This window comes from Bombyx mandarina, chromosome 26 (genome assembly GCF_030267445.1).
Source record: "Bombyx mandarina strain Sakado chromosome 26, ASM3026744v2".
Taxonomy (NCBI): Eukaryota; Metazoa; Arthropoda; class Insecta; order Lepidoptera; family Bombycidae; genus Bombyx; species Bombyx mandarina.
Genome location: NC_143232.1, coordinates 4572925 through 4684811, shown reverse-complemented (window position 1 = coordinate 4684811; position 111887 = coordinate 4572925). Strand labels below are relative to the sequence as shown.

Below are 111887 nucleotides of genomic sequence, written 5' to 3'. Positions count from 1 at the left end.
AACAAAATTTATTTTAACGAATCCAGCTGTAGTAGAATCTAGCTAGTAGCTGTAGGATTGAAATGATTTTAATAGACCTAGAAATATATATTTTTTGCACATCGAATATGGTTATTGCCTATCATTTCTGTACAAAGCTGTTCTGTTATTGTCGCTTAGTCACTTTTGCCTTTCAAGCGTCAATATAAACCTTCCTCTTCAATCACTATATCTATTAAAAAACCGTATCAAAATCCGTTGCGTAGTTTTAAAGATTTAAGCATACATAGGGACAGACATGATAATATATAGGGACAGAGAAAGCGACTTTTTTTATACTATGTAGTGAAGTAAATTTTAGGGTTTAATCTCGTATTTCGTTTTTTCATTTTAGTCTTCGCTGATACTTTGAACACTTTAATTTTCTTGGTCAAGGACGAGTGAGATATTGCTCGTTGACATTTGATTATTTTGCTAACTACCGTCTAGCTTTCTATAAAAATATTCTTTGATAATTATGTTTCCTTACACTAACAGCATCTTGAGATGTGGCGGTTTTGTTGACTTTGGTTTTTATCTTCAACATAAAATGATCACAGAGATTAGATGACAAACGTTTAAAAATATTAAGTCAGAGTTATAATCTTGCAATCGTCGCCGGATGTAACATTACTTATGTTAAAATCAGAATGTAGCTATTTGCAATTTCATATAAATTCAACAGTCAACAAGTTCGACCCGCTCAGATACTTGGTACATGAATTAATAATTACACATGTGATACAAAATAAGTATATAAATAAGTTAATAACAATTACATGCATACGATTCGCACGCGGTATACGTAAAACTTACAGTAGTGTTTTATCTCATTCTTTCGCATGTTAAGTCCTATAGAGATCATGTTATATTGTTTGCTTTTTTGTTTCCACCAGAGATACTTCTACCATTTATCCAACATTAGCTTTTCCTAATCCTTCTTGTCTTATTCAGCATCTACTTTCACCAGAATATCTATGTTGAGCACTGGTGGTTGTCTATTATATTCTGAGAATTTCATAATTGAGCGAAGTTGGGTTTTACTTATCAATAACAAGCGGCCCGCTCCGGCTCCGCTCGGGTCTTTAACAAAAATTTCAACGGTATTTGACGATGTTTTATTTTTTAAAATAAAAGAACACTTATTGTGGCATAACTATAATAGTTAGACATATTCTGTCGCAACATCTTTGTAGATAATAATGTGTTCTACAAAGTTCTAAAGGGTGATTTTTTAGCTATTTTCTTTTTGGCAACACTGATTTTGAAAGCTAACGCATGTTTCGTGTTTTGTGTTATTGTCAAACATCTTCAGTTTGGTATATAATTTAACCATGAATCGTCTTACAAACGAACAACGCTTACAATTCATTAAATTTTATTACCAAATGCGTGCTCTGTTAAGAAAGTTCATCTCGCGTGGTTCTTCCATTTTATGGTCAGTTTAATCGACCCACTGAAGCGGCTATTTGGGCTATTGTGACTAAATTTCGCATAAAATTTACATTGTTGGACATTAAACCACCATCACGCTTACGTACGAACTGAAGAAAATACCGCAGTTGTATCGGCCAGTGTTAGCGATGACCATCAATTATCGATTCGACGACTTTCGCAGCAATTGGGCCTCTGTTACTCAACAACGTGGAAAATTTTGTGAAAGGATTTAGGTGTGAAGCCTTTCAAAATACAGCTGGTGCAAGAATTGAAGCCGAAAGACCTACCACAACGCAGAATTTTTGGTGAATGGGCTCTTGAAAAGTTGACGGAAGATCCGGTGAAAGAATTTTTCAAATCTTCAAATCGGTTCAGTAGTTTCGCAGCCTATTCAATACAAACAAACAAACAAATCTTTCCTCTTTATAATATAAGTATAGATAAATCATATTTAACCAGAGTATCAATCAACACCTGGATTTATAGTTTCACTTCATCTACAAAATTTATATAAACCCACTAACTTTCAGGGTTGTTCGAGCTTTCGATTCCAGCGCACCTGTGCTCTATCTAAAAGTTTCCAAATAGAAAAATAGATTTTCATTCACTAGATTTTGTTTTTAAGCCTTCTAGATTCAGAACAGCGGCGAAGTAAAATTGAATTGCAAACGATTGTGTTTGAAATCTGATAAAAGTAGTGAAATGAAATATATATATGATAGAGATCTATCTACTTATGTGTACACTTAATTATTGGTCGCCAAAGCCTTCAATAGGAGTAAGCTTAAGGCAAAATCCTTCAAAAGGATCCTTATCCTTCAGATAACTGATTCATGAAAAAAAGAACGTAATATCGTATTTTCTCTCTCTCTCTCTCTAGTAGTAAAGTCTTAATTCGCGATAATATGATGATAGTGCTTGGTAATGACTATATTATTATTGTTGATTTTAATTCGTAAGTGATTTTGTAAAAAAACACTAACCAATTAATAGACTAGAATCTGGTGAAGTTCTACCCAGTCAGGGGATTTGCTATTATATTACATAAGACTTCCATGTATAAACAAACCGGCTTTTAGTGCTAATTATTCTTCATATCATCACTCTTCAGTTACTGCTGAGTCTTTTATTGTGTTTATTTTGAGAATAGAGAATATATTCTAAATTTCCCTGATTCTGAATAGGGTCGATGCGGGATCCAAAAGAAATTTTCTTTTTTCCTCGGGAGCTTGGATCTCACCAAAGCCTGTTTATAGATAGATACCTTTATAATTATAAGACGTATTTTTAAACTTTCTGATTCCATTATTAGTTTTAAGTTCTCAAATATTTCTTTTCTGTTCTTTACTGGTGGTAGGACCTCTTGTAAATCCGCGCGGGTAGGTACCGCCATCCTGCCTATTTTCTGCCGTGAAGCAGTAATACGTTTCGGTTTGAAGGGTGGGGCAGCCGTTGTAACTATACTTGAGACCTTAGAACTTATATCTTGAGGTGGGTGGCGCATTTACGTTGTAGATGTCTATGGGCTCCAATAACCACTTAACACCATTTAAGCAATAAAAAAAACAGACTTATATCATTTAGAATCCTTATATAGTTCCGAATCTCATTTTCTATAAATTGTTTACTTTTTGTGATGGCATACGTTTATTTATTTATTTTTATCAACATAATATGTATGACGGCGTTAACGATATTTATGTTATATAGCACGTGCAATAGGAGTGACTCACACAAGCCAGGCGCGCCGGCCGTGTCGTTCTACTCGTAAACAACAGCTGCAACAGAAGTGACTCATAAGCCAGCTGCGCCGGCTAGTATAAAAAGGCGGAACGTGCCTTGAAATGAACATTCGTTGGACTGCGCTTGCCTGGTGCACTTACTATATCCTCGTTACGTTGTGTGATTCAGTGACTGTTGTACGTACTGGTTAAAGTTGGACAAGTGTTAAAGTGAATTGTTAAGATAACATATTGTTGATTAAATCAGGAATCAAATAGTGACATCGTTTTACTTGGTGTTCAACAAGATAATGTCTACCCTCAAGCCGACATCAGAAGTGAGATCAGGACTCTACTCTCACTGGCGTGACGTGTTTGAACATGTTCGAAGTACAGCAAAAAAAACATGATGCAGATCAGAATACTAGTAGTGGTACGCCACAAGAGCGTGAATGCAGCATACGTAAGTCGTGTAATAACGTCTCTGTTACCTCGATGGAAGATCTGAGCCACGAAGAAATCGTCACATCTTACGTTCTGGCTCATGTTGCCCAGTTTGACTGTCGACGTCATCACATGGCGTTTACTAACGGAAATACAACACGTAACAAGCTATTGCAAGAAATTAAGGCAAGTGCAAATCTCAAGTGAAACTTCGATCGCAATAATGGATCTGTCATGACGAGTGGGTAGTTCCGACACGAATCGTTTTTAAGCCAATGACTACTGCTAGAGTTACATGGCACTAGTACAGTAAACCAGGACATGAGACTGTGAATTGTCGCTGAAATTTTAGAATCTACTCGATTCAATACCAATAACACTACACGTTCGATGACTTCGGGCTCCAGCAAGCAAGCAAACAAGAAAGCAAGCAAGTTTCCGTGGGGAAGAAAAATTGACACATCTGAAGTCGTCGTGACCTGTAAGATAAGACGTCCGGTGCGTTCGTGTCTGGCGATGCGGCGGTGTTCGGGTTCCGCTGGCGGATGCAGGTTTTTCCGGTGAAGTGCGTGCTTGTGCGTGCTTGACAAGTGTTCGCGGTTGGCTTCCTCAGTGTGGGAGTAACATCGTGTAGCCGGAGGTGAGACTTCCGCGGTCGCGGCCCACCCAGTCCGCGAGAACCGGGCAGATCGCCTCGACGGTACGGAGGCCGGCTGACGGGTCCGCCAAACGACGAGACCACGCCTCCAGCACGGACTGCCGATATTGGAGCCCCCGCGCTCCGGCTGCACTTGCGCTAGGGCGCGCCGCCTCGTAGGAGACTGTGAGGTATCATTGAATAACTGCGATCGCGCGCTGCCGGCGTCGCAGCGCGGCGACGTTCTCGTGGGTAAGGACGTGGCACCAGACGGGTGCTCCGTATAGTGCCATCGACCGCACGGGTACCATCACCCTGCCTATTTCTGCCGTGAAGCAGTGGTGTTTTTCGGTTTGAAGGGTGGGGCAGCGGTTGTAACTATACTGAGACCTTAGAACTTCTATCTCAAGGTGTGTGGTGCGTTTACGCTGTGGATGTCTATGGGTTCCAGTAACCACTTAACACAAGGTGGGCTGTGAGCTCGTCCACACATTAATACGAAGAGCATAATCAAACTAAATTAGATACGAAGTTTAAAGGGCCGTTTAAAGTAGTTGAAGTATTGGATGGTGTCGATTTAATTTTGACTCTCACACATTCGCTTAAGGCTCGAGCTACTACTTGCCTCACAAAAATACAGCCTGCAAAACCTGAACAACCTCCTCATCCGTGGGCGCCCGGCTCTCGCCTGCAAGTCGGCTGTTACGTGTGCGGTGATGCGAGCCATGTAGCTTCTGGGTGTTCCATGCGCTACAAGAAGAAAAACGACACTGCTCCAGGTGCTGTGGCAGGTCCAACCAGAGACGTCAACGTGTGTTCCAGAGCTTCAGTGTGTTACAGATAAGTGGTTTTGGCTCCCCCTTTATGTTCCATTCAGGGTCAGACTGTAGTCTTATAAAACAAAGCCATAGTAATTTATTCAATGGTAAGCGGTTTCATGAACAAGTCACCGTAGTCACCCTAGACACGTCCTTACGGATCCATCAGATCCAATAACTCTTGCATTAGATACCTTCAGCTCTGACACTAGGAGCAGGCTGAGGAACCCCAGTAATCGTACTCGTCGAACTCGACAAAGAGGTCGACGTGCAACCTAACCCATGCATCAGCCCACTGAGTTTCTCGCCGGATCTTCTCAGTGGGTCGCGATTCCGATCCGGTAGTAGATTCATTCGCGAAGCAATTGCTCTTGAGTTGTTAGGTCTCCTGCGGAGGCGCTCGGGCAGTTGTTAGCAAATCCCACCCCTCTTGGCTGAGCCTTTGCTCGCCCACCCGTCCTGGTGAAGCGGGAAAGGCCTCCGGGCCACCAGTAATCTTTCAATAATCTGCAGTTTTGGAAAACGATAGGTATAAGTTGAGATATGTAAATGGTTCTAGTGTACAAAGTTCCCCATGAAAACTTACGCGAAGTACCTCGAGACCCGTCAGGCCTACTAGAAATTTCTGAAAATTATAGTGACGATGACGTGACGGCGTACACAGATGGGTTAATTAATCTTGTTCGTGAAACTGATCTTAATGATGACGACTCTATCACTGACAATAGAAGCGACATTTTTGTCCGCAAATAGCGATACAGCAAACATAGTCTGTGGGTAGTGATACAATGTCTGTAAGCTCAGGCACCTCAGGTGCAGGTGTTGGAAATGTAGAAAACGATGGTCGGTCTCGCACTATTTCTGAAGAAATTCCGTATAAATGTTCTGGTTTAAGAAATGTTTTAACAAACGCTACCGTACACGCAGATTAAAAAAAAAAAGAGAATTGTATGTGGCTAGAGAGATGTTAATCCGGACTAGCAAAAAAAAAAGAGAAAAAAAAAAAAAAAAAAGTGTGAAGTCATTGAAGGGTCTGTCCGGTCCAATGGCTTGGCTATAGGGATTTTCATCCAGATTAGCCACAACAATTAGCTACAGGGATTGCGATTCGGTCTAGCATTATCCGGTCCAGTTCGAAAAACTGAAGGGATAACAATTCCGGTCTAAGTTAAAAGGGACATACTTACATACCTGAAGAGTTTTAAATGAACTGGCCCAGGTATGTAAGCAGTCTGAAGGTTATTTATAGCCAGTATAGGATTTTCTGAAGAATTATGCGAACCGAACCGTACTAGATTGTTAATATCATAGACCACGTTTTAAGTTGCATCCGTTAATGTCAGGATGAACGAACACGTTTGTTGTTCACAGACATACCATAAGAATGCGCGCACGAGGACGAGCGCACGTCAGTATGGCCGTGACGGCGTTAACGATATTTATGTTATATAGCACGTGCAATAGGAGTGACTCACACAAGCCAGGCGCGCCGGCCGTGTCGTTCTACTCGTAAACAACAGCTGCAACAGAAGTGACTCATAAGCCAGCTGCGCCGGCTAGTATAAAAAGGCGGAACGTGCCTTGAAATGAACATTCGTTGGACTGCGCTTGCCTGGTGCACTTACTATATCCTCGTTACGTTGTGTGATTCAGTGACTGTTGTACGTACTGGTTAAAGTTGGACAAGTGTTAAAGTGAATTGTTAAGATAACATATTGTTGATTAAATCAGGAATCAAATAGTGACATCGTTTTACTTGGTGTTCAACAAGATAATGTCTACCCTCAAGCCGACATGTACATCAAATCTTCCCTAACACAGGGAACTGAAATTTAGGAAGGTGATTGAAATTGAATAAAAAAAACACGAGATTAGACCTTACGGCCTTTTAATAAAAATGTATGCGCAAAAAATGAACCTCCGCAACGGTGGACACGTTTCTATAATTAAATTCAGTTTTAGGTTTTCGCGGACAGAATTAGTGACGTAGCGACCCGGCACGTATTACGGGGTTGCCATGATTTACGTGATTAATTTTCCCTTTTTTTTGTTACTTACCCGTTTTTATGGGTAATGAAGTTTCAAATTCCAATCTATTGGTTATTATTTCAGTTTTGAAGCTTCATATCCAATCCTGTAGACCGAATGGTAAACAGTCGACGTCGCCCAAAACACGGCATTACGGATCCTCCCGATCCATTAACGGTGCTTTTAGGTAACACAAGCACCACGAAGGGCTCGAGCCCCGTGAGCTACACGCGTTAGGGCGAAGCTGAAATAGCTTCTCAAGGATATCAGCATAGGTACGATAAAAAAATTAAGCTTTTTTTGTCTGAAGTTTTTATCGTTTTTTAATGGAAATTCCGCTTGTGGTTTTTTATACAGTACCGCCATGCTGTCACACTGCCGTCACATGGCTGTCTTGCGCCAGCGCGCTACATACTGCGACCCCTTTGAATGATAACATGATACCCCACTGACAGAATATCGACCTAACGTTTCAAGTTAGGTTGCAGCAATAGTGTCATATACTGTGGACTCCCAGATGAGACTACATTTGCCTGAAACTGGTCTGAGCCGTTATATCTTTTATACAAACGTATTTTTCATCCTAAAAGAGGATCCCGGAATAGCTGTAATCACACAACTCTTAAACGCACTGTTTCGTGTTGTTTTTTGTGCCCTATAGCATGATCTTCTCCAAACTATGTTTAAAAATTAAGATTGAAGATATTTTTTTAAAATTTAAGTATGCAGACATTTTGTGGCGGATAGCCACCAAATTACAATACAACACAAGATATTTGACAGATGCCTGAATCTCGCTTACGATATTTTCAAGATAAGCTCGCATATATACAAGTTCCAAACCACAACATACGAACCGTCGGTCTACCAAGCTATATCACCCGCTCGGTGGAAGATCTTCCCTTTGTCGTATACCTACACATTTAGCTAACGAACAACTAACAAATCACGCACACTAACAAATCAAGGCAATTAAATAAATTATCGAGAATCCTCATAATTATTTCTAATGTTATGGTCACCCTAAGAAAACCAGAAAATAGAAAAAGGTCGCATCCGTCGCCGTTACAAAGTTAGCGTCAATGAACACAATTACGCGGACCATTCTCGGAATCTTTCGACCTTCTGCCTTCATTCTGTTTTTATAAGGCGTTAAGTCCTGATAAATAAAGATTAACTTGATAACATTTTACAAATTTGATAACGTATAAATTATTCGGTGATGTTCAAACGTGTTACCAAATTAACCAAATATATCCGTTCCTAAAGAAAACAATTTTATTTATTTATTTAAGGATTACCGACAGGGTTTACAGTAAGACATAAAATAACATTGACATGTATAGAGCAATTGATAACTGCAACTCTAATTATAGGCAATCACAGCATGCATTACATTAACATATTAATAGAGATTTAACAATACTATAAATAATAATAAAAAATTAAAAACAGAAAGACAACAAGGACAGTAATACCCGAGTACTCAGACCAAGGCCGAGGCTGAGGTTCAACAACAACTTTTTATAATTTTGTTCTTAAATATTGGAAGGGAATCGCCAAATATGTCAATAATTTTGAAACATTAATCTAATTGCATGCACGTGATTAACGTAAATCACAAACAGTGAATAGTCATATTAATAAATTTTTAAAACCCGTTTCAGATTCATTGTCTCTATCATATTTTGCACGTGTTTTCGTGCGCGCAATATCATTAAACTGCATTTTTAATAGGTCAATGTTTTCACCCAACGATAATTGTTGAATACGAATATATTTTATGATTTTTTTAAATCTTGATTTTGTGGTTTAACGTTTTGTACTCGCATTGTTTTATACAATTAGATCGATAATAAGATACCCGAGTTTTGGGGTGCGTATTGTGTCCGCAGGGATTGGTCTCATCTGCCCACATGATAAAGTTTAAGATAGTGTTAATACAATAAAAACTACAGTAATTCATAAATCGTTATTCGTATTCGCGTTTAAATTTATTTACTAGACGGTGACCGAGCTTTGCTCGGTTGTCTTTTCATAAATTGTATTTTTTAGAAATTATATTTAAATACGAATTACATTTTGATAAAATGATGAAATATTCCAAGATCATTTAGGCATTTAATGGCTTCGGGTGGCTTAACAACCCCATCTGCTGAAATAGTTTTAGTGTCTTTAAAACAATTATGAAAAATAGTATTATTATTCGCCAATAGATGTCAGGAATTATCGATAAAGTTGATTATTGAAAAAATGAAAAAACAACATTTTCTGAAAATAAATCATAGCTAGATCGATTTATTGCCTCCGAAATCCCCTGTATACTAAATTTTATGAAAATCGTTGGAGCCGTTTCCGAGATTCAGATTATATAATTATATACTTATACAAGAATTGCTCGTTTAAAGGCATAAGATATTTACCACAAGCTAGTTCCAACAAAACAAAATGGTGCATGCAGATTGTCACTAATTTTATTAATTGGCTGATAAAAACCGCAACAAACTTGACCATTTTTCCTTGAGCTTCCGCTCCTCTCTTGGGTATCAAGTCAAAGGGTACTGCAGTCGCGGAAAACTGCGACGGCTCTCAATATAGTGGTGTTGTCCCGTCTCTGATCAGTATAAGGCATGCCGCGACGCTGCGAACACGTTCCTAGCCAATAGCCCAAAAAAATATAAGTAGAAGTAGCAATATCGAACTCTGTTATTAGTTCGTGATTGACTAAAACTGTGCTGGAGTGTTTTGCAGAAGGTTCGAGAGCACCGCCGTAAGTTACTAGAAGCGAAAACTTTTCATTAATAAAAGTTCTAATTGGTTTTTCTTAGTTTCGCAGACTTTTGTGATATTTTCGTTTCTTTTTTTTAATCTTTTAAATAAAGTATTAAGTAAGTAATCATGAGAATGTAAGGTGTAGATCAAAATTCTTTAGTACAGCTCATACATCTATACTAATATATAAATCTACAGTGGTTTTTACGGATGTTCCGTTATAACTACTGAGCCATGCATCCGATCGACTTGAAACTTGGTATCCATGTAGAAAATACATGTACTTAATTGATAGGCTAATATTTATATGAGTGTTGGACTCCCTAATAATAATGACAGTAAAATAGGCGAATACGGCTAGTAGAAAATAAAGTTATTCAATTCGTAAAAAATTAAATTATATTTTTAAATTCTACAATTACATCATATCCAACTTAATCTAAGAATATAACTTTTTGGGCTACAGACCTGACGAAATGAACATACATAATAAATAGTGCTTATTACAATCGCCCAAAATTTACCTTGTTCCTAAGAAGTCGGGTAAAATATGGATTACTTAAAAACAAAAGATTTCTAAAATCTTAAAAGAGTACGGTCAGGTAGTATTTACTGCGTACGTATATCGAATATACTCGATTTGTTATCGAAAGTATTACGGCTTAATTAAGGATTTTTTATCGTTATTATATTATATATTCGACCACGGATTTGATCTAAATATTGTAAATTATTCGGAAGGCCGGAATTATACCGTAGAAATGGCTCTGATTAGGTATGTCTTCGACACACAAATACGGAATAAAATACTACCATTGAAAGTTTTTTCTTCACTAATATTAATCACAATTAAACAACTTCAAGGATTTAATTATCTTTAATACATATTAAGGTTCAGTAATTTGTGATCAATACAAGTATTCGAACGGTTATATTTGCAGCTATCACGTGTTCCATTTTGAATGACAGAACTTTAATTGTTTGAATGCAATTGACAATTCACTTTTGGGTCTTAGATAACCATTTATTAACATTATTGGGCACTTGTCAAGGCATAGCTTGAGCTAAGTAGAGGGCACATACAAACATTTACTGGTGGTAGGACCTCTTGTGAGTCTGCGCGGGTAGGTACCACCGCCTTACCTATTTCTGCCGTGAAGCAGTAATGCGTTTCGGTCTGAAGGGTAGAGCAGCCGTTGTAACTATACTTGAGACCTTAGAACTTATATCGCAAGGTGGGTGGCGCATTTACGTTGTAGATGTCTATGGACTTCAGTAGCTACTTAACACCAGGTGGGCTGTGAGCTCGTCCACCCGTCTAAGCAATAAAAAAAAAATATTTGGCTGAGAGAAATCGCTTAGAGCTATAAAACTAAACAAAATATTTATTATTCATTTATAAATGAATTCCATGTTTTCTATCTGGTATTTTTATTCACATCATTTACAACAATACAATAAACCTGAACATTCTAATAAAAGTGAATGAGTCTCGAGAGATTCCCTGTATAAGTCGAGACCCGAATAAAAAACTTTATGTATAAGTATATATGAAATCATCTGTAGCGAAAGTGATATGTGGGAAGAAAGATAGCCGTCTTTTGAGCGGTCGCTAAAATATTCAGAATCTAAGCTCGAGGCGACCTGCTTTTGCGGTGCTTAAAGAAACCCGTCTCCATTATTACATAAATGTCATTTTTATGAGTTTACACTGTCAATGGCTGTCAATGACAAAGGCATACGTGCAAATATTAATAAAAGATGTGCGGTGTCGTGGGACACCGGATAGGAACGAAGTTCCTTATTATAAAAATATTAATTTTATGTTCTGTTCGAGGTATAAAGAAAATAAAACTGGAGGTTCCGCAACAACTCACAGTCATTCGGTAACGTGCGAACTTATTGTGGTACACTTCATTCACGGTTGTTTGCATAAGAGTTAGTGTATTGCGCAAACGAAAGCTCTGAGATCGTGGCCAATGAATGATAAAAAAATATGTAATTTTTTGTACGTTATTACAAAGTTAAGTCGTATACGGTGTACATTACTAATAAAAATCTTACGTTACGGACGTTTTTTCCCGGTTAGAGTACCCCTCCGCATCGTCTCCTAAGAAACTTCGTTCCAAAAAAAAAAATTCATTCGATTGTGCTTCGAAATTCGTTTTAATACTTCGTTTAAGACTTCGTGAAATTTAATCACTCATTTTCCGTATGTGCATCGGAACACGGAACATTTCCAAAAATATTTTCTTTAGTACAGATGTATAACCTTAACACCATTAAACTTAACACCAGGTGAGTCCGTCCACCCATCGAAGTAATAAAAAAATAATAATAATAATATGACTAGAAATCTCAGATGTTCCTTTTTCTTCCTTTTCAACCATTTGTTCTTTAATAAAAACAAATAATCTTAAATATTTAATGACTAATTAACAATGATTTAATGATGAATTAATAAAAGTAGTCCTTAATCTGCTAGGTACTCTTGAGCCTTAATTTACAGATTCTCAAAAGCGTAGCGAAACGTTGCTTATGGCCAAATTTTCATTTCCCGGTTAATCTTGTGCTTAGGCTGCTCCATATTGTTTACGAGTTGTAGTCTTGTAGACCTCTGGTTTGAAGTAGTCTCATACGATAATCAGATGGAGTGTGGAATCTGGACATTGAGAAGGGCAACAGCCCTGCCCAACCCAGGCCAGGAAAGGCGAAGGTTTTCTAGCTATTATCCTTTAGCACGTGGGCACGTTGGTCGAGCGGCTGCTCCTGAGAAGGATGTCGCCGCAAACCCTTTTCAGACCCGTACGATTCAGGTTTCGTAGCGGTCATTCGATAACGCTGCAATTAGTCCCTGTGCTGCAACAACCTGGGGAAGATCGCAGCGATCTCTTACGGTCTGGTTCGCACAAGATTCGTCCTGGGACAAATCAGTCTCATTGGCGTCTATATCGAGTCCAGCTCCACACCTGCGGGTCGACACCTGGGGGTCGAGATCGACTGTTATCTGAGAATGGCCACCCACATCACTAGGATGTTGGGGGCCGCTCAGCGTGCGATATTTCTCCTCTTCCTCCTCTCTCCCTTACTTTTATAAGGAGGAGGGTGGCGTTACGGGCCCGGGGTTAGGCTGCTTTAGATGCTGACTTTTAGCGTATTACTTAGTTTTATTGGTTAGTGTAGTACTGGTGGTAGGACGTCTTGTGAGTCCACACGGGCAGGTACCACCACCCTGCCTATTTCTGCCGTGAAGCTGTTAAGCGTTTTGATTTAAAGAGTAGAGCAGCCGTTGTACTTTGAACTGAAACCTTAGAACTCATATATCAAGGTGGGTGGCAGCATTTACGCTGTAGATGTCTATGGGCTCCGGTAACCACTTAACATCAGGGCCATGAGCTCATCCACCCACCTAAGCAATAAAAAAGGCTAGTTCTTGTGTCGCACCCTAACTGCGCCTGTGACGTAGCAACAGTGCGGCATACTGTAGTATTAGTATTAGTAGTAGTTACTAGTAGGTTAGCATGCTAGCATATAAATATTAATCATTAGCTGACCCGGCAGACTTCGTAGTGCCTCAATCGATAAATAAAAGACCTAAACTTTTTTTTTATTCCGAGAATTTTCATATTTATGTACCTTTTAAACCTTCTCTGGACTTCGAAAAATAATTCAAGACCAAAATTAGCCAAATCGGTCAAGCCGTTCTGGAGTTTTAGCGAAACTAATGAACAGCAATTCATTTTTATATATAACTAGTCAGGTCATAAGTATTGTCACACAGTAAAAACTTTTCTTTTAGAATGCTGGCCACAAAAAAAGTTTATTGAATTCGAATTTCGAATTGTTCATGAAAATAAAAATGTATACTTTTAGAATTTTACTCATTTTTAAATATGGAGTGGACGCTTAAAGAAGACCGTGTTGCAGTTATTGCGTTGCATCGTTGCGGTTACGCGCCAATTCAAATTTTTAACATACTGAAAAATTTTAATATAATCAAAAAAATTCGTTTATCGTACCATCAAACGATACAATGAAGACCCTAGTGTAGATGACAGGTCAAGAAGTGGTCGCCCTCGATCTGTTAGGACTCCAGCAGTGATAAAAGCTGTGAAGGCGCGAATTCAAAGAAATCCCAAACGTAAGCAGAAACTGTTGGCCCTCCAGATGGGGTTAAGCAGAACCACGGTGAAAAGGGTGTTAAATGAAGACTTAAGGCTTCGGGCATATCGAAGAAAAACAGGACATCGTTTGAATGCTCGTCTAATGGACCTGAGACTGAAGAGATGCCGCGCTTTGTTGAAGCGGTACGCGGGAAAAAAATATCGGGAAATTCTTTTTTCGGATGAAAACATTTTTACCGTAGAAGACAGCTACAACAAACAAAATGATAAGGTGTACGCACACAGTAGTGAAGAAGCCAGCAACCGTATTCCGCATGTCCAACGAGGTCATTTTCCATCCTCGCTCATGGTATGGTTGGGAGTTTCTTATTGGGGCTTAACAGAGGTACATTTTTGTGAGAAAGGTGTAGAAACGAATGCAGTTGTGTATCAAAATACAGTCCTGACGAACCTTGTGGAACCTGTTTCTCATACCATGTTCAATAACAGGCACTGGGTATTCCAACAAGATTCGGCGCCAGCTCATAGAGCGAAGAGCACACAAGACTGGCTGGCGGCGCGTGAAATCGACTTCATCCGGCACGAAGACTGGCCCTCCTCCAGTCCAGATTTGAATCCGTTAGATTACAAGATATGACAACACTTGGAGGAAAAGGCGTGCTCAAAGCCTCATCCCAATTTGGAGTCACTCAAGACATCCTTGATTAAGGCAGCCGCCGATATTGACATGGACCTCGTTCGTGCTGCGATAGACGACTGACCGCGCAGATTGAAGGCCTGTATTCAAAATCACGGAGGTCATTTTGAATAAACTTTAGTGTCATAAGAATCTATGTTTTGTTAAGTTCATTTTGGTATATGAATGGTTACATAATGAATAAACTTGTTTCAATTATTTTACATTAAACATGTGACAGAATTTATGACCTGACTAGGTATAGTTATAGATAATTCTGACTATTAATAATAATAAACAACTATGCCTCCGTAAGAGGCTCCTTTCTTTGTCTCTCATGAAGTATGAGTAAGGCTGTTTGACGCCGAGAGACGTGGGGCGATTAAGCATCACTAAATATTGAGTAAATTGAGTAAAAATATATTCGAAATCAGTTTTCGGTGAAAGATTTCTTATTGGAAATCTATGGATGCAACTGTAGTTCTATGTTGTTGGAAACACATTCCCGAGGCATTGACTTGAAATACTTGTAGGGAATTATAAATCTATTATATCATATCGAAATAATTTACAGTTTTAACTGCCACTGTATCCTCTACAGTTCTCGATAGGCCATATTAGTTGCTGATATTAAGGGCCTATAAGCTGAATGCTATGAAGTCGATATTCGTGCAATCCTTAAAAATTAGTCTATCACCAGAATCGGCAATTTTGTTCGTCGAGGGACCGTCAAAATGTAAATTCACCCCATAACTAGAATCAAAATACAATGGTCTATCTCATAGCTTTTATCTTTATAGCTTCAAATGTGAATAATAAATTATTCTCGTATCATTGATAAATATCAAATATCATTCAAAAAATCGATCTAAAATTTTGTGCGTTGTAAGCTTTTATGAGTTTCCCATAACTATACACATTAAAGTTTGAGATGAGCGATATAAATTTATTTAAAACCATAAAATACTACACAGCAGACAGCGTTTAACTGTATTATTGGATTTGTTTTGAATCATATTAATAATAGCATAGAACACTATTACAGGAAAGATATAGTATTGTTACGCCGGTAAGAGTAACGCCATCTATCGCCGAATAGTCGAACGAATATCGAAGGGTCTAGTAGCATCTAGGACGCTCTAGAAGTACAGCGCTATCTATTGTCAGATAGAGGAAGCACAATATTCTACTTGTGTGGAATATTCTCGATAATTCTAGGGATGTGGTATCTTTAAAAATGTTGCAGAGATTTCACGCAGTCAGTCAGTAATCAGAACTACTCGAAGCGAAACAACGAACGGATTACCTGAAGCGAAGCGGGAAAAGCGAATTGAGAATTTTAAAGTGTTTGTGCACTTCACAAGTGTTGAATACAGTTTTTAATTTGTACTTCGGTAGAATTTTATTTATCCCGAACCCCAGCGCGTAACAGTGTCGTACTATAAACTTAATTAAAATCGTAATAAAACTAATAAGGTTGACCTGTTATTTAAGTGACGGTATCACATTTGCGCGGGTCGTCTTTAATAACAATATTTCTGGCTATATTGTTTTTAATAACTAGCGCCGCATCTTAAGTTAAATTGTCAACGAAACGTTTTGACTTTACAAAGTAAATGAAACCAATTATCAGTTCCTGAGCACGCGGCACTTTCTATTAGTCATCTAATCTAGCCGAACCCTCAACGGATTACAGTATTAATTCGATCTTTAAAAAATTAAAGACGTTGTAATTATGATCAATGCCCACGCTATAGTTCTGTGATTGGATCGAGACCTAGGATTTAAGTATCAATTGAATTAAATTAAGCAGAATATTAGAGCTATAGTAATTAACATAACTTAAAATGACGTACATATGTATAGTGTTAGAGTGTTATTAAATGCCCCCAATCTAGCAATGGCGCAAAAAGGGCAGAATAAAACAAGACAAGAACGAGCACGCTTACACCTCGAAAACTAAAGAAGATATAATATAAAATTACTAGCTGACCCGGCAGACTACGTAGTGCCTCAATCGATAAATAAAACACCTAAACTTTTGTATAAAATAAATTGAAAACAAACAAAAGGAATCCGTACGACGGAGACACATCAAAGGAAAAACAAAATTGTTATTTTTATTTAATTCCGAAGATTTTCATATTTATCTACCTTTTAAACCTTCTCTGGACTTCCAAAAATAATTCAAGACCAAAATTAGCCAAATCGGTCCAGCCGTTCTCGAGTTTTAGCGAGACTAACGAACAGCAATTCATTTTTATATATACTTATAATTATAGATAGATTATTTAAATTCCTTCAGATTTGGTCTGGGTCGCGGAGACACATTCACATTTTATACTGTTTATTTTATATATCCAATACTCGGTTCTGAAATAGTTAGCCCCCTGACTGTCGTGCCCAACGGTGCCTTTAGGTACCCCAAGCATCGGTCATCGTTCTCATCGGACCCGTCGCTTGCAACGAAGGGCTCAGCGAGTAAATTAGCCCACAGACACAGCCCACTGAGTTTCTCGCCGGATCTGTTCAGTGAGTCGCGTTTCCGATCCGGTGGTAGATTCTGTGAAGCACTGCTCTTACTAGGGTTAGTGTTAGCAACGTCGTCAGGTTTGAGCCCCGTGAGCTCATCTACTTTTTAAGGCTACGCTTAAATGGCCTCTCAAAACCCTCAGTATAGCTATTTTTGCTGTGAAGCAGTAATGCGTTTCGGTTTGAAGGGTGGGGCAGCCGTTGTAACTATACTGAGACCTTAGAACTTATATCTCGAGGTGGGTGGCGCATTTACGTTGTATATGTCTATGGGCTCCAGTAACCACTTAGCACCAGGTGGGCAACGAGCTCGTCCACTCATCTAATCAATAAAAAAAAAAAACAATTCGAAAATTACATTATTAAATGAAATTATCAACACAAAAGTATTTAAGTCGTAACCCCGAAACGGAACAAAAAAAATATCAGCAAGACTCGAACAATGCTTAATTAGGATACGAAATAAATTTAATTTGAACATTGGAAAGCCGCCGGCTTTACTCTGTTACATATCTGTTACAGACAGAACTCCCATTCGCGGTTATTAACAAAAACTCTCAAATTAAAGGACCGATGTATTTGGAGTTTAATTTCGTTCAACAAAAAAGAGATGTTATAGAAAGAAAAAAAAATTGTATTCATTTATAACTTTATTTTTCTTGGTGAGAAATTTCTAGGCAAAAAATGATCTTCATTGAGTTGAATTAAAATGTCTTTCCTTATTAACGGAGCAATGCATTTTAATTTCGTTCAACAACAAAGAGATGTAGAAAAAAAAATATAGTATTGATTTTATCACTGGTGTTAGGACCTCTTGGGAGTCCGCCTATTTCCGCCGTGAAGCAGTAATGCGTTTCGGTTCGAAGGGTGGGGTAGCCGTTGTAACTATACTGAGATCTTAGAACTTATATCTCGAGGTGGATGACGCATTTACGTTGTAGATGTCTATGGGCTCCAGTAACCACTTAACAACAGGTGGGCTGTGAGATCGTCCATCCATCTAAGCAATAAAAAAAAACCTTTCTTTTTCTTGGTGAGAAATTTTTAGTCAATAAAATGATTTTTCATTGAGTTGAATTAAAAATGTTCTTCTTATTAACAGAGCAATCAAAAAGTTATATCAGATCTTATTTTTCTGAGCTTAACGCAGGGATCACTCAGAAATTGCATTTGTTAGTTCATATTCTTCAATTTTATTACTACTTTTTTCTTCTTTATAACTTCTTCAAGTTAACGCATTGGATATAACTATTTCATTAAATGCAAGATGATCTTAGTTTCCGAACTTCTCCGTGAGTCCTCTAATGTTAAAATTTTTTTTTTTTTTTATTGCCCTTATAGGCAGACGAGCATACGGCCCACCTGATGGTGAGTGGTTACCGTCGCCCATGGACTTCAGCAATGCCAGGGGCAGAGCCAAGCGTACCGAATTTATTTCAATTAAGCCATTCGAAGCTTTATAGAAAGCTTTGTAATTCAATTACTGTTTGATTCAGTGAGGTTTACTTATGTTATCTCCAATCCGATTCATTCATACGATACAGACTGAACTTCTTTTGCTATTGACTACTCGTAATTTACTGGTAATGCATTTTGGTTTAAGGGTCGGGTAGACGTTGAACCCTAAAAAAATGGATACCTTAGAAATCATGTCTCATTTACATTGTTGATGTCTTCGGGCTCCGGTAATGATGATTAGTAGGTACCCCCACCCGGCCTATTTCTGCCGTGAAGCAGAAATGCGTTTCGGTTTGAAGGACGGGGCAACCGTTGTAACTATACTTGAGACCTTAAAACTTATATCTCGAGGTTGGTGGCGCATTTACGTTGTGTATGTCTATGGGCTCCGGTGATCACTTAACACCGGGTGGACCGGACCGTGAGTTCTTTCACCCATCGAAGCAATAAAAAAATCTATTATCAATGTTCGAAATTTAAAACGAAATCAATCAAACGGCATTAGTTTCCAAATAAAAATTCCACTTCTGAAATGCGATTGAAATTTCGAATAAACTTTTCGTTGTTAAGTTGACAAAGGGGGAACCGTGAGAATCGCGTGAGAACCATCCAACTGTACGGGGTCCCAGCGACGTGATGAAATCATAAAAGGCGTAAAGGATGTTTGCTTTCAAAAGAGGAAAAAAAGAATCGATTGCCATTTCTCTTTTTTTTTTTTTTTTTTTTTTTTTTTTTCCTACCTATGCTGATAGCCTTGAGAGGCTATTTCAGCTTCACCCTAACGTTAGTAGGTGAGCTCGCGGGGCTCAACCGGAGAGTTGCTAACACTGACCCTAGCAAGAGCAGTGCTTCGCAGAATCTACCACCGGATCGGAAACGCGACCCACTGAGAAGATCCGGCGAGAAACTCAGTGGGCTGTGTCTATGGGTTAGTTCGCTCGTCGAGCCCTTCGTCGCAAGCGACGGTTTCGACGAGGACGGTGACCGGTGCTTGTGGTGCCTAAAAGCACCGTTAATGGATCAGGAGGATCCGTAATGACGTGCTTTGGGCGACGTCGACGGTTTACCATTCGGTCTACTGGGTCGGGTATGTAATTTCCAGCGGCTACGATGAGAGGGTTCTCATGTCGTGCCGCCTTCTCAAAATGGCGCAGCGATGCCGACTGTAGATACTTACTAAATGAGTCGAGCTCCAGGTCATCGTGGAGATCCACATTCCTAAGGAACCAAGGCGCTCCGACGGCTATCCTGCAGAATCGTGATTGAATGACCTGAACGGATTTCAAGTGGGTGCGGGCTGCGTGAGCGAACACTACGCTTGCATACGTCATGACGGGGCGTATACAAGTTTTGTAGAGAGTTACCTTATTACGGAGGGACAGTTTGCTTCGACTACAAAGCATTGGATAGAGTCGTCCTAGAATAAACGCGGCGCGGTCGCGTACCGTTTTTATATGGGGACGGAATGTCATCCCTCTGTCGAGGGTGACGCCTAGATATTTGACCTTCGAGACCCACGGTATGGGCTGGCCAAAGAGAGTAATGGGACTAACGGCGGAGGTGTTTGCGCGCCTACTACGGAGTGGGATGCTCGAAGTGATGTTCGGAGGGCGACCCCTTTTGAAGAGCACCGCTGCGCTTTTCGTGGGGTTGATGTCAATTCGCCACTTCCGGAACCACTGTCCCATGGTGGCTACTGCGATCTGGAGTCGCCGATGAAGCAGCGACATCTTCCTACACGAGTAGTAGATAGCCGTGTCATCGGCGAAGAGCGCTAGATGGGTCTCCGGAGACCGGGGTATATCATTGATATACAAACTAAATAATAACGGGGAGAGCGCGGAGCCTTGCGGGACTCCGGCGGTCAGTTGACGGGGACGAGAACGAGTTCCCTCTACTCGATATCGAAACGAACGGTTCGACAAGAAGTCTCGTATGATGAGCACGAGTCTGTCTGGCACTCCCATGTTGTACAGTTTGTAAATTAAACCGTTGTGCCAGACTTTGTCGAACGCCTTCGCGATGTCGAAGAAGAGGGCGCCGGTCGGGATTTGTTTACGCTGCCATTTCTCGAGACATCGAGCAGATGTCGTTGTTTGCGAGAGTTGAAAATCGGAATCTTTTTAAGAGCATAAGATTTTTGTCGAGCTTGTTGGAGTGTCATTTATTCGGGATTGGATCCGTCGATGAAGATTTTCTGTATGAATAACTTCTATACGATATTAAAGTTAATTACATAGGGGCTATTTGTGGGACTTTATTCACATAATCAGTCTGTAAATAAAGCTTTTTTTATTTTTATTGCTTAGATGGGTGGACGAGCCCACCTGGTGTTAAGTGGTTACTGGAGCCCATATACATCTATAACATAAATGCGCTACTCACCTTGAGATATAAGTTCTAAGGTCTCAAGTATAGTTACAACAGCTGCCGCACCCTTCAAACCGAAACGCATTACTGCTTCACGGCAGAAATAGGCAAGCTTGATTTTAAAATGTTAAACAGCCAACGGCACATAAACTTATAGAAGATTCATTACAAATTATGCTCTCAGAAATCAGTTAATAATTAACAAAAAAATGATTACCAAACTCCGACACCGACACCTGGCATTCCTAACGGACAACTGATATATCTACTATGGTTGTAATCTATATATTAATACGTGAAGCAAAAACTTTGTATCCCTTTTTACGAAAATTGCGCGGACGGAGGAGGATGAAATTTTCCACACTTATAGAGAATATAGAGAAGAAGTGCACAATGCTAATGTTTTTTTTAAATAATGCATAAAAGATACATTAAATCAATAAAGAAAACATTACACACACTACAGACCATGTATTTGACGCACACACGCATGCATACTATTTATTGTCAAACTTTTGTTCTTGACGTCTGTGGTCAAATTGAGAATAGATTAAATATTGTTTGTCTTTGTTAAATTTTTTATAGTGTATTCTTGGCGAAATTTGTGATTATAGAAGTATAAAATACAATCATAATAGTGTACAAACTTACAATTCCAATTAATTATAGTCGAATTTCGACTACTGCAGGACCTCTAGTAATCATTAAAAGTCAAGGATAAATTCATCTATATTTATTTCTACTAAACACTAAAACAACCTCAATTGTCAATGTTGTGTGTAACACACATATATAATAATTGACATTAAACTAAGTGTAATAAATTAGTAAGTCTCTTAGGTTCAATGCGCACAGTGTGTAGGTAAAATTATTGTAGTGTATTAATACGATATTATATTAATACGATAGATAGGGTATGGTATATGAACAATTAAAATCAATACGAGGTATTGAGTAAGGTCACAGACTTACTTAAAAGAAAAAAAATAGTTAAAAAAATATCTATATACATATATTATTTAAAATAATTAATCAATGGGTGGCGGGTAGCCATCATACAACGCAAGATAATTGAGAGATGCCTGAATCTCGCTTACGACATTTTCAAGATAAAGCGCATATATACAAGTTCCGAACGTTCGGACCGTCGGTCTACCGGGCGAACATCACCCGCTCGCCGCCCGGGACACCAGTGCGCCAGGATACCAAAACTGCTTGTGCTGTGCGGTCTTGTCGAAACCTTTCGCGAGTGTGTTTGATCCAGAAGTGTTGTGTCGGTGTGGTGACGCTCCGAGCAAACGAAATTCGGGACCCGGGAACAGGTAAGTTGTTCGACACCATATTTCTTAACGTTTGTTAATGCGGGTGGGTGTCGTTCATACCTGTGTAAGCTGCGTACTCACTTTATTCTAATGAATAAAACCGAGTTACGTTAGCGCCACCGAGTCTGGCCATCCGTGTCCGCTCCCAGTCCTCCCCTATCCTTAGGGGTTAGGCGGGGCTGCTACTAAACCCGGTTAACTGACTCCTTGTAGCCGTGGCCCAGTTTATCGTGACCCCCGTAAGTAAATAGTAGTTAAGTTTTTTTTTTTATTCATTCTCATTTTGTATATATATTGTTAGATTCATAGATTCATAGTTAATTGGTAAATTTCCCTAGTTTAAGATAAAATTAATTCAATAATTACAATAGTTCCGTAAGCCAATCAGAGGCGTTGTTCTTTTACACAGATTTTTCTTCACCCAACTACCCACATTTAGACTTGTTTTTTCATATTGATCCAAATTCTATTAAATTTAATTTATTACATAGCATCAAGGAAATTTACCAACTCCACCCAACGGTAAGTGGGCCGTTCGTTGAATGCCGTTGCTTTCCTAAATTCATCTTTTATTAACCATGTAGGTACAAACTGTTGTTTTATTATATAATTAACCAACGTTTGTACCTCCTTCGCTACACTTCTATTATATATCATTTCGATTAGTTTATTTAATTTATACATTAACTTCTTTAGTAGATAGCATTAGTTATTAAGTTAGATTGACAGATCCTGCGGGCGCGACAGTGGTACAGCTTATCTGCGACCAGGTTAGTAAACTGTGGTGTTGCTCGGCGGAGGTTTTCGTGGACCGTGTGTTCGGTAGAGGCTCTGCCTGCCAGTCGACTCCGGGGTTCATAGTGCGACGAAATTGTTTCGTCAACCTTGAGATCCTGGGTCCTCTGACTGGCCGAGCTGTGCTGGCGCGTGGTCTTCGGCCGCCGGCCGTCGAATGATACATTAGTTAAGAAAGTTCATAGTTGAAATTAAGTACAGTTAATTACTAATTAGTTAAATTAAATTGTTTTCATTATTCATTATTACTATTCATCTTTTTATTTCTTTATTTTTAGTTATATAGTCCAGTATTAATTTGATTCAATTCAATTTGATCGATATCATAGTAGTTAGATCTTAGTGTATAATAGCTCAGTAAATTAAATAGTCAACAACATTAGTTGAGCCGCTGTCAGGTTGCGCGGAGTGTGACTCCTTTAGTTCTTTAGTTCTAGTTTTTTTTTTTTTTTTTAAATTAAGTTTTTAATTCTGCTGGAAGAGATTTCTCAAAGAAATAAGCAGTGCCTTTGTACATAATTTTCCTATTACTCTGTGCTGTGTCTTGTTTTCTGTGTGTACATAAATAAATAAATAAATAAATAAGTTAGTATTCACTTATTATAAAATAAATTATTCAATAATAACATTAGTTACAGCTCCACCTAATATTTGATTCACAAACTACCAACAATTTAGTTCATTAATTAATAAAGTATAGAGTTCATTGATAGGTTTACAATAAATTCAATAGATAGCGGTAGCATCGACCGGCCTCTTGCTTAATTTGCTTAATTCTTGTTTAATAGTTCGATAAAAAAGTAGATTCAGTTACATTGTTATAATCCAAGTTGCTTTCCCTTATCGGTTTTAGTTACTTTTTACCTCCCTGAATCCGTACTACTTCGGAAGACCGATGAACTCAGTAAGATAGGAGTCGGTAAAAACATGTCTGGGGGGACATCACCCCCCATAGTCAGCACGCCCGGCCCGTCCAAAGGACGTTCTGTGGTCTCACGCATGTTTGCCCACCGTCCTTCGACCCCTAACCCCGGTCTTATGGACCCTGACCTGGCCAATCGGCCTGGACCTTCCAGAGAGGCCCAGGGGTCCCCGAAGACCGGTCCGGGGGAAAGTACCTTTCCTACTCCGGCCGCTCGTTCGGGGGCCACTCAGTCTCGAAAGAAGGCCAGGTCCGAGTCGGACCAGGGCTCATCCGGAGGTGACAAACGCGCCAGGATAGGACCGTCGTCTAGGTCTAGGGAGGATGACAACAGCGAGGAGTCCTCCTCTACTTCTCCCTCCTATACCACGACTCCCTCCTCTTCTTGTTCCTCCTCTCGCAGTGGTAGTCCTGAACCCACTCCCACTTCTAAACCCACTCCTATGCCAAGGGCTCTTGCCAGTACGGCGGAAGTACGACGGTGCAAGAGAACCCCTCCTCGTTCCCCTTCTCCTCCTATATCTCCCATCCCTTCTGTTCGGCCTCGAGGTGCCCCTGCCCTAAGCAGCACGGCAGGCAACCTCGAATCCACGAGGTATATGGACTTAGAGGCCACGCAGTTGCGTACGCATACGCAGTCTCTTTCAATCCCAACTGCTCCAGCTACCGTTCCAAGAACTTCGTACGCGGCCAAAGCCGCAGTTCGTCCTCCAACCCGTTCCATCCCTCCAAGAGCTACAATCCCAACTACATCAGCCACTCCTACCCCGGGCACCAGGGGCCGCGCCGCAGAGCTCAAACGCCACCCACCTATATTGGTGGAGGTGCTCCCTAATTGGCCGAGCCACATGGCCGCCATTAGGGAGCGACTAGGCCGAGCTCCTTCGGTGAGGCCCCATGGGTCCGGTTTTCGATTCCTGCCTACGTCCGTGGAGGAATACAGGGCGGTCCAGTCGTACCTGTCGGGGGCCTCCGCCGCGGACAGTACCATTAAGTGGTACTGTTACGCAATGTCGGAGGACATCCCCACTAAGGTAGCGATTCGGGGCCTCCCTGCCGACACGGACTCGGCAGCAGTCATCAACGCCCTCAAAGAACTGGGATTCCCGGCGCGCTATGCCCGGTGTATAGAGGCCAAGAGGGGTCGGCCGAGCTGCATTTTTCATGTAGCTCTAGACCACCTCTCGAAGGTCGACCTCGCCCGCTTGTATGCAGTCAGTGAACTGCTATACTTGCCGGGGGTGACGGTTGAAGGTTGGCGTCCAGGCAAGGGTCCTGCGCAGTGTCACCGCTGCCAGGCCTTTGGTCACGCCTCCTACAATTTTCATCGAGCGGTCCGCTGCGTGCGATGTGCAGGTGAGCACGTTGTGGCGGACTGCCCGAGGCCGAGGGAGGGCCCCTTCACCTGTGCCAACTGTGGTAAGGATCATGCCGCCGTCGACAGACGGTGTGTAACCTACCGCAGGAGGCTAAGGATGATGGGGGTATCCGCTCCCCCTCCATTACCACCGGTGCCGCGGCCAAGGGCGAACCCAGCTCTTACTCCCACCGCTGCCCCTTTACCGATCCCCCAAGGGAAGGGTAAGGGGAAGGGAAAATCTTCTCTTCCTCCGTCCCAACCCACATTCCTCCCTACGAATGTGGAGGCCCACGCCACAGCGGCAACGCTGATGGCGGAGGCTAACCCACCACGCCCTTCCACATCCTCCGCTCCCGTCCCAAGAGCTCCAGCTGTTGCGTCCTCAAAACAGGTACGCATTACCGGAGGGAAAGCCGCAAGAAATGCAAAAATAAATAAAAACAAAAAATTAAAAAAAAAGGAGAAGAAACTTGCGGCAAAGGCTCAAGAACAAGCCTTGCAAACTCAGGCCACAGGCAGTAACTCAACTGCCCAATCCAAGCCACAAAAAGAGGCGCCTCAACAAATGGAGGTGGAGTATGTGGAGCCGGAAGAGGCAGTAGCCTCCACCTCCTCTACATCCAGGCCAATAAAAGCGTCTAGGGAGAAGCCCCAAGACCCAACGACCTCGGGCCCAAATTTGCAAACCCTTCCTCCCCGCCCGCAGCGTGAGCGGCGCAGTGGTCGGCAGGCCTCACAACCTGCTGGCTTTGCTGCATGGCTCCTCGCGCTGTGGGAGAAATTGTCCGAGGTGATCTCCGGAGTGATCCGTGAGATCGCCTCGGGAGCTAGCCCTTTCGGGGCGCTCCTGTCGGGGTTCTACCAGATGATTGCGCAGCTCAATGGCTAGCCAGGAGTTGCGCATCATCTACTGGAACCCCGACGGGATTAAACCCCGTAAGAACGACCTCTTGATTCTCGCCCGGGAGTACAACCCTGAGGTTGTGCTCCTGGGCGAGACCAAGCTACGTCCTCAGGATGTGTTCAGGATTCCAAACTACTTCATGTACCGACGTGACGAGCTTACCCCTGCCGGGCGGCCGTTCAGGGGCACTGCGGCCCTCGTCAGGCGGGACGTGGTGCATGATCAGTTGGATTTGCTGTCCTTCACATCGACAAGGTCAGTCGGTGTGAGGGTACACACCTCGGGGGGAGATATGCGGATTTATGCCGCGTATAGACCCCCGGGGCCTGATTTCCACCCTGAGGATATAAGACGGGCCCTGAATTACGACAGCCGCCCAGCTCTGCTGGTCGGGGACCTCAACGCGAAGCACGTCGCGTGGGGCTCCCGACTTAACACAGCAGTGGGCAGGCGGCTGTTAGAAGATGCCGATAGGGGCGACTACTCCGTGGTCGGCCCTGACGAACCCACGCACGTCCCGTCCGCCGCGCGATATCAGCCCGACGTACTGGACGTGTGTGTTCATAAGGGGCTACGGTGCCCCGTAACGATCGAGGCACTGTACGACCTGGGTACCCCCCATCTCCCTATCCTGGTGACACTGGGTATGGGGCTCACCCGGGTTGCGACCTCGCCCCTACGACCGAAGGTCGACTGGGAGCTCTTTAAGAGACGACTGGTCGACCTTCCCGTAATTCAGGAGCCCAACACCCCTGATGGGGTCGACGACGCGGCGGTCCGCCTTGTCGACACCATCAGGGGAGCGATCGACCAGGCGACGACTCTTGTGCCCAGCGGCGGGCCCAGAGGCATACTCCCGGCCCATCTGAAAGCGATTATTCGGCGGAAGAGGGGCCTGAGGAGGCTCTGGGCGACAACTCGTTGTCCCAGGATCAAGCGCGAGCTTAATGAGTTGGAAGCGGAGTTGGCGGCGAAGATTAGCTCCTTCCGGGGCTATGCGTGGGAGGAACGGATTGAGGAGGCCCGTGAGGACCCCTCTTCCGTGTCCCTCCACCGACTTTGCCGCCAGCTCTCAAATCGGCCTGCCCCCACTTGTCCACTTGTGAACGAGAGGGGCAACCGATGCTTCTCGGCTCAGGCCCGCGCCGATGTCCTGGCCGCAATGCTGGAGCGGCAGTTCGCTCCAAATGACTCTGTATCCTCAGAGGCCGCATTCCACCAATCGGTGGAAGAGAGCGTAGCGAACCTACTCTCCTCCCCGGTGCCACCGTTGGGAGATGATGATTTCATCACTCCCAGCGAATTGCGCCTCTCCATCAAGCGGATGAAGAGGCGCAAGGCGCCGGGTGAGGACGGTATTCCCTCCCTCGCATTCTTCCACTTCCCTGAAACGGTCGTGTCATACATGACACGGCTGTTCAATTCCATTCTGTCCACAGGACACTTCCCGGGAATTTGGAAATTGGGCAAGGTCATTGCCTTGCCCAAGCCCGGCAAGGACAGGAGAAATCCCTCCAGTTACCGTCCGATCACCTTGCTGTCGCATGTGGGCAAGTTGTTCGAGCGGCTGCTGCTGAGAAGGGTGTCGCCGCACATCCTTCTCAGACCCGAGCAATTCGGGTTTCGCAGCGGTCACTCGACAACGCTGCAATTGGTCCGCGTTGTGCATCACTTGGCGGATCGGTCCAACGCGCGCCAGTACACGGCCGCAGTCTTTCTCGATATCGAGAAGGCCTTCGACCGTGTCTGGCATGCGGGACTGGTTCACAAGTTGTTGCGGAACACGGACCTCCAGCACGCCTACGTGCGACTGCTGGGGTCGTACCTGGAGGGAAGATCCTTCCTTGTCGCGGTCGAGGGCGCCAAGTCGTCGGTGCGCCCAGTTACGGCCGGAGTTCCTCAGGGGAGTGTCCTGGTACCACTCCTCTACGCTCTCTATACCAACGACATTCCCACGCTTGAGGGCAACCTCCAAACGTGGGAAGCCGACGTGAAGTTGGCGCTGTTTGCCGACGACAGCGCCTTCTTCGCGTCATCCAACTTCCCCTCTGCGGCCATTTCGAGGATGCAGAGGCTATTGGACTTACTGCTCCAGTGGCTGGACCGATGGAGGGTCGCGGTCAACGTGGGGAAGACTGCGGCTATCCTCTTCGGTCCGGTCCGCACAAGAGTCGTCCCGGGACAGCTCAGTCTCCGTGGCGCTAATGTCGAGTTTAGATCCAGCGTCCGGTACTTGGGGGTCGATATCGACCGGAGTTTGAGGATGACCGCCCACGCCAAATCGGCGTTGGCGGCCGCTCGCTATGCGAGATTCCTCCTCCGGCCGGTGTTAGCCTCCGGGTTGCCGGTCGGGACTAAGCTCGGCATTTATAAGACGTATGTCCGTTCCCGTATCACGTACGCAGCTGCGGCCTGGTATCACCTCATCCCGCAGGTCATGCGGGTGAAGTTACAGGCCCAGCAAAATCTGGCTCTTCGCACGATAGTCGGAGCAGGGCGTTACGTCAGTAATGCCGTAATCGCCCGGGATCTGGATGTGGAGTCGCTCGAGGAGTTCATCCGGAGGCTAGCTCGTAATCTTTACGAGCGGGCTGACGGTGGACCCCACGAGCATCTCCACAATTTAGCTCCCTTGCACGCTAGACCACCTGATGGTCTGGCGCTACCAAGGGAGCTACTGGAACCCCCGGCTATGGTAAGATAGTCGGCTTAATCGGAGTGATATGGGAGTGCTCATAATGAGTGCCCCCATGGGACTGAGCTGTCCACACTCGTCATTTCCCCCCCACATCGTTGGGGTGCCCCCTTATGGGGACCCATTTCCCACCCCCGTTGGGTGGACCACTCCCCCTTATGGGGAGTGACTATACGTCGGTCCCTCCCCGCGACGGCCTTCCCCTCTTGGGGAGTTCTTAGCGGGTGAGCGCCAAACTAGTGCCGCGGCCCCCCCTCTGATTTGTAGAGGCGGGGCCGCGGCATGGGGCCGGTGGCGGGCCCCTCGTCAGCTGTCTGTTGCCCTGGCTCTTGTATATAGTATGTATATAGTAGTATAGTTAGTTGTAGTTAGTTTAGTTAGAATTAGTTAGACTGTAAGAAAAAAAAAAAAAAAAAAAATATCGAAGCCAAGGACAGCAGCCGGCGCCGGGGTGCCACCTCCGCGGGCATCAATCCGTCGCTCACATCAAGCTCATCGTATTATGTATATGTATATATTTTTGTCGATGTGAAGTGCGCCGAACGCGCATACGAACCCTCTTCCCATTCCCCCCTGCATCAACTCACCCCTGCCCTATGTGGTAGGGAGCTTCTGCCCGGGCAGTGGGGTTCGCCCCGAGGCCCGTTCCGTGCCCCCGTAAGGGAGTACGACGACCCTTCTTCTTCTTCACCCGCTCGGTGGAAGATCTTCCCTTTGTCGTATATACCTATAAATTGGTGACCTCCGACGTGATGTGAACACGCAACCTTCTGATTGATCATCAGCGCATCAAGAACTTCGGCTACCACAATCCCCGCATTCTCGCAGATAAAAGCACGTCATTGACAGTCGTCCCACAGCAAGCCAGCATCGCAGCCTCAACAGGACCATCGCAGCCGACTCACTGCGCTTCCTGGTCCTACGGCACGCAACTTCACTTCCTCATCACGCCGCTATAGTCCATCGCAGCCCACGACCGGATCATCAACGCTTGGGGTCACACATCTCCGGCGTGGCAGCTCTGCATCACATGGACTACGCATGACACGCACGCAACATTCAAGCTCAGTGTCGACTCACCGCAGACTTCGAGCAGCACTGGCCCTTGCAAGCTAATCTCAGCACGGACAACGCTAACTAAAAATGACACGACCTCCAGTCTCGGAGCGGAGTGATGTGGCGGGTAGCCATCATACAACGCAAGATAATTGACAGATGCCTGAATTAAAGCGCATATATACAAGTTCCGAACAACAACGTTCGGACCGTCGGTCTACCGAGCAATATCACCCGCTCGGTGGAAGATCTTCCCTTTGTCGTAAGCCTCTCCAAACAATGATATATTAAAATAAGTCAAAAGTCATAAAAGTATTATAGTTTTAATAAATGCCTTAAAAGCTAAGGTTTAAAGTCAAACTAAAATTTTCTCGGTAAAAATTTGCATGTTTATGATATTTACCGTGCGAGCACACAATACGCCCTAATTAATATAAATTAATTAACTTAATACTAATTAAAATTAATTTTACGGCCTAACCTCGCACTTATGTATCATTTTCATTGAACACGGACGAAAACTGTAAAAGTACTTTTAATTGAGTTTTCGCGCACGAAAACCGAAGACTGCTTTTATGGTTTAGTTTCGGGTTAATGAAACCACGAACGACTGATCGCCACGCGATCACAGACATTTACAGTTTTCGTCCGCGTGAAATGAAAATAATAAGTGCGAGGTTAAATCGTTTGGAATCTCTGAGTCTGCGGAGGGACTTCGGTTCCCTCTGTATTCTGTACGGTATGTTCCATGGGGAGTGCTTTAGGAATTACTCGAGATGATTCCATCGCCTCGTTTTTACCATCGCACCGCCCGCTACTGGAGTAGAGTTCATCCACACTACCTGGAGCCACTACGTTCATCCACAGTGCGTTTCCAGAGATCTTTTTTGCCACGTACCATCCGGCTTTGGAATGAGCTCCCCTCCACGTTCTTTCCCGAGCGCTATTACATGTCCTTCTTCAAATGAGGCTTGTGGAGAGTATTAAACGGTAGACAGCGGCTTGGCTCTGCCCCTGGCATTGCTGACGTCCATGAGCGAAAGTAATCACTCACCATTAGGTTGTCCGTATGCTCGTCTGCCTATACGGCAAAAAAAAAAACAGAAAATTAATTATAATTGAGTTTTCCACGCACGAAGCAACCGAAGAAAACACGATTTCTTGATGGTACTGTCAACTATGTCGGATTAATTGTTGGATTAATGTCAGTTTGCATAACCTCGTCACAGTGTATCTGATGAAGGATTACAAGCCCATCAGTCGGTTGAGTAATGACCCGAATTAAGCTAATAGATGGATTAGTGTTCGATCATTGGACATTAAATTGCTCAAACTTTACAGTTTGTAAGTTATGCCGCTTCCATTGAAGCATCAAACAAACTTCAGCTGGTTTACGTGGGCGGAAGTGTTTTTTACCGGGTCTAGACCCGGAAATAACGCGCAGGGTATGTGCGGGTCTAATAACCCCACGTGCTGGGGACAGACCGCGGGCTCAAGGATGTTTTTATCAAAGAGCTCCTCTTGCACTCTCCCACTCGGCCGAATTCCGCCCGGGGTCAGAACCCGGATAAAGTCCCTAGGTTCCTGCGGTTAACAATATAACTCACGCACCGTCCCCAGGACACCTAACCAGCGGGTTGTGAAGGGGATCGTCGATGACCAACGTCTCTCATCTCCGCGGTACGCTATTCCGGGATAGCCTGTTGAGTCAGAATCAGCCTACCAGGTCGGAACGCAACACACCGTCGATCTGGTTGCTCTTTCAAAGATACAAATTTTTCTAATAAAATATGTACTGGTGGTGAGACCTCTTGTGAGTCCATACGGGCAGGTACCACCACCCTGCCTATTTCTGCCGTGAAGCAGTAATGCGTTTCGGTTTGAAGGGTGGGGCAGCCGTTGTAACTATACTGAGTCCTTAGAACTCATATCTGAAGGTGGGTGGCGTATTTACGTTGTAGATGTCTATGGGCTCTAGTAACCACTTAACACCAAGTGGGCTGTGAGTTCGTCCACGCATATAAGAAATAAAAAAAAAATAGCTGTGTGCCATCCCGGGAGATTCGTGACCCATTTCAATTCAAAGTTTTTGATTGATACAATTGACACTTGGTTGGCTGCATTCTTCTTATTACTTTCGTTATAATTTATTTGTTTGATATAACCATGGACTTTGGTTACTTCTAAAGACCAGAAGCAAGTAATATCAACACACAGAAACAGTCATCGAAGAAAACTCAAAATCAATTTTCCGATTATTTTCTTCCTTCATCCCATATCAAATCGTCACATATCGGTCGACTTGTTTTCACTGAAGCATAAAGCAGAGGTCTGAGTGGGTTTTTTTTTTGCGACACATCTGTCGCTCTAAACTCGTCAATGGAAAAACCTTTCACGGAATATTCTCGTAAAAAGGTTTTGATCTTTGAAAGTATCTAATGATGAGCTAAATGTAAGTGATATTGGTGAAATCAAGAATAGGTAAATTGATAACTTAATTGTATCTAGAGAGATTTAAATATGTATTGTATTGATTAAATTTAACCGTGCTGTATTGGGGAGGATATGATGCTGGGCAGTTTCGATACGTAGCTATTGATTGACCCATCATCATCATCATCATTATTTCCTATTATCCTCTGCTGGGGTGTTTTTTTATTTTTATTTATTTTATTGCTTAGATGGATGGACGAGCTCACAGCCCACCTGGTGTTGTGGTTACTGGAGCCCATAGACATCTACAACGTAAATGCGTAAACCTTGAGACATAAGTTAGGTCTCAGGTATAGTTACAACGGCTGCCCCACCCTTCAAACCGAAACGCATTACTGCTTCACGGCAGAAATAGGCAGGGTGGTGGTACCTACCCGTGCGGACTCACAAGAGGTCCTACTACCAGTAAAGTAGGTGTAGGGCTCGAATCAATTTTTTACATTTATATCGGTCTTGGGCAGTCTGTTCTAGCTACTCCCACGTCATGCCCAAGACGCCTAGGTCCTGCTCCACCCAGCGACGCCAAGTTGTTCTGGAGCGGCCTCTCTTCCTTTTTCCAGACACTTTCCAGGTCAGTGCGCTCTTTGATAGCTGGGTATCGGGCTTTCTCAATATGTGACCAATCCAATGCCACTTCCGCGTAAGGATCTCCTCCTCCATTGGTGTCTGCTTGGTGATTGATTTGATTGACACATCATATATTATTTTTTTACTTACGCTCATAAGCTGTATCTACGCGATTACCTTCTTAAGTTGTAGTGGCTTAATACAACAATACGTCCGCTTCTTTATATCGACCGATGCAACATTGACGGTATCCGAATCCCGCAGGCAATACAATTTCGGCTTCATATTGCAGTGCCCATGGACTCCGGAGGGCATTTCGCGTGGACCATGAGTTCGTGTGACTATTTAACCGAAAACAAAACTATAGCAAAAAGTCTAAGCACTTACATCTGATTACCGCCATTATTATGAATTACGGGCCGCGTACTACGCCTGTGAAAATTACATGTCACACGCTCGCTCAAATTATCGTACTTATATTGTGGCCTTAAAATATTATTTGTATTGTTGTATATCTACATTAAGAACGAGTAATTTTGAGAATCGACGTGGCGTTAAGGATAAGACGTCCGGTTTACAAGTATCGAACGATGCGACTGTGCCAGTGTTCAAATCCCACAAGTAGGTACGATTTTTTTTAATAAAAAACATATATCTCTAGTGGTAGAATCTCTTGTGAGTCCGCACGGATAGGTACAACCGCCCTACCTATTTCTGTCGTGAAGCAGTATTGCGTTTCGATTTGAAGGGTGGGGCGGCCGTTGTACTGTTACAACTGAGACCTTAGAACTCTTGTCTCAAGGTGGGTGCCGGCATTTACGTTGTAGTTGTCTATGGGCTTCGGTAACAACTTAACACCAGTTGAGCTGTGAGCTCGTCCAATGTGTCCAAAAATGTATTATGTGTAAAATTCACAATTTTTTTTTTTATAAATTCTATATATGAGAAGCTTTACTACTCAATTTTAGGCTTCTTCCAAAAAAAGTGCAAAGCTTCCGTTATATATAAACTTTCACCCTCTAATTTGGCTTCTTACGTTTCCACCAGACCATGATTCAACCAGAATCAGGTTAATCAAATTTTGTACGTCTCACGGCTCTCTTTGAAAATTAATGACTTCCATACAACTAACTGTATATCCTTTTATTTTACTACCTTAGGTGTGAATTTCCAAAAAAAAGCCTCATTAGTGGATGCTTACAAGGTAAAAGGCATTGTTTTATTTTATGAAAGGCGAGGCTTACTGGTGGCCCGGAGGCCTTTCCAGTTTTCACCAGGACAGGTGGGCGAGCACGGACTCAGCCAGGAGGGGTGGGCTTCGCTTAACATCTGCCCGAACGCCCCCGGAGGAAACCTAACAACTCAAGGGCAGCTGTTTCTCGAATACTTTTACTATTGGATAGGAATCGCGAGTGGCATTCATTGTTAAATTTTCAAACAATTTAAAGTTAAAGCTCGGCGTAAATACGCAACCGGGTTAGTAAGAGTACAATATACCTGCACGCCAAATGTGTACCTATTAGCACATAATATCATTACAATATTTCCGTCTTTTTTTGAACTAGCAAAATCATGAATTCCGTAATAATGTGTATTTAGGCAGAGCCATCGAAAATAATTGAATATGCAATTTCGAAAAGGGCACATCTCTGAAAATGTAAAATGTTCAGGAAATGAAAAAAAAAACTGATTATTTTCTAAAGTAGTATAAAATTTAAAATATTAACTTTTGAGATATATTTTAGTGTTAATTATCAATTGAAAATTACTGGAATTATTATAAAATGGGTGTAGGTAAGCCTCAAAACTACATGTATATGAAAAAAACGTATTTGACAAAATATGCGACATGTGCCCCTTTCGAAATTGCATATTGAATTAAGACATTGCTTCATGGCGTTGACAATAACGCCAAAAACTTTTCATTCCCCGCATTTTAGTACTAAGAAAGAAGTCAGTTTTTTTTTGTCATTCATAAATATATTTCGTAAAAACAAACCACGCCTTCGGCGCTAATGAACGGCTTCCATTAAAGATAATGAAATTTTGTGTCGATCCCCAGAACATAACCGAGTTATAACTATTCGCCGGCAGGGGGCTCTCAACGAGATTGTTGTTCGGTGTTACATTCGTTAATTCCCGCGCGAACACAGGGTTGCCTGCCTTTATAATACGTATTTTACGATATTATTATAAGAGGAAAAGCGGGTTTTGGCGTTTTCTCTCCCTGGATTATAACACTGAAGTAAATGTTTTTATATATGCCATTTTAAAAGATGTATGTTTTCATAAATTAATTCTAATTAAATTGGGTGTTTTCGGATAAAAAAACTTTTTTTTTATTGCTTAGATGTGTGGACGAGCTCACAGCCCACCTGGTATTAAGTGGTTACTGGAGCCCATAGATATCTACAACGTAAATGCGCCACCCACTTGAGATATAAGTTCTAAGTTCTCAGTATAGTTACAACGGCTGCCCCACCCTTCAAACCGAAACGCATTAGTGCTTCACGGCAGAAATAGGCAGGGTGGTGGTGTCTACCCGTGCGGACTCACAAGAGGTCCTACCACCAGTAAAAATCTGTCTGAAATATCTGTCTAATTTTTAAGAAAAAATACCTTAAGCGATAAAAATGTTTATGGTTTGTTTATGAATGATCAATGCAATGGAAAGGTGATTGTGTCGTCCAATTAATATAGAAATGCGAACACAATTTAGCCACAAAATTCGATACTAAGCATTACGTATTCAATATAATTGGTATATTTTAAGGAATTATTTATGGCAATATATTCACAAGTGAGTCGTCTATTATCAAAGGCGGCAATCTGTACATTTGGACAAAAAAATTTTATTGATATGTCAATACAGATTTATTTGAATATAATCGTCTCCTTCAAAGAATACGGTTCAAAACCTGCATTAAATAAAGGTTAATAGTTAACCTGTTATTTATCTAAGATGTCGTTCCGAAGAGTTTTGTGACTGCCAATGGAATACAAAGTCAATAATTCGTTTTTCTGATTTACCAATCATTGTCCAAAAGTCAGATTGCCGCCTTTGATAATAGTCGACTCAAGTATTCTACTGCATGATAATAGACGTATCCTCGACTGCAACTGTTCTTAGATCCTAACTAAGTGGAGTTTCATTACTGTCTCCTTCTTCGTCTGGAATCGGAATCTAAATTCCAAATTCTTCTATTCATTCTCCTGTCCTTCTCCTAGTCACCTGGGGTCGGCGGAACATTCTCCTTCCACGCTCCTCTATCCTGTACCATTTCTTCGCTCATTTCCCTCTTACACATATCGTCTTTCACGCAATCCATCCATTTCTTCTTAGGTCTACCTCTTTCTCTATATCATTCCACTTTCATAGCTAAAACTCTCTTACCAACCTCATTTTCCTTTCGTCATTATCATACCAAACTATTCTATTGTTTTTGTTAAATCCGTGACAGGATCCAAGACAAATTAGCCTTGTCTACGCACACCTGATCGCAAGGAGAATTTCCGTGTGATGGCTTCTGTGGATCTTATAATATAGAAATGAATATGGTGCGAGAGAGTGGACAGGTAAATACAAAAATAAAAACCACTAAAAATGTGGTTGTTTGGAAGAGATCGCTCTAAGCGATATGAACGGTCGGTTTGTTCTATTGTCGTCTATGTTATGTACATATGAGAACGGTCAATTCGTTCCTTGTCGTCTGGTTCGTGTGCGTCTTTTAAGAAGTCAAAAAAAGTACTGCCTGCCGCTAGTCACGTACGCCCTCGTTCCATTTCTTTCTTTATTTTTGAATTATTTTTAAGTGTCTGTCTTAGTCTGTGTCTAGTCGTTGTAGGTCTTATGTCCTGTCAAAGAGGTCGCACGCCACAACACGATAAGACCGCCAATTGTAGCTACTTTTTTTCGTATTTATGGTTTGGTATTGTTTTTTTTTGGTGTACAATTAAGAATACTCTCTCTCTCTCTCGCTCTAAAATTATATATTTCTCAAAAGTAATTAAAAGAAAAAATTACTAAGAGAACTAAATTCGAATGACCAATAAAACCGACGATAGTTGCTTTTAAATTTTGTATAAAATAATCTAGAAACTACTTTAGAAGTTGCTACATGAGAAATTCAAAGTGCGAAAATCGAATCGACAATCCCTACGCTATGGTGTCATCGAATTCGAAATTGGAATTTAACGCCAGCCAATAAGAGGCGTTCGGTTTTTTTTTTATTTTCAATGCCCAACCGTAATTGGTCTGATTCGAATGTAGAAAATTATTTTTCGATTTTATAATACAAAAAATATTAAAAAACGATGAAATACTAATTCTAGAATTTACATCCAGAAAGAACCGGGAAACCGTTAAAATTATAATAATGTTCCATCGTTTAAATTAATCATATTGTTAAGTCAGATTGAAACATTTTTATCACGTACTTTATATTTTGACGCGCATTTTTAAGTACCTATATTGTAAGTTGATTGTTATTATCCTCTGAAGGTTATATTCAGAATACTCCGTTAATCTTTTTACACACCACTGGAAAAGAGAGCTCAGTTTAATCTAGAACCACTTCGTTCATCTACAACGCTATTATTAATTCTTTTTTTTCAATTGTATTAACAACGTCCTTCTTTAATTTCAAAGAGCATGCACGAGAATTTTACTGGTGGTAGGACCTCTTGTGAGTCCGCACGGGTAGGTACCACCCTGCCTATTTCTGCCGTGAAGCAGTAATGCGTTACGGTTTGAAGAGTGGGGTAGCCGTTGTAACTATACTTGAGACCTTAGAACTTATATCTCAAGATGAGTGGCGCATTTACGCCGTAGATGTCTATGGGCTCCAGCGATCATGAAATTCTTGCCATCGATCCCTGGTATTGCTGTTGTCCAAGGGCGACTGTAACCGTTTGCTCGTTTTTCTTCGTAGGAAATCCAACAATTTCATGGTCTGTATTATCAGTGAATCTAGAGATAAAAATGAAAATGATTTTATAGTATCTGTAAAGTTTTGTGGTACAATTTTCGATTTATTCTCGTAGTCATTAAAAGTTTATTAGGAAACAAAGCGTGATTCAGCATCGAAGCGCATTGTCGATGAACAAGTTCCGTGTTTTCGTAACTTGATGGATATAATAGGATGGTGCACTACTAAAGCGGAGCTATGCGTTGCGATACAAATTAAAATTGAATTTTTATGACACATTAGTCAAATCTGGCCTAATTTGTTAGCAGATTGCAGCAGTTGTTATTAAAAAAAAAAAAAGATCTTTATTTTCCTAACGATTTTTGTCAAGCCCTTTCGGAGACTATAGGAAACATGGACACATACACGTATCCACTTTTATATAAATTTATACTTTTATATATACTTAAATTGAGATTTTGAAACCAATTTATGTAGTGCGTACTTTTGTGTTGAGTTAATACAGAGTCCGGCTCTACAGACGCAATCAACGCTGGTTTTAAGTCGAGACCTATAGCAAGAATGTGAGGCGTGGCGTACAGAGCATATTTAATTAAGCACTTAACACCACTTGGGACAGACACTAGGTACAGACGCAAGGAACAGATAATAGGCTACTTACTGGTGATAGAACGTCTTGTGAGTCCGCACGGGTAGGTACCAAGACCCTGTCTATTTCTGCCGTGAAGCAGTAATGCGTTTCAGTTTGAAGGCTGGGGCAGCCGTTGTATTATACTGGGACATTAGAATTCATATCTCAAGGCAGGTGGCGGCATTTACGTTGTAAATGTCTATGGGCTTCGGCAACTGCTTAGCACCAGAGGGGCCGTGAGCTCGTCCACCCGTCTATGCAATAAAAATAAAGGTTCAGCCTAGGTAGAGCCTAAACAAATGTACACTGCTCGCCTTGCGATCTAGAGTTCGATTTTAGATTTTTCTTTAATGCATACCTATGCATATCATAACCAAATTTGTCGTAAAGGATTTGGATGGATTGCGCGAAAGTGGATGTGCGTGTGAGTACAGAGATGACGTATGACAGGCCTGAATGGAAAATAAGTACACGCGGCGCCGATCCCACATAAATGCTCTGAAGAATTGTGCGAGATGATACCGTCATCTCGTTCTTACCACCGCACCGCCCGCCACCGGAGTAGAGTTCATCCATACTACCTGGAGCCACTGCGGTCATCCACAGTGCGTTCCCAGAGGTCTTTTTTGCCACGTACCATCCGGCTATGGAATGAGCTCCCCTCCACGGTGTTTCCTGAGCGCTATGACATGTCCTTCTTCAAACGAGGCTTGTGGAGAGTATTAAGCGGTAGGCAGCGGCTTGGCTCTGTCCCTGGCATTGATGAAGTCCATGGGCGACGGTAACCACTCATCATCAGGTGGGCCGTGTGCTCGTCTGCCTATAAGGGCAGTAAAAAAAGAAGTTGGATAAGGATAAAAAGATTCACTAAGGGTCAAGATATTAAATTTATAGCACAGCATAGCATCGCTCTGCCGAGACCGCAATATTTTTACTTTATTAGTGAGTTTCCAGAAATTCTTTTTCATTCGAGACGTTAAACTTTTTATTATAATACCTTCTCTTCATTAAAACGTGCTACATCCTAGTCGGCAATAAATATTTTCTGTCATCATAAATTTTTGGGGCTCGTTCGAGAGACGAAGCGTTCGCCAAAAAATTTTTTTGGAGAAAACCTTTCAGAAGGTTATTCTTGAAGTTATTTATTAAGAACAAGAAAAAAAAACGGCTAATGAAAAGTTTAGCTAATTAAAAATTCTTGTTTTTGACGTTTATTTTAATATTTTGTCAGGACTGGTTTTTCTTTTGCTATTACAGAAATAATCATTTGCACGATGGAACTTTTTAATGTAATTTATGTACTATGTGTATCTGATTCCGCTGTTCATATAATTCAATAGGACTGTACAATGAATAACGCATACAAACTGTGACACTCTCATTGACTAGATCTATTCTTCTTCTTCTAAGTCGTGTCACTCTTGATAGAGTAGTCGTGATCGTCATGTAGTATTGGAAGGGGAAGATTTGATGCGTCTCACGATGTCGCGCCATCTTTTTTTTTTTTTATTTTTTTTTTATTGGCAAGGTGTGTGGACGAGCTCACAGCCCACCTGGTGTTAAGTGGTTACTGGAACCCATAGACATCTACAATGTAAATGCGCCACACACCTAACCATCATCGCCGCACACCATCTCTCCCTGCTCGAGGCCATTCTACTGCACTCATTTAGGGGACCTCCCACTGCAGTTTTAATTAGATCTATTAGCTATATTGAATAGCCATAGGTGGCTCGTATACTCGGCTGTCTAGAAAAAAAAAGGCTAACCTAATTGTGAGCTTCCCCGAATTTCGTTTATTAAAATATTTTTACATACAAATGCCATTCAAAAATCCTCAATACAAAAAAATATTTATCGAATATACTAGAAGTAGAAAATTAATTAGATTCATTCATTAAAAATCGACGTGGATATACATTTTTATGGATTCTCATTGGTTCGCCGATATTAATTTGTTCAAATCAAATCGACTGACGAAATGTAGGTCATCTCGTAAAGTTCCAATTAATATCGAGATTTGCAAATCGAAATTAAGATTTCACGTAACGATGTTATTTAATATCGCGTTGATTTGATTTTGAAGTATGACGGAAAACGATTTTGCAGTGACATTTAGCGATTATTCGATCTATTCTACAATTTACTACACCTCTATTAGTGTCTTCTCAACTAGCTCCCAGCATTGTGGATATCTATGGCCAAACAGACAAGGCTGTATGGGCTTAGATCCCCTTGCCTTTCCTAACAAGGAAAAATTGTACCAAAAAAAAAAAGCTATGGCCACTCCAGCAACTCAAAAAACAGCGGATTTCATCAACATGTAAAAACCTGTAAAAATCGCGTTTTTTCATAATGAAGCGTATTGTAAATATTTATCTTTAAGATTCCGTTCAGTTTGAAGCTCAGCTCAACAAGTCTTCAGAACCCTCAATCACATCATCAAGCTTGGCAACGGAATTTTCATCATTTCGGACATTTATTACTGAGGCACTCAATAACTTGCAACAGCAAGTGGAGACGCTTGCTCGTATGCAGGACAATACAGAGACTCGCAGCCGTAGAAAAATGCTGATTATTCATGGAGTCACTGAGACTAAGGGTGAGCAAATTGAACAGGCACTATCTGATTTCATAAGCAGTCGTCTTGCTGTAGCTGAGTTTTCCCCAACTGATATTAAACGATGTCACCGTATGAAACGATTGTCAGCATCTGATGGCCCTCGGCCCATCCTAGTAAAATTCCAAACATATGAAATGCGCAGTCAGGTTTGGTTTTCTAAAACAAAACTGAAGGGCACCGGCTTTACTGTTTCGGAGTTTCTGACGAAGGCGCGCCACGGCATTTTCATGGCTGCACGGAGTAGATTCGGCATGAAGAAGGTCTGGACCAAGGATGGCTGCGTCTACATTTTGGGAGAGGATGGCATCAAACATCGAGTCTTCACGCAGCGAGATCTTGATCGTCTGCAAAAGAACACTTCGGAAGCAATCCCAGAGGTTGATGCTGCTCCTAAGCGCGCTGTTACAAAGCCGGCTGTAGTAAAGGTTAAACGCGCTGCTGCTAGAAAGTAACAGTGATAATTTTGTTTCCTGTACTCTTCATTCGTGTGCAAAACATGGGACAAAACGAAATTAGTTCTCCTTATTTCTCTCATTTATTTTGTTTTATGTTTTAATTGTCGTAGTATTAATCTGAAAACTACCTGTTTTCTATCTTACAAATAGTTTAAATATTTGTCGGTACATTAATTTTAAATAATTTTAATTTTAAATTTGGCTGAGTGACAGTGAACGATATTGAATTATTGATCGTTGCTTTACTAACTGTCAACTGTAAAAAGGCAAAAGGATCATCACCCATACAGAATAGATTCACGTAATAAAATTCTAAAGTCACACTTACTGAACAAAAGAATTATTTGAGGAATTTCATTATAATATTATCTTTTCACTGTTACCCATGCTTTTGGTTTGTATTTCTTTATTTTTAATGTTTCATTTCTTTCTTAATACTGTCTTCTTTTTTTTTCTTTAGTATATACTTTTTAAAGTTTTTTTATTTATTAATTTTTTATTTCAATTTTTTTTATATAATTTTAATTTTTTTTTTTTTATCTTCGTTTTTACCTGATATCTTTTTATTAATTGATTGCATTAATTATTACGTTTGATTTAAATATTCTGTTTTGTATTTCAATTTTCACGTATTTTTTTTATCTTTTGGCTTGTTTTGTCTCTGTTTTATTTAAATTAATATTTCATAGACACTTTCCCAGTTAGTGGGAGTTATTAGTATTATTAATTAGTGTATTTATTTATAATCATATTTATACATTTTTTTTCTTTTTCTTTTTTAATTGTATATATATATTTGCTTATATGTTCAATTCAACAGATACAAGTGAATCTGAAACTTTTTATTCAGCTAACAGCGATGATAGCGATATTAGTGTGCCTTCTTTAGCAGAAACATTGTCTTCACGGTTCTCTGGTGTTCCTAGGAATTTTAATGTCGTTCATATCAATGCCCAGAGTATTGTGGCTCATTTCCCTGACATGCTTGCAAGTTTTGATTCTAAGAATATCCATGCTATACTTGTTTCAGAGTCTTGGCTTAAGCCATGTCTTCCTTCTACATCTTATACCATTCCTGGTTTTCAACTTTTTAGGAACGATCGTATTAATGGCGGTGGTGGTGGCGTTGCCATTTATATCCGTTCGTATTTTAATTGTGCAGTTGTTAATGTATCGGCACAGCCTACGCCGCCATATGCGGGCGAGCACTTATTTCTTGAAATAGAACTTCAACACACGAAGATGTTACTTGGTGTTTATTATTGTCCTTCGTCAAGTATAGATTTCTTTACTTCTTTTGAAACTCTACTAGAAAATACAATGCCTTCATATACTCATACCATTATCATGGGTGACTTTAACACATGCCTACTTAAAAACAATTCTCGAACCACTTTATTTCGCTCGATGATCGAATCAGTAAACTTAACTGTTCTACCGTTGAACTCGACTCATCATTTTCCAAACTGTGCTCCTTCACTTCTTGACCTTATTTTCGTTTCTTCTCGTGACCACGTGGCTGACCATGGACAGTGTTCAGCTGACGCTTTCTCATACCATGATCTTATCTTCGTTTCATATAAAGTACGACCTCCCAAAGCAAAATCAAAAACTCTTCTGCTGCGCAGTTTTAACGGTATGGATCTTGAAAGTCTTCGAGAAGATGCTGGCAGCATTGACTGGACTGCTTTGACGTGCTCTACCTCAATCAATGAGAAAGTTGATCAGTTCAATGCCAAGCTAACTGATCTATATGACAAGTACGCACCCTTCCGACCAGTAAGAATTAAACATATGCCAGCGCCGTGGCTTACTGATGAAATTAAAAGTCTATTGACCAGGAAGGCAGCTGCTAAATTAAAATATATAAAAAAACCAACCCCTGACAATAGTACAAATTATCACCGAATCCGCAATCACTGCAACAGAGTGTGTAGGGATGCACAACGCCAGCATATCCATAGTGCTATCGAAAATGGTGATCCAGCTAGAGTCTGGAAATTTCTTAAATCACTGGGGATTGGAAAATTACAACATGACTCTCATCTATCACATTCGAGTATTGATTTATTAAATCAACATTTCTGTGCGTCATCCCTTTATGACGGGACAATTAAATCTAATACATTAAATCACATTTTATCTCTTCCGATCCCAAATTGTTCTCCATTTGTTTTTAATCACCTAACGGCTTGTGATGTTAAGCGGAGCATATTATCCATAACTTCCAATGCTGTTGGAAGTGACTGTGTGGCCCGTAATATGATCCTTCCTATCTTAGACCAAATCCTTCCCATTATTTGTCATATCCTGAATGAATCATTATCTAGCGGCATCTTTCCAAAGGCTTGGAAAGAAGCACAGATTACACCACTTCCAAAAAAGCCGAATCCTACATCCTTTTCAGAATACCGTCCAATTTCCATTCTACCGTTTCTTTCAAAGGTTTTAGAACGCCTGATTCACAACCAGCTCAGTGAGTTTCTTACGAGAAACAAGCTTTTAAACCCTTATCAGTCCGGCTTTCGTCCTGGCCATAGCACGGTCACAGCCCTGGTGCATATTACGGATGCCATCAGATTTGGCATGGAGAGTGGGAAACTGACGGTGTTGGCATTGCTGGATTTCAGTAATGCTTTTGGCACCGTCGATTTCGACATACTTCTAGCCATCCTTAGCTCCATTAACATATCTCCAACCGTGGTTGATTGGTTTCGCAGTTACCTGTCTGGTCGCCGACAGCGTATTCACTGTGAGAATGCTTATTCTTCATGGTGTGAAACGCACGTAGGTGTACCGCAGGGTGGCGTTTTATCTCCTTTACTCTTTTCAATTTTTATAAATTCTATTTCTTTACAACTTACTTCTTCCTACCACCTGTACGCAGATGATCTACAGATATATACGCAAACTTCTTTACCAGAGCTGACCAACGCGATAAAGATCCTGAACAATGACTTATCGATATTGTCCCGTTGGAGTAAGTCTCATGGATTGAGGGTGAACCCGTCAAAGACACAGGTCATTGTTGTCGGTAGTTCAAGAATGTGTTCGAAAGTTACATGGTCGCAGCTTCCGGCTATTTTATTTGACGGCGCACAAATTCCTATCAGCGATACTGTGAAAAATTTGGGTATCTTAATTGATAAAAACCTTTCATGGAACGCACAAATAAAAGAGGTTAGCCGGAAGGTTTGCATCAGCTGGATCGTTGAGACGGTTACGAAATTTTCTTCCAACTGCCACTAAAACTGCGCTTGCACAGTCTTTACTTCTTCCAATTCTTGACTACGCTGATTCCAGTTATCCGGATCTAACCGAAACACAACTTGATAAACTTGAGCGGCTACAAAATTTCTGCATAAGATTCATATTTGGGTTACGGAAATATGATCATATATCTGAATTTCGCACTAAGCTCAAGTGGTTACCAATTCGCCTTCGCCGCAATACTCATGTCCTTTCTTTACTATACTGTACTCTCTTTAGCCCCCATACCCCTACATATCTCAAAGAACGTTTCGAGTTCCTAGGTGATACGCATAATTTTTCTCTGAGATCATCAGATAATCTGAGACTGAAAATGCCGGTGCATTCATCATCATTCTTTGACAATTCATTCACCGTCCAGGCGGTTCGATTGTGGAATGCTCTGCCGGATGCAGTGAGAAGTGCTCCAACTTTAAACTGTTTTAAAAGAATGTTGAAGGAACACTACTTATCTGCTTAGTGCTGTTTGTTGCATCATTATCATTTATAATAATAATAATAATAATAATAATGTTTTTATTTCAAGTATCCATGACTCATATAAATTGTTAATAAAACTTGATCTATGTTATTAGTTATATTTAGATCACAATGAATTACTGTGGTAACATCCCATGGGAGATGGCACCACAGCGACCCATGTATATACAGTCCAGCCTGCTTGCGATCATGCTCAGGATACTGTTGGAGCTGGCCCTCACTCTGTTTACCAGAGATGCACACCTCTTACGCATGGTAGCGTAAAAACAATCTATGTGCGCGTCTGCAAACATCCCTGATGCGCTACAAAAGCGGGGCAGCACCACCAGCACCCTAAACGCGTTGATTTACTATGTGTGTGTAAGTATATTAGTATGTATTGTATGTAAGTATGTATATTGGTATATATTATATTATGTAAACGGTATATATCTGTTTATTATATGTATATATTTTCTATAATAATGTATTGTATATGGTACACCGCAACATACCTGCTATATTTTTTATATTTTACAGAATTTCTGTAAATTAAACGGTTGTCTGGAAGAGATCGCTTTTAGCGATAAGACCGCCTATTGTACATATGTGCTTTTTGACTGTTTTTTTAAAATGTAAATTGTGTTGGTGTGCAATAAAGTGTATTCTCTCTCTCTCTCTCTCCGTTCAACCAACAAGACGGATAATAAAGATTAGGTTAAAACTCTCAATCAATCAACGTGTATTTTGTCTCATGAATTATTCAAAGGCCTTGTGCTACTGAATAAACAAGGTACAAGCCAATTAAGGCACGACAGACTAAAACTATGCCTCGAGCGAATCCAATTTTTGGCCACGCATTTAGATTTTTGAAAACATCGTCACTACCAATTTTGATTAGATAAAATTAGTTCACGTCAATGGAAACCTTACATTATGTTTACAATTCTGTTACGCAATTGAATCATCATGGCCTACAGGATAAGACGCCTGGTGTGTTAGTATCAAGGGATGCGACTATGCTGGTGCTTAGACCCCGCAAGAAGTACCTATTTCGAAAAAAGTACGTCTTCAAGGTCTCTCGGCTATTGAATTTTCTACCTGTTAGGAAGTTGTTCGAGCTTTGGAAAAAGTCTGTCAGTGCAAGGTCTGGTAAGTATGGCGGATGACCCGACACTTCAAACCCTAGCTTTTGTAGCTTAGAGACTGTCTGTTGTGCCGTATAGGGTAAAACATTGGCTTGTAGGAGGAGCGAGGATGACCGACTAACTAAGCCTGACCAGAGATTCGCGAGCTTCTTCATCATTGTGTCCAGATCCCCATATTACATATTTGTAGTAATGGTGGTGCCATTTGGTAAGAAGCTGTGACAATTTATACCGGCACTCGACCAAACAGTGATAATGACTTTTACTTTTAGGGGTAAATTTTTCGTTTGAAGCTTTGTCTTTGTTCTGAACGAGGGTCTATCCAATATGATGACCGCTTATGATTATTAAAAGTACTATTATTTAATTTCTTATCCCAATAACAATACGGCTCAAAATCTCTCCGTTTCTGTATCTGGTAACACAAGGCATACCTTAATGTATTCGTAGCGCTGGCGTTCGTTCAGTTCGTACGGCACCTACTTTTCAATTTTCTTTACCTTGGAAATTTGACGCAAATGAACCAATATTTTGATGCTAACGTCGAAAGCTGCTGCTAATTCAGCGGTTGATTGAGTATCGTCAGCTTCCCCTATCGGCTTTAATTCGTTGTCGTTGACTTTAGTTTTTGCACGACTGCGGGCTTCATTTTTTAAATCAAAATTTCAATATTTTCATACGAATAACGTGCGATCGTTCGTAGCGTCCACTCCGTATACGTTACTTATTTTGCGAGCCGTTTGTGCGTCATTGCCACCGTGACGTAACTCAGATTCCACAATAGCTCGTATTTTATTGTGTCCATATTGACTAAAAATACAAATGCAATTAAACAGGGCATTAATCATAGAGTAAACAAATGACTAAATTCGAATGTAATTAAAATTTATAATTTATTGCCAGCAATACATAAATTTATCCTACCGCGGAAAATTGTATTCGAATGCGTGCCCTACAACGCGACGTAAAGTCTCGCATCGCCGAAGTCCGAGATGCCAGATGGTCTGATTTCTTAGAAGGACTCGCGCCCTCCCAAAGGTCTTACTACCGCTTAGCTCGTACTCTCAAATCGGATACGGTAGTAACTATGCCCCCCCTCGTAGGCCCCTCAGGCCGACTCGCGGCGTTCGATGATGATGAAAAAGCAGAGCTGCTGGCCGATACATTGCAAACCCAGTGCACGCCCAGCACTCAATCCGTGGACCCTGTTCATGTAGAATTAGTAGACAGTGAGGTAGAACGCAGAGCCTCCTTGCCACCCTCGGATGCGTTACCACCCGTCACCCCGATAGAAGTTAAAGACTTGATCAAAGACCTACGTCCTCGCAAGGCTCCCGGTTCCGACGGTATATCTAACCGCGTTATTAAACTTCTACCCGTCCAACTCATCGTGATGTTGGCATCTATTTTCAATGCCGCTATGGCGAACTGTATCTTTCCCGCGGTGTGGAAAGAAGCGGACGTTATCGGCATACATAAACCCGGTAAACCAAGAAATCATCCGACGAGCTACCGCCCGATTAGCCTCCTCATGTCTCTAGGCAAACTGTATGAGCGTCTGCTCTACAAACGCCTCAGAGACTTCGTCTCATCCAAGGGCATTCTCATCGATGAACAATTCGGATTCCGTACAAATCACTCATGCGTTCAACAGGTGCACCGCCTCACGGAGCACATTCTTGTGGGGCTTAATCGACCAAAACCGATATACACGGGAGCTCTCTTCTTCGACGTCGCAAAAGCGTTCGACAAAGACTGGCACAATGGTTTGATTTTCAAACTATTCAACATGGGCGTGCCGGATAGTCTCGTGCTCATCATACGGGACTTTTTGTCGAACCGCTCTTTTCGATATCGAGTCGAGGGAACCCGCTCCTCCCCACGACCTCTCACAGCTGGAGTCCCGCAAGGCTCTGTCCTCTCACCCCTCCTATTTAGCTTATTCGTCAACGATATTCCCCGGTCGCCGCCGACCCATTTAGCTTTATTCGCCGACGACACGACTGTTTACTATTCTAGTAGAAATAAGTCCCTAATGGCGAAGAAGCTTCAGAGCGCAGCTCTAGCCCTAGGACAGTGGTTCCGAAATTGGCGCATAGACATCAACCCAGCGAAAAGTACTGCGGTGCTATTTCAGAGGGGAAGCTCCACACGGATTTCATCCCGGATTAGGAGGAGGAATCTCACACCCCCGATTACTCTCTTTAGACAACCCATACCCTGGGCCAGGAAGGTCAAGTACCTGGGCGTTACCCTGGATGCATCGATGACATTCCGCCCGCATATAAAATCAGTCCGTGACCGTGCCGCGTTTATTCTCGGTAGACTCTACCCCATGATCTGTAAGCGGAGTAACATGTCCCTTCGGAACAAGGTGACACTTTACAAAACTTGCATAAGGCCCGTCATGACTTACGCGAGTGTGGTGTTCGCTCACGCGGCCCGCACACACATAGACACCCTCCAATCCCTACAATCCCGCTTTTGCAGGTTAGCTGTCGGGGCTCCGTGGTTCGTGAGGAACGTTGACCTACACGACGACCTGGGCCTCGAATCAATTCGGAAATACATGAAGTCAGCGTCGGAACGATACTTCGATAAGGCTATGCGTCACGATAATCGCCTTATCGTTGCCGCCGCTGACTACTCCCCGAATCCTGATCATGCAGGAGCTAGTCACCGTCGACGCCCTAGACACGTCCTTACGGATCCATCAGATCCAATAACCTTTGCATTAGATGCCTTCAGCTCTAATACTAGGGGCAGGCTTAGGGACCCCGGTAACCGTACTCGTCGAACTCGACAAAGAGGTCGACGTGCAACCTAACCCATGCATCAGCCCGCTGAGTTTCTCGCCGTATCTTCTCAGCGGGTCGCGATTCCGATCCGGTAGTAGATTCATTCGCGAAACAATTGCTCTTGAGTTGTTAGGTCTCCTTCGGAGGCGCTCGGGCAGTTGTTAGCAAATCCCACCCCTCTTGGCTGAGCCTTTGCTCGCCCACCTGTCCTGGTGAAACTGGAAAGGCCTTCGGGCCACCAGTAAACTTTCAATCATAAAAAAGAAAAAGAAAAAAAAGAAACATAAATTACATTTTAAAAAACCAGAATTGTTAAACGGCAACTTTATAGATGAAAATCTATTATATTCCTCTTTTAGTATCACAAAACATCTCTTTACATCCTGTATAGTATATGTAGTACGCTCTTGTCACTCAACTAAACTAATTTTGAAACTCAAACCAGTGCACTTAAGCTCTCAGAGCTTTTAGTTCTCGCCCTCGTCGCAAGTTGCTGCGGTAGCTCTCTCGGACAGCGCAAATATCGAATCGTTCATGATATTAAACTGTCGTATCTAGAGCCGCGACGTTAGAAATCTTACAAGAAAATGTTTTTAACCAACATATAAGATCTTACATGTTGTTTGGACTTGGTTCTTTATTTATGTTTTTGTCTTTCATTTAGAGCGCAATCGATAGGATAATTGGTAAGAACACACCGTTGGTCGGTTTCCTTGTGGTTGGTTATAATAATACTAACTTTTGCCCGTGACTTCGTCCACGTGGAATAGTTAGTTTGGCATAACGTTAAATTTTACCCGCCTCTTCATTTACGCAGAATATCATCTTTATAAAAACACCTTCACAAATAATGTTTTATTTTAGAACAAATTTGGTTAGCATAAAAAGCGTTATAGAGAGCCAACCTTAACATATAGACATAATTATGCTGTCGCGGACTTTTTCTTGGATCTTTTAAAGGGGAACAATTCTCTCATATATTGTTTTTTTTGCGAAACTTTAACCGTTTCCGCAGCGCACGCAGTGGAGCTCTCAAAGGGGAAAAAACCCCGACTTTGAAACATTCTTTATTGGTGCTCCGCTTGCATTGGTCTTAGCGTGATGTTGTATAGCCTTATAGTTACCTCAATAAATGGGCTATCTAACACTGAAAGAATCGTTCATATCGGACCAGTAGTTCCTGAGGTTAGCGCGTTCACATGGGTAGATATCACTGCCCACCGGTAACAACTTAACAGCAGTTGAGCCATGAGCCCTTTTCCACCTTGTTGATGGGTGATATAGTTTCATTATGATCATAGGCTGGTCCAAGAATGAAATAAAATCGTATTAGTTCCAGTTCACACGAACTCCTAAATATCTCACATTTTTTCTGAAATTACATTGAAATTATCATTAGCGTTATAATCTAAGACATTTATTGTTCTTGACGTGTTTTGTTTAATGTCGCCCGTGATGTATGTAATAATAAGTCGTGGAATAATTTAAGCAAGCGTGCGACATGCTAATTCTGTGTAAAAATAGCGAGGATGGAGTAGAGACGCGGTTCTATCATTTAAAATAATTACACATACATCAAACATTTTGATATTACTACGGGATGCTCGATGTATTTTTACTCACACAGGAGGAAGCGATCTGATATTAATCTATATCTAACATTATAAAGCTAAAGAGTTTGTTAGTTTGAACGCGCTAATCTCAGGAAGTACTGGCCCGATTTGAAAAATTCTTTCAGTATTAGATAGCCCATTTATCGAGGAAGGCTATAGGCTATATATATATAACGCTGCGGAAACGGTTACGGCTTAAGTTAAGTTAAGTTCGTATGAAGTCGTCGTGGCCTAAGGGATAAGACGTCCGGTGCATTCGTGTTGAGCGATGCGCCGGTGTTCGAATCTCAGGCGGGTACCAATTTTTCTAATGAAATATGTACTCGGCAAATGTTCACGATTGACTTCCACGGTGAAGGAATAACATCGTGTAATAAAATTGAAACCCGCAAAATTATAATTTGCGTAATTACTGGTGGTAGGACCTCTTGTGAGTCCGCACGGGTAGGTACCACCGCCCTGCCTATTTCTGCCGTGAAGCAGTAATGCGTTTCGGTTTGAAGGGTGGGGCAGCCGTTGTAACTATACTGAGATCTTACAACTTATATCTCAAGGTGGGTGGCGCATTTACGTTGTAGATGTCTATGGGCTCCAGTAAAGACTTAACAACAGGTGGGCTGTGAGCTCGTCCACCCATCTAAGCAATAAATAAAAAAAAATTAAGAGGAGGGTAAAATTTTGCGTTATGCCCGTACCCGATCGTAAGTGTGCACCGTATGCACAGCGGTCGGGACAAGTTCCCCTATAACATGGTTCTCGTCGCGCTAGAACCTACCACAGAAGGCAAACGGATTGCCTCAAGCCTCCGCACCGTTTGCGGCTTATCCGGGGTCACCGTCGAGGCCCCGATACGATCGATATCCCACGAATTCAAACCGGACTCGGATGCGTCGCTTACAGCGTGAGGTCAAATCCCGCTTAAGCGACGCCCGAAACGAAAACTGGGATAGTTATTTAGAAGAACTCGCGCCCACTCACCAAGCATACTGGCGACTAGCTAGGACCCTCAAGTCCGAAACTATCGCCACTATGCCGCCTCTCGTACACCCCTCAGGCCAACCACCGGCTTACGATGACGATGACAATGCAGAGTTGCTGGCCGATGCACTGCAAGAGCAGTGCACCACCAGCACTCAACACGCGGACCCCGAACACACCGAGTTAGTCGACAGGGAGGTCGAGCGCAGAGCTTCCCCGCCGCCCTCAGACGCGTTACCCCCCTTTACCATTTCCGAGGTTAAGGAGGCGATCGATAGCCTACAACCACGGAAAGCTCCCGGCTCCGACGGCATCCGCAACCGCGCGCTTAAATTGTTACCAGCCCAACTGATAACGATGTTGGCCACCATTTTAAATGCTGCTATGACGAACTGCATCTTTCCCGCGGCGTGGAAAGAAGCTGACGTTATCGGCATACACAAGCCGGGCAAACCGAAGAATGAAACCGCGAGTTACCGCCCCATCAGTCTCCTCCCGGCGATAGGCAAACTATACGAACGGCTCCTTCGTAAACGTCTCTGGAACTTCGTATCCGCGAATAAAATTCTCATTGACGAGCAGTTTGGATTCCGCGCCAGACACTCGTGCGTCCATCAAGTGCACCGCCTCACGGAGCACATCTTACTAGGGCTGAATAGGCGGAAACCCATTCCGACAGGAGCCCTCTTCTTCGATATAGCGAAGGCGTTCGACAAAGTCTGGCACAACGGTTTGATATACAAACTGTATAACATGGGAGTGCCAGACAGACTCGTGCTCATCATACGAGACTACTTGTCGAACCGTTCGTTCCGATATAGAGTCGAGGGAACGCGTTCCCGGACCCGTCACGTCACAGCCGGAGTCCCGCAAGGCTCCGCCCCCTCCCCGTTACTATTTAGTTTGTATATCAATGATATACCCCGGTCTCCGGAGACCCATCTGGCGCTCTTCGCCGATGACACCGCCATCTACTACTCGTGTAGGAAGAAGGCGTTGCTTCATCGACGACTTCAGACCGCAGCTACCACCATGGGACAGTGGTTCCGGAAGTGGCGCATCGACATCAACCCCACGAAAAGCACAGCGGTGCTCTTCAAAAGGGGTCGCCCTCCGAACACCACGCTGAGCATCCCCCTCCCGACTAGGCGCGTCAACACCTCCGCCCCCGCCATTCGCCCAATCACGATGTTCGACCAGCCCATACCGTGGGCCCCGAAGGTCAAATATTTAGGCGTCACCCTCGACAGTAGGATGACATTCCGCCCCCACATCAAGACGGTACGCGACCGTGCCGCCTTCATTCTAGGACGTCTCTACCCGATGATATGTAGGCGAAGTAAAATGTCCCTTAGAAATAAGGTGACACTCTACAAAACTTGCATACGCCCCGTCATGACCTATGCAAGTGTAGTGTTCGCTCACGCGGCCCGCATACGCTTAAAATCATTCCAAATCAGGATAGCCGTCGGAGCCCCGTGGTTCGTCAGGAACGTCGACCTCCATGACGACCTGGACTTAGAGTCCATCAGTAAGTATCTACAGTCGGCGTCGATGCGCCACTTCGATAAAGCGGCACGACACGAGAACCCTCTCATTGTGGCCGCCGGTAAATACATTCCCGATCCTGCGGACAGAATGGAAAGCAGTCGACGTCGCCCAAAACACGTCATCTCGGATCCTCCCGATCCACTAACAGTGCTTTTAGGTACTTCAAGCACCGGTCACCGTTCTCGTCGAACCCGTCGCTTGCGACGAAGGGCTAAGTAAACTAACTCTCAGACACAGCCCACTGAGTTTCTCGCCGGATCTTCTCAGTGGGTCGCGTTTCCGATCCGGTGGTAGATTCTGCGAAGCACGGCTCTTGCTAGGGTTCGTGTTAGCAACGTCATCAGGTTTGAGCCCCGTGAGCTCACCTACAAAAGTTAGGGTTACGCTGAAATATCCTCTCAAGGCTCTCAGCATAGGTAGGAAAAAAAAAAAAGCGTTATGCCAAAGTAACTATTCCATATGGACAAAAGCTAGTTCGTTAATCATTTCGATTTCTGAAACCTTTTAATTATGATCCTTAGTGAACACATTTTACGCTGCTTTTAAACGAGCAAGAATTTAACGATAGAACTCGACAATCGACGCTGGAATATCTGTTATGTTCAAAAACTATTTGCACTATGAAACAATAAGACCATAAATGTGGACTGGACTTTTACTAGTGGTAGGCCCTCTTGTGAGTCCGCACGGTTAGGTACCACCGCCCTGCACTATTTCTGCCGTGAAGCAGTAATGCGTTTCGGTTTGAAGGATGGGGCAGCTATTGTAACTACACTTGAGACCTTAGAACTTGTATCTCAAGGTGGGTGGCGCATTTACGTCGTAGATGTCTATGGGCTCCAGTAACCACTTTAATATCGCACCGATTGTATTTCATTCGATTAAACGTCACGATCTCGCTCACAGCCAGGCTAAAAACGATATCGAGTGCAACCTTCATAATACTTTGATCTGAGAAAATAACCGTATTATTTAATGTTATCGCGAGTCGCTTCCACACAATTAGCTAGTGAGCTCGGATATTCGCATGACTATATATTAAAAGTAGCCAGAACTTATCCTGCGAGGAATAGGGATTGCAACCCATCTTATAGATTTGATAATGTTTGGAAACAGCTTACATCTGTTTATTTGTTGCTTATTTCTACTTGACGATATGCATTTTCTTAAGTTTTAGAATTCAATGTGGAACGGAATGCATCGATCCTTCACGAAAAATAACAAACATCCTTAACATGATTAATTTTTTTATGTTTATTTTATTGCTTAGATGGTTAGACGAGCTCACAGGCCACCTGGTGTTAAATGGTTACTGGAGCCCATAAACATTTACAACGTAAATACGCTATCCACCTTGAGATATAAGATCTAAGATCTAAGTATAGTTACAACGGCTGCCCCACCCTTCAAAACGAAACGCATTACTGCTTCACGGCAAAAATAGGCGGGGTGGTGGTACCTACCCGCGCGGACTCACAAGAGGTCCTACCATCAGTAATAAAAGTAATACCAGTGCTATGCGTGTTTACATTTCTCTAGAAGTTATAATCGTTAGGACGCACTGGTTGCAATGTTTTGCTGTAAATCACTATGGAGTCGGTGACGAAAATAGTCCTTGTAGTTTGCCAATTGCTGTCCAGCCTAGCCGGTCTCTCTTCTTAGGTTCTCTCAGCAATTTATTTTCATTTATCTGCGACGTCTGGTATCAAGTGTTAAACGGAGACTGTAGACGTATCAACGTGAATGCGGCCGCCAATCTTGAGGTTGGAGATCTATGGCTCCATTATCTAATACAGGACACATACACACACACATGCGCATAATGACCTTCTTAAATGATAACACCTAATGATCTCAACACTAGTCCGCAGCATCTATTCACGAATTAACCTAAGCTACAAGGAGGGAACCTGGAGATCAGTAATACAGGTCATTGAACCTAGTACCGACTTCCGCTCTTTCAAAGGCTTACAAAATAAAGTATAAGGCAAATTTTTATTTGCATTTGTTCATGTTATCACTATACTCTTAAGAGAGAAATAAATAAATTATTATTATTATTAAGAAAATTAGAAAATTTGCGTCTTTGATTTTTGGGTAAGTCATTAAATTTTTGGGTAAGTCCTTAAGCGGGATTTGAAAACCAGTATAGTCGAATCGCTCGATATGAGTACATCAGGCCCGGGACACCAGGCTAAGTGGCCCCTTGCTGTGTTGTGCTGTGCAGTCAGTGTGTGCCCAAAGTGCGTGTGTTGAATCTAGCGGTGCTGTTTCGGGGTGGAGACATTCCGAGCAGTGAAACGCGGGACCCGGGACCAGGTAAGTGGATCGACACTTCTTTCTTTAAACACCAGTTTAATACGGGTAGGTGTCGACCAGCCTGTGAAAGCTGCGTCGCCGTTTTATTTGGATATAAAACCGGCGAACGTTAGCGCCATCGAGTCTGGCCTCCCTGTGTCACTCCCAGTCCTCTCCTACCCCTCGGGGTTAGGCGGGGCGGTCGCTAAACCCGGTAAATTGGTCTAGTTATTAAGGTTTGATGGCGCTGGAACCCCTATAATACCAGTTTAGCTCAGTTAAAATTTAGAATAGTTTAGATTGGTTTCATTCATTATTTTTTTTACAATTTGGATTAAATTAGATTAAATTAATTTAGATTTTTGTAATATAGTACTGTGTAAATAATTGGCGCTGCTGTAGCTTTATAAAAATTTTTTCATATCTACCCACTTTTAGCATAATATTTTTTTAGCATTTAATTTTACGTAGATAGTAAATTCTGGTATACCGGCCGACCTTCTTAAGTGGCCACTTTTAGATTCAGTTAATTATTTAGTTTTCTTTTGTTATTTTGTAGTTTAGTAGGGTTCTGGTAGGGTGTTCCCGCCATCCTTTTGTTTACAGGTTTTTCAAGTCTTATGGAATTTTGTCTAGGTTGTAGTATATTTTATTTATTGTTCTGTTTTAATTACTTGGTTGTCTGGGTTGCTGCAGGGTGTGGTGTGGCTGACCGGAAGGTGGGGATTTCACGGTCCTGAATATTTTTTCGGAACCGCCAAATCTGGGGCCACCGGTCTGTCGGCATACGCTGGGGTAGTCCGTGTTGGCCGGGAAGAGGAACAGATATAACTACATATATATTTACACACATTATACTTCTTATTCATTTATTGATTTATAGTAGCTTAATTAAATGTTGTTTTATAGAATTGGTATTATTAGTATTATTAGTAGTATTATATTTAGTTTTTGAATTCATTTATTATATTGTATATTATTATAGCGGTGGATACTCACTGACCCCACTATTGTTCCATATCTCTTAATGTACATTTGATTATCATTACCCATAAATAGTTATTAGTCCATTTAAATTACAGTCTTTTAATCTTATTATTTAATATTGAATTTAGTTATTCTAATTCAATTTTTGTTTACTGTTACCAATTTATTTTGAATACCGACAACTATATGGTCGGTCGGTAGCTAGCAAAACATTCAGCTTGACCGAATTGATTTCCCTGGGGATCCAATGACCAATTAAGCCTGCTAGACCTTAATATCATGTCTGGGGGGAATTCACCCCCGCTCATCAGCACTCCCGGCCCGTCTCACAAGGGACGACAGGTGATGCCTCAATCAAGCAGATACCAACCAACGCCAGCAGCTCGTATAGGCTCGATGGGACTCGGGACGGACAGTCTGCCCGGGCCTTCGGTCGCGGCCCAGAGGACTCTGAGGATCGAACCGGAGGAAGATAATCTTCCCTCGTTGACCGATCCCTCTGGGCCCCCTCGGCCGCGGAAGAAGGCCAGGTCCGAGTCTGACCGAGGCTCATCGAGCGATAAGGACAAGCGTCCCAGACTAGGCCCTTCCTCCAGATCGGAGGGGGAGGATAGTTCGACCACGTCCTCAGCTCATTCCTCGACAGAATCAGTCACTCCTTCTTCGTCCAGATCTTCGTCCCCCTCTGGGAGTCCAATCCCAGCTAAACCCATTCCGAAACCTAGGGCTCCCGCCAGGACAGGGATAGCCCTAAGGCAACAACGATCCCCTCCTCGTTCTCCCTCCCCAACGCTTTCCCCTATCCCGGTAGACTCAACCCGAGGTGCCCCCGCCCTAAGCGGCACGGCGGGTAACCTGGATTCAACCAGGTATATGGACCTCGAGTCTACCAGACCACACGTCCCAAAGCCCAATCCCATCCCTTCTACCTCCTATGCTGCCATGGCAGCTAGGCCAGGTGCTCCCACCACCCAGAGGACTTCCCAATCCTCACAAGTCCCTCCCCCGAGGCCGAAGGGTCGTGCCCAGGAGGTACTGCGCCGACACCCGCCAATTATGGTGGAGGCCCTTCCAAATTGGTCCCGCCACATGGCGGCCATAAGGGAGCGCCTAGGCCGCGCCCCCTCGGTGCGACCCTTCGGCGCCGGCTTTAGATTCCTGCCGACGTCGGTGGAGGAGTATAGGGCGGTCCAGGCCTACCTGTCGGAGGCCTCTGCCAGGGACGGTGCCATTAAATGGTACTGTTACGCCCTGGCGGAGGAGATGCCTTCGAAGGTGGCGGTCCGGGGCCTCCCTGCCGACACCGACGAGGCAGAAATCGTCAATGCCCTGAAGGAGCTGGGATTCCCGGCTCGATATGCCAGGTGCATTAGGTCCCAGAGAGGGCGTCCGGGCTGCGTGTTTCACGTAGCCCTGGATCACCTCTCGAAGGACGGTCTCGCCCGCTTGTACGCAGTCAACGAACTGCTGTACCTGCCGGGGGTGACGGTTGAAGGATGGCGTCCAACCCGAGGACCTGCGCAGTGTCATCGCTGCCAGGCCTTCGGACACGCCTCCTACAACTGTCATCGCGCGGTCCGTTGCGTAAGGTGTGCCGGGGAGCACATCGTAGCGGACTGCCCGAGGCCGAGAGACGGCCCATTCTCCTGTGCTAATTGCGGGAAGGACCATTCCGCCGTCGACAGACGGTGTGCGGTCTACCGCAAACGGGCCAGGATGATGGGAGTAACCGTCCCTCCTCCTGCGCCTCAGGCGCCTCGAGCCGGGAGTGCAGCTCTTCCGGCATCTGAACCAGTAGCAATATGGAAGGGGAAGGGGAAAGGGAAATCTTCCCAGCCCCCTCCCCCTTCCCACTCCGCTCCGTCCGCTGTGGTGGTGGAGGCGTCGCCATCGGCGTCTACGCTGATGGCACAGGCCAACCCGCCACGGCAGACAACCAAATCCAAGCCTACTCCTACTCCCCGTGGTCGAACTACTGCTGCTCCATTGCCACAACAAACACCTTGCCCGACTAGCGGTCTTACGACAACAAAAAACAGGGAAAAGAATAGACGCAAAAAATTGAAAAAAAAGGCAAGGAAAAAGGAAGAAAAAGCAAGAAGGGGCATACCAGAGCCTATAGTGCCGGATCCCCCATCGAGAATCCATGTCGAAACGATGGAGGTCTCTGAGGCCTCCCCACCAGCCCAATTATTGACAACAAGCCCGCAATTGCCTTCGGCCCATCCGGCCGAAGGTAATATAGATAATTTAAATAGTCAGCCCCCCCTTCCCCCCCGCCCTCAGCGCGAGCGCCGCAGCGGTCGACAGGCCTCTCAGCCTGCCGGCTTTGCTGCATGGCTGCTGGCACTCTGGGAGAACTTGGCCGAGGTGATCTCCGGAGTCATCCGCGAGATCGCCTCCGGCGCTAGCCCTATCGGGGCTATCCTGTCGGGGTTCTACCAGTTGATAGCGAGGCTCAATGGCTAGCCAGGAGCTTCGCATCATCTATTGGAACCCCGATGGGATAAGATCCCGAAAAAACGATCTCTTGGTTCTCGCCCAGGAGTACAACCCTCAGGTTCTGCTGCTGGGGGAGACCTTGTTAAAACCTCAGGATGTGTTCAGGATTCCCAACTATTTCATGTACCGACGTGACGAGCTTACCCCTGCCGGGCGGCCGTTCAGGGGCACTGCGGCCCTCGTCAGGCGGGACGTGGTGCATGATCAGTTGGATTTGCTGTCCTTCACATCGACAAGGTCAGTCGGTGTGAGGGTACACACCGCGGGGGGAGATATGCGGATTTATGCCGCGTATAGACCCCCGGGGCCTGAATTCCATCCTGAGGATATAAGACGGGCCCTGAATTGCGACAGCCGCCCAGCTCTGCTGGTCGGGGACCTCAACGCGAAGCACGTCGCGTGGGGTTCCCGACTTAACACAGCAGTGGGCAGGCGGCTGTTAGAAGATGCCGATAGGGGCGACTACTCTGTGGTCGGCCCTGATGAACCCACGCACGTCCCGACCGCCGCGCGATACCAGCCCGATGTGCTGGACGTGTGTGTTCATAAGGGGCTACGGTGCCCCGTAACGATCGAGGCACTGTACGACCTGGGTACCCCACATCTCCCTGTCCTGGTGACACTGGGAATGGGGCTCACCCGGGTTGCGACTTCGCCCCTACGACCGAAGGTCGACTGGGAGCTCTTTAAGAGACGACTAGTCGACCTTCCCGTAATTCAGGACCCCAACACCCCTGAGGGGGTCGACGACGCGGCAGTCCGCCTTGTCGACTCCATCAGGGGAGCGATCGACCAGGCGACGACTCTTGTGCCCAGCGGCGGGCCCAGAGGTAGACTCCCGACCCATCTGAAGGCGATCATTCGCCGGAAGAGGGGCCTGAGGAGGCTCTGGGCGACAACTCGTTGTCCCAGGATCAAGCGCGAGCTTAATGAGTTGGAAGCGGAGTTGGCGGCGAAGATTAGCTCCTTCCGGGGCTACGTGTGGGAGGAACGGATTGAGGAGGCCCGTGAGGACCCCTCTTCTGTGTCCCTCCACCGACTTTGCCGCCGGCTCTCAAATCGGCCTGCCCCGACTTGTCCACTCGTGGACGAGAGGGGCAACCGATGCTTCTCGGCTCAGGCCCGCGCCGATGTCCTGGCCGCAATGCTGGAGCGGCAGTTCGTTCCGAATGACTCTGCACCCTCAGAGGCCGCATTCCACCAATCGGTGGAAGAGAGCGTAGCGAACCTACTCTCCTCCCCGGTGCCTCCGTTGGGAGATGATGTTTTCATCACTCCCAGTGAATTGCGCCTCTCCATCAAGCGGATGAAGAGGCGCAAGGCGCCGGGTGAGGACGGTATTCCCTCCCTCGCATTCTTCCACTTCCCTGAAACAGTCGTGTCATACATGACACGGCTGTTCAATTCCATTCTGTCCACAGGACACTTCCCGGGAATTTGGAAATTGGGCAAGGTTATCGCCTTGCCCAAACCCGGCAAGGATAGGAGAAATCCCTCCAGTTATCGTCCGATCACCTTGCTGTCGCATGTGGGCAAGTTGTTCGAGAGGCTGCTGCTGAGAAGGGTGTCGCCGCACATCCTTCCCAGACCCGAGCAGTTCGGGTTTCGCAGCGGTCACTCGACAACGCTGCAATTGGTCCGCGTCATGCACCACTTGGCGGATCGGTCCAACGCGCGCCAGTACACGGCCGCAGTCTTTCTCGATATCGAGAAGGCCTTCGACCGTGTCTGGCATGCGGGACTGATCCACAAGCTGGTGCAGAACACGGACCTCCAGCACGCCTACGTGCGACTGCTGGGGTCGTACCTGGAGGGAAGATCCTTCTTTGTCGCGGTCGAGGGCGCCAAGTCGTCGGTGCGCCCAGTCACGGCCGGAGTTCCTCAGGGAAGCGTCCTGGCTCCATTCCTCTACGCTCTCTACACCAACGACATTCCCACGCTCGAGGGTAACCTCCAAGCGTGGGAAGTAGACGTGAAGTTGGCGCTGTTTGCCGACGACAGCGCCTACTTCTCGTCATCCAACGTCCCCTCTGCGGCCATTCTGAGGATGCAGAGGCTTTTGGACTTACTGCCCCAGTGGCTGGACCGATGGAGGGTCGCGGTCAACGTGGGGAAGACTGCGGCTATCCTCTTCGGTCCGGTCCGCACAACAGTCGTCCCGGGACAGCTCAGTCTCCGTGGCGCTAATGTCGAGTTTAGATCCAGCGTCCGGTACTTGGGGGTCGATATCGACCGGAGTTTGAGGATGACCGCCCACGCCAATAAGGCGTTGGCGGCCGCTCGCTGTGCGAGATTCCTCCTCCGGCCGGTGTTGGCCTCCAGGTTGCCGGTCAGGACTAAGCTCGGCATTTATAAGACGTATGTCCGTTCCCGTATCACGTACGCAGCTGAGGCCTGGTATCACCTCATCCCGCAGGGTATGCGGGCGAGGTTACAGGTCCAGCAAAATCTGGCTCTTCGCACGATAGTCGGAGCAGGGCGTTACGTCAGAAATGACGTAATCGCCCGGGATCTGGATGTGGAGTCGCTCGAGGAGTTCATCCGGAGGCTAGCTCGTAATCTTTACGAGCGGGCTGACGGTGGACCCCACGAGCACCTCCACAATATAGCTCCCTTGCACGCCAGACCACCTGATGGTCGGGCGCTACCAAGGGAGCTACTGGAACCCCCGGCTATGGTAAGATAGTCGGCTTAACCGGAGTGATATGGGAGTGCTCATAATGAGTGCCCCCATGGGACTGAGCTGTCCACACTCTTCACTTCCCCCCACATCGTTGGGGTGCCCCCCTATGGGGACCCATTTTCCACCCCCGTTGGGTGGACCACTCCCCCGTCTGGGGAGTGTTTCATATCGGTCCCTCCCCGCGATGGTCTTCTCCTTTTAGGGAGCCCAGAACGGGTGAGCGCCAAACTAGTGCCGCGGCTCCTCCTCTGGTTTGTAGAGGTGGGGCCGCGGCATGGGGCCGGTGGCGGGCCCCACGGTTGCTGACTGTTGTCCCTGTTGTATATAGTAGTTTAGTTAGCTTTAGTTTAGTTGTAGTTAGTTGTAGTTAGATAGTAAGGAAAAAAAAAAAAAAAAAAAAAAAAAAACAAAAAAAAAAAAAAAAATTAGCATTAGGAAGCAGAGGACAGCAGCCGGCGCTGGGGTGCCTCGTCCGCGGGCACCACTCCTCCTGCATCATCAAGCCCGTCGTATTAAATATATGTATGTATTTTTGTCGATGCGAGTGTGCCGAAGCACGCTGCGAACAGCCCCCCCCCAATCCAGTCTTGCATCCATTTCACCCCTGCCCTATGTGGCAGGGAGCGTCTGCCCGGGTAGTGGGGTTTACCCCGAGGCCCGCTCCGTGCCCCCGTAAGGGAGTACGACGACCCCGAAGAAGAAAGAGTACATCAGACTTGTTATCCTTAACGTCCACGTCTATTCACAACATTACTCGTTCTTGATGTAGATATACAACAATACAAATAATATTTTAACGCCACAATATAAGTACGATAATTTGTGCGAGCGTGTGATATGTAATTTTCACAGGCGTAGTACGCGGCCCGTAATTCTTAATGATGGCGGTAATCAGATGTAGGTGCTTAGACATTTTGTTATAGTTTGTTTTCAGCAGTTTTGTTTCATGCAGCAAATTCTTACGTAGCGTTTTAGATTTTTGACGTGACAACGTCTTATAATTTGATGGAGCCGGCTGCACGCACGAAAAAACATGACTCATGCGGCGTTACTTCGCTCTGAGGCGTTGCATTTAAGGCTTGAAGTGCAAGCGAGAGCGCGCAACTCAACGTGCACGTTCAACTATCGTCAGTAAACCCACTTTACAGACAACCGATTTTTTTTCTCCTACTTATGCTGATAACCTTGAGAGGCTATTTCAGCTTCACCCTAACATGTAGGTGAGTTCACGGGGCTCAAACCGGAAGTGTTGCTAACACTGGCCCTAGCAAGAGCAGTGCTTCGCAGAATCTGCCACCGGATCGGAAACACGACCCACTGAGAAGATCCGGTGAGAAACTAAGTGGGTACATTTTAGAGGACATTTTGCCACATAATAAAGAAGATAAGGACAAGAAGGAGCAGAAAAACAAAACCATGATTTCTATAAAATGAAGTCGAAATTGATTTGTTAAAGTATTGACTGTGTCTGATTTGTAGCTATTTATAATACAACCTACCGTCAATTTATAATCTCATTAGATTAGTTGTAAAGTAACTAAATTACAATTATCCTGTGACGTTTATTGATTGATACAACCCACGTCACAAGGTAAACGAGTCATTAACACAATTGCGATAAAAGAATACATAAAGCCAACTCATATTAATTCACCCGAGTGAGGATTTCAATGTGCGTTAATGATTCAGTGACTCAGCACATAAATGGCGGCCGGGAATTATTATTTGATTACTTTATACACTGATGGGCGAACGAAGTCACGGTCCAACGTTAGCTTTAAGTGGCTACTGAAGTTCATAAGTATTACAACGTAATTACCAATTACCCACGTTCGAGACATGACGACAAATTGACAGTGGTGCTAGTAACATGACCATCATGTTTTTCTAGTATGTTAGTTTGTAACGGAATCTTTGAACATGATTTTGACCTCCTTCAAAACATCGCATTAACGCGAAATGATTAACTAGAATGATGACAATCGAATTTAAAAAAAAAAATTGAAAAAGAAAATTAAAAAAAAATTAAATTCAACTAAAACATGAAAAATAAATAATAGTTTAAAAAAACTAACAAAATACGCTTTTATGGAAAAACCAATTAAATAAATAATAGTTTAAAAAAACAAAAAAAATACACTTTTATAGAAAATCCCACTAAAAATAGAAAATAAATCTTAAATTAACAAAATCTTAACCAAATACGCTTTTAAGAAAAATCCAACTAAAAAATATAAACTAAATTTTAATAAATTTGAATTAAAATAGTGTAAGAAAAAATGATTTTATTGTAAAAAAATGCGTGGGTGCATGGCGTCAGTAGTTATAAATATTTTATGAACAGATATGAGTAGAAGGGTTATTTTGATAATATACTGAAAAGCACCCCACGCTTTTTTACAATAAAATCATTTTTTCTTACACTATTTTTAATTCAAATTTATTAAAATTTAGTTTCTATTTTTTATTTGGATAAAAGCGTATTTTGTTAGTTTTTTCAAGCTATTATTTATTTGAAATAATCTGAAATGTACTTCAACAAATTTTGATTCAAAGCTCTGTTGTTCAATCAGATAACATAGGCGTAATTTTTTGGCGTTCTAGATTGGCCGACCTGCTCACAGACTTCAAGTAACTACTTACAACTTGATTACTTATAGTTAGTGAAGCCAATAAATATTACAACATCAACTACCGTTTAACTTAAGAGTGATGTTGAATTACTGGTACTACAAACTGGTACTATAACTGGTGTACTGCGCCTTGTAACTAAAGCTGGTATATATAAGTAGCAAATACGTTAAGATCTTCTATTTTTACTAATATAGTAATCTATATATTAATACATGAAGCAAAAACTTTGTATCCCTTTTTACGAAAATTGCGCGGACGGAGAAGTATGAAATTTTCCACACTTATAGAGAATATAGAGAAGAAGTGCACAATGCTAATATTTTTTTTAAATAATGCATAAAAGATACATTAAATCAATAAAGAAAACATTACACACACTACATACCATGTATTTGACGCGTGCATACTATTTTTTGTCAACCTTTTGCTCTTGACGTCTGTTGTCAAATTGAGAATAGATTAAATGTTGTTTGTCTTTGTTAATATTTTTTATAGCATAGTCTTGGCGAAATTTGTGATAGTAGAAGTATAAAATACAATCATAATAGTGTACAAACTTACAATTCCAATTAATTATAGTCGAATTTCGACTACTGCGGGAACTCTAGTAAATATAATTTGTTCAAACTAAAACCTAAATGTTTTCACATAAGAAAAAAAAAACCAAGCTTAAAAGCACTTTCAATCGGCAAACAGGAAGGAAAGTAAATACTTTGAAGTACAGAGCACATTAATTTCTCTGTTCCATTAAAAGCACAGGATTTCAGCGGGACCACCTCACAATACGGCGCGAGCTTTAACCACTTCCCAAACTTTGACATAGAATATAAAGAGAAGTGACACATTCGTATAGATTAAAGTCAGCTTAATGTACATCAAAGCATCATATGACGTCAAAGAAATAAACATATTACGTGGAAAATGTTAAGGCTTTTTCGATGCGGAGGGAACCAGCTCATGGACATAGGTCAAGTGGTCATTTGGCCTCAAACTAATTCTGCAACGCACTTTGAGACACGAAAGCTTCAAAAAGATAACAAATGTCTCATCCTAAGAATTAAAAAGCGAGACAAAACCTTGAAAGTAAATAGTTATATTTTTTTTATTGCTGTGTTAAATGGTTACTGGATCCTATAGACATCTACAACATAAATGCGCCACCCACCTTGAGATATAAGTTCTAAGATCTCAGTATAGTTACAACGGCTGTCCCACCCTTCAAACCGAAACGCATTACTGCTTCACGGCAGCAATAGATAGAGTGGTGATACCTACCCGTGCAGACTCACAAGAGATCCTACCACCAGTAAAGCTAAGTTAAATGTACATCATACATTTCAATGTTTCTTGGTGTGAGTGGCCTGCTGCGGGTTATTTCTATTCGACTAATGTAAAATTGACACTTTCACTGAGTACTTTATATTTCTCTTTAATACTATTTGTTTTAGAAAGGATATTGTAAAGTGCTTATTAGATTTCAAAGCGCTGACTATATTATTCTATTTATTTCGTCAACTTAAGTTAAGTAAGTCGTTAAGTAGTTAACTCTTGTTTTCATGTTCTCTTAATTTATTTTTTTATGTCGTACTGTTAACATTTAAATTTAACCTATTTTTCTGTTGTTTGTAAAATTGCTGTAACATGTCATAGTGTGTTATAAGAGATTGTAGTGTACATGCCTGTAATTGGCTTACATGCCTGTACTTAATTTTATAGTTGTTAATTTTAAGCTTGAATGTTTTGTGTGTATTGCTGTTGGTGTGTCTAAATAAATAAAATAAACTTTGACGCACATGCCGAACGTAGCCAGATTTTTACAACTTCTGCATATAGACACGTATTAACAAGCATCTGAGGAAGTGGTATTAATTAAGAGTAAGATAGCAATATTAAAATTATTCCTCTCCTTTTAATAATAATAATAATAAACATTTATTCCAAACACAAATTAGGTACAAAAAAAATAAAAAAGATAACAAAAATAACGAGGTTTGGAACCTCTGGGTCTGCGGAAGGACTTCATTTCCCTCTGTATTTTGTACCGTATGTTCCATGGGGAGTGCTCTGAGGAATTGTTTGAGATGATACAGGCATCTCGTTTTTATCATCGCACCGCCCGCCACCGGAGTAGAGTTCATCCATACTACCTGGAGCCACTGCGGTCATCCACAGTGCGTTTCCAGAGATCTTTTTTGCCACGTACCATCCGGCTATGGAATGAACTCCCCTCCACGGTGTTTCCCGAGCGCTATGACATGTCCTTCTTCAAACGAGGCTTGTGGAGAGTATTAAACGGTAGGCAGCGGCTTGGCTCTGCTCCTGGCATTGCTGAAGTCCATGGGCGACGGTAACCACTCACCATCAGGTGGGCCGTACTCGTCTGCCTACAAGGGCAATAAAAAAAAAAAGGTTACCGGCTCAGCGATGCCTAACAGTAACGAAACAATCGGTACGGCGGCGCTGATCTTCCGCCGGCACCTGCGGAGTGATGCACACACCAGCATCAGACTGACCAATCCACAACAACGTAAAAATTTAATAATTTATCTTATTTTCTTTTAATAATTTATCGTTGTCTTCTACATAGAAGACTCTGTGACAGAAACAGCTACCAACGAAACTGAGTTTCGGTAGCGCGTTAAGATTCGCTCGCTGCCTATCTCTTTCATTATACTAGTCTGGCTTCGAGCCAATCTTGGTGCCGACGGAAACTGGACTTTACCAAACTATTATTAAGTCCATTTTAGCTAGAGCCTCGGGACTGGTCACAAAGCGCATAGATGGACCAAAGTGATTGCTTTTGTCTGTTATTGAGCAGTTGGCTTTTAGTTCGTCGCCGATTGTCAATGGTCATTATTGATGTTGAGTATAATGCTTCCGGATTCTTCGATGCAAATTGAATTTATGAATAATTAATTTACTTTCACAATTAAGAAGTAATTTCATAATTCGTTACGGTAGGGAGTATTTTAAGGCCGAAGCGGTAGGTATCGAAATTCTGCGATTACTACCGTCATTCCTTCTGATTCGAAGAAGGGGCAGCTGTCAATTGAGACTTGAAGAGTAGACTAGACTTCATATAACATGAAGGTAAGTGGTGGAATTTCGGTAACCATTTAAGATCAGATAGGAACATGATAGAACGTGCAATTACTGATGGAAAGTCCTCTTATAACTCTGTCCGCACGGGTAGGTACCACCACCCTGCCTATTTCTGCCGTGAAGCAGTAATGCGTTTCGGTTTGAAGGGTGCGGCAACCGTATTAACTATACTGAGACCTTAGAACCTATATCTCATGGTGGGTGGCGCATTTACGTTGTAGATGTCTATGGGCTCCAGTAACCACTTAACAACAAGGTGGGCTGTGAGCTCGTCCATCCATCTAAGCAATAAGAAAATGCTCATTAAGAGAATTAAAAAAACATTTTTAGGCTTATCACAGAATAAGCAGATGAGATCTAGTTGTATCTATATCTATAATACAAAAAAAAAACAAACAAAAACCTTTTCTGATCAAACGATCATAGAATAAACGGGACCCTTTGTACCGTGTAACTTATCTTCAGCAAACCGAAAAGATATAACCCTACGGACCTTTTTATCTTTGTAAATACAATAAATAGTGTCGATACAACAAGAAGACGTTCCGAATCTCGCTTGAAGAAGTCAAAGTGAGCACTTAACCGCTATATAGGGTCCATAATTTTAACGTGATTCGTACATTTGTCACACTCTAACTCGTAGTCACGCTCAGCGCTTGTCAAACCACTCGGAGCGTCCCACAAAGTTTCTTGTTCGCATTTGTTTTTCGGAAAAACTTTGTTTTGTACGGGCAGCGTTCATTATGAAGCACACAAATTAGGGGCTTCTCAGATTTTGTAGCTCCAAGATATATACATAATAGTTATGAGAAAAAAAAACATTTTAATAGTGAATCGAACACATCTATCTATATATCTAATATATAAAATTCTCGTGTCACAAGGTTCGTTCCCATACTCCTCCGAGACCGCTTGACCGATTCTCATGAAATTTTTTATGCATATTCAGTAAGCCTGAGAATCGGCTACTATCTATTTTTCATACCCCTAAGTGATTAGGGTTGTCCACCCCTAACATATTTATTTTTATTTGAACTTTTTTTTTGTTATAATGAGGTATTATGTGGTTGAATGAGGTTTTGTTATTTTTATTATATATTCTCTCATCGTTCACAGCACTACATACCTCTTTCACACATTTACCACATCCTTACACACTTACAATAAGTTAGTTTTTTTTTCTACACTAGAAATTCCCTAGAAATCTTATATAAGGCAAAACAATGTTTGCCGGGTCAGCTAGTAAGTATATAAAAATGAATTGCTGTTCGTTAGTCTCGCTAAAACTCGAGAACGGCTGGACCGATTTGGCTAATTTTGGTCTTGAATTATTTGTGGAAGTCCAGAGAAGGTTTAAAAGGTAGATAAATATGAAAATGCTCGGAATTAAATAAAAATAACAATTTTGTTTTTCCTTTGATGTGTCCCCCGTCGAACGGATTCCTTTTGTTTGTTTTAAGTTTATTTTATACAAAAGGTTAGGTCTTTTATTTATCGATTGAGGCACTACGAAGTTTGCCGGGTCAGCTAGTAATTGATAATAATACTATCTCGTGATCCAGTAGTCTAACTGGTTACCAACTAAATGATGAAAAGTCCTCTTCTCATTAAGTCACTATTCACAGGTCGCTTCAAATATATATTTTTTATTTTATTTTTATTGCCTTTGTAGGCAGACGAGCTTACGGCCCACCTGATGGTAAGTGGTTACCGTCGCCCATGGACTTCAGCAATGCCGATGCGTCACAGCATACGAATGCACCGAACGTCTTATCCTTTAGGCCACAATGGCTTCAGAAGATTATTTCAATTAATGATTTATTTTATTTCAAACTAAAATAGATACTTGTGGCGTGATCTGAAATCGCTTCTATGATGATGGAATAAAAAACAAAGTTGCAAAGCGTTATCTATCGATGATAAGGCGAATGTGATATACAGACGTACCCCTCTTTGGCTCTCTTTTGGTGGAAAGATGGGAGATTACATCGGCAAAAAAATCGAAGACAGTGCAACACGAAAATCGGAACTATTTATTTGAATTGGAAGTTTTTTTGAAGACTTTCAGTTTTTGCCACTAAATCGATTCGACCAAACAAAAATCACAATACTTGCATACTTATCTTGGGGACGCATCGAGTTGAAAGTATAATTTTAGTTTATAATAATGCATACGCAATTTTTTTTATTAACACGTAATAGAAACTTGTAGTTTTTATCAAGATTAAAGCCATTTAAAAAATCTTAAAAACTAGACGGTAAAATTTGCTGATTTTTATCTTCCATGCAAATTATCGCATTTTATAAATTTTACTAGCTGACCCGACAGACTTCATAGTTTTTTTTTTTTTTTTTTTATTGCCTTTGTAGGCAGACGGGCATACGGCCCACCTGATGGTGAGTGGTTACCGTCGCCCATGGACTTCAGCAATGCCAGGGGTAGAGCCAAGCCGCTGCCTACCGTATCGTGGTGCATCAATCGATAAATAAAAGACCTAAACTTAATTTAATTCCGAGAAATTTCATATTTATCTACATTTTAAACCTTCTCTGGACTTCGACAAATAATTCAAGACCAAAATTAGCCAAATCGGTCCAGCCGTTCTCGAGTTTTAGCGAGACTAACGAACATCAATACATTTATATAGATAATGAAAATCTCAAGTTGATAGAAATTACTGATTCCTTGATTTTGGCTTGGTCCGAATGGTATAACACTTTAGGCCCACCGGTGGTTCGTAAAACGTTCAAGGTGTTACATACAAAAACATCCATAAGTGTATTAGAACATACATTATATTAAATAAATAAATAAATAAATAATAAATATTTACTAACAGTCACGCCACGTTAACTAGTCCCGTGATAAGTTCGTAAAGAACTTGTGTTACAGGTACCAGATAACGGAAATAAATATAAGATTTTTATTATACACATACACATATTTAATATACATCCATAACCATGGAAAAGACATTTATATTTATCATACAAATATCTTCCCTTGGCGGGATTCGAACCCGCGACCCCCTTGTGTAGTGACCATGTCACTTACCACTACACCAGACGGCCGTTATTATTAACCAAACAAAATACCATACTTACAAATAACATTGCTATACGAAGTCTTGTTAAAAGTTACGAAAACACACCACGTAATCTAATGTTGCTGAGCAAACATTATATCGCCACGAGCAGAGAACATAATTTATTACTTGTTTACAAAGTCTGAGAGTAAGCGAAATATGGAGTTTATTAAAATTTTAAATAAGGAAAGGGTGGAAAATACCCTTGTTAATTTCATTAAGATACCGTCTTGTGTTTTACGTATATCGGTTTAAGTTATTATAAGAAAGCTCTGCAATTGTTAACAAACATGTAAACACGGTTTCTTATGAGCAACTGGGAGCTCAAGGTACAGTGGTTGTGATTTTGGCTGTCAAATATAAATGTTATTAATACGTGAAGCAAAAACTTTGTATCCCTTTTTACGAAAATTGCGTGGACGGAGGAGTATGAATTTTTCCACACTTATAGAGAATATAGAGAAGAAGTGCACAATGCTAATTTTTTTTTTAAATAATGCTTAAAAGATACATTAAATCAATAAAGAAAACATTACACACACGACATACCATGTATTTGACGGACACACGCATGCATACTATTTATTGTCAAACTTTTGTTCTTGACGTCTGTGGTCAAATTGAGAATAGATTAAATATTGTTTGTCTTTATTAATATTTTTTTATAAAGTAGCCTCAGCGAAATTTGTGATTATAGAAGTATAAAATACAATCATAATAGTGTACAAACTTACAACTCTAATTAATTATAGTCGAGTTTCGACTACTGCGGGTTTTTTTTTTGGTCAGGAGGAAATCGCCGGACTTCCGCCCTCCCCTGGGGATGGAAGGCGGGGCATGTCGGAGTCGAACTGACTAAAACCTCCTGTCGCTCAACAACCCGCGTCCGAAGCTCGCATGAGACAGAACCCATGAAAAGGCAAAGTTGGGAAAGTGAAGCGTTTAGTGCGGAGCACATCTCTCCCATCACCCTCCCCCTCGGGACGCCGGACCGGCGGTCGTCGGCGCCACGACCACCAGCCCTCTCGGTCGGCAGGCTATCCGGAGCCCGCCTAGATGGCACCGGTTACAATGGTCTATCCTACGGAATACCCCGCTGGGTCAGAACCAGCGTGGGTCGAGGATAGCCGGCCTTCCATCACCCGGATGCTCTTGCGTAAAACGCGTGCAGAGCAGCTTGCACGTCGTCTTCTTAGGCCCCCTTCGCCTGTCCCCAGACCGACATATGAAGGGGACCCGAAACACTTAGAGGGCCAGGGCTTGGGCGAGATCCGCCTCCCTGGCCCCCGCTCGACGGCGGCGGGCTTGCGTGTCTCTCACGCGCCCCGCCGCCTCCTTCTGCGAGATGGTGCACTCGCAGAAGTCGAGCATCGCCTTCCACGACTCGTCGTCGCCGAGCATCGATGCCACAACACTCGGCAACGACAATTCGTTTCCTATTTTTGCGACGAGGACACGGCGCCACCCCTCCCATGCGGGGCAGGCGACGAGCGTGTGCTCCGCCGTGTCCAAGCCGCAACCACAATGGTGGCACTCTGCCGTCGGCTCGGCTCCGATCCGGTGCAGGAACTCACCGAAGCAACCATGCCCAGTGAGCACCTGCGTGAGCCGGAAAGTGAGGCGTCCTCTGTCACGATTCACCCAATTCACAAGAACCGGGCGAATCGCCTCGACGGTCCTACGACCAGCCGAAGGATCGGCCAGCCGTCTGGACCATGCCTCCAGCACGGACCGCCGAGATTGGGCCCTCCGCGCTCTGACCACACTGGGGCTGGGACGTGCCACGCCCCGGATACGAAGGTCAGCCCGCCACTGATAGTCAGCAGCGAGCGCCTCCGCCTCCAGGACCCAAGGCGGCGTCCCAGCCAGTACACACGCCGCCTCGAAAGAGATGGTGCGATAACCACGGATGACCCTGACCGCGATGGTGCGTTGCGGCCGTTGCAGCAGCTTCGCTACCCCCACGGCCAGGGAATGGCCCTACACGGGCGCCCCGTATAGGGCCATTGATCGCACCACCCCTGTATAGAGACGGCGCGTCACCTGGTCAGGCCCCCCGACATTGGGAAGGAGCCGGCTTAACGCGCCGGCCACCCCCAACAAACGAGGGACCAGATTCTGAAAGTGAGCACGGAAGGTCCAACGACTGTCCAGAATGAGGCTGAGGTACTTCAACTGCACCCTGACCCCGATACGGACGCCTCCAACCACGATATGGGCATCGACAGGTGGCACTCTCCGGGGCCTGTGGAACCACATGGCCTCGGATTTACTGAGCGCCACGTCGAGGCCCAATCTCCTGATTTTGCCGACGACATGCGCCACCCCAGCCGTAGCAAGACGGGCAGACTCAGCAAAACTCCCCCCCCGGGCCACGACCAACGTGTCGTCTGCGTAACAGATTACACTCAGGCCCGGGAGGAGGGCACCCCTCAGCACCCAGTCATACCCGATATTCCACAAAAGAGGGCCGAGCACCGACCCCTGTGGAACACCGCGCACGACCGGGAACCGGTGCACGATCCCACCGTGTCCGGTACACGTGACCGATCTGTCTTCCAAGTAGGAACCCACCAGCCGGCGAAGGTAGGGGGGCACTCCGTGTCGTTCCAGCGCCCCCCCTATCACGGACCAGGACAGGGTGTTGAACGCATTGGCGATATCGAGTGACACCGCCAAAGCCACCCCACCACCGGAGACGGCCTCATCCGAGAGGGACCACACGCGAAGGATCGCGTCTACCGTTGAGCGGCCCTCTCGGAAGCCATACTGCTCCGCCGACAGATCGGGTCCCACCATGACCAGATGCTGGATAATGCGGGCTGCCAGAATGCGTTCCAGCAGCTTGCCCACCTCATCCAGCAACACGATGGGACGGTACCCAGCGGCAGTATCCGCCGGGCGCCCCTCCTTTCTCAACAGCACGAGTCTGCCCGTCCTCCACGATGAAGGAAACCGTCCCGACTCGAGGCAGGAGTTGTAAAGCCTCAAGAGTCGGTCCCCCAGGGCACCAAGAGCCAAGGCCCAAACCCGGCCATGGACGCCGTCCGGGCCGGGTGCAGTGTTCTTCGCGCACATTTTACGCACTGCCACATGGAGCTCCGCCCCCGTTATATGGGGCACCTCAGCAGGGACGTCGCCGTCGTATTCTGACGGGGGGTCCATAGCGGGAGCGACAAATCCCTCCCGCTCCTGCGGAAACAGCGCCGAGACGATTTCCCGCAGCTGCTGAGGCTGGAGACGCTCCGTGATTGGGGGGGCCCATGGGCGCATTTTATTGCGCATCATATGATAGGGTCGCCCCCACGGATCCCCATCGAGCGTCTCCAAGAGACCCTCCATGTGTTGATCCTTGGCTCTTCTGATGGCCAGCTGCAAAGCCCTCTGCGCGACGCGAAATGCGCCGTACAGCCGGGCCTCCACCAGCGCGAACGCAACCGGATCGTTGCGACGCGGCAGGCGACGGCGGCGATGCCTAGCGCACTCGCGCCTCGCCCGAACGCACTCCACGCGGAGTTGCGCGATTTCGGGCGACCACGAGTACGCCTGGCGATTGGGAGACCGAGGGCTGATCCGGGGCATCGATACGTCGCAGATGCGACGCATCGTGTCCCGGAACCACCCCGCTTCGCCCTCGACCTCAACCGGATGTGGACGCATGGGCGCCCACGCCGCCACCGTAGAGGCTTCCATCAGTAGCGCCTTATTCAGGCGCTTCAGTGCCCACCTGGGGAATGGCCGGGGCGCACCACGTGGGTAATCCCTGTGGGCGTCCGCGACTGCGGAGCGGGCGGAGAGATCAAACCGAATATATCGGTGATCGGACAGTGTCTCCGCCCCCTCCAAAACCCTCCAGTCGCGGATACGGCGCGCGATGGCCGGGCTCGCGAACGTAACGTCCACAATAGACTCGCCTTGCCACCGCACGCACGTCGCAACCGACCCTCTATTCAACAAACAGAGGCCGGCCGCGTTCGCCCACCTCTCCAGTAGCCTACCACGAGCGTCCGAGCGGGGGGAGCCCCATGCGACAGATTTCGCATTTAGGTCCCCCGCGAGAATCACTGGACGAGGAGCGAGGCGGCGAGCAATCGCCCCGATCCCGCCCAGGAAATGCCCGAACTCGACGGTAGGCCTGTTCGGAGAGAAGTATGCCCCGATCACGACGGTCCCTTCCAGCTTCACTGCGACGAACCCTTGGCCCCTGGTCACCATCGCCGCGTCCCTTCTTATGACTATGGCCGCCAGGCCGCCGTCGTCCCCAAACCAGCAATCATTTGCCGGGGGAACGAAGTACGGCTCGGCGACCACAGTCACATCTATGGACCACTCCGCCATGCTCTGAGACAGCATGTCCTGAGCTCTGGCGGAGTGGTTCAGGTTTCCTTGGAGGAAGCGATAGGTGCGGTCCATTACTGTTGAACCACATCCATCGCCCCCTCCCTTTCAGTGCTGCCCCCGCCCTCCGGCACCGGCGCCACAACGGGGATTACAGCATTGGCCAGTGCTCCTCTGGCCAACCTTCTCTTTTGCCGGCGCTTTAATCTCCGGCGCCGGTTTCGTTCGGTGTTGTTACCGGACGGGAAACACGCCTTGCCTCCCGCCCGGTGGTTTGCCCTGCGCCCGGCCGATCCTTGGTGGCACAGTCGTCCAGGCCGGTGATCCTAATCTCGGCCATCCTCACCGGCCTGTGCACGCGCACCTCTTCCTCCGGCAATGCCACGCGGAGCGTCGCCACTAGTTTGTCCGCGATGCCAGAACTATCGGCACCGGGACACTCCAGCATTTTCGCCCCATTGGCGGTCTGCCGGAAACGTAGACCTTCCTCTGCCCCGATTTCGGTCAAGTTTACAGCTGCACGCGCCCGGGCCATCACCTCATTATAGGTGAGGCCCTTTTCGGCAGCGGCCGGCAGCAAAGTCACTACCACGGCAGCCGACCCCGCTGCGCGCGGCTTCTTCCTTTTGTTTTTCTTTTTGCCAGCGGCCGGTGCTCGACACTCGCGGGGAGCAGTCACGGCCGCCAGCGCTGTGTTTCGGGATGTAGCGGTCGGCGCTCGACCCCCTCGGGGAGCTGCCAGAGCTGCTATCTGTCGCCGTGCTGTGGTGCCCCGCTTCACCACTTCTGTCCAGCCCTCGTCCATGCTTAACGGGGGCGGAGGAAAGGGGCGAGGCTGTGGTTGGGATCGCGGGCCGGGATTCTGGGCACCCGCACCTCTGATATTCCGGCCTCCACGTCGTGCCACCCTTGCGGATGGGGCAGGAGTGGAAGTCGGCTGGGCGGCCTGATCCCGTAAAGCGGTCGCGGCTGTTGGTGCCGGAACGCCATCTCCGGAACCAATCGAGGAGCGGAGCATCTCCTCGAGGCCGGCAAAGTGTTTGCGGACCTCAACCGCCACCGCCCGCGAGATGCAGGCCGCCATTTCCTCTCTGCTTGGCGGCTCTGCAGGCCTGGGCCGCGGCAGCGCCGGCCACTCGTCTATCATCCTCGCCAGTGGCGAACGGATGTCTTCAGCCTGCGCTGGCGCAGGCCTTAACCTTCCTCTTTGTACGGATGCAGGGGTGGCCGATATTTGGGGAGGCGGCGCAGGCCTCAACTCAACCCTCCGCGGGGGGTGAGGGAGCGCGGGAGTAGGCACTCGTGGAACAGGGGCCACAGAAGTAGGCGCTGGCATGGGCGCCGCCACACTCATCACGGGTCGTGAGGGCACGCTGGTATCCATCTTCCTCGCGGGAGGCCCAGAGTGTGCCAGCGCAGGCATCGGCGACAAGGGAGTCCCCTCTTGCAAGACGGGGGAGTTCCTCAGAATGCGACTCTCCATAGAGTCCAGCTGCGCGACATGGTGGGGATTAACTTTGTCCTAACCATAGCCGCTCCCTCCCGGAGCCTTTTCCCGGGATCTCTAATAAATGTTAATTTTCAGATCTCTTAATTTGAAAGACAATGAACAGAGTTGCAGTCTTTTGTTGGATCTGACTGCAGTTCTGTGGATGCCTTGCCCTACACTTAACAGTTTTTCGGAGTCAGAGTTTATGATGAAGTAATATTCTACTAACTAAGGGATCAGAAGTTTTGTATAAATGGTAAAATGCCAATCACGCTAGACGATACACGTGTTTAATGTGTGTTCTGAACGACTCCCACGCTAAAGGAGTATATACTATATTATTTACACAAGTATATTATATGATCTAATATGATAATACATCTGAGACTAAAACATGTCTTAGGGTGTGTGGCGACAATTATCTTTTTGTGATGTCTATCGATTGTGGTAAAATTATTACCAGATGAGCTGTGAGCCGACTTTCCGTTAATAACGGGGAAAATAAGATAGAAAAAGTACGCGCAAGTATATATAGTATTTTAACAAGAGTTTGGCATGGATTATCTAACTGAGCGATTATTTAAACCACAACATGTTTTTTGTTTTTTTTTTACACGCCACGTTAACTGGTCCCGTGATAAGTTCGTAAAGAACTTGTGTTACAGGTACCAGATAACGGATATAAATATAAGATTTTTATTATACACATACATATATTTAATATACATCCATAACCCTGGGAAAGACATTTATATTTATCATACAAATATCTTCCCTTGGCGGGATTCGAACCCGCGACCCCCTTGTGTAGTGACCATGTCACTTACCACTACACCAGACGGCTGTTAAAGCGATAGTGATTGTTCATAATTAAATTTGATGGGTATTTTTAAATGCTTATCACTAGATCCCTGGGATGTTTATTATTAGAACATATGTTTTTTAAAGTACATTACGTGTTTTGTGTACTGAAAGAATATTTGAATTTTGCACGTAAGAAAACATTTGCAAAATTCTCAACGCAAGAATCTCAAGACGAACGAACCTATGATCCAGCCTCCTTTCCACACGTGGGAACACTGTCTCTATGTAGAGTTCATTGTGGCGGGCGCATTGTTAGCGCGCACTTGACTTCGCTCTACCTGCCGCCAGTAGGGCTGTAATTAAAAAAATTCACAACGAAATGTGAATAGTTTGCTTTCGAAATACGTTCCGTAATTTCATATTTGACGTTGCAGTTGAATTCGGATTGTAGTTTCTGTTAGTTGTAGGTAGTGACGTTAACACTTCTGAAGTCATCGTGGCCTAAAAGATAAGACGTCCGGTGCATTCGTATTGAGCGATGCACCGGTGTTCGAATCCCGCAGGCGGGTACCAATTTTTCTAATGAAATACGTACTCAACAAATGTTCACGATTGACTTCCACGGTGAAGGAATAGCATCGTGTAATAAAAATCAAACCTGCAAAACTATAATTTGCGTAATTACTGGTGGTAGAACCTCTTATGAGTCCGCAGGGATAGGTATCACCACCCCGCCTATTTCTGCCGTGAAGCAATAATGCGTTTCCGTTTGAAGGTTAGGACAGCCGTTGTAATTATACTGAGACCTTAGGACTTATATCTCAAAGAGGGTGGCGCATTCACGTTGTAGGTATCTGTGGGCTCCAGTAACCACTTAACAGCAGGTGGGCTGTGAGTTCATCCACCCATCTCAGCAATAAAAAAAAAGTATTGATCACGGCTAACAGTCATGCTTCTTCGGGGCTCTGTTTCGAGCAGAACTCTGGCGATCAGACGAGAGTGCAAGAAAGTCAAAACCCCCCACTGCTTTCAGCAGCTCCACATACTCTACACATTTCCTCAGTGTGCTTAATGCGAGTTTTTTAATATTCATATTTATTATATTATATTAATAATAATATTATATTAATATAAATTTAATAATAGCGTAAAAGCTAACTCAAATTAGTCTGCAGTTGCAACAACGGGGATTTCGTATGACAAATGAAAAAATATGGTGAGACCACTTTTTGATGTACATAGGCTTCTACTCAATACACTTAAAATTGCCTGTTTAAAAAAATCCTCTCCACCACCAATGGAGCTACAATTTAGCTAAGTATTTTACCAAAAATTTGGGTAGTTTATGACTTTCTTTCACTTTGCGTGGAGCATTAGAAGCAGTGTTTCGGCTTTTCGTTTGGTTTATCATCTTTGATTTTTACAATATTGTATCTTAAGCTACCTCGATTAGGCCATTAGTAAGTATGTTTGCCCATCACATAAATTTTTAACCAATATTTAATGACTGTAGTGGGCATTATATATCCAGGCTTATTATCATTGATTTTTACAATATTAAATCTTAACCTACCTCGATTAGGACATTAGATAGTATGTTTGCCTATCACATTAATTTTTAACCAATATTTAATGACTGTAGTGGGCATTATATATCCAGTCGGTAGGTACGTCTATGCTCCCAATTTTTACGACGAACCAGTTCTAATTTGAACGAAGATATAGCGTTTAGGCTTTAAAAAATAATCCATTATGTCAAATCCCTTTTTGCTGTAATGCGAATTTCCAAATATATATATTTTTTATCACATTAGAAAACAACTTTTTATTTGCTTTCAGAGCAAAAATATGATAAAGTTTAATGAAAAATTCAATTCGGGACCATCTCGTAAAACCCCGAACTTGCAAGAAAAGCTATAAACTACCCTAAAGCTTCATTAATAACGTAGCCATTTTGACTCCACCTAAAAAGAGTCATCTAATAAATTTTAAAACCGGCCATAAAATTCGGCGTCTCTACTGCCCAGTTAATCGTGTACCAAGGTACATAGTCCACACACGGCTGGTCATAAAACTTACTCTTGATTATCATTTCGTGATCCACATTTTTATCGGTGATTACGCTTGCGATCTGAAACGGTATGAGCAAAAGTGAAACAATATTGGAATTGGCAATGGTTCTTTTAGTATCCAAAGGTTGAAAGTGATAGTATTTAATTGAATATGTGATTTTTGATGATGAAAAATTGATCTTGCGGGCAGATGAGCATACGGCCCATCTGATGGTGAGTAATAACCTTCACTCATGGAGGTCAGCAATGCCAGGAGCACAGCCAAGTCGCTGCCTACTGCTGAGTATTCTCCACTAGTCTCGTTTGAAGAAGGACATATCATAGCGCTAGGGAAACACCATAGAGGTATTATTAACATCGCAGATTTTTCAGTAGGATCATTAATAATGATATAAACCACCATCGCGCATTGAAACTGATGGTAGTCATGACTTAGTTGTGTCGATATTCATCCTAGGACCATTTTTACCTTAGATCTGGATTTATATTAGCAAATGGATAGTCATTTAAATGCAGCTGTCCTCCATGCCAAGAACAATGTTAATACATACATTAAAGGCTATAGTAGTGGGTGTGTATTTAGTACTAATTTATAGCATCTGTAGTCTAATTGTGTAGTTAAACATATACTCGTAATAATTAAATTACACCGATATCTTTTTACTGCTTATATGGGACGACGAGCACTTAGCCCACTTGGTGTTAAGTTGTTACGGGAGCCCATAGACATCTACAACGTAAATTCTTATACATTTTCGATGAATTTAAACAGAATACACAATAAATAAATGGACTTGGTAGGTAATACAACTGGTATGGAAAATACTAATGCATTATAATAAGAAAGTTTTCTGCCGAATCATAGTCATAGCAGCTTCAACATCGCTTAAAGAGAGTTATGTGAAAGACTGTGAGAAGACGTATGTGACTTACTGGTGGTTGTGAGTCCGCACGGGTAGGGACCACCACCCTACCTATTTCTGCCGTGAAGCAGTAATGCGTTTCGGTTTGAAAAGGTAGGGCAGCCGTTGTAACTATACTGAGACCTTGGAACTCGTATCTCAAGGTGGGTGGCGTATTTATGTTTTAGATGTCTATGGGCTCCAATAACCACTTAACCAATAACCAGATGGGCTGTAAGCTCGTCCACCCATCTAAGCAATAAAAAAAACTTATGGAACGATGAGTAAAGAAAAGAGTGTTTATATTAATATAGCGATTGCATTTAAATCTTCGTATCTTGATATTAGGATAGATATATGTAGAGGGATATGCAAAACCCACCGTGATTGCGATTCCGCGTATATTAATCTTCGAATCCGTTTTAATGTTATTTTTATCCGAATCAGGAATCCGATGGGAACATAAATCCCTCTGTGACCTGACCGCGTTCATAATTCATATTGCGTTCTGTGTGACGGGGTGCGTGATATACCTGCAAATGTGATTTGCTTGTTTTATTTATTTTTCGAAATTAGCGCGTTTTGGTGAGTGAGAAATGAGTCGACTATCATCAAAGCCGGCAATGTGACTTTCGGACAATTATCGGTAAATCAGAAAAACGAATTATTGACTTTGTATTCCATTGGCAGTCACAGAACTCTTCTGAACGACATCTTAGATAAATAACAGGTTAAGTATTAACCTTTATTTAATGCAGGTTTTGAACCGTATTCTTTGAAGGAGACGATTATATTCAAATCAATCTGTATTGACATATCAATAACATTTTTTTGTCCAAATCCACAGATTGCCACCTTTGATAATAGACGACTCAAATGATGATGTTTTGATTAAAGATTTGACTAGAGATAAAATTTCAGTTTAATTTTATTTTAATGTTGCTTTTTTTTTCTGTCTTAGATGGGTGGGCGAGCTCACAGCCCACCCGGTGTTAAGTGGTTACTGGATCCCATAGACATCTACAACGTAAATGCGCCACCCACCTTGAGATATAAGTTCTAAGATTTCAGTATAGTTACAACGGCTGCCCCGCCCTTCAAACCGAAACGCATTACTGCTTCATGGCAGAAATAGGCAGGGTGGTGGTACCTACCCGAAGAGGCAGGGTGGTGGTACCTACCCGAATAGGCAGGGTGGTGGGGGACCCACCCGATTTTTTTGATTGAGACCTTGCCTTTTGGTTGTTGTAATTAGGCTCTTACTCTACTTGTAATTAGGCTTGACCGTATCTTAGGTAATCAGATAAAATTTATTCTTGTAGTCCGGTTTTTGGTACCTGTGTATTTTTATTTTTTTACAGTCAAGGGTATTTTAGTCGACCGTGAACACGAATACCATAAAACATTCGGAAATAATACACTGACAATAAAATCGTAAGATTTTACGTAACAGAAAAAATATTAGTTTCCATAATCATGATTATCATTTTAAGTAGAGCTGATTGAATTTTGTGTTAGAGCTTAGCGTAGACTTTTCGGATGATCAGTTTAAAATGATACTTGAGATTTTCTTTAAAACTAATCAACATTCGACAAGTTAAAGATTTGTAGATCAAATTATAAAAACTATACAATACTATTTATTATTAACTGGCGACTATTTGTATCCGATTATTATAATATTTTCCTAGGATACGTCGACGAGCTCACGTTCCCGCCTTTTAAGTGGTCACTGGAGCCCATAGACATTAACAACATAAATGCCGCCACCCACCTTGAGACACGAGTTCTAAGGTCTCAGTTTTCAGTACTAATGCTGTCGTATCCTTGAAACCGAATCGCATTACTGATTCACGGTAAAAATAGGCAGGGTTTCACCAGTATAAAAACTTCACAAGTGATTTTGATCTTATATAAGTGACAATATTCACCATGCTACATCTGTGGGTTCCAGTAATCCGTTTGCTTTTTTTTATTGCTAAGATGGGTGGACGAGCTCACAACCCACCTGTTGTTAAGTGGTTACTGGAGCTCATAGACATCTACAACGTAAATGCCGCCACCCACCCTGAGATATGAGTTTTATGGTCTCAGTATAGTTACAACGGCTACCCCACCCTTCAAGCCGAAACGCTTTCTACTCTACTAAAAACTACTACTAAACTAAAAACTATACTATACTACTATACTATAAAACTTTCTACTATAAATACGAGTGACTATGGTCGCACAAAACATTACGGCTCGAGCGGTCAAACAAACAAACGAACGAAGCTCTCTGTTGATATCGGTGATAACGCATTACTGCTTCACTGCAGAAATAGGCAGGGCGGTGGTACCTACCCGTGCGGACTCACAAGAGGTCCTACCACCAGTAAAAATAGTTGTCTATTGATAGTTACATAAACTGCGTTTGGTTCCCAGAAGTTACATAAGCTGCGTTTTGTTCCCAGAAGTTACATAAACTGCATTTTGTTCCCGGAAGCTTCATAAGCTGCGTTTTATTCCCAGAAAATGTCGAGCAGACTTGCAACAGCGCTGGTCGTCGTGTCGCTTGCCGTGGCCGCTTCATCCATAAGATGCTGGAAGTGCGGACAGTACAGCGACGGGGTGGGCTCCATCACTCCATGCAGCAATCGAAGTGCTGCTAGATTGGATGAATGCCCTAAAGACTCCAAGTTCTGCATTGTAAGTACATGGGAATATATAACCCTTTAAGGGTGGTTAGCGGTTTGGCTCTGTCTCTAGCATTGTGACTTAGATGAGCGACGGTAACCATTTACCATCAGGTTTTTATTTTTATTGCTTAGATGGGTGAACGAGCTCACAGCCCACCTGATGTTAAGTGGTTACTGGAGCCCATAAACATCCACAACGTAAATGCGCCACCAGTATAGTTACAACGACTGCCCCACCCTTCAAACCGAAACGCATTACTGCGTCACGGTTGAAATAGGCAGGGCGGTGGTACCTACCCGTGCACACTCACAAGAGGTCCTACCACCAGTAATTACGCAAATTATAATTTTGCGGGTGTGATTTTTATTGCACGATGCTATTCCTTCACCATGGAAGTCAATCGTGAACATTTGTTGAGTACGTATTTCATTAGAAAAATTGGTACCCGCCTGAGATTCGAACACCGGTGCATCGCTCAACACGTATGCATCGGACGTCTTAACTTTTAGGCCACGACGACTTCGCAATGGGCCATGTGCTCGTCTGCCTATTAGGGCGGTATTAAAAATCTTAAAAAGTAAGGCTTATTGACACCATGGTTTCATTATATGACGTGGTTTCAAGAAAATACGTAGCTATAGAAGTGTTCACCATTACCAAAGACTACTCCACGTTCACTAGTAAAGTCATTGCAGCTTATTCTCACATTCAATTTGTTTTTAGCGATAAGACCGCCAATTGTACTATTTTGTATTTAATGTTTTGCATTGTTTATTTATTATACAATGTGTATTATACCTATATGTATTAAGCAATGTGTAAAATAACGAATACTCTCTCTCACTCTCTCTCTCCCTCTGCCGCTCTCTCTCTCTCTCTCTCCCTCTTCCGCTCTCTCTCTCTCTCTCTCTCCCTCTTCCGCTCTCTCTCTCTAGACTACATAATTTTATTAAGCAAATTTTTATTTCAGTTAATTTGCTTGTTTGTAGTAAACTCTCATCCATAAGCACGAGTATTTCCGTGCAAAAATATACAGTCAATTTAAAAAAAGTTTGCACGCACTACAATATTTCATCGTAATTTGTATAGCAACTTGTGTATAGGTGTTTCCCGAGCGCTATGACATATCCTTCTTCAAACGAGGCTTGTGGAGTGGAGTGTATTAAGCGGTAGGCAGCGGCTTGGCTCTGCCCCTGGCATTGCTGAAGTCCATGGGCGACGGTAACCACTCACCATCAGGTGGGCCGTATGCTCGTCTGCCCACAAGGACAATAAAAATAAAATAAAAAAATCAACGAGATTACGTTTTCAAAATGGCAAAACTCTCATGGAATCCTGACCCACTGATATTGGGTAATTTGCAGTACCGAAATGCCAATCGTAGCACGCCCGCTACGCAGCTGTTACGACTTGCTACGCCGTAGGGTTTGCTCAGTCCTTGAAACGTTATCTTGAATCTCATTTAATTATTCATTATTTCTTTAAAGTATTTAAATCATGAATACTTCATTAATTTTCAATTGTAGAATATATAACAATAATATAGAGGTATTAAGTTTATGTGCAAATAATCATTGTTACTTATCTGTTACTGATACTTGTACTTAGTGATAGTAGAGTTTATAGTGTGCCCGCACGGTTAGGTACCATTTTTCTCTCTATCATTTCCACGAGGCAGTCTTACAGTGACTGTCCTTTTATGTCCCAATGTATGCCACCATATTCATACGATATCTATAGGCTCTTATATCTGACCTTTTGGCCGCGACACTGGGCCAACAATCGGCTTAGCATTTGGACCCCTAAATATATTTTGTGTAAGGTGTGTTATTGTTCCGAGCCTCTAATTTTCTTCCTTGAGTACAATTGGCATGAATTTTGGGACAATATTAAGGCTTAGTATATGGCAGAATTGTTGATTAGAGTAGCCGTTTAAAACGTCGGCTAGATAGAACATCACACTTTCAATTTACGTGTTGGATTTGCTTCTGCCTTCCCCATGGAGAGCCTGGAGGAAGGATTTGTAGCTAAATTTATCGTGGTAAGGTGTTTCTTGATTCGGAAACGTGCAATGCGACACTGAGCAGATATCTGAGCTGACTTCAGCAGAGTCTTGATCCAAATTAAATGCTCTTAGAAATTCTTTTGTAAAGCGTTGTGCAGTAGTATTTCGAAAGATTGGCGTCTGTGCAATCTAATAGCGTATTAGGAGCTTTAAATTGGAATATCAATTAGTCTTACGTAAATATACAATATGTCTTCGTATTGTGCGTCTTTTGGGGTAAGTATAAATTTAACTGTAATCAATGGTCTTCAGTCGGTTTTTTTGTTATTTAATCAAGTATTTTCAGCTACAAAATAAAATAAAAATATAAAATTTTGAATCTACTGAACAATGTAAAATTCTTATGAAAAATTAAACATATAAATTCTTAAAATACAAATCATTATACATTTTTTTATTAATTTATAATACAAATTTGTACAATGTCTACAACAGGCTTCCCTAAGGGCTTTCTATTCAAACATTTTAGGGCCGCATTCGGGCCACAGATTACTATGTATTTACTATATATAGATGGGTTCGCCTCGGGGTTTTAGGAGCTCATTCAAATTGATATTTGTGTTAATTTCTCTTTGGTTTTTTGTGGAATTCATTTTAGTCAATCCTTTTTCGCTCTGACGATGACTTTGAAATAGTAAATATGAAATACTTATCGTATTAAAAATAAGTACTTTAAATTGTCATATATATAAAGAATGCACAATATTAATATTTTGTAAAACACGTTCTCCATTAAATAAAGATAAAAAAAATCACTGCTACCATTTCGTCTTTTCGCATTAAAAGTGTACAATTTCCAAAAATATTCGAAATTGAGTTAATATGCCAAATCATTTGGTATCACCAGTATTTTTCTCATAAATACTGTCAAAAGAGCATAGTTTACTAGGTACTATTAACAAAATCAATACATAATTTTATCTTACTTTAAAAGACAGATAATGTAACTGGTAAAAACAAAAAAAATAATGTTGCAAAGATTATTAATATTAAAAATATCATATGTTAAACCTTTAAAACACTCTCCTGTAAAATTTAGTGAATTTTGAGATTATACAGTTTTAATGCGAGAAGACGATTTGTGTTAGCATTTTCGGAGAGTCAAACCCAACGAAAAATGTTCTATTTTTTGTAGGATATAAGATAATTGACAAGTTTTAAATACTTTTGGTGTCAGTTCTCATTTATTTGGGTTAGGGTTAACATGTCCTTTGAGACCCACTAATCTGAAACTAATCTGAATATTTAAGGCTATGCCATCGCTGGTCATCTTAGCATATGCATCAAAAGTCGTATTCGGGATAAAGGTGCCATATTTATGGTACTACTTAAGAGTTGCTTACTGACCATTCACAATCCTTTTCGTTTAGAGAGTATCAATAGAATTTTTAAATGGTCACAAAAAAATATTGAAATACAATGGGTTGAAAGCTTTAGCACAGGAAGCGCAGAAAAAAAGAGTTTGAATAAACAGTATTCGTGTTACAGTTTGTTTCTTAAAATGTTTGTAAGTATTACGCTTGCTTGATCTTAAATTACGTGATCTTAAATGTCAAGGTAGGTGGCGACTTTTACGTAGATATGTCTATGGGCTACGGAAATCAAAGAAGCCGTGAGTACGTCTCAATGCTTAAAAAAAAACGTGTGGCACTCGGGAGCTGCCGCGGTAAAGCTATTGCATAGCATTTTTTATCAACTTATGCAATTATAATTAGACAATGATAATTTAATATTAAAACAATAATAGAACAAGACCACGCTATATTCAACATTAATAAAAGCAAAACCTTAACTGTCCCCTTCACACTCATAAGCTAGACCGCGCGAGAGAGAGATGGGCAGACTTTTCATGATGCGCATGCAGTGTGACGTTACGCCACGCGCTTATTCACAAACACTACACAAGTGCAACGTGTGAGTGTGTTGAACGCGAGCTACATGGTAGGCGGAGTGAGGGGTGTTAGGTTTTTTTCGTTACGGAATTTCATGATTCGGTCACCGCGCTCAAGGCCCGCGATAAAAGCTATGCAATAGCTTAGAAAACTGTTAGTATTCAATGATATTGTATCTATTTCGATTAAAATTTTCGAAATGATTAAAAAAAAACTAGACCCGCGTTCCAACTTTCCCGTAGTTTAGAATTATTTCCAGTAAGCACAAAAAAGACAAAAAAAGATTAATCTTTAAAAATTTTACCGCCTAAAAGCTTTCAGCTAAAAAGGCAAACATCAAATGGCATGCATTTTAACATGATATTTTGAATTCATCGCTCTCTGGACAGACATAAATACTCCGAGAGGTCTCCAAATACAATTTTCTTTAGTGTGGTCGGGAATATTTAATGGTGTTGGCAAAGAGGTAGGTCAGAAATATGAGGTAGGTATGTATTAACATAAAAAAAGACAGGGATTAATATAGTCCAACTTATAGACTTTTTTTGATTGCTAGATGGGTGGACGAGCTCACAGCCTACTTGGTGTTAAGTGGTCACTGGAGCCCATAGACATTTACGACGTAAATACGCCATCCACCTTGAGATATAAGTTCTAAGGTCTCAAGTATAGTTACAACGGCTGCCCCACCCTTCAAACCGAAACGCATTGCTGCTTCACGGCAGAAATAGGCAGGCTGGTGGTACCCGTCCGCGCGGACTCACAAGAGGTCCTACCACCAGTAATTACGCAAATTATAATTTTGCAGATTTCATTTTCATTACACGATGTTATTCCTTCACCGTGGAAGTCAATCGTGAATATTTGTTGAGTACGTATTTCATTAGAAAAATTGGTACCCGCCTGAGATTCGAACACCGGTGCATCGTTCAACACGAATGCATCGGACGTCTTATCCATTAGGCCACGTCGACTTCAAAACATTCAATCTGACATTTATAACAAAACAATCTGAAAAAGGATATTTAAATCTACTTTTACGGCTTAATCTCGCGTTTTTATCGTCACAATGTTAACATTTAAATAATTAAGCTGTAAAAGTACCCTTAATTTTTTCTAGAAAGAATATTGAAGGAAATATATTATTATCTAAAAAGGATCTATAAATAGTAATTTTATAGTCAAATTTAAACAAACATTTAATTACTGCTTTTGAAATATGTATGAATACACAAACATACTGCATGACAACATATGCGGCTAATCGTTGTGTATTCGACCCCAAGTGACGTCAATCGTGGTCAAATAATTTGGAAACGAATTTCACGCGGTGTACCAATCAGTTGAAATATATATATACACATACACACACATACATACATATACATACAAATACACAATGTAACGTAATAATATTTTTTCTTTACATATAAATAAGAATTAAACAATTTACATATAAAACGTACCTACTTAAAATACCTATGAAACATGAATACACAATAGGTGACAGAATTTACTTTTCGATTTCTATAATTTCACTGTTTTCTCCGATTTCTCCGTTAATTACTTATTATACTGGATCGTGAATTCGCCAATTCGTCGAATGCGATAAATGACTAATCTAAAATCAAATAAAAGCAACTTTAATGCAGTTTATAAATCAGCACTCAGTTTACTTCGACTGGTATTTCCGATCAATGGAAGAATAAAAACAATAGGAAACATTAAAGAAGCCATCGAAGTTATATTTAGAAATATTACATTCTAAACATTTGTATTATAAGTTTTTATTTAATTCTTACTGGTGGTAGGACCTCTTGTGAGTCCGCGCGGGTAGATACCACCACCCTGCCTATTTCTGCCGTGAAGCAGTAATGCGTTTCGGTTTGAAGGGTGGGGCAGCCGTTGTAACTATACTGAGATCTTAGAACTTATATCTCAAGGTGGATGGCGCATTTACGTTGTAGATGTCTATGGACTCCAGTACCCACTTAACACCAGGTGGGCTGTGAGCTCGTCCATCCATCTAAGTAATGGAAAAAAAAACATACAGTTACTACGAGAAGCAAATAACATTGAGCGCTTTAACTGGGTATGCGAACAATGTAATGTAATTCAATTATTTGTCCATTTCTGAGGCAAACCAATAACGTATCTAATTCAGTTTGAACAGTTCCAATACAACTCAGACATTGTATTATCGATCAAGACTGATTGCAACATTTGATTTGATGGAAATGGTATCTGATTACCGTTAAGCTCGTTACCGTTAAGCTCAGCTAAAATTACTTTAAAAAAAAAACAATTAAGCAATTCTTTTTTATTTCGTCTTGGCATCTAGCTTCCACTTATTTCGTTTTGTTTTGCTTTCACAACATAAAAGAGTCTCTTCATTAAGTTTTGGATTACACGGCTTCGAAGCGAGGAAACGGCAACGAATATTTTTACATTTTTATAAGGCACTCTTTGAGAACCACCGACCTTTTTACTTGAGCTAAGCTAAGTAACGTTTTTACAGCACTACGGTGGTAGATCAAGACCTTTTAGTTGGAGTTATTTCGAAGGCTTTCATACAGAAAATTCATGGATTAAGGTAGTTTGAAATGTAAAAAGGAAGGGAACATTTTTTTTTGATTCGTGTACGTTCACTTTCTCTCGACTAATGAAGAGTTACATAGGTACTATTAATGTATTAAATTTCCAATGTCACTTTAATACGCTTTTATTAGCTTCAGACATATGTATGTATGTAACGGAATCTTTGAACATGATTTTGACCCCCTTCAAAACGTCGGATGAACTCGAAATTTGGTATACTTATTAAGGATCGATGACAATTCAATATTTAAAAAAAATCTTGAAAAAATTTAAATTCAACTAAAAAATGAAAAATAAATAATAGTTTAAAAAAAAACTAACAAAATACTCTTTTATAGAAAATTCAATTAAAAATAGAAAATAAATTTTAATAAATTTGATTTAAAAATAGTGTTAGAAAAAATATTTTATTATAAAAAAGCGTGGGGTGCTTTTCAGGTTATCATCAAAATAACCCTTCTACTCATATCTGTTCATAAAATATTTATAACTACTTATACCATGCACCCCACGGTTTTTTTTTACCATAAAATAATTTTTTCTTACACTATTTTTAAATCAAATTTATTAAAATTTATTTTTTATGGCACGAGCTTTTAATTCCGGCTCTTTAGAAGATTTTAAGCTTTAGGTCGTCGGTTAGGTCATTGACGCTTAAGATTCTATTCAGCGACATTTGAGTATTGTGGTAACAAGCAATCAGGCGGACAAAGGTCAAGAAAAAGTATAATATAGTATAATAAACTTTAGCCAATATACTTTTTATATTATTATTATCTTCATGCTAAATTCCGTCACCACGGAGTAACGTTAGAAGGCACTTCTCAAACTCCTCGTTGAAGTACTGGGGACATTGTCTCGAGAGAGCCTCAGCGAATGGAAATGAAATCTGCCATTCACTCAAACAAACTCGATATAAATAGGTCTACTTAAACAACCATGATACAATTTATTCCCAAGTAAAAAAGAAATGAATTGGGGCAGAAAATTATGATTTCGTTTCTCAAACTTTTGCTCGACCTAATAATATCCTATACGCTTCCTAGTCAGCACGTGTATGTAATTCTGCGTATTTTTGCATTCAAAGCAGCTTGAAGAATAGAACAATCATAGTACCAAAGTATTTTAACCTTTATTGAGTTCTACATTGAGTTCTAATCGCTACCTCAACAGTTGAACAGGAACGGTTTGTCTAGTAGAGCACTTAATAACTTACACATAGGTCTCGAGCTATTGCACAAAAATAGATGTTAAAGATCATCAAAAATCAATTAAAGTTCAAAAATCTCACTCCTTTAACTCGTTTCCACCCAATACTGAATATATTTAGATACAGGTAGCCCAAAATAGAACCAAATGGAAGGACTTGGAGGAGGCCTTTACCGTGTTTAATGAGTTCCTGCCAAACATTAGTGAAGAAAAATAAAATTATTAAATACCTATTTACTTTGTATTTTAGCAGGAAATAAAAGGCTTTTTTTGCTGAATATAGGTTTCTTCATACGCACTCCATTCTTTTTGCGTCCAGTTCTTACCAGTTACTTTGATCAGGTCATCGATCGAGCTCATTGGTTGTCTGTTTACGTTATGACGTCCAGTTTGATGTCTCCACTCCAGTACTTCTGTGCCCCACCGATTGTCAGTGCGACGGCATATGTGGCCGGCAGTTCAATCAAAGATAATTGTAATTCAATGACACGACTACGATCTTACACCTCAAATCGGATCTAAAACATCGGTTCCGGGATAGTGGGATTATTCTAACGATTAAAATTTATTTTCATACAACACAGAACGCAATCTCAGTCAAAACGAATACTATGGTTGAATCACATCGAGAAATCAGGATATACACCGTTCATATCGAGATGAGGGTCCTCTGGGAAACCGGTCAACGGAGCGATTGAGTGGCAGCTTAATTACCCGGAGATTCCGAAGTGAAATGTCGTCAAGTGTAGTTCTGTCCAAACGGGGAATAGGGCTCTAGGAAACATTTTAGCTAACTAAAACTTTCCATTGTGTTTCCTCTAGCATAAATGATTACTTTCTTAAAACTAGGATTCAGATAGTGTTAGTACTAAAGTTGGACAATATAGCGCTGTAATCCATCGCCTTTCTACTTTCCCACAAGCCGATAGCCGAGCAGAGTTAATACTTTCCGAAATCGCGGCAATTATTGTGTTTTCAAAAGGAAACACACCGCGATATTTATCGTTTTTACAACGTATATATTATTTAGTTCTCGAATGAAATGGCATATGCAGATCAAATATCCCTCACTGGTATCCAAGGTTAGATAACCAAGTCCAGGAATTTATTCCTAACCTTTCGAATCCATAATTCAAAAACAACTGAGATTTTTTCCAAAAAGCCATGAATGTATTCAATTCTATCTGTTAAAAGGCTGGTATAAATTATCAATTCATTAATCATGTGCTTCTTCTGACCTTATTCATACCGTCGTGAATTCAGAATTCATAGCGTCGTCTAAGCGTCATATAATAACAATTTTATCGAGTTCATAATATCTTATATTTCGTTATCATAATAATATTTGGGGACAAATAATAATCATAATATCTGAGACGTTATCGTTCGGAATGTCTCCCACAAACAGCCCCTGATTGTGTATAATCTTGTATCTGGACGTTTCTGCGTAATGCGTCTAGATGAGGGCAAAATTGCTATTAAAGCTTAATGGTTAGAACCTATGTATGTACATACTCGTATATTGCTGAAAGCGCGCACGTCATCATCCCTTTAAGACTTGATATTGTAGAGACTTCATTGTATTATACTAAAACTTATGGTAGAGCATCTTGTGAGCCCACACCGCACATGGCAGGCACCATTTCCTGCACATTTCTGCTGTAGAGCAGTAATGTGTTCCAGTTTAAAAGGTGGACCAGCCATTAGCCATAGAACTAAGACTTAGAACTCATGTCTCAAATTGGGTGGCGGCGTTTACGAACTTTTTTATTTTTTATTGCTTAGATGGTTGGACGAGCTCACAGCCCACCTGGCGTTAAGTGGTTACTGGAGCCCATAGACATCTACAACGTAAATGCGCCATCCACCTCGAGATATAATATCTAAGGTCTCAGTATAGTTACAACGGCTACCCCACCCTTCGAACCGAAACGCATTACTGCTTCACGGCGGAAATAGGCGGGGTGGTGGTACCTACCCGTGCGGACTCCCAAGAGGTCCTACCGCCAGTGATTACGCAAATTATAATTTTGCGGGTTTGGTTTTTATTACACGATGTTATTCCTTCACCGTGAAAGTCAATCGTGAACATTTGTTGAGTACATATTTCATTAGAAAAATTGGTACCCGCCTGCGGGATTCGAACACCGATGCATCGCTACATACGAATGCACCGGACGTCTTATCCTTTAGGCCACGACGACTTTCAAAATCTTAATATCTATGTCCGGTTGCCGAGTCACTAAAGTCCAAATGGGCCGTGAGCTCATCCCATCTAAGCATTTTCGTAGGTAGCAACAAAGGGAATAAATAACTTCCACTGAGCGACTGAAATTGTAGACCGATGGCCCGAATCTGGAACTTGTATGTATACTTGAAAACCTATGCTGAAAATGTCCTTAATGACATTCAGGTACCTATCAAATATCTTGTGTTTCGAAATAGCTATAGCCAATCATTTGAAAAAAAAAAGCTTCATCCACTTCAAAAGACCAAAGAAGAAAAACCTTTATTAGCCTTTGAAATTCATGAAAGATGTTTGAGAGTAAGCTATTTTCGCGTCCACTGTCGTAAACTTATTTTACTGGTCACGTAAGCTCGTATCGCTGTTTCTGCTTTATAGTACTCGTGCAACTTGAAGTGTTAACCAGTCTGCCAATTTAATTAAGAATTGTGTTAGGTCTTGCATGACCAAAAGCGGAATTCAAGTGTTGAGGTGCGCTAGACGGATTAAAGCCTTAACGGAGATTCATGTCCGGGAGATAGCCCATACGGAAAACCGTAAATCTTGAAGAACGACATAACTCACAGGAACAGGGCAGAGCTTATAAAGTTGGATGGTACATAGAAACCTTGTTTTAATATCTTAAGATCAGATCTTAAGATCAGCAGCGATATTTATATTGCAGTGTCTATGGGATACTTTTGGTTCCTTATAAAAAAAAAAATGTGTGGTGTCGTGGGACACCGGATAGGAACGAAGTTCCTTATTATAAAAATATTAATTTTAAGTTCTATTCGAGGTATAAAGAAAATAAAACTGGAGGTTTCGCAACAACCCACGGTCATTCGGGAACGTGCGAACTTATTGTGGTAGACTTCATTCACGGTTGTTTGCATAAGAGTTATTGTATTGCGCAAACGAACGCTCTGAGATCGTGGTCAATGAATGATAAAAAAATATGTTATTTTTTGTACGTTATTACAAAGTTAAGTCGTACACTGTGTGCATTACTAATAAAAATCTTACGTTACCGACGTTTTTTTTCCGGTTAAGATACCCCTCTGCGTCGTCCCATAAGGAACTTCGTTCCAACAAGTTTATCTATTAGCTAATCAAAAAATCGCAACTAAGAATAGTCGTCAGCATAAATCCATATATATTTTTAGGAATCTGGCGCTTGCCATCCTCTCAAACGGTTTATGTAATTAATGTGTACGTAATTATCGTGCAACTTATTAACGAGTCTAAGATCCGGCAATCCGAGCCCACAATTTGAATAAACAAGCAATAATCGTTAGTCGAATTAAATTTGCCGCGTCTGGGACGAAATTTATGTCTAGCATTTGTGTTTGAGAGTTTGGAAGCTTAGGGCGGCTTACATGTGTGTGGGAAATCAAAATTATTATTGTTTGTTGTGGAACTACACAGCTATCACTCGTTGCGTTCTTATAGTGATCCCGCAGTAGTCGAAATTCGACTATTATAATTAATTGAAATTGTAAGTACACTATTATGATTCTATTTTCAAAGACTATTATACTTCTATAATCACAAATTTCGCCAAGACTACATTATAGAAAAATATTAATAAAGACAAACAATATTTAATCTATTCTGAATTTGACCACAGACGTCAAGAACAAAAGTTTGACAATAAATAAATAGTGTGCATGCGTATGTGTGTCAAATACATGGTAGAGTGTGTAATGTTTTTTTTTTATTTAATTTTATTTTTAGGCATAATTTTAAAAAATATTAACATTCTGCACTCCTTCTCTATATTCTCTACTAGCGACCCGCCCTCGCTTCGCTTCGGAAACATTAAAACACACATGAAACCAAAAATATAAAAATAAAAAAATAATAAAAAAAGTAGCCTATGTTTATCAGGGACAATGTCGGCTTCTAATGGAAAAAGAATTTTTCAAATCGGTCCAGTAGTTTCGGAGCCTATTCGAAACAAACAAACAAACAAATCTTTCCTCTTTATAATATTAGTATAGAAGTATAGATAAGTGTGGGAAATTTCTTACTCCTCCGTCCGCACAATTTTCGTAAAAAGGGATACAAAGTTTTTCCTGCACGTATTAATATATAGATAATCGGTCATAACTGCTTTGTTCACGCCCAACAACAGTATGAACTGGGCTAATTTTCTAGAAATGTTTGTCTTCTTCTCAAGATGCTCACCGAGCTTACGGAGTTACGTAGCTTTTTCTCTTTCTGACAATACCTGGAATGTAGACCAACATTAAGGCAGAGGTTAGCGTTCTAAATTGAAAGGTGTTTCAGTTTTCATTACGTCGGAAATTGGTCAAACTCAGAGCGAAATGGAGGAAAAAATTAAGAAAAACTGACTCCACCATCATGACTGGTATGAATAGCTAGAAAAAGAAAGAGAGAGACATTCGGCTTTCCTGGGACTAAGCGGCTACTGAAAAACTTTTAATGTCAAGTTATGCAATGTTAATAGATTTTAAACAAATATTGTATATAAGGTGATTTAGCATATAAAATAAATGCTTTTATCATGCCAAATGACATGATTCAGGTGACGCTGAGTATTTTCTTCTGGGTAGTTTGGCAGTATATGTCAGCAGATTGGGATGGATTGCGTGAATTTTACGCATCCTACCCATGGGGGCGGTTCTGCTTTTCCTCTGCTGATCCTGACGTCTGTGTGGACCGTCTTAAAGACGTGGTGCTCCAGGGGATGGAATTGTTTATTCCCTCCTCTAAAGTGCCCGTTGGGGGTCGCAGCAGACCCTGGTATAACAATGCCAGCAGGGATGTTGCACACCTCAAGCGGTCCGCATACGTGGCATGGAATGATGCCAGGAGACGTCGGGATCCTAACATCTCAGAGGAAAGGCGGAAATATAACGCCGCTTCCAGGTCCTACAAGAAGGTTATTGCCAGGGCGAAATCGGAGCACGTTGCTAGAATTGGCGAGCGACTGAAGAGCTATCCCTCTGGGAGCCGTGCTTTTTGGTCGCTCGCCAAAGCTGCAGAAGGAAACTTTTGCAGGTCTAGTCTCCCACCACTACGCAAGTCCGATGACAGTCTGGCCCATAGTGCGAAAGAGAAGGCTGACCTTCTGGTCAAACTCTTCGCCTTGAACTCGACTGTGGACGACGGGGGTGTCACACCACCGAACATCCCCCGGTGTGATAGCTCCCTGCCGGAGATTTGCTTCACATAGTGTGCAGTCAGGCGGGAGCTCCGACTCCTAGACGTCCATAAGTCGAGTGGGCCGGATGGCATCCCTGCAGTGGTTCTGAAAAGGTGCGCCCCTGAGCTGACGCCTGCGCTAACGCGTTTGTTTCGTCTTTCTTATTGCGCTAACAGGGTTCCGTCTTCATGGAAGACCGCCCACGTCCACCCTATCCCCAAGAAGGGTGACCGGTCGGACCCATCGAGCTATAGGCCTATCGCGATAACTTCCTTGCTTTCCAAGGTGATGGAGCGAATAATAAATATACAACTCCTAAAGTATCTTGAGGATCGCCAGCTGATCAGTGACCGACAGTACGGCTTCCGTCACGGTCGCTGAGCTGGCGATCTTCTTGTATACCTTACTCACAGGTGGGCTGAAGCCTTGGAAAGCAAGGGCGAGGCTCTTGCTGTGAGCCTTGATATCGCGAAGGCCTTCGACAGCGTCTGGCATAGGGCACTTCTGTCGAAGCTACCATCTTACGGAATCCCCGAGAGGCTCTGCAAGTGGATCGCTAGCTTTTTGGATGGGCGGAGCACCACGGTCGTTGTAGACGGTGACTGTTCCGATACCATGACCATTAACGCTGGCGTTCCACAAGGTTCGGTGCTCTCGCCCACGCTTTTCATCCTGTATATCAATGACATGCTGTCTATTGATGGCATGCATTGCTATGCGGATGACAGCACGGGGGATGCGCGATATATCGGCCATCAGAGTCTCTCTCGGAACGTGGTGCAAGAGAGACGATCAAAACTTGTGTCTGAAGTGGAGAACTCTCTGGGGCGAGTCTCCAAATGGGGTGAATTGAACCAAGTTCTTGGTTGAACTTGACTTGGTTCAATTCAACCCGTTAAAGACACAAGTTTGCGCGTTCACTGCCAAGAAGGACCCCTTTGTCATGGCGCCGCAATTTCAAGGAGTATCCCTGCAACCTTCCAAGAGTATCGGGATACTTGGGGTCGACATTTCGAGCGACGTCCAGTTTCGGAGTCATTTGGAAGGCAAAGCCAAGTTGGCGTCCAAAATGCTGGGAGTCCTCAACAGAGCGAAACGGTACTTCACGCCTGGACAAAGGCTTTTGCTTTATAAAGCACAAGTCCGGCCTCGCGTGGAGTACTGCTCCCATCTCTGGGCCGGGGCTCCCAAATACCAGCTTCTTCCATTTGACTCCCTACAGAAGAGGGCCGTTCGGATTGTCGATAATCCCATTCTCTCGGATCGTTTGGAACCTCTGGGTCTGCGGAGGGACTTCGGTTCCCTCTGTATTTTGTACCGTATGTTCCATGGGGAGTGCTCTGAGGAATTATTCGAGATGATACCGGCATCTCGTTTTTACCACCGCACCGCCCGCCACCGGAGTAGAGTTCATCCATACTACCTGGAGCCACTGCGGTCATCCACAGTGCGCTTCCAGAGATCTTTTTTGCCACGCACCATCCGGCTATGGAATGAGCTCCCCTCCACGGTGTTTCCCGAGCGCTATGACATGTCCTTCTTCAAACGAGGCTTATGGAGAGTATTAAGCGGTAGGCAGCGGCTTGGCTCTGCCCCTGGCATTGCTGAAGTCCATGAGCGACGGTAACCACTCACCATCAGGTGGGCCGTATGCTCGTCTGCCTACAAGGGCAATAAAAAAAAAAAAAGACGATGATAAGGATTGACACAAGCATCTTTTTGCCGGTGAAAAAATGAAACGCGTTACAACGGGAGGAATACCACGGCGCATTTGTTATGCATACAAATTGAAGATATAGTTATTTTACATAATTTTTCTTGTTTAACTGGAAATTTAGGACTGAACAGAAACCTTAAGAATTTAATGCAGCTTAAGAAGATTTTTCTTTTAGAATTATTAAGACAGGTACTTTGAAAATAGCAGCATAATCACTAAAAAAGAGTAGGATGAAAATTTAAAAGCCACAGAGTTTTTATACTTCAAACAAAGTCTGCGGGGGTCCTCAGCAGTAGCAGTAGCAAGCATAGTCGATGAGCGTCAGCGGCCAGTTACCGCCAGATGAGCCGTATACTTGTCTACCAAAACAAGTATCAAAAAAAACCTAAATATTTTAAATGTCAAATTCAATCAGTACCGCATGTGTACCTGCCCTTAAATTTACAGACCAAAACTATGTCTAGGCTTACTGTTCACTGTATTAATTCTCGCACAAGACGTGCCCAATTTGAGTCGGGCCTAACTATTGACTGCTACAAACATTCTCTTCCATTGGTGCGAGCTAGTAAGCTTTATGTGTTAGATATCTGATTTTGGTGCCCTTGTACTGATTACATAAGAAATAATTGATTTGGAATGAATTGTATAACTGATTCAGTGGTAGTAGCAAGCGCTCCTAACTTTTGGGTCGAAGGTTGTGTATCCGACTTCCCCATCAGCAAACATTCGTCTAATGAGCAGGTTCATTTGCTTTTTGTCTTTATTATATACAAGCAGGCCGCTCCGGCTCCGCTCCGGCTCCGCTCGGGTCTTTAACAAAAATTTCAACGATATTTGACGTTGTTTTATTTTTTTTAAATAAAATAACACTTACTGCGGCACAACTATAATAGTTAGATATATGCTCTAGCGACACTTTTTGTAAATAATAATGTGCTCTACAAAGTCGTAGTACATTATTTTATTCTATCATCAATAGTTTTTGCAAGGCACGCGATGTAAAGAATATTGTAGGTATTTTGTTTACACCTTGGGTTACATTATTGGAGTTTTAGTAAGGATCCCTAATTTTTTTCAAATAAGATTAAAATCTATAGCCTATAAAATATGTCTTAAAGTATCGCAGTTTTAGGGCCCTGATGCGGACGTCACCATTTTATAAACACCATGGAACCGGCCTGAGCCGTCAAGTTGATGAGACGCCGATCTGTTAAGCGGTTGAACATCTAAAATCATTTTTAAAACTATACCCGATAAAGTATTATTTTAAAATTCAATTCATACATTAACGAAAAAATAAAATCTATACATATAAATAAAATTTGAGTGTCTGTTTGTAATATTGAAATAACCGCTTTTTACAACATACGTATCAATATATAGGTCTATATGGTGCATACACCAAAATAACATTTTTTACAATTTTTGTCTGTCTGTCTGTCTATAAGTCCGGCTAATTTTTAGAACGGCTGGACCGATATTGACGAGACTTTCACTGATAGGTAGGTGATATAAAGAGTAACTTAGGCTACTTAGGGTACGACAATAACTGCAGGTAACATCGCAGGACTCAGCTAGCTAAAAATAAAATTCAAACATTAACAAAAAACTACATGAAAAAACGGAAGAGATGCGGTGAAAAAGGGCCCCTTGTTTAACTCTTTGCTAAATAGAATTAATTAGCCGGCCTTTAGAAAGCACTTCTGAAATGCAAAAAACTTTTGCTCTGTTTGTCACTCAACTTAATATGAAAGGGCTTTTCATGAGTCGAGGGCCTTTTATAATTACACTGAGCTTACTGATGTTTTTACTGCTTTCGAAAAGCTCGCTTTGCATTTTGATCCGGTGCTTTGAGATTCTCTTAGGTTGTGTACTCGTATCCCAGAGTCCAGAGAAAGCTTTTAAGCTCCGTCTATATTGTTGTCGTTGCTTCAACTCACTGGAGCCGATATTGATCTGCCTTCCATGTCATATACCTGAGTAATGCTTTCTACCTTTAGATAGCAAAAACGGATAACGAAATAGCTCTGACATCTCTCGAATGTTTTTTATTGCTTAGATAGGTGGACGAGCTCACGGAACACCTGATGTTAAGTGGCTACCGGAGCCCATAGACATCTACAATGTAAATGCCGCCATCTACCTAATTTATCATTTTTTTAAGTACCTTGATTTATGAATACGATTTTAATGATAACTGGAAGCCCCTTTATATGACAAGTTTGATAAATGATGTGGGAAATGAGAAAAATATATCTTCACAGCCTCTTACGTCTTAGATTTTGCGGCAAAACATGGGGAAGGGTCCGACGGGACTTGAGCAGATGAAATCGATTCTTAGGGCAACCTTTTTTATTTTGCTTATACAGACTCAAAAGCCTGACAGATATTCATTCGAGAAACGCATGATTAATTAACAACTAAATTAAGTCGATATATGGAAACCAATCTGTGCAGAACCCTACATTCTATGTCTAGTAATTAATCTGGTATACATTTTAGAGTATTTGATGATGATTATTCATCTCCATTTTTACCACCTCACCTCGCACCACCAGAGCAGAATTCATCCACAGTGCGTTTCCAGAAACCATTTTCTGTTATGTACCATCTAGTTCTAGAATGAACTCCGTGTTTTCCGAGCGCTATGACATGTCCTGCTTCAAAAGAGATTTGCGGGGAGTGCTCAATGGTACCAGCGGCTTGGCTGTACCTCTGGCATTGCTGACGCCCATAAACGACGATGACTGCTTACAATCAGATGGGATGTATACTCGGCAGCTTATAAAGACAATAAACAAAAAATATATTTTTGGAACGAAGTTCCTTATGGGACGATGCGGAGGGGTACCCTAACCGGGAAAAAGCGTCCATAACGTAAGATTTTTTTTTATTTAGATTGTTAGCAACAGATGTCACTGCACGTAAATTCAACAATTCCTGAACCGCGGTGAAGAGATGTTACACGGTTGATAGAGGTTCTCGTATTTCTCTTGCTAAATCATACTTACCTGGCGTAGGGGATACCGTGATCATGCAGGCGATTCCCCCAGGGCGAGGCTGCTCCATTGCACTGCGGAGCGGTTGACCCTTGCGATTATTTTTATTTTTATCATTAAAAAATCTTAATAAAAAATGTATACCCGAATAATTATTTTCTTTATACCTCGAACAGAACTGAAAATTAATATTTTGGAACGAAGTTCCTTATCGCGCGTTGTGAAAGGGGGCTAGACGGAAAAAATTCTTACGAAAAGTTTTCACGACACTTTTTGCTATAGTAAGCTATTGTAAGCTGTGCGGCGTCGCATGTTTCTCTGTCTGTCTGTCTGTCTCTCTCTCTGTCTCTCTCTCTCTTATATAACATTATTATCATTTTTTTACAATTCCTTCACTAATTAATCGAAAGGAACTTCATTCCATCCGGGTGTCCCTTGACACCTCTCAAGTTTTTTTATAATAAGGAACTTCGTTTCTATCCGGTGTCCCACGACACCACACGTCATCTTTTTATAAACGACTTCGACGTTCTAGAAATAGCATCGTGTAATAAAAATTAAACTCACAAAAGTTTGGAGATACCTGTACACAATGTAATTTAGACACAGACCTCAAACTGAGATGAGCGCGACTAACCGTCCAGTATAATAATAAATACTAACCCATTTTTTCTTAAGACAACCCCCGACCACCAGGTGCCCGTCATAAATTACAAAACTCTCTAAACAAGAGAATCCAACGCTAAAATAACTGATTATTAATCGAATGTAATTTTTTACAGAAATACGTGAGCGAACTGACAACTGTTCGGGACTGCGTGCCGACCTGTAGCGAGAAAGGTGATTTATAAATTTCATGTTTTCGTATATTAAGAATTATAAGTCTTTGCTTATTGTTTGAAATACTGCTTTGAAAATTTTAAATGAAAATCGATGATTTTTTCGATATAAGTCCGGTGGGCAGCGGCTAGGCTGTGTCCCCGGCATTGCTGAGGTCCATGAGCGACTTTTTTCCAATGTATTCTAGTATCCTCGAGGGGTTATTCTAGATTCACCGAACTAGTAGGTGAGCTCGCGGGGCTCAAACCTGACGACGTTGCTAACACGAACCCTAGCAAGAGCCGTGCTTCGTAGGATCTACCATCAGATCACAAACACGACCCACTGAGAAGGTCCGGCAAAAAACGTAACTGTAGCGAGAAAGGTGATTTATAAATTTCATGTTTTCGTATATTAAGAATTATAAGTCTTTGCTTATTGTTTGAAATACTGCTTTGAAAATTTTAAATGAAAATCGATGATTTTTTCGATATAAGTCCGGTGGGCAGCGGCTAGGCTGTGTCCCCAGCATTGCTGAGGTCCATGAGTGACTTTTTTCCAATGTATTCTAGTATCCTCGAGGGGTTATTCTAGATTCACCGAACTAGTAGGTGAGCTCGCGGGGCTCAAACCTGACGACGTTGCTAACACGAACCCTAGCAAGAGCCGTGCTTCGTAGGATCTACCATCAGATCACAAACACGACCCACTGAGAAGGTCCGGCAAAAAACTCAGTGGGCTGTGTCTGTGGGTTAATTTATTTGGCGAGCCCTTCATCGCAAGCGACGGGTTCGACGAGAACGATGACTGGTGCTTGAAGTACCTAAAAGCACCGTTAGTGGATCGGGAGGATCCGAAATGACGTGTTTTGGGCGATGTCGACTGTTTACTTCGGTCCGCAGGATCGGGAATGTAGTTACCGGCGACCACGATGAGGGTTCTCGTGTCGCCATAAGCGACAGTGACCACTCTCCATCAGGTTTTGAAGTCGTCGTGGCCTAACGGATAAGACGTCCGGTGCATTCGTGTTGAAGCGATGCACCGGTGTTCGAATCCCGCAGGCGGGTACCAATTTTTCTAATGAAATACGTACTCAACAAATGTTCACGATTGACTTCCACGGTGAAGGAATAACATCGTGTAATAAAAATGAAACCCGCAAAATTATAATTTGCGTAATTACTGGTGGTAGGACCTCTTGTGAGTCCGCACGGGTAGGTACCACCGCCCCGCCTATTTCTGCCGTGAAGCAGTAATGCGTTTCGGTTTGAAGGGTGGGGCAGCCGTTGTGACTATACTGAGACCTTAGAACTATATGTCAAGGTGTGTGGCGCATTTACGTTGTAGATGTCTATGGGCTCCAGTAACCACTTAACATCAGGTGAGCTGTGAGCTCGTCCACACAGCTAAGCAATAAAAAAAAAAAAAAGGTGGGCCGTACCTACCTGAAGAGGCAATAAAAAATCCTAAAGTATAATAGCAGGTCAATTTTATTTTTATTCCAGACATTTATTTACTGTAAACAAAGATTACTGATTCATTTATTAATACTTTAGTTAAATTTTTGTTTAGTTTTATGGTAATATTAACTGATAAAAAAAACTTATACCGGTCATTTGTAATATTTGTAAAGATTACTATAGATTTTTGACTTCTTGTGAGTCCGCGCGGGTAGGTACCACCACCCTACCTATTTCTACTGTGAAGCAGTAATACGCTTCAGTTTGTAGGGTGGGGCAGCCGTTGTAACTGTACTGAGACCTTAGAACTTATATCTCGAGGTGGATGGCGCATTTACGTTGTAGATGTCTATAGGCTCCAGTAACCACTGTGAGATTGTCCACCCATCTAAGCAATAAAAAATAAAAAAATAAAATCTTCCTCAAGTTTCGTAGCAACCGAACTCTGTAGGTAAACTTATCATTGTATTACCAAGCCAGTAAATCCATTGCAGCACCTAAAAAACCGCTATAAAGACAAACAGAAAAAAAAAAACAAGCAAGTAAAATTTTACCTCGGGTTAGTTTTATTGTCTGTTTAACATCCGAATAAAAATCCGAGTTCGTTATCCGGGAAAATCACAGGGTTAAAATATGTATGCGAAGCGAATATCTGTGTCACAATGAAATAAAAATCGAGTTGCCTCGGTTTTATTGTAACGGGAGGATCGAAAGATAAGGCGTTAGCAGATTGTACGATATCTTTTTTTATTGCTTACATGAGTGGACGAGCTCACAGCCCAACTGGTCTTAAGTGGTTACTGAAGCCCATAGACATCTACAAAGTAAATGCACCAACCACCTTGAGATATGAGTTCTAAGGTCTCAGTATAGTTACAATGGCTGCCCCACCCTTCAAACCGAAACGCATTACTACTTCACGGCGGAAATAGGCGGGGTGGTGGTACCTACTCGTGTGGACTCTAGAGGTCCTACCACCAGTAATAAACAAAACCAGTCTTCTGGATACGATTTTTACGTGAGGTAGGTAGGGTAGGAGGTAGGATTTTTATGTAAGGTTCTGTCCTTTTTCATATAAACTCGAGCTGTATTTTATATGTCATTATATCGAACGTATTTTCTCTACGATCGTAGCCTTACACAACGGTGTTCATGAAGTGAATCAGTTTTAAAGAGTTGAATAACGGTTCAGTGAATCAGATCAGTATCGGACGAACCGGGACAGAATGGAACACGGGGGCATTAATCTTTCGCTTCAACGAGTTTTATACAGGTCTATAAGTATTAGAGGGATTGCATTTTTTATGTGAAGCCATTATTTCGACTTAATGTTCGCTTATATTGATCGTTAAAGCATGTAGTTAAAAAGTGTATTGAAAATGGAGATCTTTCCTAGAAAAATTATTGCTTAGATTGGTTGAAGAGCTCACAGCCCACCTGGTGTTAAGTGGTTACTGGAGCCCATAAGCATCTACAACGTAAATGCGCTACCCACCTTGAGATATAAGTTCTAAGGTCTCAGTAGTTATAACGGCTACCCCACCCTTCAAACCGAAAGGCATTACTACTTCACGGCAGAAACAGGCGGGGTGGTGGTGCCTACCCGCGCGGACTCACCAGTAAATACGCATTTCATTAGAAAAATTGGTACACGCCTGCGGGATTCGAACACCATTGCATCGCTAGATACGAATGCACCGGACGTCTTATCCTTTAGGCCACGACAACGACAGCGAAATTTTATTTGTAACTCAAACCCTACGAAATGTCACAATAATTATAATTCAATCGTTATCCAAGGCTTAAGATAGGATGGCGATGAAAACTGTAGCGGACGACACTACATCTCAACACCAATATACACTTGCATCCTTTAGCTCTTATTTTAAACACGTGCATACTTAACGCTTTCTACGCTTGAAAACTCATTGATGAGTTAAACGCACGTTACAAGTGCTCTTTAAGATACAAAAAGACTATCACAATTTTTTTAAACAACAAGGAAATGCTGTGTTAAATTAATAGTAAACTATTTTAAAATCGCACAAAGCGTTAATTAAATCATCCGTTTGTATTCATCCATGCGTAATTAATAATGAAGTCTGCACGTACAAGAGGCGAGTTGATGATGGCGTGGAAAACGTTTGTTTATAGTATAGTATATAGTATGTAGTATAGTATACTTAATAGATAAAGATAGATATTCGTGTTTATTTATATATATCGGTTCTTCTTGCATCGGGTTAATAGATATTTAGTCTAACAGTGTTGAAGCAGTAATGCGTTCCGGTTTGAAGGGTGGGACAGCCGTTGTAACTAAACTGAGACCTTAGAACTTATATCTCAAGGTGAGTGGCGTTTTAGACGTCTATGGGTTCCAGTAACCACTTAACACCAGGTGGGCTGTGAGCACGTCCACCTATTGAAACAACAAAAAATAATAATGAAAATACCGTTTTGGATTTTATTAGTATTAAAAACAAAAAGCATATACGTCGCATGTACCTACGTCTTATACACATGAAACATTCAGCGCTATTAAAATATATAGTTAATGTGTTCAAGCCAAAATTACACATCCTAGTCATTATCTTAATTAATAATCTTGAGTCAACATGGGGCGTTGCGGATAACGACTTGTTATTAACACTAACATTGTTTGGGGGAAATGCAAATTAGCGCTTGAGCCAAGGACTTGTGGGTATGTTGTATTATATATGATATTGAACTACTGAAACCGATATAACACCTAATAATAATATTAGAGGAAGAGATAGACTTAAGAAGAAACGGATGGATTGCGTGAAAGACGATAGGTGTAAGAGGGGAGTGAGCGAAGAAATAAGGGATATGATAGAAGAGTATGGAAGGAGAAAACATGTTGCGCCGACCCAAACCGATGTAACACTTAATAATAATATTAGAGGAAGAGATAGACTTAAGAAGAAACGGATGGATTGCGTGAAAGACGATATTTGTAAGAGGGGAGTGAGTGAAGAAATAAGGAATACGATAGAAGAGTATGGAAGGAGAAAACATGCTGCGCCGATCTCAGGTATCTGGGAGAAGGAAAAGAGAATGATATGAAACCGATATAACACCAAAAATTGCAATCGGCATAGTGCTCGTAGAAAAGTATGACTGCAGGAACAGATGACGCACTAGAGTGGGTTGCGTTGGTAGAAGAAGAGAAGATGGATCGAGGAGTTGGTTAAGGGCGCAGAAGTACGTTCAGAGTGGGTCGTGTGACCCACTCGCTGTGACCACTCGGAAATTCTATGTCAATAAGTGTCGTCTGACAACTAATAATGTTGATGATATTGAACTCCAGTGATATCAATCAGGTGGTAGGGCGTGTTATAAGCCCACACAAAGAGATGATACCGGCATGCCCACTTCAACCTCGAAGCAATTGCGGATGTGAATGGATGGATGTGGGTGCGTTTTACGATAAGCAGCGGCTTGGCTCTGCCATTAACCATTCACCATCAGGTGGGTCCTTTGCTCATCTGCCTACAAGGATAATAAAAAAAGCTGTTTCAGAGCCGCTTTGACAATGAGATTCAAAAAATGAGATTTAAATCTCATATCTCAAACTAGTGACGGGATTAACGTTGAGATATCAATGGGTTTCGGTAATAATTTAATACTATAGAGGTCCTGGGTTCGGTCGCTGGACTTTGCAATAAAAAACTGGCCGATATTTGTAAATCAAACAATACTGGTGGTAGTACCTCTTGTGAGTTCGCGCGGGTGGGTACGACCACCCTGCCCATTTCTGCCGTGAAGCAGTAATGCGTTTCGTTTTGAAGGGCGGGGCAGCCGTTGTAGCTATACTGATACCTTAGAACTCATATAACAAGGTGGGTGGCGGCATTTACGTTATAAGTGTCTATGTGCTCCGGTAACCACTTAACACCAGGTAGGCCGTGAACTCGTTCACCCACCTAAGCAATAAAAAACATTGGATTCGGAACTCACGCTACGATGTCTCTTGAATCTCTATAATCATTTGATTTGACGCAGAGTACCTTTAGTGTACAAATAAATTTTGATTGTTCCAGAGTGGTGGGGAGCCCGCACATACTGCTGCGATAGTGACGAATGTAACGGCGCGATCACACTGTCCGGAATGAACGCTGCGTTTTTCTTCGCACTTCTGTCAGTGATTATCTTCGTGCACTGACCTAAATGGGCGAAACGATTTATTTCTTCTTAACGAAACCGAATGTTCAACTTAGTTTTTAATTATGTCTAGTTCGTTTGCTTATTGTTTTTCTGTTGACAAAATTCCATTTGATAAGTACATAATGTTTGCATATATCAAAACTTTGGTTAACATTGTACAAGGAATCCTAATTTAATCGGATACCAGCTGATCTCCGTCATTTGTTTATTTGTCAGTAATTATTTAATTGCTCATTTAATTCACTTACGATTGAGTGTATGATAATTTTTTTTAATTCAATATCGTAAATAAATCGGTTTAGAGATTGAGTGACCGTTGACGTTGATTGACGGTCATGGCAATTAATACAACTGTTTTTGTAAAATTGATACTAGTTTAACTTTATCACTAAACTTGTATTTAAAGTTTGTAAGCTAACGCATTGAACTTTTCCTCATCTTTAAGCTTATTATAATTCGATTTCGACATTATATGTATATTAAAACTTGATTTAATTTAAAACACACATTTCTGAAGTCACTATTGTTCCCGGAGTGATCTTACAAATTTAGTCCTAATCCCAAAAGGCGTTAAGAACTCAATCTCGATCTACTTTATAAGTACCACAATTAGGCAAAATTAATGGCGGTAGTCGAACGAAACCGCCATTAGCTGTCCAAGTCATGAATTAAACGAGCATTTAAATAAAATTAGGTACTCAGTTTCCGACTTCCAGTGAAAGAATGATTGAGCGATTTTGATGTTAAGGGTTTCTGTATTGAGTCTGGACTGTCCTTTATTTTTTAAGTTCAAATTCGAACGAATTTAAATAATAATTGATTTTGACACTTTTTCGTAAATGACAAAGTTACATTTTCCGTGATCGTCAAACGGTTTTAATATTTATTATCAAAAAAAAAAATCTTATTAGATAAAAAAAAACACCTTAAGATAAATTCACAATTGACGCTTTATTACACTATTCCATTCTCTAAATAATAGATATTAGGATTAGATTTATGAAAAAATCGCAATGTTATAATATATTATATTTAATTTAAGATTGAAAGCATTTTATCATCTACCTCATATCCCAATCAAGTAATACAGAATAATGACGTCAAGCGATAGCCATTACGTTTATTAATTCTAAAGGCATAACACACAATTGATATTTGAAGGCAATTGAAAATCCGTTTTTCAAGAAAAAATTGTACTATCTCTCAATTAAAATTCATTATGTTAATATTAATCACGATTTTAATTCAATTTCCAACACTTTCACTGAAATAACGATTAGCCATGTAAGGCTTCATATTCCTAAATCTTCACTCATTAAAAACATTGAAATATTCTAAATTATCGTAAATCTATAAAATAATTAATGTAGTTATAATGTAAGTTTAATACACAAAACTTCTATATTATAATACTGGTATTTATCACTACTAGGTGTTCTACGCGATGTTTTATCAATTAAATTATTCGAATATACTTTTCGATACATAAAAGATTACATATATACATACACATATACATATAATACATACATACATTATATATACATAAAAGTAGTTAAAGATGTTGATGATTAACCGCCCATGTTGGCATGATCTCATTTTTTTTTATAATACTATTTATTTAAATGAACCTATACGTTATATTATACTGTAATCTATTTATATTATATTATATTATATATCTATTATTCCTTTATTTATATACTATATTGTTACGCGCTGAGGGTTCGGAATAAATAAAGTTTCACCAAAGTACAACTTAAAAACTGTATTCAACACTTAAAACACTTAAACACTTCACAAACACTTTAAAACTCTCAATCCGCTTGTTTCGCTTCGTTTCAGGTGATCCGTTCGCTGTTTCACTCCAAGTAGTTCCGATTACTGACTCCCTGCGTTTATAGCCGATACCTCATCCCTAGAATTCTCGAGAATATTCTACACACCTCTAGTCGTAGTTTCCGCTATCTGTCAATAGATGGTGTTGTAATTCTCGAGCATTCTGGATCCTTCGATACTCGTTCGACTATTCGACGATAGATGGCGTTACTCTTACCGACGTAACAATATTATACTTTTATTTATTATACCTTTATTTATATTATACTGTAAATTAAATTTAAAAGGCGAATTAACACCTTTTTCGAGAAGTATAATGCCTAGTCGTAGTTTCAAATTAGTACAGGACTGTCACTTATATAAGTCCTCGTTCTTGTACTATCACTCTTGTCAGAGCGGTTGCGATCGTCATTCAGTATCATTGCTGTGGCCAGATGTCATGCGCCTTACGAGAAATCGCCACTTCTCCCGGTTTGTGGTGATCCTGGTACACTCATACAAACAACCGCCAACTGCCAACTTGATTTGGTCGGTCTATAGCATGGGAAACAATTACTTATAGTATAAGTAGCTTGAGCAAGCATCGTTTGCACGGAAGAGAGCAAGCTAAAGCCTAAAACTAACATTGGAATATAGACTTTATTGCGTTACGTTACGTTAAGAATTGAAGTCAACAAAACAGGCACTCGTGCTATCTCGCTCAGTTGCAGCAGTTACAAAAGACGACGCGCACGCATTAATCAATACAAGCAGACATAAAATAAAAACAAAATGTGTGCAATTCACACGTGGTAGAAGTGAAACCTTCCAAAATTAAAATACAATTATCCTAAACGTCTTAAGTATATGTAAAATTTTGTCATTAGTAAATAATTGTAAGGTAGCGCCCTCTGTGAATTGATATTTTAATTTCACGTATAATCCTAAATTAAAATTCACTACAAGAGCTTTCATACACACGTTAGTATTAAAAAAATCTCACAGATGGCGTTGTATTAAATAGTATGTATATTTCTGTCTCATTCTTTGCTGGCTTCATCCTACACATTTTTGTATTTGTGTCTCTTACCTGTCGTTTTTTCCGTTGCATCCGGTTTGAAATCACAACGATTCTAAAGAAGTTTTCACTTCAAAAAATGTTTTGCACACTTACATCAGTGTAACTTATATAAGTGGCAGATCCTTAACTTATTACTAAGATTCCAGTTTTATTATAAACTCAATTAAATCATCCCCGAAGCGTACCCACAAATACAATTGAATGTTTATGTTTATTAGAAAATATATAAGTACAATATGTAATAGCAATGTAGAGCTCAACAGAATAAAGTTTTACATGTAACAATTTAGTTGTTTATCTGATCATGTCCAATTATATAAAGAACAATATAATCCTCGGCAATGTAATTTATAATAGTATAATATATACTAAATTACTATATATAAACGTGTACTCGAGAAGCTAGTCATCATTAATTGTGTCAAACTATGTTCCTAGCCGGTTATTTGTATACAAAATATTGGCTGTCTATAAAATCGGTATACGGACGATAGTGTTACGTGGTGACTACCAGAATAAACAGAATTATTCGAACTGCTAGCTCTGACGTCACGCGAGAAGAGAGATAAATGTGTCACAGGCCAACGCTTGGGCCGATCGTGCTTGTTCCGCGCTCTCGCTTGCACGTCCAAGCTCGGGGGAACGTGACACTTTTTCGTGTGTGCAGTCGGTGTTCATCGATTTCTAAGATGTTATACACGTCAAAATTAATTGTGTTATCAATTCCAAATCGCAAATTTGACAACCTACTTATGGATAATATAGGATAAGTTAAAACGTACACAGCCCGAGGATTTCTACTAATGGTAAGGCGTGTTGTCATCTCGCACGATTATGTTCCACCTCCACAGCTAGTTCTTTCGCGAAACAATGGTACTTTCCGGTTCAAAAGGTGAGACAGCACAACTGCAATACGCGTGCAATACAATTAAGACTTTAACTTGGGCTCATTGAAGGTGGAATTCACGTTCCAGAGGGCTTGTGACGTCATTTTTCTATAGCAATGGATAGGCATCAAGTAGCTTGTACCGTCTCCGCGGTAGTATTTCGAATGAAATTGTACCATTCTACTATGTAGCAAGTTAACCCGTCAACTGCTTTATGCAGCTTAAAAAGCCCCATGCGCAACTCTCCCCCAGGATGGCAGTCAAAGCCGCCTTCTTTCGCTCAGTGCGGGAGGCGACGATGTCCACATTCCTATGGGTATGGGTATATTAAAAAACGAACTATTGTCAGACCTATCAGGTCTCATACGAACTGTAAAGAAGCCCAATTTTGCCCCTTGAAAAGATTTCATACGCACTGCCAGAAGGTTCCGCAGTCATCGTCTTAACCAGTCTCGACGTTTGAACACGCCAAAGGCATCGATTACAAACGAGAGTCGAGCTATGTATGAACTTAGAGTTCGAATGAAACGAATGACCCAAAAAAAGCTAAACTATTAACGAACGGGAACTAAATATAGG

At 42.1% G+C, this 111887-nt stretch overlaps 1 protein-coding gene, 1 long non-coding RNA gene and 1 other non-coding gene across 3 annotated transcripts; all 3 read left to right on the top strand.

Moving 5' to 3' along the window:
- The first annotated feature begins 3127 nt into the window (after positions 1-3127).
- LOC149499783 (uncharacterized) lies at positions 3128-6817 on the top strand. The gene is made up of 2 exons (XR_016325484.1): positions 3128-4448; positions 4865-6817. It is a non-coding gene; the product is annotated as an uncharacterized LOC149499783 (long non-coding RNA).
- Positions 6818-9708: 2891 nt separating this feature from the next.
- LOC114248101 (uncharacterized) lies at positions 9709-110716 on the top strand. The gene is made up of 4 exons (XM_028181223.2): positions 9709-9873; positions 83012-83188; positions 101838-101895; positions 107399-110716. The coding sequence occupies exons 2-4, from the start codon at positions 83015-83017 to the stop codon at positions 107518-107520; spliced, it is 354 nt and encodes a 117-aa protein (XP_028037024.2). The 5' UTR covers positions 9709-9873; positions 83012-83014; the 3' UTR covers positions 107521-110716.
- On the top strand, positions 101060-101222 carry LOC114248128 (U1 spliceosomal RNA). Its single transcript, XR_003624930.2, has one exon. It is a non-coding gene; the product is annotated as a U1 spliceosomal RNA (small nuclear RNA).
- Positions 110717-111887: the final 1171 nt, after the last annotated feature.

Excerpts from the sequence above, each read along its gene's own strand:
- LOC114248101 (XM_028181223.2), top strand. The coding sequence starts at position 83,015 with ATGTCGAGCAGACTTGCAACAGCGCTGGTCGTCGTGTCGCTTGCCGTG. Across the intron at positions 83,189-101,837 it reads AAGACTCCAAGTTCTGCATT|AAATACGTGAGCGAACTGAC; the intron begins GTAAGTACATGG and ends AATTTTTTACAG. Across the intron at positions 101,896-107,398 it reads GCCGACCTGTAGCGAGAAAG|AGTGGTGGGGAGCCCGCACA; the intron begins GTGATTTATAAA and ends TGATTGTTCCAG.